This window comes from Mytilus trossulus, chromosome 12 (assembly GCF_036588685.1).
Source record: "Mytilus trossulus isolate FHL-02 chromosome 12, PNRI_Mtr1.1.1.hap1, whole genome shotgun sequence".
NCBI classification, from domain to species: domain Eukaryota; kingdom Metazoa; phylum Mollusca; class Bivalvia; order Mytilida; family Mytilidae; genus Mytilus; species Mytilus trossulus.
In genome coordinates, this window is record NC_086384.1 from 7,320,957 (window position 1) to 7,465,135 (window position 144,179).

Here is a 144,179-nt window from a genome sequence, read left to right on the forward strand (position 1 = left end):
AGTGCTTTTAAGGATGCGACATAATTAATCTATACTAAGTAATATTGTGTTTGCTAAACTGCTTAAAGATATAAGAAGATGTGGTATGTCGTGTTTTATTTATTTTTATTTTATTTTTATTTATTTTTTTTTATTTTTTTGGGGGGGAGGGGTATATGGTTAATCACGTTGCAGCATTTTAAATGTTTGTATTTGACGGTTCCTGTTTTATGATAGTCTCACGAATTTCATGAAATTTTGCGGTTTTTATCCCTTCATTTTCTAGATGTACACCTATTAATTCTAAATATAATACTTTACGTATAGCTATAGTCTGTTTTTATGTTACAGTATAAAATTTGCTTGTTTGTTTATTTGTTTGATTAACGCCCAGTGAAGGTTCACTAATTGCACAAAATGGCCTAAAATGTCAACTTACGAATAAAACACCAAAAAGGTCACAATTTGATTCGTAAATAGGTCTATTTCAAAAGCCTTCTTGCTAAATAAATCATTTCTTTTCATTAAAGTACATAATATTCTCAAAAGTAGGCCCATTTTGGACATTTTGTCAAAATATGATGATTGTGTGCAATTTTCAAACCGAAAAGCTTTAGAAAAAACTTGGCCGCCTACGATCCAAAGTATTTTATAACCATAAGATTCCAATTTTTATATTGTCATGAACTCATAAATATAAAAACTTTTTTTATCGTGAATAGCGGCCAAGGTTAATTATGCTGAAAACAATTAAAATTATTGGGGGAAAATACCAAAATTGACCTAAAATACAAATAAGGTTTAATTAAGGGGGCTAGAGGTATAGGAGCAGGTTGAGATCTCATATACATGTTTAACCCCGCCGCAATTTTGCGCCTGTCCCAAGTCAGGAGCCTTTTGCTTTTGTTAGTCTTGTGTGATTTTTACTTTTAATTTCTTGTGTATAATTCGGAGTTTAGTATGACGTCCATTATCACTGTACTAGTATACATATTTTTAGGGGCCACCTGAAGGACACCTACGGGTGCGGGAATTCTCGCTATATTGAAGACCCATTGGTGGCCTTCGGTTGTTATCAGCTCTATGGTTGGGTTGTTGTCGCTCTGACACATTCACCATTTCCTTTCTCAATTTTATAGTTTCATAAATGTTAAAGGAAGGTGCCAAAAATGTAATATTTTTGTTTTAATAGTATTATCACAAGTAGTTGTATGTGATTTTTTTAATTTTATGACCGACTGACAAAAATTCAAAAAATTAGGGCCAATTTTTATGCTTCATGAATCTTCTCCTTTGTCCTGTATACTCAGAACGAACACAGTTTAAAATAAACAGTCACAAACATTTGTTTATTAAATTCTACTGTTATCTGCTCTTTGATCTGGTTGTTGTCTCTTTGATACATTCTCAATTTTCATTCTCAATTTTAAAGTATGTTCTAGTTTAAAGTAGAAATTATGATTCATTCTTTATTTCGAAAAGAAAAAAGAAAATGTGGTATGAGAGTCAATGAGATAACTGTCCATTTAATTCACAGTTTGTAAAAAGCAAACCATTATAGGTCAAAGCGTAGCCTTAAACACGGAGTCTTTGATTCAAAACGACCAGCAAACTATAAAGGCCCCAAAAAGTGACTAGTGTAAAATCATTCAAACAAGAAAACAAACGATCTTATCTACTAGCATATAAAACAAAAAATGATCAAGAAGCACTTAGGCAGCAACCATTTGATTTTCTGGGGGGGGGGGCTATGGTTTTTTTTTCTGTGCAAACTTTTTTTTTCGCCTTCGGCGAAGAACAATCTATTTTTTTAGCGACAAACCGAAAACAATTTTTTTCTTTCAATATTAGCATTACATATAGTGGCAGCTGAGGGTGAAACAAACAAATTTTTTTCTCAGGGTCCAAAACAAATTATTTTTTTCACCAAAACAAACAAACGACAACCACTGAACAACACGTTCAATGCATAATGCCGAAGCACGACACTGCGTGTGGGATTTTATCGCTCGATTGAAGACCCATTGGTGGCATTTGGCTGTTATTTGCTCTTTGGTCGGGTTGTTGTCCCTTTGACACATTCTCAACTTTAATTTTCAAAGTCTGTTCGACATCAGCTTTTTCACCTTCCTGCTACCTTTTCTTGTTAAAGAAACAACCTGAAGACTCTTCGTTATTATAATGAAGTTATTAAAGTCTGCACGCTAACATGTAACTAGTCGTCTGCTATAACTAACGGATGACAATAACATATACCCAAGAAAATTCCAATAACTCATTAATTCTGTCAAAGATAAAGAAATGGACACCTGTATTTCTGATTATTGAGAACTTTGTTCATTTATTTATTTTAAAATTAAATGTCATAAACAGCTTTTGAAAATGTCTGATGGTGACATTCAAGCTCGTCAGATATCGTTCTCAACCCCATGGCGTTGACATATGACAGTTTCAGTTTTCTACATATTAATCATGATTGATTTCTATTACATTGAGAATGGTACTGAAAATGGCAATTAAAATGTTATTTTATTTTAACGATGAAACTTCAACTTTAACAGCCCTAGAAATTGTAATATAGATTATTTATAGTAGAGAACATTAAAACTAGTAAGTTTATAAGTTTTTAAGATGTTGCTTGAAATAAATAGATTCTTTACAATAAAAGGTCAAAATCATTTAAAATAAAATTATAATGCAACTTTGAAAAATATTTGTCAGGCCAAAGCGAAATTTGTTGACATGTTAGAAAAGCCAATTTGAAATTTGTTGAAATGTTAGTCCGGCCAAAGTGAAATGTGTTAAAATCCTAGTAAGGCCAACATGAAGTTTGTTGGAATATTAGTAAGGCCAAAGTTGAATGTGTTGAAATGTTAGTAAGGCCAACGTTGAATTTGTTGAAATGTTTGTTAGGCCAAAGGGAAATTTTGTTGAAATGTAAGTAAGGTCAAAGAGATTTCTTTTAAATGTGTGCAAGGCCAAACGGGAATTTATTGATAATGTTAGTAAGGTAAAAGAGATTTCTTTTAAATGTGTGCAAGGCCAAACGGGAATTTATTGATAATGTTAGTAAGGTCAAAGTGAATTTTGTTGAAACGTTAGTAAGGCCAAAGAGCATTTCGTTGATAATGTTAGTCAGTTCTAAGTACAATTTGTTAAAATGTTATTTCGGTCAAAGTGAATCATATTGAAGTGTTATTCAGGCCAGAGTAAAAAAAAGTTAGTAAGGCCAAAGTAATTTTATTGAAATGTTATTCAGGACATTGTAAACTTATTAAAATGCTATTCAGGCCAAAGAAAAATTTGTTGAAATGTTAGTTTGACCAAAGTAAATTATCAGGACAACTAGTTATTTTTTTTTTTAATTTTATTTCATATTAGTATGACTCGAAGGTGCAATGGGGACGCTGAAGTGCGATGGTTACGCGGAAGTACGATGGTCTATGTCTAAGTGCGATGGTCCCTTGTACATATAGATTTTTTTTTATGACTAGTATATAAATCTACATTCATAAGTGTTTAAATATATATATCTATAATACTAAAATAACGAGGTCCAATTTGTTTTGAATTTCTTAGCGGGCATGACATAAAACAGCGAACCAAAGAATTCAACTTTATTTATAACTAATATAGGACAATGCTGTTGATTAAAACATACTCCATTCCAGGACCTTTTGTTTTCCAAATAATTAATATTACCAATAATTGATAAGTTCCAGTTCGACAGGTTAACCCAGAAAGATTTGAAAGCAGAGAAAACTGTGTATCTTATAATCAGCATGACTTTATCAGATGACAATACTAATACTAAAATAAGGCTTGCGCATAGTTATATACTATAATTCAGTCACGGACCCGTGATATCACGGGTGTGTTCTAGTATATATATATATATACAACTCGTCTAAACATCAAACCAACAATTATGTTAGATCAAATGTTTTGTTCTCCCCTCGCCGGTTTCGAACCCATGCTACTGAGATATCGTGACGCCTGCACTGTAGCCGTCCCGCTAGACCACACGACCACCTGGGCTTCACAATAATAAAGCTTTCAGTAGCCGTGTGTTACCTTTCCTCGTCAGTTTTAATCTAGCGGCGTACTACAGTACATGATATATAAGGCATTGAGATGTTATTGTTACAGATCTCCTCAGTTATCTATGGTAAAGGATCCTACAAATTAATGCAAGATACAGTCACAGAAAATAATCATATTTATAAGTACGTCTGACAACTCTACAACAGATTTGTCCATCGGATCACCAGCAATGATGGTGATACATGGCTGCGTACATTGTGTATATACATTTGTTTGTTCTTCCCTCGCCGTCATTTGAACCCATGCTACTGAGATATCGTGATACCAAATCGCCTGCACTGTAGTCGTCCCGCTAGACCACACGACCACCTGGGCTTCACAAAAAAAAGCTGTCAGTGGCCGTGTGTAACCTTTCCTCGTCAAGTTTAATCAAGCGGCGTACTACAGTACTTGATATATTAGGCATGGAGATGTTATTGTTACAGATCAGCTCAATTATCTATAGTTATCTAGCTCGACGGCTACAGTGCAGGCGATTCGGTGTCACGATATCTCAGTAGCATGGGTTCGAATCCCGGCGAGGGATCAACAAATAATTTGCGAAAACAAATTTCGGATCTAACATTGTTGGGTTGATGTTTAGACGAGTTGCTGGTGATCCGATGGACAAATCTGCCTGCGGCTCAGGGGATATAAACTCTAAGCCGGGAATGTCACAGTTTATACCCTGTCTGAGACCTGAATAACATATGATATATATGTTCTTACTACAGTTTCATACTAAATGAGATATCGTTCTCTTTGATTTTCTACACGAAGACATAATTCTATTCTGAAAAATTATCTTTTTTAACTTTGTTCCTTTCATGAAATTTTCGTTTATCGAAATATTACGAAACGGCGATTCTGTCTACGGACCAATATCTGTATTTAGAGAATGTCATGCTTCATCGTACATTAAAGGGAATCTTTTGTAGATTTCGAAAAGAAAATTGCTACAAAAGGTTAAATTTCCTGTCCCACCGATCCAACTCCCCGCCGTTTCTATTTTATTTAAAGTTTATAAGCACCTTTTCAATTTAAACATTTGGAAAACTGCTTCTTATATAAATTTGTACAAATTAACAGCATCATCGACATGGAGGGACCTCGTTGGTCGAGTGGTCTAAGAAGTTACTACTGTAATCACTAGCCAGTCACTAACCAGTCAACACTAAGGGTGAGTGCGAACCCCGTTCGTGCTGGTACAAAATACTCCAATCTTTATTGACGAGGATTGTCAGTTTTGCTATCGAAGGTCGGTGTTTTCTCCGGGCACTCCAGCTTCCTCCATCAATAAATCTTGTTGCCACGAAATAGCCCAAAAGAGGGGCTTGAAAGTGGCGTTAACAACCAAAAATCAAATCAAATCGACATGAAAAGCATTGAAAATGTACAATGCAGTTCGTGCAGACCATCGCACTTCGGCGTAGCTATCAATAAGAATAAACGTCACATTATGCCATTATTGCACTTCCGTGTGATATAAAATGATCTTTAGAGACAAATCATATAATCGCACCTCAGCATGACCATGACGGTTCGGAGTACTATTGTTGTCCCGAGTCCTTCATATTTAAAGTAGAGTTATGCAGTCGATTTTTTTGTTTAATTATGTATAATGTACTATTATTATGTAAATATACATGTAGTTGTACATGGAAATTTCGTTACATGAACATATAATCGATACACATTTCAGTCACTAGACTAATAATGTATGTGTAAATTGTTTAGTTATTCACTGTTTTTAAAATATGCTTGTAAATACTACGTTGGAATGTTGAAATAACACAGATTTGACGACCCCCCCCCCCCCCCTTTCGACTCTTTGTTATGTCTCCTAGCTTAGTGGCACTAACTAAGTTATCTAGCATCTGGCGTTTAGTCCCGACCTTCATCCAATTTGTTTGTTCCGAATGATTTTTTCATTCAAGAAAATTTTATCTTTATACGCTGATATATCAATTGCTATGATTCCAGCGGAAAAAAAGAAATAAATGTTCATCGTAATGTTGTAACATTCTACGAAAATATCAATAACTCCCAAAAGTACGCGGATATTTGCATATACTTTTAATAGTTTTTATATATTTAGAAAAAAATGTTTTATTTCAGAATATAAAAAAAGGTTTACCAAGATTGTGTACAAGGTCTTCTCAGACCAATCAGTAAAAATCAGGTGTACTAAATATGCCGTCACGTTCATTGGAAAGCTATTTTAAATCTGATGATATCTATATGCCAATGAGACAACTATCCGCCAAAGTTCCAAAACAATCGACGATGGAGCTACAGTAACTGTTAAATACGATTTATCTCCAAAAATACTTTATTAACAAAATTTAGCCACAACCATCATTTGGGTATCTACATGTAGTTAAAAAGAATGTGTAAGATTATTGCTCTTGCCAACTAACATGGCCGATATGTCAAAAACGGAAGTTAAGTTTATTATGTTATTTTATGAAGCACAGCATTCTTTTAGATTTCGTTTTCCTAGTTGTTTCCATGCACACGTTTGTCTGTTCTTATTTATTAATTTTGAGGTGTAAACACGATCAAGTTTCTCAATTTCTTCTGACAAATTTTAACCAATCAATTATTCAATCTATATCAAATTTTCAAAGCTTGCCAAGTATATCCTTACGTAAACAATATTGGATATTCATATAATTAGGCGTGGGGTATCATCCCTTGTGTCTAACATGAATCGATGGTGAACACGATCTAATCTATATAATCATTTGAACTTGAAACATCTGAATTTAAAATCATGTCTTAGCTGCTTAGGGATAAAGGATACTACGAAGTCAATCAAAACCGAATTCAAAGAAAAACAGAAGCTCTATATTTTAAAACATTGGTTCTTTTCCTTCAGTAACTCAGAACTTTTGTTATCTTCTTTAATGATTCTGGTTTATAGGCTATAACAAGCATATATTGATATGACTTTTGAGAAGTCTTGCTTCAATAGTGAATACAATGTAGTAGCAGAAGCAAATTTTACGATAGTAAAATTCGTATATATTGAAAAGTTTAAACAGTACTGTACTATAAAGTATCCCTTCCGTTTACGTCGCAGTTTAGCTTGGGTCTTTTATTAGCACCCCTTTTTCCCTCCTCTCATTAAACAAAGACGATTGAAAAGACACCAATAACATCTTAAAGTGTAGAAAAACCTAAGCATTGAAGAGTATTAAGTTTAACAAATTAAAATCAAATATGCAAGATAAACGTTACATACGTACATATACCTGGTAAGATAACTTACTTGACAGAAATATGTGTACTCGCCACAAAATTGAAGTATGCTCGGCGAGCCTTGCCTCTTTCTGCTGCAATTGATGAAGCTCATTCAAGTAAAGGGTGTAATTTTAGACATAATGTTCTATAATGTATCTAGAATAAAGAATTGAAAAGGGGAATAGGTCAAAAAGACAAAAATCCTACCAAAGGAGCAGAAAAAGTACCAGGCCACCAATGGATCTTCAATGCAGCGAGAAAGCACCGCACCCAGAGGTGGGTTTGTTCTTGGTTGGTTTTTTTTATTATTGTTTATGGAAATTTGGAATATAACGTTCCTTCTGTTCTACCTATGATCTGTATGATTGATATCGAATTTCAATGGAATTAAAATAAAATCAAATATATAATCTTCTCGATTTGAACCTAGGAATTGTATAAGAAAAAATCTAGATTACGTACTTTTATTCAAATGATAGATCACTTTATTTTTTCATATGAAGCATTCTAACTATACATTATATAGGTATAAGACTTTTCAATTTCTTTCTTGAAACAATCCGACAAGAAAAACAGCCTATAATACCAATCAAATTTGTTTTTTAAGACGTTTCTTTTTTTGACGCTGATTAGGATATTGGGTTGTTGATTGGTAGAAATCAGAAAGGTTTGAATGTGTAATTATTTTATTTTACCAATCAAGACATTTGATTATCTTGTTGAACACAAAGATAATATGCTTTTCGTGTTTGAAAAAATCCTATATGATTGATTTAATTGCTAGCATGTTGAAGTCTTTCCGTTTGCCATACTTAACAATTTATAACAATATGTATTGGGAAAATTGTACAATTGAGTTTTTGTCATTTGCAGATCTGGTAGGTTCTGTATTATGTGTTTGATGCTGTTAATCACTGTGATAAGCATTAAGACAGCTATCCATGAAAGCGAGGCAAGCTGTTAGACATAAATTAACAGAAGATCCACCCATAAGCATTCAATAGATAACTTCGTCTATTCGTTTAAGACATTTTAACGCAGTGTAGTGACAGACATCTTGCAGCGATTTTCTAATACTTGCTGATTGTCTGATTTGATGCATAAGACTTGGTGAAATTTTACAAGGTAGGACGAATCTTTTTATTATCTTCTGTCCGTTTATGTTTTATTTGAACACTTGAAAAAAGTTATATAAGAAATGTACGGAAACTGATTTTATAGTTTTAGCAGTATTGTTATTTAAATAAACACCCAACTACTAATATATAAAAAAAATAGTTACAATTATATAATAAAAAAAAACTTTGTATGAAATGCCTTTGAATTATTGACAAAATTTATTAAAATGATTTGTCTAAATTACTTTAATGAAAGAACAGAGCTGTTGCGTATTTTTGACAGTCGCTGTCATGCTACTTATACGTCAATTTTTCCAAAGTTAATAAGTCACTAAATGTCTTTCATAATATCAATAAGTAAGTTGAATATTCTTGCTTTGATTTCCAGCATTTTATTCATCAACCATAAAACAAGCTATTATGATCAATTCATTAGCTAAGTCTAATCTCAGTAGACATGATCATGCAATGTGATAAAATTATTGATAATTCCATAACTAGAAGTTTCAATGGATATATTTATAGAATGATGAATGTCTGCAGTAACAAATTGTCAAGGTCCTAGCTTTAACTTCTATATGAAAATTTAATATAACGCCCTTTTGATAAAACATATTCAAAATTTCATGGCTTATTAACTATAGTTGCAGTAAAAGAATAAAAACAGATTTTAATGGAGAAAAAAAACTTTTGGATTTATTCTTTTGGGATAATTTCTTCTGAAAGATTTGAAACCACGTGCCATTCTTTTCTTGTTGTCTATAAAACCATTGCTTATGAAACTTTTCTCATGTCGATAGTCGCTTAAGCATGTAATCAAATATCGCACATGATGTCATTTTATGTAGTACGCAGACGACAGTTACAAAACCTTCGTGTTATATTAGACAGCAATACTTTACAGCATGCAAGTTGTTACAGAAAGCAGAAAAAGACCGGTAAACAAGTCTAACGATGATTGTCATTCTGAAAACACAAATAAGCAACAGCAAATTGTTAACTATTTATACTGCAAAAAGTGCAACAAGGTCTAGATAATGCGATAAAATCGTATTAAAGTTTTGTTTTCTAAGATACTCATGTAATACTTTTAAACATAAATAATTAAAAAAAAAACCTTATCCAATTTTGTTTCTATAAAATGAAATTATTATATAGCGGTAACCTCATCCTAATTTTACTGTGAGTTACATGTACATGTACATGCATATGCTAGACAAATTTATTTGTAACCTCATGTACGAATTTACATAAAATTTACATTTTAATAACAAAAATAGGCAATATCCAGTTGTTTACTAGTTAGACGGCAAAAAGTGCAACAAGGTCTAAATAGGGTGAAAAATTCGTACTGCATTTTTGTTTGTTGAAGTATGCATAATAGACTAATAAGTTTTAACAGAAATAATACAAAAAATTCCCTAATTTAGTTTCTGTTATTTGAAATTAACCTAGCGGTAACTTCATCCTAGTTTTACTGTGGTGTGCATATGCTAGACACAAGTATTTGTAACCTCATGTACGATTTTACATAAAAGTGATTGATATTTCTTTTCTAAAGAGTTTTCTATATTAAGTACTGCTACCCCTTACCGGTATACATGTTGGAAAGTCTCGCCATTTTTTTCAAGTTGCAAAGAAGTGTGAAAATGAACATCGGTTGCTCCAAATTTTCGTTTTTCATTACACGTATTTTATTTCAAAGTCTTTTTCAAGTGTTTTAAACAGACATTAGAATCGTATACATATAGTCGTGTTCTAACAATTATTTCGGATGTTTAAACGTTTGGTTTATGACGAAATTTAGTCTAAACGATGCTCTTTGAATATTACATAAAAATTCCGATTGAGCTTTTTTTTCTGTTGAAGGATTTGCAAGAATTTCGACCATTATGTTACACAGTTTTAAATTGTAATATATTGCTATATTTTAATTCAATTTTATCTATTTCTTTTTTTTAACGACGATATTACATTTATCATGAAAAGAAATAGATAAATAATGTTCCAAATAACCACTAACATAATTTTTAGGCATCTTGTGTGTTTTTTGTATCGAGGTTTTCGAATATACACTCTAACACATGTTTATTTCTGTCCGTTTGCATTGAGTTTACGAAAGGGAGGAGTGGGATTTTTTTATGGTGGATACCTTGCTTTTAATATGTGAAATAACTGCACACGGTCATAAAAGTTAAATAGTACAACCTGAACTATGAAAAATAAGTTTTTGGATGGAGAGTTGTCTCATTGGCACTCACACCACATCTTCCTATATCTATTTGTATTTAAATCAGCGTTCTTTTATATACCATTTATAATTTGCAAATGTGTTAGAGTACCAGAAAATATAAGACAGAGAAAATGAAGTATCGGACACTTTTTTAAGCAGATCATAATCTTGTTGTTTACATTTTAATTATATGCCACTAGTTATTATGTCACCTACTATTGCGTTCTCGCATGTTCGTTTATCGAAACACTGTATGCAAATTATTTTACTACATGACACAAGCTACAAGAAGATCTATTCCGCTGTTCAAGGAATTGTTTTGGTTTACTGTTTTCAAATTAGTCAAAATTAAGCGTATCACATTGTATGCGTTCCTCTTCTGGGTAAAACTTTAGTGAGAACTATCTTAAAAATTTGTTCAAAATAAACAAACTATATATAAAAAGAGGAAACTAGCTTAAAGGTTTCAATGTCTACTAGCAAAGTCGAGCTCAGAGGTTTTGAGTGTACTATTGCAATTTTAGTATTTTATAACTGCATTGGGCAATACTGGTGAACAATATACCATCTTTTATAGCTGACTATGCGGTATGGGCTTTGCTCATTGTTGAAGGCCGTATGGTGACCTATAGTTGTTAATGCTTGTGTCATTTTGGTCTTTTGTGGATAGTTGTCTCATTGGCAATCATACCACATCTTCTTTTTTATATTTATCATGTTTTAAAATCCGATCGCATTGACTAAATGTTGTGTTACTATAACAAACTTATACCAGATTCATTCAAGAAGTTGGTTCATTTTTCAAGCCACATGTGCTTCAGGAAAGGATGGTATGGTGTATTACTGAACATGGTTCATCTGATCGGAACTTACTGAACAAGGAATATATTTTACTGAAACAATTAAGGACCTATGAATAATTTTTTACAAAGAGTTTAGTTATATTTGTTTTAGTACATTCGTATTGTGGTTATTTTTATATGGACAGAAAGAGTTTGAACAAATGGCGAATTCGATCGAGGTTTTAATCTTCTTTGAGTAAGGGTAAGGTATAAGTTGAAATAAAACTTCATTAAGCAACAACTGCTCTTTTTTTCATTGTCACATTTTGCTTTGCATTTTCATTTTTTTTAAATGGTACATTTTCTCATTTTGAAAGAATCAAATGTAGAAGAAAACGACATAAGAAAACAAAAAAAAATATAAAAATCCTTAACATCATTGTGAAGAACTAGCGGTTCAAGTCGTCAACAGTTTTTTTACTTCCATCGATTGATTAAAAGTTTTTTCAGAGGCGATCAAGCTTCAAACCCCAGAGTTTTGGGAAACTTGGCCGATTAAAAAAGTGTGCTTGACATATCTCTTTCATGTCTTTTTTGTGTAAAACACAAAGTGTAATTCATATGATAAATCAAAAATGTAATATTTTTTTTTTAAATTGGTGCAGTTTAAAGTGCGAATGTACAATTAACACATTTGATATAAAATATAAATATCTCTTACATTTGTTTCATACTGACAAAATATAACGATTTCAAATACATATCTTTATTAAATGTACCTTTAGACGGTTTTTTTCAACTTATTATTTTTTCATATTGACGTAACATTTGTTCTGAATAACATTATTTCGCTGTGTTCAAAGAGGTGTATAATACTAAATTAAATATCAATATTAATGTTGTAGATATAATAAAAAAAATTACAAAGATAAAACATTTATTGGCAAATTGCTTATCAATATTTTTACATGTTTGAATTGAACTATTGAAATTTCTGTTTTTTTTTTCTTTTTTTTTCTTCTTCTTATTTAAATTTATTCATTGTTAGTTAAGGATTGAAGCCAAAGTTCAAATTGATATTCATAATTTGCATCAACAATTTATTCATATAATACATTGTACCTTGTGTTATGGTGTTGATTGTCTTTTTTTATACCTTTTCTTTAAGCCGCTTATAAACATGTATAGGACATGCATGTAAAATCTATAATTTCTTCAACTACTTAAGTATAATATTATAACTTTGAGGATGGAAATTTTGTACAGAAATGGTACATCAGTATTGCATTAAACTCTTCTCATGGTTCTTTTTTCCGATAACGAAACATACTTTTTGAGACTTTGCGATTTGCATATAACGTTTGTTCTTGTTTTCTTTAGTTTCATGCATCTGTGCAAAGCACTGCATTTATACATTGGATTGAACATAAGTACTGAATATACGTTTTTGAACGCGTAGGAAATTAAGTTGATGATGAAAGTATTTTACGACATTGACTGGCTTTACAGCCCTCGCACGGTCGGTACTAAATTGAGTTCTACGTGTAACTCGAAGCATAATATCAGAGCTTTGCTTTGACCATAGCACAATAAATGTTACGCAATCAACAATGGTCCAGTTAGTCTGTTTTCCTCTGAGTTACATTTTCCAGACGTGACATATATAAAATATTTGCATTTCTGATGTAATTAGTCTTATTATTTAGTTCATTTTGGAAATCTACGAAAATTGATACCCAACAAAAGTTACACTTTTACAGTAACCCGTTTATAATTATACAAAACGTTTCGACATAATCAGAACTCAATTAACAAGCTATTGCCCCTAGCTTTAACATGTCAGAAAAGCTTTGAGGAATAGAGATATTCTGACAGTTTATTAGCTCAATTTCCCTCTTTATGACCACCATTAGTGTTAGTTTTATCCCAGTATCTGACCGTGTAATTATAAATACAGTGTGGACGTTGTATTCTGGTTACAACTTCAGTTTATAGTTTCTTGGTTAATAGCAAAAATAAATTGGGTAATCGCAAAACAAATGCTTGTATAAAAACTGAAGTAAACAAATGGTATTGATTAAAAAAAATCGAAAAAAGGTTCCTTCTAGGGCAGACATTTTGTTTTCAGAGGAATCATAATATGTTTTGGCTTTCATAGAAGCATACATGAACGTGTAGTCTATATGACTGAATTTACATTAAAATGTGCAGACTCATTTGATAAAACTAAATGGTAAATCGTTCTTTTATTTCCTTATTCATAAAAAAAGAGATTAAGGTTTTCGAAGTATCTGGGTATAGTTCGTGAATGTACCAAGAGTAACGAAAGTATCTTTCATTGATAATCGTCACACAATTTACAGAATGACGATTGCGCTGAGTCTTTGTTTAACCTAAATGAATGTACCCTTAGTACTATACTAGTATATGATCTCCGTACTTTGAAATGCTACATATTTTCAACATTTTTAACACCATACAGGAAGTAATTCCATGTCTGATGTTGTTCAGATGAGAATGACACTTCAACATTTGATATATAAAATTATCGAACAATTATCTTTGCCCCCCTTGATAGGACAAAAGTTGTGAGACTGTAATCTTGATATGTCCCTCAGCACTAGGTCCACGATAATATTCGCCTTCTTAATAGCATTTACTTAATTACAATGCGTCCCTAGGGCAGACGGTCATTTAAAATTATCCAAGTGGACATCTTGGAGACGTTTCACATGGAAAGAACCGATATACTTCGTTAAGAAATGCTAAGTGTTCATTTCTTGTACATTATTAATTGTTATTTTACTAGCCAGGTTTTTTGGCGGGTTCTTGACGCCCTGTTTTTAGTATTTTTATGTAGTCTATTAAAATGCACTTTTTCAGGGTTGTTTATCTGTCATGGTATTGTCGGTTTTTCTTCGGCTTATGATTGACCCTTTCTTGTCTTTTTTAAGGATTATGGTATTTCCTTTATATTCATACATTAAGTCACAATTACCGGTATATATCAAGGTTTAATAAAATTAACGGTACCAATTTTCTTGCACCAGATGCGCATTTCGACAATACATGTCTCTTCAGTGATGCTTAAGCTTTCTGCATGGATGAAGGACTTATGACACATTGTGATTTTTCTTGATCGAAAGAAATAAGGACGAGAAGAAAAGAGAAAATCATATCAAATTTGATTCTTATCACAATATACACATTTCTATTGTAAATTTGGACACCTTCCTTCCAACAACAAACAATTGCAAAGAACTTTGATAAACAGCTGTTTCACTCTATTTTCATTTTACAATTTCTCTCTCTTTTTCTTATTTTTCTTCTATTACTTTATATTTACTTTTCTAAGAAGAAATCAATTTTTACTCAAGGTTTTCAAAGAAATTCCATCTACAGTGAATTCTATGCTTTACAATCAATATCTAATTGTATTAATTGCACTGTAGTTTTAATGTCAACATTGCTATTGATATGCATTTGTATTATTTAATACACACTGATTTACCACGATTCAGCATCTTTATACAGTGTAAGAAAAAAACGTGAACATGTAAACATTGTAAGACAGGTACAACTCGTAAATCGATGCAACTTCAATATGATGCTGAATAAGATTGTTTGGTTTCAGAAAATTTTATTTCGATATGATGTGAGTAAAGTTATGGGTTTTGCTCATTGTTGAAGTGTCATGTAGTGTCTGATGGCAAGTTGTCTCGTTGAAAATCACGTGACATTATTTTTAAATTGTTTGTACTTTAAATTTTTTATGGCTATTTTTTATTCCACATTTCAATAACTCGAATAATTCTGCGCCCTCTAGCGGCCTATAGTCTATCGAGCTAAATTAAATGTAGCAATCGGAGATAAGACGGAGATCAGCGGAATATAACGACTGACATAATTCGGGTTAACATTTCAAACATTTGTACCGGAAATGATGACAACATACAAATCCAACCATAAATTCAGTAAAGAGGTATTCAGAAATTGGAAAACAATAATTCACATTCAGAAAGGAAGACATTTGTAACATAATCAAACTCATAGTGTATGTCATTGTATTATAATTAGGTTTTGAAAAATGACGTCAGCTGTCAAACTTCAATACTGTATCACTTGCAACACTGAAGGCCAAGTTCGGATGGATATCTAGAGTAGATGGGATTGACATAGTCATATATAACACCTGTAATGATTGGATATAGCTTTCCCGCCATTAACACTCGAGGAGCCCTGGGTTGTGGCAGGGTTCCTAGAGATCGACTCGATATCCCGGATGTTATGACGTCAATCCAATCAAATTTGAATGTAAACATATTCGAAGTAGGGGGCTTTTGCTTTAGGTAATATAGAGACCTTACTCTTCAAAATTATTGACCGTTCATATGGAACTCTAGTCAGAACTCGAGTTCCATCTGAACTTGACCTTGAGGTCAAATCCCGCACGTGGCAGGTGCGTTTGACTCCAATTTTAGTTGACTAGTTTACCTACTCAGGAAGGTCGATGCGTCTCTCATTGGCTTCCTCCACCAATAACAACTGATCACCACGGAATTGTGCCACAGTGCTGAGAAGTTGGCGTTAACAAAAACCAATCAATCAATAACGCTGTAGAGGTAAACTTACTGTCTTCAGGACATTAAATGGTATTGATAAACAAGCAAATGCGAATTCTTCAAATAGATACTTCATTCCTAAACGTTCCTATAGATATATACTGTAAAAAAAAACACATAAATTTCTAAAAAGGTTCCTGATCATTTCAATTTTAAAGAAATCAAGAGAAGAATGAAAGATACTGATACTTCTTTCCAGTTAGTTTTATCATTATAGCTTCGACATACAGGTAAAGTAAGTAAGAACTGTAAGTAAATTTTATTTAGAGTCGGCATATATATATAAATATATATATAATAACAAAGAAAACATGAGCTCTAGTGAGCTTTTTAACCGACTAACCGACAGGTAGTTTTTACGGGTGAAATCGAGGACCAAGAGAACAATCTGATTCTAAGAAAATGAACTGTTATAAAAATCGATTTGGGATACATACTATGTACAGTTCATGCTTATTCTTAAATGTCGTAATAGTGTCAAATTACTTGTCATTGGGTCTTTTATATTTAGACATCTCATTAGCAATAATTATACTTCGACTCTTTATTGAATAGAGAATAAGGAAATTAAGTAAGAATAGTCTCGATAAATACGATAAGTACGGCGCCTGTTCTTGTCGATGCCTCTCTCCTGTGATATGTCTAATGTCAGACAGCTATCCCTTTCTAACAGAACATTGACCTATCATGAGGGTCTGGGTGAGTTGAGAGAATAGAGCATGATGGGAAAAAAAGATAAAGAATCGGGGAATGGGTAAAAAGAGATAAAGAGTAGAGAAAGATGTAAAAGGCAAAAAGAACACAAAATAAAAGACAAAAAATTATGACCTGTTGAAATATAATTGATAAACATAAATTGGTAAAGAAAAAGAAATTATACAGAAAAACTAGAATTGAGAAAATTTGCAAACGATATAAAATAGAAGAAAAATGGTTAAAGATAAAGAACGAAGAATAAAGGTGCGTGTAAAAAATCCAAGATAGGTACATTTGTAACATGTGGTAAAACAAGTCGGAATAAGAAAAAATGCCGTAAATTGAAAAATACAAAATCGAAGAGTCCCCACCACCTGACCCTCTTACAAGTGCTTTATTTTAAAGGCATATTGATGTAAGTTCAGCTCGTGTTGTAATATAAAAATCTAAGTAATAACTACATAACAAGAAACAATTATATCTCATAGCAATTTGTCCATGATTTAAAAGAAGCCTAATAAATGTAATTACTCTGTAAATTTGACTCTGGTTTCTCTCAGACTTATTTCCTTTTCAAAGAAACAGCCAGTAGAATGTTTTCTAGAATGACCAAAATTATAGAGAATCAGATCAAATGCTTAAAGCTCATCTTTGATTACATGTTTTATCAATCTTATTTTCTTGGAGAAGACGAGAGAACAATTGATGATGATGATATATTATTAAACGTACTTTTATCTCTCATATTCAAAGTCAAATTACAATAAAATTAGATAAAAAAAACTGTATATAGAAACAAGAAGATGTGGTTTAAATTATCCACCAAAGTACAAATAACGGGAATGCATTCAGCTATCGGTAACCATACGACATTTAACAATGAGGAAACTCCATACCACATAGTCAACTTCAAAGGGGGGCGAAAGATACCAAAGGGACAGTCAAACTCATAAATCAAAAGTTAATGAATTAATACCTCTCAGTGTATTTGTTTCTTATAGAATATTTGCAAATGAATGTAAATCAGTTTGGTCTCTGTGAAAATGTTTCCCATTTTTTTTTAAATGTGGAAACGTAACTATGCATTTAACTCCCATGATTTTAACGTTGTTGTACACATTATCTAAAATATTCAATTACTTTCAATTAATTTGAATAAATAAAAAAAATGAATTTAAAAAAAAAGGCATTCGAGTATATAAATAAACGTATGGTTCAATTTTCACTGCATGTTTAATATCAAGACAAAAGGTTTTTGAAGTCAATGACATTTAACGTTTGTTACTTAATCTCTTTGAAGGTTATTTAGTAAGGTCATTATATTTCTATCTTTTGTTGTTATTAGTCTCCTGCTGTTCGAACTCGGCGTGATAAAATTATCAAGTATACACGTATGTTATATCGGTATACATGTAAGTACGCGAAACCATGGAAGTATTATATTGACATATAATACTTTAATGGCGAAACTAATATCCAAATGATCGACTGCCCCCACAACATATCGCGCATGTACCATTCTAGTTTTCATACTATGGACCGCCATCACTGCCTTATGAGAAGAAACTACTATGATATGATGCAAAGGTTGCTTACATGATGTGAATTCTCCTTTATATGATGAATGTAATGAAGAGTTCACATCATGTAAAGAAGAATTCACATCATGTAATGAAGAATTTACATCATGTAATGATTCACATCATGTAAAGAAAAGTTCACATCATATAAATTCACATCAGGTTCCTTAGTTTACACTAAGATAAATGATAGTTTGAATTGTTTGTCCTATACATGTAAGAGTGGCTTCGGATACCTGAAAGTCATCCAAACTCAGAAATCGAAAAAATAAAATGACATCGCCAAGGCTTTAAACGAAAAAGATAAACCGACAAACAATAGTTCACAAAACACAACATTGAAAAAAGAAATGATTTTGGACAATTTTAAAATTGCATTTATTGCTTGATATAGAGATAAACAAGTTTTCTATAATAATTGCAATATACAAATATGATTTGGTTCTAGTAAATTTAATATGATTGAAAGCAAGCAAGCTACATAGAAGAAAATCATGGAATAAATCAACTGAATTTAAATCAACCCTTCGTAGTTTGATTTGATTGTTGATTTTTGCGGTAAGAATAATTGCTGTGATGTTGTAGACAATATGGAATTTTTTCAGCATTAAATTTTGTATTTGATTTGACCGCTTCATATATAGATATTTTAAGATGCATCGTGTAATTCAAAATTGCATGTTGTATATCTTATACAAAAAGTTTGAAACCAGAAATTAGAAAAAATAAGTGTTTCGTGTCCTATCAAATTTATCTTCACAATATCTTAAATGGGTTCTCTAAATGGTTTTTGATTGGCTCTTTCAAACTCATTTTGTAAAAGTATTGGCAACAAATTAAAAAGTATGATCCATTTCCGTTTTGCGAAATTGTCGAAGAAAAAAACACATGTTATTTATGACAACATTGCAAAATTCATACAAATGAGTTCAAACTGCATTCTTCAAAAATATTCAAAATTTGGTCTGTAACGTTGTGACAAATCAAAAGAATCTTTAGTAAATTTGGAGAAAACATGTGGAATGTCAGTTTTGCCTGAGGAAGTTGAAAGTTCAGTTTTGATACAATTACGTAATTTAAGTTTAGATGTACTGTATACGTGTATCATTAGAACTGCATGTCTACTGGGCGAATGTAAGCATAAATGATGGATAGGCTAACAACAACAGTATTGACGCGCACTGTCGCAGCATAAATAACCGATGTTCTTAGAATGCAACTATACAAAAACTCTATATTTTATAATCCATATGTACCTAGTATCAGGAACTAATTTCAATTACATGCATTTTATTGTGTAAACACACGAAACTTTTAACGCAGATATTGGACAAAAGGTAAACTGTTCAAATCCATTCCCATATAAGATTGATTGACAAATCCAATCTGAAAAGTAAATTTCTTACAATTCACAGATCATTCTTTATTGTAGAGAGTCAGTGGAAAAATCTTTACTTTTTTATTATGTATGCATAATATCTGTAAGTAGTGTGTAAGACCTTTCCGGTTATTGACTTGAAATTAATAATTGAATTCTCGCGAGATTTTGCATTATGTCATATTGTAAAGTATTTTATCATTTGGGTAATTTAGTGTCGTTGGAAGATATTCGATTGTCTAGTCTCTGTTTATTTTAAAATTATCATATATGATATAATTTGCCGCGGAATTAGAGCTTGACATTTTGATAGACATATACTTAATGTCAACCTCTATATATCTTTAGTTTATTTGTGTCGGTTGGTTGCTGTCACGTTGTGTCATACTCCATGTTTTGCATATTCACAGGGTATATTGTTGCCCTAAGTATCATCAATTTAACACACCGATGAAAATTACCACTTTAAAATTGAACAATTATTTGTTACACATAATTAATGGATTCTCTTTTGATAGAAATATAATTCAATCTACAAACCATCTGTCAATCTTTGTTGATTACTTGATGGAAACATGTGCACCTAGCTCATAGTCGACCCTAGCTTAGTCGTGCCTGTGAGGAGCTTTGCAGTAATCAATCAACTGATAAACAAATTAGAATTAGTATTGTCTTAGGGGATTTTCTCTGGATTGAAGTCTCTTTAGATATTTAAGCCCAGGAAACAGACTTCAAGAAATAATTTTAATTTGCACTTGTATATCTTAATTCTCTCATACCATCCTGTGTTTTATTCGATCTTATGCTCTGTATAATTTTATTATGGCAATCAATTTATCAGCAGTATTTGTGTTTTGAGATTTATCGGCTGCTATATCTTGGAGACAATGTTCCATTTTATTTTGTTGGCTTTAATACCTGGGAAACAATGTTTCATTCCAAATTTGGGAGCTGTAATATCAAGAAAATAATGTATTATCATTCTCATTCTGTACCTTCTTTTTAAAGTTTAAGTTTTCAAGTGACACTAATTGTCCACCCTTGGCTACCGAAGATGCTAATTGGCAAGCCAGTACATCTAATTTAATGAAAAACAACTCATTTGTTTCGCCTTCACTTTAATCTTGCTTTTATATTTGCATAAAATAATTTTAACAAAATAGATCAGTTATTGACTTCCTGTGTACGTTTACCTGTTCTGTTCGCTTGATATAAACGTTCATCACTCTGTACACTTCTAGCAAAATACTAACCGAGTGGCAATAAATTGAGGGGAGATTTTTTTTGTTTTGTGTCTTGTAAACTATTATTTGTCTGTTGGTCTCTTTCTTTTTTTAAGCCATGGCGTTATCAGTTTCTTTTCTATCTATGAGTTTGCATGTCTCTCTGGTATCTTCGCTCCTCTCTTGAATGGAAATATTATTTTATTAGCATTATACGGTTTAAGAGCTGTACCAAAAACACATCGGTTCTAAAGTTGTGTTTTTGTCGCGTCAGGCGGTACACGTAATTGTTCAAAGTTAATACAACAGAGATTCATTTGATATCAATATATATGAAATGGTAAGCCCCTAATCCCCCTTTTTATACTGTACGGCTGGCTATTCTCGACACTGCTGTGAATTAATAGTCATTAATTCTGTATAGAAAACTTGTTTTGCCAAGTTAAATTAAAACAAAATCTGTTTTACATTCTTACAAATTCCTCTCTGTTGTTTTTTCTATTCTTATAAATTCCTTATCCTGTTTAAAATATTTGAATTCGAATAAAACCCATTTTCCATAATTCTCAAATATATTTTCACAAAAATTATTTGTAAAGCTTCAAACATGTCAGATACAAACATCACTTCTCGTGTTCGTCAATTGAAAACATAACACGAAACAGCTCACTTTTACATTAGCAATATGAAAAACAAAATGCTAGTTCTATAACTCCCAAGATTACACTTTGGTTTCCATCTGAATGACTTATATTTGTTATTTGTGTAAAACATTCATAAAGTCATCTTTCATTATGAACGAGGATGTCATCCATATTCATTTTATTGTCATTGATACATTGGGTAAATTATTAATTATTATATAACCTCTAATATCTATTGGGAATTTCAATTACAAGATGAAAGGTTCGGAAGAAAATCATTTGAGTCTCTTAAAATAAATTTTAGAACCAATTAATAATGTATTCAATTTATTTATGTAAACTATATATGTCTGTGAATGAACGTTCAATAAAGATTTTTAAACTGTGATTGTTTTGTACGCATTGCAGGGATATTTTGACCAGGCAGTCAAACTTTTATTTTGAGTACACAAATGTATGTTAAGGATAGTAAGATGAATTCATGTACTATCAACAAGTCTGTGTTACTTGTATGTTGACATACAACAGTGACTTGGATGGAGAGTTGTCTCATTGGCACTCATACCACATCTTCCTATATCTATGGACTAATTTTTAAATGTTAAACTTCTGAAAATGTACTGTTTACAAAATGTTGAAAAAATCTAAACACGAAGGTTTATCGAACCCAAGTTATAGAATATCTGAAGTTTTGGTTCAATTTTTCGGAACTATCGGTTTTAAATGCACTTCTTCTTTGAATGTGATTTTTTCTTCCAATCTTCCAATTGTTTTGCATAAGCACCACTGATGAAGATTTGTAGACAAAACGGTCATCTTGAATACAAAATTATAATCCTAGTATCTTTGGAGAGATTTTACAAGATTGCTTAAGACGTATTTTCTCTTTATAATACATTGGATGTATACTGATAGATATTTCTGCCTAGGAGAATATTACATAGCTATTATTTGAAACTTGGCTTAATTTTAACTTTCAGTAACCACAATTTCTCTCTGATCTGTCTTACTTGCTTTTTTCATTTCGTTTTTGTCGAGCCTTCGACTTTAGTCGAAAAAGCGAGACTAAGCGATCCTACATTCCGTCGTCGTCGTCGGCGGCGGCGGCGGCGGCGTCCACAAATATTCACTCTGTGGTTAAAGTTTTTGAAAATTTAATAACTTTCTTAAACTATACTGGATTTCTACCAAACTTGGACAGAAGCTTGTTTATGATCATAACATAGTATCCAGAAGTAAATTTGTAAAAATAAAATTCCATTTTTTCTGTATTTTATTTATAAATGGACTTAGTTTTTCTGCAGTGAAACATAACATTCACTCTGTGGTTAAAGTTTTTAAAATTTGAATATCTTTCTTCAACTATACTAGATTTCTACCAAACTTGGACAGAAGCTTGTTTATAATCATCAGATAGTATCCAGAGGTAAAGTTTGCAAAAATAAAATTCCATTTTTTTTCTTTTTTAATTATAAATGGACTTAGTTTTTCTGTGGAGAAGCATTACATTCACTCAGTGCATGGTTAAAGTTTTTAAAATTTTAATAACTTTCTTTAACTATTCTGGGTTTGTACCAAACTTGGACAGACTGAAGCTTGTTTATGATCATAAGATAATATCCAGAAGTAAATTTTGTAAATAAATAAATCCATTTTCCCCGTATTATACTTTTTAATGGACTAAGGTTTTCTGCCAGGCAACAACACATTCACTCTGTGGTTAAATTAAAAAATAATAATAATAACTTTCTTATACTATTTCAAATTTGTACCAAGCTTGGACAGAAGCTTGTTTATAAAAAAGCTAGTATCTAGAAAGGAAATTTTGTTAATATTTGGTACCTGTGTATCTGTAGTTTACTTTTAAATGGACTTTTAACAACCAGTTTACTTTACATACAGTCTGCAGTTTAAAGTTTTTGAAACATTTATTCGATTCATAAACTATCCTGAATTTTTTTACCAAACTTGGACAGAAGCTTCTTACAATCAAAAGATAGTATCAAGTCAGAGGAATATTTTTATTGATTGTGTTCCTCATTTTTGTTGAGCCTGGGAGATACAGCTAAAGTAGGCGAGACACTGGGTTCCGCGGAACCCTTACATTTTTTTTTTCGTTTCTGCTTACTAATATTATCAATTGGACGATAAAATCTTTCCAACTTTTTTTTTGTTTGATCGTATTAAAGTTGTGCTGTAACAGTACTGTTTAGTGTTAGGATTTTAATTGTTCATTTATTTACTTTGGCATCTGCACCCTCTTTTGACATGCTCATCAGTATAATGTGTCCATTTTTTAGATCAAGAAAATGACCTGTAATGGTTCAAAAACAGTGTCCTTTTGTCTTCGTCTAAAAAATGGATACGATTTTGTCTTTTGTATCTTCTCATGCGTATTTTTAAATTTGATCGTTATTAAGAAGTTGGTTGTCTGTCAGATCATTTCTGACCTTCCGGTGGTGATGAGAATATAATGATACATCAGATGTCAATTATTTATCTTTACTTCAGACAGAAAGGAATAGATTCCATTGCCATATGGGGTCTTTTAATATACAATACATACATTGCCATATGCGGCTGGGGAAACGTAAGTATACAAAAAGCCATAACAAAAGGTATATTCTCATAAAAATATTGTTACACTTTATAAGATATTATAAGGTTTAATAAAAACTAATAATCACGTTTATCCTAGAGACAAACACAACGTTATAAATAGTTAAACAAAACACGCTTGCTGTGTATGAGCAGCGGTTTTTTTTCCATAGAGTTTTTCACAAAATTAATATGTTTTGTTTTGTTTTCTGTTGTTCTTATAAAGACTGTACATATGCAAATCCAATCAATATAGATACCTTCCTTTGTTTTTATATAAATTAGGATTTTCCAGATTTCAATACCGAATGTCCTTACGTAAACAGGTAAATATTTATTTTTATACCTTATTTTGTATTTGCGCAATTTTGTTCATCGATAGCTTGCCTACAATTTTCTATACACATTTCATAAAATCTAAGCAAAACTATTAATTTCAAGCATTTTGACATTTCAGTATGTTGAAAATATCATTTCCGATGTTTTATAACTTTGCACCTTAAAGTTAGCTTTATACATATAAAAAATGTGCATGTCATTTACGAGGGATTTTCACCTACAATGGTTTGAACTTGAATTGTCAGAATAGATTATTTTATTCATTAAAGCATTAAAGTTATAAGATGGTGGGGGTGTATAAAACCATGGAAAATTCATGTAATGATAAACATTGAATGAGATTTTATTTTATTTTATTTGTACTTTTCAATATATTTTTTATTCGAATTACATTTATGTTGGATGTTATAAAACTATTCATGAACACTATATATATGAGACAAACTGATACTTACTGCCTACACTTTCGTACAAACGTAGCCGCTATGTACCGATTATCAGATTATCTGCATGTTGATATCGTAAAATATCAGCTGCGAGACATAATATGAAGCTTTTTTTCGAGTGAGCGTAGCGAACGAGATCAAAAAGCCTTCATATAATGTCAAGCAGCTGATATTTTACAATATCAATATGCAGATAATCTGATAATCGATTTATCGGGCTATATTTGCGTGTTTCGGAAGTGTTTTCTTTGGCGAACAGCACAAACATATGACTTGATAAGTTCGGGTCAAAGTTATTAACGTCGGTTCAAACATTATGACGTCGCTGATATGTCCGGGTCAAAGTTATTAAGGCCGGGTCAACGTATTTGACGTCACAAAGATATGATACGGAATAATATTAAGAGCTGAACAGAGTGATATAGACAGAGGGACGACCGATAAAAAATTATATAGATACCCAAAAGATGGCAATTTTCGAGCCTTGCAGTGTATATTAATGTTGTACGTCGTCGCTTCTTGACCAATTTATGTCAAGTCTTCATCTACGACTAAAATATATTAGAATTGAAATAAAAACTCGGGGGGAAAGCTTTTAAACCACTGTCAAAATAACAATTTAGACGAATAAACATCATAAAATAAAAAAAAAACTTGTGTGTCATTATAGTTTATATCTATTGTGACTATGTTCCTATGGTTGGAGTTATGGTAATATCATCACCTTTTAGTCACTTTTTTAAATATAATGAACACTTTTATAACTTCATATTGATGAAAACCAATTGTCCAAAATATTAAAGTGAGCTAATTAGGTGTTATGGCGAACAGCTGACCGAATGGTCTGTATCGGACTTTCTCTCAAATCACCATTATGGTATGCATCTTCCGTAGAAGTCACCCCTCTTCGACTGTCCAAACAGATTCCTAATATAAATCCAGTCAGAAATCTCCGTGAGTATCATGGTTCACATATCGTAGCCTTTATCCCGTTCGCTTTTCGTCGATTATGACATGGCAATTTTACTTTCTAGTGAGAACTGGATGGGTGTCACAAGTGAAGCATTACTGCTTATCTGTGCATCCCATGTTGCGTTAGGTTTGTGTTGCCCAATCTTTATTATCATGAATTGATTTGTGTTAAGAAATTGCCTGTACCAAGTTAGGAATATGACAGTTGTTATCTATTCGTTTGATGTGTTTGAGCTCTTGATTTTGCCATTTGATTAGGGACTTTTTGTTTTGAATTTTTCCCGAAGTTCAGTTTTTCTGTGACTTTACTTTTAATTGTATGGTCGCTGGGTGTTGTCTTGGGTGTTTCTCAACACATTGATTTTATTGTTCACTTTTCTTCTTTCTTTAGCTTTTAAGATTTCTGAAAAATGTTTAAAAAATAAACATTAAAGAAAAAAACCGCTACTTTATCTTTTGATCTACAAATGCACTGAAATATGTCATAAAATGATAGAGTCTGTTCGAATTTTACATTTCTGAGAAACAATTTACCAGTGATGTAAATAAGTATTATGTCAATCATTCTGGTGTTCATTGCAATTTTATTTTGTCAATTAATACATATTTAAGCTCCGTCTTTTTTTCAAACATAGAAACTAGTTTACGAAAAGTATTAATTCGACTTCATTTATTTATTAATGTTGTTTGGGTTCTTAGTTGTTCAGTTTCTAAGGACGGTTTTTACGTGATGCATTAATTATTCTGTATGGAGATTTGAAATTGCTATTTGAACAATTACATCAATAATTATATACCAAAATGTCTAGGTAAATGATGAGAAATGCAAAGAAGTAATACCCTTGCTTTGAACATTAAATGGAATGTTTTATGTATGGATAATTGTATAGTACTGATGTTAATCTACATTGATTTCTTAAGAATTCAAAACCTTTTTGAATCTATAAAGCAAAGTAAAAAAAATGTTATTGTATGTGAATTAATTTGAATTTAAATGATGTCTTGGTAAATTAGTCACGTTATTTTTCTTTGTAAAATATTATCAAAGATGCAAGATGTCGCTTAGTGCAAGATTTCAAGCCATACATGTAAATTTTTGATACACCTGACTATTAGCGCTACTTATATTGTTTTCGGTTTTATCCATTTGAATGCGTTTTAAAAAAAATCCAATTGACCCCCATTTTTCTTTTTATATATATAAATCTTTTACATGTATAATGGTAAGCCATCTGTTAAAGTGATATAGAATTTTATTTTATTCTTACTAGTTTCAGATAATTTGAACTTTTCAATAATGAAGCTATGAAAAGTCAAGAGAGAATATTTTCCCCCAAAAATTTAAATGGCTAATATCTCAGAAACTAGTACATTGACCTATATGAGTAGCGAACTCCCTTAAACCAATTTAGTATGTATATTACATTCGTGAATAACAGACAAACCATGTGAAATTTAGGTTTGGTTTAGAGTAATACCGGTAGTTTGTTTGAATATGATATTGGAAAACTTGGCATCTAATCATAAGATATTAATCCTGAAACAATTGATCAAGTTGACATATCATCTATCATTAAAAATATAGTGTGATAGTATACCTCTCTCTCTCTCTCTCTCTCTCTCTCTCTCTCTCTCTCATGTGATACCAAATTTACTATACTCATACATTAAGGACAAATCATAGGTAATTTTGTTTTGGTTTAGAATTCTAGTTGATTTAAATATGATATTGGAAATTTTGGCTTATAAACCTAAGGTATTAATCCTGATACAATTGATCAAGTTGACATTATCATCTATCATTAAACTTATAGTGTGACAGTATACCTCTATCTCTTAATCTTTCTCCCTAACTCCCTCCCCTTCTCTCCATTTCTCTCTTTACCTCTCCGTAATGTTATACCAATTTTATTTTTTTGTGAATTACTGACAAATCAAAGGTAAATTTGAATTGGCTTTAAATTCTTAGACTAGTTTATTTAAATACGATATTGGAAATCCTGCTTCTAAACATAAGATACTAATCCTGATCATAGGTAATTTTGGTTTGGGTTTAGAATTCTAGTTGATTTAAATATGATATTGGAAATCTTGGCTTCTAAACATAAGATATTAATCCTGATACAATTGATCAAGTTGACATTATCATCTATCATTATAAAGATACTGTGACAGTATAATTACCTCGTTTACGTAGTAGGAATTCTTTGAATATGTTACCTTATCAAATTGCTGTTTTATCATGCAGCAACTTCAAAGAAAAAGAACAACATTAAAATAATAAAAGAAAGTAAAAGATCAGAAGCATAGCAATGGATCTCGTTACAACGTCGCCTTCAGATAAAATGTATTATAAAAATCAATAGAAAAAAATGGGTTTTACTTTTGCTTTGAGATTAATATTCTAGGTTTTTTTTTAAATCTAGAACTATTTGAATCATAAAATGTACATGAAAAAAAGAAAACAGAGAAGCTTAAGCTAGCTAGTAAAAACCCGGTTTAATCTTCTATTTTCTACAACTTTATAGCCACTGAAGGCCGCTTATAACCTCCATCTTCCTTTTTGACATTCATGCAAGAAATGCCTGCACTAAGTCAAGAATATAACCATGATAACAGTTATTATCCATTCGTTTGATGAGTTTGATTTTTTTTTTAAATTATAATTTTGATTATTGACTTTTCGCTAGAATATCACCGGAGTTCGGTATTTTTTTTTTTTTTTTTACTTTCTAATGCAATATAAAATCATAAATGTATTGATAAAATAAAAGACGATATGTTGATTAACGACTGTTATAAACACTTGTTAATAAAAACTGATATCGAAGTATTTAATTTAATTTTATTCCGTCAACAGATGTAAATGTCGTGTTTACATACATAAATGACATGCTGCTTTCGCCAGCTGGCCTTTAACGACATATGACAATAACATGTATGACAGTTTAGGATTTAACCATTTTATATGAAGGAAATTGAGTTCTTGTAGATATTGTAAGTATCAAAATTTGTTTATGATCCTTATTTAAATATGTAACATTGGATTAACAAAAACATGTCAATAACATTATAACAATTTCCGTAGCATTTGTGCTTAATGTCGCCTCCGTATTTGTGCTAAATGTTGCCTCCGTATTTGTGACGATCTTTGAAACGATGGATCGAACGAATCTCTACTGCTTTCCCGATCCTGCATTTTAAAATTCAAGAACGTGTTAAATGTAACCCTTGTGCCGTTTACCTAACCCTTACATGAATTCTAAAATTAAGATTGAAGACTTGCTAAAATGTCCTTGATAAACTAATTGATTGCTTAATTGGTACTGGTCTGAATTAAGTTATATAACCAACATTAAATATTTTATGTAAATAACGGGAACAAATGTTTTCCGTTGTGAACGCCAAATCACTTTGCACAGTGAGCATCTGTAAGGTACATTCAAAGTTTATTATTGGCCAATTCCACATTCAAATTGATTTTTTAACATTATGCAAACAAACTCGACAAGTGGGGCCATTCCTCCAGCCTGAATTTCAACAAACCTTTGACACTTTGTAACGTTAATGCAAGATTATAATTATCTATTGTAATCAATAACAATCAGTCCCATTTTTACGATATATTATTACACCATTATTTTATCTATTATTATTACTTTTACTGTTAAGTCTGTTTTTGTTATATAAACTTTACGTAAGTCTTCATTTGTGTATGCCGTCATACGACAAAATTATTTTTATGTCTACCTGTGCGAATTTCATACGCGCATTTTTAAACCAGTAATGAAACCTTCTACCATTATGGGTAGACTTTACATATATAAATTCAGCCGTATAAGAAAAGCAAAATGAGAATGTTAAATTAATTTATGCTTTTTTGTGCTTCTTTGTTACATTTGTTGTTTATGTAGAGATATTAAGATGATAACACAATATTGACTGTTGTACCCCTATTTTTGACATTTTTACTCTTTGAGTATGTTTGTTTTGTTCATGCATCGTTGACAATTTAATGGAATTTGATGCGACTGTCATATAAGTGAGAGGTTTAGCTAGCTATAAAACCAGGTTCAATCCACCATTTTCTACATTAGAAAATGCCTGTACCAAGTCAGGAATATGACAGTTGTTACCCATTCGTTTGATGTGTTTGGACTTTTGATTTTGCCTTTTGATTTTTGATTTTCCTTTATGAATTTTCCTCGGAGTTCGGTATTTTTGTGTTTTTACTTTTTATTACCCCTGTGTGTGTGTGTGTGTGTATGTGTGTGCCATCCATAAATGCCTACATTTGTTTTATGGAATTGAGACAAACTGCAGTTTTTGTTGGGATCGGCGTTGCTCGGCTCTCGGGTTTTCAGTATATTTGTGATTTTTTTTAAGGTAGACCTGAATTGCTGCGGCATTATCACATAAATATAAATATTTTTCATCTTTTTCATTCCTTAGACTTTGAGTTGATTTCAAGGCAGATGTTTCTAATTTATGGATATAGTATTTGTTCGCAATGACCTTCACATGTTCAGCTATTGTCATTCAAACAAGTGTTATTACTCTCGCATTTGCATTCGCATTTGCAGTCACACAAGACATGCTGATTTGTATAGTTAATCAATGTCATGAATTGAATCGATGATGATGAAACGTATCACAAAAGATCTCTGCAATCAAAATATACTAACAGAAGTAAAAACCTTTAATAAGAATACAAACAATTTCAAAATATGATCGTAAACAAAGGACAAAATCCCACAATGCAATTGTATGATAATCCTACATTCAAATAACACATTTAAATCGTTAGATAATGTCAAAATCATTATGTAATATAAGCTTCGATAAGTTCCCAGGACCTTTACAGACATAGATTATTCAATATAGCTTGTTATTCTTTTGGTATTGTTTAGAACTCCGATGAAGCGATCAGAGAAAAAAGATGACCGAAGTCAGCGTTGAGTTAAGACAAGATTATAGTAATTTCCTATATTTATGAGTCTGAATGTTACCCTAGGCAATTATAAAGGCACATTTATCACTCATATCTAGGAGAAAACTAACTACAAACATCATATTTATAGACATTGTTTTAAAAGATTTATCATTTGACCCGAGTTTTTCGTATGGTTATACATTCATGGGTTAACTACATTATTATCTATGATTTTGTATTAAAGTGCACAATTGTCATTATAAACATTTACAGATAAGGCAATTATAACATATTTTCATAAAATTCCTATTTGGTAAATCAAAGTCTTCTATATCCATATAGAGATATTTGATTATGTAATTTCTTGTAAACATATTTTTTGGTTTTTATATATGGATTTTTCTTAATATGAACATTAATTTTGCCTTGTATCATTCGTTTTCTATCAGTACTTTAGCCTGTTATTTTTTCCCTTCAATATCACCTTCATAACGTGGATGGCATTTGTGATGTTGGAGTATTACACTTTTGATTTTGAATTGCATTTTGAAATTTGTTTTATTGTAAGATTCTATTTTCAATTGGATAAAGTTTTTAGTACACTTGTTCCCCTTTTTCTATTTGAAAGATGTACCGTAACGTGCGCCTGATTAGTCATTTTTGTGTACGTGTTGTTGATTTGTGGGTGTGTCTTATCTTCCATGTACTTTTATTGCCTGAGCAAGGATATCACCAACCCAGTAGTCAGCACTGCAGTGTTGACATGACTATCAATTATATGATCATTTTTATAAATTTCCTGTTTACAAATCTCTGAATTTTTCGAAAAAAATAAGGATTTTCTTACCCCAAGGAGTTGATTACCGTAGTCGTATTTGGCACAACGTTTTCAAATTTGGGGTCTTCAATGCTCTTCAACTTTGTATTTGTTTGGCTTTTTAACTCTTATGATCTGAGCGTCACTGATGAGTCTTATGTAGATGAAACGCGCGTCTGGCGTACTAAATTATAATCCTAGTTCCTTTGATAACTACTTACATTTATTTGGTACCGCTGTTTTGTTTCATTGAGTTGCTCCTCTTCTATATATTGTTGTCATTATATTTTCTTCGTGAAACACGATTTAACTATTAAAACCGAACATTGAATTTTCATTATTGACAGAAGAGTTACATGGTTTATTCTTAAAAGAAAACTGTACATTGATTTTCAAAATCATTTTAATTAAGGTTGGTTTATCTCATTTGATGTTTATAAAACTATTGTTCAATAAAAATTCATTGCATTTGTGAATTTCATTCTCCATTATAGCTAAAACGGCACTTTTCAAATACACTACCTGAAGCTTTCTCCAACAACTAATGATTGTTTGTAACTAAATGTACAGTTAAGGTAAAGTCTAATTATTTTCAAATAATTAGAGAATGGATCAAAAGAAATGACAAGATAGTTCGCTAATGATGTAATTAAAGCAACCAATTATCGATAGATAGACACATATTCGACAAACTGTAAACTAAAATGAAAAAATGAAAAGAACACAACCATTGGGGCACTTAAAGGCTAATATAGTATTTACAATTTTGCATCATATGATGGCATTTAAAGGATATCTTTACAATATTCTTGTTTTAAGTTCTACAATTAACTCATCATAGATACCAGAACTAAATTTTGTATATACGCTAGACGCGCGTTTCGTCTACAAAAGACTCATCAGTGAGGCTCAAATGCAGACAGTTAAAAAGGCCAAAGTAAGTAAGAAGTTGACAAGCATTGAGGACCAAAATTTCTAAAAGTTTTGCCAAATCCAGCTAAGGTAATCTATGCCTGAGGAAGAAAAGCCTTAGTATTTAAAAAATTCTAAATTTTGTAAACAGTTGATTGAAAAATATAACCATATCAATGATAATTCATGTCAGCACAAAAAGTGCTGACTACCAGGCTGGTAATACCCACGGGGAAATAAATCTCCACCAGCGGTGGCATCTCGTGGTACTGCTTAACTTGCATATACTCCTTGTTCTTGTAGTAACACCCATAAAGTATGCCTAAGACATGGTCATGTCTGTTCTAGTTCCACGTAGGGTTATCTTTTTCATCCTTTCTTTTCTTTACATGTATAGACATGTTTCAATTGATTGAGAAATTTGATTAAAAAGGGTTTAAATGCAAAGTTAAATATGGTACTTACATGGAAAAAAATAGGTTTTTTATTTATCGAATTCGAATATGGTACTTATATGAATTTACCTTAAATTAAAGAGGGTTTATATATTCAAATCAAAATATAATACTTACATGTACAAACGAACCCTCAAATTCAGATAAAAAAAATTACGTCAACATGATTTTGGTGTTCAACGTACCTGAAATTCCTCAATGTCAAATCTGAAAAAAATAGGGGTATTATTTTACATAGATATTTTTTTCATTTTATATCATGAAATACTAAATATATCACTTAGTTTACTTTGAAATCCCATGTGCACACCTACCTTGATTGTATGGTAGATGAGAATCCGCTACGACTGAATTACTGCCATGCTAGCAGATATCCAAGGCCAATATCGTATGGACTTATGTTGAACCTTGAGTAGTAATTGCTGTTCTGTCTTAAACTGGTGTGCATACACCATAAATATAATTCCAGTCGTTGTCAGCAAGACGTTTGCTGCGGTTACCCAAGGTTATTATTGTCATACTATTTAATCATATAATCATATTGTTGCATGCCATATAATATAGGTATAATGTAAGGAAGTCATTGGTCTAATAATTTTCTTTGGATCATGGTGCGTCATACCTGTAATTAATACAATTAGCAATTAGCAAATGGAAAAAAATCAATTCAACATATAATTGCCTCATTGTATTTTTTTCTTAATATGTTAAATCACACAGAACGGTCATTCAAAAAGAAATAGATTTTCTATATTTCTAGATTTTCATCGTGGACATTGTCAAGGTGTGTTCGTTTAATTATTTCATTCTGAAATTCTGTAATTACAATACATATATGTTTCATTATAATAGGTTATTTTGATTAGCTACCAGCAATCACGTATCATTCCGAACTTAACCTTCCTTTTAAAATCAAATGTTATATATCGATAAGGTCATAAAACTGATTGAAAATTATCCCTTTTTTAAAATGGAGTTAAATATTTGTTATAACAACTACAGAAATATATTGTCTACAGCTGCAGTTGTAAGATCTCGTGACTTTTTGTAGAACCAGTGTCCTCGACTATTGTGTTGATGAGTAGTAAATTTTGGTGAACTGTTTTAAATGTTTAAGCCTAAGAGATACCTTGGCAATAAAGTATAAAAACATATTGTTTGTGCATACATTTCCGAGAGACTATTCAAAATACAATAAAGATCACGAGTGCAGTATACATAAAGACGACAGTAGTATACCGCTGTTGAAAAGTCTTTATGGAAGCAATGCATTTGTCGTGGAAAATATAAAAAAAAAGACAATATGGATTCGCTTGCAACCTTTCAAACGATATGACAACAGAGGAAAAAACAAAACAATACAATTGACCTTGAAGCTGGTTATTACATAATTACTTTTCTAATATTCCTGCTTCGGAGATTTTCGCCAATATTGTTCCGGGATTTTACTATTGATTATACATAACAAATAAAAATGTTTGCAGGTTCATTCAGTATAAGTTATTTATGACGCAAAGGAAAATTGTATAAGAAATTTGAAATTTTATTATGACAGCTTCGTTATATTCTAAGAACGTGTTTAACTAGAACTTAAGCGCGTGATCAAGGAACTATATTGCCACTTACGTATAAACATACATTCCCCTATGAATTGACTATAACTACACTTTTATTTTATCGGTTCCCGTTTTTAAACACAATGCTTTGATAATATCCCACTCACCCATCTTAAGGACTCAATCATTATGAACGTTGTCGTTGTGCGTGGGAGAAATCCGGATTTTAAAAGATACATGTACACAGTAAAAAGTTTGAACCGCCGATTAAAATCAGCTTTAAAATCATGCTATAAAAATAAACCTTAATTTTAGGGTATTCTGAAAATCTCTTTCTTGACAAGTGATCGAACAGTGAAGAAAATAAAAACAAAACCGGGCCATTAACATCAGCTTACGTTAACCTGCCAGTAAATATGTTTATGTATAAACAAATTATAACTTACTTAGAGTAAAACCCCAAATAGATTTCAATCTAGACATAACGTTCTTCTCATTGAAGTTTGTCCAACATCACCATTGTTCATGTTGTAAATATGAATATTATTTGAACAAAATATAGATTAGACCGTTGGTTTTCCCGCTTGAAAGATTTACACTAGTAATTTTGGGGGTCCTGTATAGCTTGCTAATTGGTGTGATCCAAGGCTCCATGTTGAAGGCATTACCTTGACCTATAATGTTTTACTTTTATCAATTGTTACTTAAAGGGAGCGTTGTATCATTGGCAATCATATCACATCTTCCTATGTCTAGTTAAAATATTGTCTTATGATGGCACGATTTTGAATTCCTATGTTAATTGTAACTTCTATAGATTTTAGGTTTAGAGGATTTTTTTTATCTGAAATAATTTGTTACGAATTTTATTAGAATTAAAAGTTATAACTAACTTAACTAATTTGACTGGTAAAGTGTTTGGTATACAATTTAATTTTGGGGAATATTTTACATCAAGTCCATTGTCTTCTCTCCAAAATGGAATAAAACAAAAAAAAATCTGTTAATGTGTTGTTCACCATTGGCCACAGTGACTATCACTTTTCAAAAGACAATAAAACCGCATATTTACATCTCCAAAAATAACAGTAATTATATAAAATTTCAATGATATTTATTGATGTGTCTATTTCCGTTAGTCAAAAACGTAAGTCGAGTGATATATTCAAACAACTATTCCCTGTACAACTTCAAAATGTAAGTACTATTGTGTACTTATTAATTTATCTAACGTACAGCTTCAACGTAGTATTGTGACTTCAGTTAACATTAAGGTTTTGCTCGTAGAAAAATTCAAATTTAAAATTGGCGGGAAACCTCGTACTTCTTAAGTACTGGCAATTTCTTCGATTACAATCAAATGTTAGGTCGTTTTACATTTCTATTTATCTCACAGGAAAATAAAATACGCAATATTTTATTGCTCATTCGGAAGTCATACTAATGAAGTTTATGATTTATTTTCTTGGATAAAATAAAATCCCCGGGAAAATGTCAAATGGATTACGCGGGAAATGTTTATGTTTTCATTTCACGAGGATATCAGAATGATTGTAGCATTTTGTTTGTCATACGTTCGGTGTTTCATTCGGCTAATCAATAGAAAAACGAATGATATAAAATAGAGTCTTTGTTCAGATTCTATTTGCTTTTATCGTGTATGATTTATTACAATAGGACACAGCATTTCTATAAATCACCCACATTGTTGGCAGGCAAATTATTGCTCACTTTATGAAGATGTAACAGTAATGACTGCTTATATAGCAGTGGTTATATACGGTTCCGATATTAAACGAAATGAACTAGTTTTAGTATGAATATATATGACTGTTCATCTAATATATAAATGTTTGCCTTATCTATTATACAAGAAAAATGCTTTGCAATATTATACAACAAATTCAAATTATTTCCTTGTTCATACAGACAAATGTAGAAAAAAAAACTTTATCGGCCGAATCTCCATTGTCCACGGCTGAGAACAATGTTGATATAATTTTCGATACAAGTCGAACTATCGTTCGGGTCTGGCATTAAAATCTTGATAATTAACTTTGAAATATATATTTCACATTATATAATTAGTAAAAAAATCAACAGGGATTGTGTGATAAACTTATTTAATGTCTAACAACTAAAAAATAGCCATATTCATTTTTAAAAAGAGTGTTATTTCTCTCTTTAATTTACATCTTGGAATATCAATTTTCCAATACATGAACGAGTATTGAATAGTTATCAAGCGAACATTTTGATGTACATTTGCAATTCCCTACATGATGTGCAATGCAGCTGAATTCAGATTTGATACCAACAAAATTAGACTAGAAATCAGTCATTCGATACTAAGCTCTACGTAAAATCCCTGTTGAATTCTAGATTTACAGATTTCAATACAGTTTAATTTGATTGTTCTTTAACAACTTAAATTAGATGCAGATCATTTTTGGAAAGCAATATGCAATGCAGTAATTTGTGAAATATATAGGTTTACACGTTAAATTGACTATGCCTTGCTCATTTAAAAGTTAAAGTGCACCATGTGAAAATATTTTTCGTTTCAAAGTTATAATTCAATACTGAAGTAACCCTGTCCCAGTTCCTATTCTTGATTTTATTTGTATAATGTCTGTAAGATATAGATGGTAAAAAACACTGACGTAACGGATATTTATTCAAAAACATTATGCCTGGATTGTCCTCTCTTGCCATTTAGCTTACTGTGCTACTCACTAGTGGTATCGTCCCTGCTTGTAATCCAGATAACTATGCTACTCGTAAATTTGATATTATATAACTGGATACTGGAAATATTCTTTTTGTTGTCACCCGGCTGTCTATGTTTGATTGTTATTTCCTGTCAGCTTACTAACCGGCTACTCGAAAGTTACTTTTGTTTTGTCACTAGGCTCTCTAGGCTACTTGCAAGTTTAATTGCTCTTTCTTGCTATCCGTCTCATTGCGCTATTAAAAGTTTGATTTCTTATAATCTGACTTTCTGTTCTATATCTGGCTTCTCACCTGGTTTGTCACCAAGTTGTCTGCTTATTATGCGTCTTATTTGCTTCATCGTTCATATTTTCAATTCAGTAACTGTCTTATTGCACATTCCTCTTTCTTATCGTCTGACTACTTGCCCTTCTCGTTTTATAGGTCTTTCGTGTCATCTGACTAACTGTGCGATATCTATAAATTCTTAAGAACATACTTCCATGTCTATTGTCGTACCGAGGGCCGAACCCATTGACAGGATTTCCGTGTTCCGTATAAGATACATGACTTAACCATATTCGGTTCCATTGAGAACAGTTCGGGACCTGAACAACTCAACTTCACCCTCTAATGTCCGTCTAGGGACGTAAGTACATTAACACTTCAACCACAGATAGTTGCACAATCAAGTGACAAAAATGAAAGATTTGAATCTTTGTTTGACTCATGTAATTATAGGTGCAATGTGCTCTAGAAGGATTAGTTTATTCTGTCAAGTCTGCACAATTATCATATCTAGTTGATTCTCAAACATAGTAATATGACAGTTAGATATGCCAGAATTTTGATTTTATGCACAATACACAAGGGATGCAAAAAATCTCAGACAAAATCATTCATATTTATATCGTTTATCACAGTTAACAGTTAATTTGCAAATAATATCAAGTAATAGGCCATCTGTTAAGTTCCAATTATTGAATACTGTTTTGGACTAAAATGGGTTAACTTTGATTTAGTTTCACTATATTGTGCATTTACAGAAGATAACGTTTATCTCATTTATGGAAAGTACTTCCAAGATTGGGATCATCATCTTATTTATATCAATTTCAAGCATCGAGCAATTCACTTTGTATTAGAAATTTGTTTCTTGCCAAACAAATACTCGATATGACATTCAAAAAGACAGTAGACATATTTCTTAGTCAAAGCTGTCGTATTTGAGTGATATATCGAGATATGTATGACGCTTTTTATCTTAATTGAGTTAAAAGTAAATAACATCATCTTCTTAGAATTGGCACATATATTCTGCAGTATCAATCTATACTAGATATACTTTGTGACAATTAACAATGTCGATATAAGCGCCATTATAACAATGAAAAGTATTTAGTTTTGTTCGTAACAGAAAATTACAACAAGGGCTTTATCGACCAGACTTAGTAATTGTCTAGTTAATATATACTTTTGTTCAAATGTTTTCGTAAAAACAGTTACTTAGCTTTCACAAATTTCATTAAAAAGTCACCGCCTATTTTAGACAATGAATGAAGTTATGATAGACCAGACTGTGTAATTGTCTAGTAAGGAAATACTTTTGCTCAAATGTTTTCGCACTAATGGGTACTCAAAACTTCCAAACAGTTCATAAATAAAGTGATCACACATTTGAGACAATGAATAAAGTTATGATATAACGTACTCTGTAGTAGGTTGCGGAGAATTTATTCCTCTGAAAACTATAACTGTATTTTAGCTTATCCACCAAGGGAACAAAATGATTAAATTTTAGTCCAAGTCATTTTAACTTTTGATGTTTAATGAGCAGGTCACGTGGTGTATATTTAATCTTGAACATAATTACATTTTGTTGTTGAATTTCGTAAATTAACATATATACAATTTCGTAAGACATATTGTTATTGATCAAATACAGAAACGCATGCAACCAGAATTTACATTTATTACTTTAATTTATTTTTTGTAATATGTCAAAAAATCGATTGCCTATTTTCTGTCGAAATTGAAATTTAACAACTTGCAATAATGTGGTTACAACTCAATGTAATGATCTCTTCAAAAGGTTACAACTACTTTCGCCCTGGCAGGCGTTACGACATGACTTGTTTCTCGTAAATATATGGTTATTTGATATAAAGGGAAATATATGATGATCGAATAAAAAGAAAAAAGTTTTTTCAAGTAATACAAAACGTTCATGAAAATTGAAATGTTGCAGAAAATGAAATACCAGTAACGTCAAGTTTAAATAGATTTGTTATATAATGAAAGTTCATTGTTACATTTCTCACATATAAGTATGTTAAATTGATAGTTTCTTATATATTAGTCAAGTGATTTGAGAGAGAGTGACTTCTCTCCGTCGTCATGTTGGTGGTAAACGTGCAGAAATTCCTTCAAACATCAACAAAATTCAACTGACTATACAACCAGAAATCATCACTTCGACATGTTAAGAAGATCTTCGCAAACTTGCTTGCACTATATGTTTGAATTTGGTTTATCAGATAAGAAAACCCACCAGTTTCTCCAACATGTACTAACATGATACTTAAAAATGAAAAGTACTGACTTTACATGCCTTTAGGTGTTCAAAAATATATGGATGTGCTGAATAGAAACGAGCATGAAATGATTCCGGTCCTTTTGTATTACGGACTGGATCCTGCTGCGGATATTGATGCTCAAAGACCTTTTCGAGTACTCAGACTCAAAAATCAACCAATCAAAACACTTGATTTAGTGTTTCCAGTGCGAATTGTGTCGTGACTCCTAATAGTGAAGTAATTTTTAATGACAGAGAGCCCGAAAGCCCTGATTGAAATTAGATATCTGGTAAAATACCTTTGTAACTATTGACGGTGCATCGCCATGAAATATCTCCTGACGTGATGGAAACGGAAACCAAGTCCATCTCAAACAAATTATTTTTCACCGATTTGTTTCTTACAAACGAAACTCCATGTATGTCTTATCCTTTTGGGGGATTTCAAATGATCAAGGTGTATGTTTTTATCAGTTCAATATGAAAAATCTATAATTTATAATTACAAATATGCACAAAGATCATAAGTGTAGTCATATATCTTATTAGTAGCTATGATCTTTATTTTTACCTGTTTTACATATTGTTATCTGCAAAATGAATGCGTGCAAATGAAATGCGACCAGTGCAGGTTGAAAACTGTTCCTAAAATTTAAACAAAATTCAAACAATTGTCGAACAATCGGTTTGATTTCAGACATAATTAGCATGTATACCGATTGTAATCACGTAGAAAGACATACATATTTTTGTAATAAATGATATAAAATTTATTTATAAATTGATTTTTATATACAGCTGTCATAACTTATTAGGTAGATTAAACAATATTAAACATCATTAAACAACATTAAACAACATTAAACAGCATGCTTTCATGTGTACTTTAACTTCTTCATAACGACATTACATTTCAACGATCTTACAGTGTCATTGTCTCTCCTAACAGGTAATTGCAATAAAATATTTTATATTTCGAACATTTTCTACGTTTTCAGATTTAGAATAAGTAGACAAATCATCAGAACACACCGATCATTCTTATACTGTACATGCAAGGTGTAACGCGTTTTAAATGAATTAATTGCTTGTCAAATATTTTTTTGATATTACGCTCTAAAATTGAGTATCCCGAAAAAACCCGTCCCCTACATAGGATGAATAGTCTGTAGTTTGATGATGCTTGCGTTGCATTTTGCTGTCTGTTGAATATTACGGGTTTTTGAAATTGTTGTCATTGAAATGTCCATTTTTCTAAAAAATATTTTTATATTTTCTTTTATTTATGCAATAAAAACACTTATGTCTTTCTACCAATAGGCACAAACTGTTTGAATCGTTTTTTGCACAACTTCAAAGTTTTCAGTTTAAATTGTGTTCAATCGAGCACCACTAATGAGTCTTATGTTTATGGAACCCTCGTATGAAATGTTATAAAAATCTGCGTATAAACGCAAAAAAAACTCACTTCCTTTATGCATTCTTTGACTGATTGTTGATAAATGGTGTTTTCACACCACGTTTTTGCGCAACTTTGGGCTATTTCGTGGCGGCCAGTTTTTATAAGGGGAGGAAGCCAGAGTTCCCAGAGAAAACTATCGACATTCGAAAGAAAATTGTATCCTTTGAGAATGGCCACCATACATCATTATAATTCCTAACTTTTGTCAAATAAACATTAGTTTACTTTTTAACTAGAAATTATCTCTAGTCTGCATTGAAAAACAACACGCACATGGTAGTCGGTTAAATAGTCCCATGTCATAAAACATATTTATCATAACACCGGAAAAAAGTTGCAAATGTCAAAAATGCTAATGTTCAGCATACAAATAATTGTATTTCCTGCGTTGTGTAGGGATAAAAACTGTTTGCAGGAGAACAAAACGTATTTTTGTCATGCAAATGATTTTTCTAATTGACAACACTCGGCAGTATAATTACAAATTACTGGCCTTTTTGGTTTTAATACTTCAGTCAGATGTTTATATCGCATTTATCTTGGGTCTAATTGAGGAGCAACAAGACTTTTGTAATGATTCTCGTCTACAAAATAGAGACATATTGACAAGTAATAAGTATCCAGCTTACTTCCCCTTGTTTCTGTTGTATTACCAGAATTTTTATTGAATTTGTGTAATTTGGATTTTTTAATACACCAACACACATGTTCATACAATCAAGATATTGTTAAGTAATTATACATTAATTTTGAAGAAGATTTTGTAAATATTTTTTTATTAGATATGAACAAATGCATGACATTGCACGAATTAACTTAGTTTTGATTTTGGTTAAGAATGTGTTTTGTACACATTTGAAGGAGGGGGGAATTTACGAGGGGGACTTTTTAACTCGAAGATTGATAATAAACTTACACCGCCATGGCTAAAACAGAAAAAGACAAAAGGACAAAGTACACAAGACACAACATAGAAAACTTAAGACTAAGCAATACGAACCCAAACCAAAAGGGGTGATGTCAGGTGCTCAGAACGTGTAAGCAGACCCTTCTCTACATGTGGCACACGTCGTGTTGTTCAGGATTACAAAACCCGGTAAATAATTCATTCGGTGGGTCACATTCGTAAATGGAACGGGATTGTAGTACGACATAAGGAACATATTTGATATCAGCTGTGAAAAGGATATTCCAGAACGGTCAACCAACTTGCTAGGATCGATACACATTCAGATGATATTTATCATTTTACTTGTATTGAAAAAAATGGGATCGTGTGGTCAATGTTAAAATATTGTGTCATAGTTACCACATTTTTCATTTTCAGTAGATTTAAACAATCACTTTGCACCCAACATGCATATGGTGTTAAGAGTTTTGTATCATAATACAAATATTGAACAGTTGAGTACATTTCTGATACATTTACTTGAAGATATATAAGAACTCCCTTGCCACGATATTGAGAAACCATCGTGACATCCTTTTACAATGAATGTCAGATGATAGGTGCACTCACAAGACCTGAAAAGGCAACTAAGTTCTTTCTTCTTTTTGAACAGGAAGTAAAATAAGAGAATACTGACAGACTATGTCGTATTCCTACTAAACAGTTTGCCATCCAATAAAAAAGAAAGAATTTATGGTCAGTTTATCGCTGACTTACATCAAACGAACAATAGGCTCCAGTACATTGTAAACAAGCCCTAGCTGCTATACTTATCGATTGTATAAATCTCACTTTGAATACATCTGGTATCCAATATAGACTGTCATCGACTGCTCCCTTGTTACTGGTATTTAACATCAAGCTCCAAGGGACTGTCTTATTATTTACAGGATTAAATAATAACTTATGTTGAAACGGAAATATTATTCGTCTATGTAATACGATTGTGTCAGAATCAACAATAAAACTGTTCAGTGATCATGCTCATTTGAAGTTGTAGGAGATTTTTTTTCAATTGAAGCTGCGGCAGATTAAGGAAACGTATTTTAATAAATATCAATACTACGGTAGGCAGTTGTTGTCATAAAAAATACTTGCTTGCAGTCTAGTTAGAAATTTGAGCGTTTGAAATTTTATGTATGTCTCATGGTAAAAGATTTAAATACAAACTAAATTTTATATATTTTTATAATTCTTTAAAAAGAAAATCACATTATTTGAACATCTCATATGTGCCCGTTTTTATTAGAAATTTGTTGAAACATACTTTTTTTTTTTAATTTAATCAACAAAATGTACAGTATTCATTCTCTATGTGTCAGTAAAGAAGTAGGTAAAAGTGTTGTTCCTAAAGTTAAATTGCATCCACATTATTTTTTTTGTGAAATGAGTATTTCAATAACCTTACTTTGTACTAAGTGTTGACCGACGCGCAAAAATCGATTTTTAACGTGCTTGTTTACAAGGAATCAGTCCGCATTACGACATATCACCTTCCGTGAAATATATATCTGACTCCGAGCCGACAGATTTTGTTCATGCTCAGTAATGTCGTGTGCTTAGTGGAGAAGTAGCAAATCCAAATTGTAAAGTCTTTGCTTTGACTGACAGGAGTCCGAACCAATAAACTTCCACACTACAGGTGAGCACGCAGTCACGAGGACTTGTTTCATGTCTGCCTCATTTCTTTTTTTGTAAAATTATTTTGGAAATTCTTCTTTACATTAGTATGCGTAGCAATTAATTTCGGTAATCATAAATTTTTAGGAAATTTTGTTGATGTTAGAAAAAAACATTATTTTTTTTATGAACATTTTTTAGTAAACAAAAAATTAGATGCTTTTTGAATGTCATCTTCACGTATATTAGGAAACATTGGTCTTTACATTTTATGGAAATAAGCTGATCTTTTTACTTGCCTTTGTACATGAAGAACAATAGAAAATAATGTAAAGTTGACTCAATTTTGTAGTAAGAATATAAGAACTTCTATTGTTTCTTACAGAGGAATGCAAATATTATAGAGATGAAATAAGATATTATTAAAATGGATTAGATTACTTATTTTTAATCCTTCATTTGGTGTATTTCCATTAATTTCAACAAGGTTTTCCCTGGCAGCTGAACTCGCAGACAATTCTTCCATCCGTTCTTAAGATTAAAATGAGCATGGATCGCTAAGTAATCTTTGTATCGGAAGTAAACCAATCATAATTAGAATAAAATTATATGCAACGCTCTTATGAAATCTAGAATTCTGATGGATTATAGGCAAACATATCTAGTATATAGACCGCCTCGATCCATAATACGAAAATAATAGTGTTTTTACCATAGGCAACAAACTTGCTTGTTGACTCGACACATGATTAATGTTTTCTTATTGTAAATTATAGAAAATGTTCAAATACTTATTTTGTTGCCATGGAAAATGTTCAAATGTCAACTAGCTTAATGATCAATCATAATTCTTTTCTAATACTTTGTTTCTTAAGTCAGACATTAGGTTAAAGTCCCTTAAATGAACTGGTTTCCGTAATTATAGAAATAAATAAATATATCGCCTTGGGTGGGTTAGAGTATAAAAATAAGGTCACTCATTCTTTATTTAATGCTTTGACGATCCCTGAAATCAGCTTTAAAAAGAATCAATGGAATTATAATATGTACCACAAGCTCTAGGACAGGCCTTAATTTACACGCTACTTCAAAAATAGTTTCTATTTGAGAAACGTTCGTTTCAATTAATTTAAAGCGGAAATTACTTATCCAGGGTTTAAATGCAGTATTTTTTATGTTTTCCAAATATAAATCGATTTCAAAAACGGAATGCCATTATGAAAACGGAAGAATGCACTAATCAAACGCAAAGCTGACCAGGTAAGGCATAACATTTAACTTTCTTCTATTGTTTCCACGGGATGTTTATTTTCCGTGCTTTTTTGTCTTTAATTACATTTGAATATTGGATATTGTACATGGCGTAATTAAATCAATCAGATTTTCATTAGATTTCATTAAACGAAGAATTGCTCTGGCTGGGTAAGCATGCTTTAAATATTTTACATTTTTAAGCCATTTAATTGTATATAATTTGAACACAATGTTATTTGTTTGTTTTTTTAAGATTTTGTTTGTGTTACTTTTCTCTCGTGATTTTTAGATGTAATTCAAATAAAGATTTTAATCTTATCGTCAGCAGAGATCCTAAATTTAGAACTGAAAGCAACGATTATGAATTGTAAAAATCGCTCAGACTTTTAGATTTAACATACAAAAAGATGTGATAGATAAAATAACTTATTGCTGCGTACGAAAACGTGTTTAAACTGAACTTGTTCAGTTGGAAATTGATTCTATTGAAGTGTGCAACAGTATTTCAAGTACTCATATACATTATATTTAAAGTTTGTAAATTGATTCGTTGTCTATAGAAGTCTCATTAGTGGAACCAAGTCAACAGTTGAAATCCAAAATGAAAAGAGAAAGTTGAACAGCATTCAAAACTTAAATTTCCAAATGCGGCTATGGCTATACATGTACAGTCAAACCTGTTTAAAAGAGACCACATGTTTTAAGTAAATCCTGTGTTATATAACCATACATTTTAGATTCCTCTGTAGTACATTATATATAAAATGAACCTGTATTAAAAAAAAACTTTTTTGCTCTCCCTTAAGTGGTCTCTTAAAACAGGTTTCACTGTATTTTTAAATGGACGTAGAAAAAAATAATCACAAAAATACTGAACTCCGGGGAAAATTCAAAAAGGAAAGTCCCCAATCAAATGAAACCGTTAGTGTTTCATTTACAGAAAATATAGATGATATGTATCATGTCAAGGCACGTGCTGGTTTTATGGCTTGTGATACACAAAGGGATGCATCGTCCACCAATAGTTGCATCAAACCAATGGTTTTAAAATTCATCAAGCCATTAACTATCTTTAAAAATAACATTGTCATCGGTTATCTAAGCTGATGTTTTCGCCATTTTAAAAGCACAAAAAAACGTAATTAAAGGAATAGCGGTGAACATTTCTTTCGTAAAAAGTAAATTTTAGTAGTGGTGTATCCCGATAATTTACTTAAAATGGCGTTAAAATTGTTGAGTTAGGTAAAATAGCCCCATAAATGTCAGTCAACATAATTAATTACCATGTAGGAGATACATATACACTGCACAATGCGGTCTTCAGGGATTTAAATCTCATAATTTTAAAAGTACACCAATAGACTTCTTTTAGTATTCTTTTTTTTTAAATGAGACAGATTTTGTTTTATTGTTTGAAGAAGATAATGAAATCCTGACATTTAATTGCCTAACTCTAAATTAATCAACATAGTTTGCATCGAACTTTACTGTTTGCTCTGGGACAAAAATAAACAGTAAATGTTTTAAAAGAGGGACGAAAGATACCAGAGGGACAGTCAAACTCATAGATTGAAAATAAATGACAACGCCATGGCTAAATGAAAATAAAAAGACAAACTGACAAATAATAGTACAGGAGACACAACATAGAAAACTAAAGATTAAGCAACACAAACCCCACCAAAACGTAGGTGTTCCGGAAAAGTAAGAAGATCCTGCTACACATGTGGCACCCGTCGTGTTGCTTATGTGATTTTGTGATTACAAATCCGGTAAATCGTCAAATTCGGTAGATCGCATATGTGAAAAGCGAAGGGTATTGTAGTTATGAAATAAGGAACATATCAGATATTACCCGTGAAACGGTTATTCCATAATCGTGTTCAACCAACTCTTGATGGGTTTAATTACCCAAGACGATTAAAAATAGAAGGAACGCCGAACAAAATCATGTATGATTGATCTCCACAAATATTTTCAGACTTGTATCTTCTTTTCAAATATATTTATAAAGTCTCGCATATTGATAATTTGCACCGAGTACACAACTAAAGATGCAAATGTCACATGGTATTTATTAAAACCAAAGAAAGGAATGAAAAAGTACAATCATTTATTTGATTATACTCGGTGATATGTTAAAGGGAAAAGCTTAATGTCTTTCGTCTGAGAGTTATCACATGACCACATTTCTTTAATATTTTGAGTCACGCCACGTCAAATAGAGACAGTCCTTAGTAAGTAAATTGCAAACGAAACCTGGGCTGGCCGATAAGAAGTGATATAAATGGATTTGACAATATTGAGACTAGACAACTGCCATTGAAGAATTCATTACATTAAAACACAGATTTTTCTTCTACCACTAAGAAATTATATTGAAATTGTCTCAGGCTAAGTATATTTCGCATGTCAAGTTTCCATTTTCGAAGGAGATAGCATGTTATACATTATATTGTAAATGATGCATCCCCTGTACATCAACTCTCTAATAGGTTGTTAAAGGGTGCAATTTATGAGAAGACAAAAATCTATTCAACCTCGTAATGAGATCTTTGTTTTGCATTCAATTAATTGAAATCTCTCATCATTATATTTAGTTTGCATCTAAATGGTTTAATACTAGGGTAAAACTAATAATTTCATTGCCAAAGAATATAAAATGATAAAAGGTATATTACAGAAAACAGCAAGACATATTGGTGTTTTACACTGTGGACTTGGGTGGTAAACGTTGGTTAGATCATATAGTACGTTGTATGTAATCTTTTGTTTACTGAACATCCAATCACAACCATTTGTTTATTGATATACAGTGAAAACATCATCAAATATCATAAGTAAAAGTAAAAGTTAGTTATTTGTGTAGTAACGCATAGTTATCTTTCATAATTCGCTGATATGAAAACGATATGATCTTAACAAAGAAAACCGCTCAAGATAAATAGTTGAAAGGCCTCACGCTTCGATTTTTTTTACGGCATTTGTTTATGAACATCCATTTCCTATGTTTTTTTAAGTGACATATCTATATATTTATCCATTTTAATGCAATGTACTTCACGTAAATGTTACTTATACCACACGTACTACCCAATGCATAGTTCATGGGTTTTAATAAAGTATATGCGTATCCAATGATTTATTATATTAAATTTAACATGTTATACTCTGAAGGGTGAAGAGAAATGATGTTTTTTTTTAGTTTTATTTACTTGTTTACTTTATAATGTTTATTTCATTTTTTGTTATTGATTACAATATTTGATTGAAATCCTTCGTCCTTTGTACTTTTTAATGTACCTTTTTTAAAACTTAATTCATGTGCAATAAAAAATCTCATTTTCAGGCTTTCTTTCCCTGTTGTCGTAACTCTGTGCCTTTCTGTAAAAATGTAAAGCAGATTAAAACATTTTCTATATTGTTCAGATCGGGATTTATCCAAATTCTAAATTACTTTATGATTCCTATTCCTTGGGGTTGACAGTAGTGACCTTGTTTTTGTGAGACCGAGAAGTTACTTCCTGTTCATACTACGCAGGCGTGAAGGATGCAGTGGAGGATGAAGTTCTGTCAGCCCCAGGGGAGTTGTTTCGGACATTATTCCTGATAGAATCGATAAAATTGTCGGTAATAGTGTCCGAAATATCTCATTGGGAATCACACAATGCCTGAAATTGAGACTTCTTATTTTTTTTCATTCAGTCTCGTTTTGATATTTGTTTCATTTGCAATTTTTGTTTGCGCTTTATAATGTTATATTAGTAGTGAAAATTGGTCATTTACCCCATAGGGAATAGGAATTGAAATTTGAGAAACGTTTCCGATAAAAATTTATTGAGCCAAATTTACATTAAGTTTTTTATATTTTTAAATCTACTGACTTCAATTTTAAGTGTTGTATCTTTAGATAGTTGTTGTTTGATGTTTTTATTTAATTTTTTTATTATCTGTATTCCTTTTTAGTGTAAACTAAAACTTTCATTTTTGAATAGTTTATACTAATCATGAGCTCGTGAAGGTAAACCAGTATAAATAATATAGACATACAAGTTCAATTTACAAAGGGGGAGTCCGTACAAAATGACAAAATCTAACGGTAGACTATATGTATTTAAAAATGAGCAGTTTATAAGTTCTTTCATTTTTATCTCTGTACCCTTTTTCAGGATAAAATTTGATTAACTATTCTTACGAACCTAATATAAAAAGTAAAAACTCAAAAATACTGAACTCCGAGGAAAATTCAAAAAGGAAAGTCCCAAATCAAATGGCAAAATCAAAAGTTCAAACACATCAAACGAATGGATAACAACTGTCATATTCCTGACTTGGTACAGGCATTATGTATGTAGAAAATGGTGGAATGAACCTGGTTTTATAGCTAGCTAATCCTCTCACTTTTATGACAGTAATATATAGATGAATGGAATCGTCTAGTTTATACTACATGCTTGTATTTATATACATAACAACGTTCAATCAGTTTGGGTTATAATCCCACTGCTTGTGGCACTTTAAGTTCATTTTCTAAAAATTTACTGTTTTTGAAATGTTGAATTATTCGAAACCCCGGTTTTTCTACTTTCGGAACATTCCAATGCAATTCAGCCTTGTACTAGTTTTTTATCTGACCTTTGTAATGTTATGATTTGAGAGCCGTCGATCAGTCGTATCTAACAACACACGCCTCTCTTTATATAAGCCTTTGTTTTATACGTTTACTACTTTTAATATTTTCTTTTTGTTAAAAGTGTTGTCTTTTCACTAGTATGATTAAGCTTGGAGTTAAGCACGTTATCTACTTAGGATTAAACATGTACAAATATATATTCGTGTGGAAGAACAATATTCTACTTAGGATTGAACATGTATATTCGTGAAGAAGAACAATATTTGACCGTCAAAAATATTTTTACAAATTGCAGACGAACATGGACACATTTTGTTTGACGCTCCCGTGCTACTCTTGTCCTCATCGCCAAGTAAATTGCATGCGTTCGATACGAAATTTCACTCTCGATGCATAGTAATTTCAATGAATTCCATGTTTAGATTTTGTCAGAAACTTTCATTTCATAGAGCTTTTTATCAACTATTGTGACTTTTAGGAATTTTTGTCCTCAATGCTCTTCAACTTCGTACTTTATTTGTCCTTTTGAACTTTTTTATATTCGAGCGTCGACTTTTGTAGACGAAATGCGCGTCTGGCGTATATACTAAATTTAGGCCTGGTATCTATGATGAGTTTATTTGTATCAAAGTAGGATAGGGTAAACAGATTACTTGCACAGATTACTAAAATCATTCGTTATTCCAATTTGTTTAAAACTCGGTCTGATGAGTTTTATTTAATAGAATGAAAAAGTGAACACCCCTGAGATTAAGACTGTACATTTTTATCTAATATTTGAATTTAATACACAAAACATTAAGTCTGGACATAGTACATAAAACACATTTTAATGGAAAAGCTTCACAAAGGCTATAGCTGTTTAGATCTCGCTTGTGTATTAAGGTTTAAGTTTAATAGTATAGTAATCAATGAAATGGCATTGTTGCTGAACTTTTAGAAAAATAAGTTATATTCATTTCCTGTGTCTGTAAAAGTAGTTACATTATAGCAGTACCATTCGAGTTAAGCATTCATTTAATTACATTACTTTTATGGTATTTAGAAATCAATAATGTTCTTTGATACAGAGAGATAATGTTTAGCAATGGGTTTTTATATTTTACATTTGAAAATTGTAATGATTTCTAATTCCCAATCACTGGACGATCAGGGTTTTAGGTATTTCCTATTTTTTTTTTTTGCGTTGATATTTCCGTTCGGTCTCAGATTCCTATATTCTGTTGATTTTTTGTTGTTTCTGTGTCTTCTGGATTCTCTTATGGTTGTACTGATATCATGCTTTTCCCTAGGGAACATGTTATCCAGAAAACAAAATATTGACTGCTCTATCCGTACTTTTTACATTTTACCTATCATGTCAGTTTTTTATGTTCACACAAACATTTCAATATAAAGTAGTTTTATACGACTGGCTTAAGTAAGAGATTTAGCTACTTATAAAGCCAAGTTTTATCCAGCATTTTTTTTACATACGAAAATTTCTGTTTGAGGATAGGATTAGGACAATTGTTATCCATTTGTTTGATGTGTTTTAGCTTTTTATTTTGCCATTTAATTACGGACTTTCCGTTTGGGATTTTCCTAGGAGTTTTTTAGTTTTGTTATTTTCTTTGCACATATTTACCGTAATGTAAACATGATCTTATTTAAAAAGTTACAATGTAATAGATATAGGACGATGTGGTGTGAGTGCCAATGAGACAACTCTCCATCCAAATAACAATTTAAAAAGTAAACCATTATAGGTTAAAGTACGGTCTTCTTTTGCAGTTCATTTGATTCCCTATTGTTTTGGTTGTTATCTTGATTTGTATCGAGTTCTTTGATTAAATAGATTTGAATATCGATAAACTATCGTGTTAATTTAATTTATTTGATTTTAAGTGATAAAGTTGCTCGCAAAATATCAGTTAGAAAAATGAATATCTTAATACTCTAATAATGTTATCTGTTGTTTTTATCGATTTTGAAACATGTGCGACAAGAAATTAATTAACAGAGCGATGAAATTATAAATACACATTTTTTTTTTATAAAAACAGTATTTTCGATGTGATTTTGACGAGTTTTATAAAAGGCTAATTATTTTTTATGAATTATGTACATTTGATTTAAATTCTCACTAAGTTCATTATATTCTTTTATCCTCTTTTGAGGATTTTCATATTTCATTTGATCAAACGAGAATGTACTTTTTAACCTTTATACAATAATTTAATATTCAAAGGAAATATATAGCTCGTTAAAACAGATTAAGCAAATTTGTAAACCATCAATGCTATATTAGAATGTAAAAACATTCCATACATTACATAAAGTGTTGGATTAGGGGGAAATTAGAAACCTTGCATTCCAAGATGAATTAGTTAGATGAATCCCTAGAAAATTGGAGTCTTGTTTGATCATCCATCAGAAGGAATTACATACGCTTAATGTAATTATTATCAATGTCTTTTGTAGCATGTCATTTGAAAAAGAAAATCAGACTCTAACAATTGATTTCTTTACAGATAGAGGGGTGATATACATGTATTTAAATTCATTGAGGTACTTTCGTTTTACTTTAATTTAAGGAGGTAGACCTAGGTTAAGGGAAATAACTCTTAAAATCATCAGTACGTTTGTGTCAACCAATTTCATAAATATACCCTAAGCTTCTATGTTACATAGATTATTTCCAATCTGTTTCAGATAAATGCTTATAATACATTGATGATACTTGACTTTTACTAACGCATAACTGATTTAAAGAGTTATCTCCCTGAACCAATGTCTACCTCCTTAAACTTTAATTTTATACGTCATTTTTCACATTTAGTTTTGTTCATTTGTAACTGGCATTTCTCTTTTCTTTTTGACAAAACTTTTGTCTATCGATTAATTTAACGGTTATTTATTCAAATGTGAAAATGTTGTGGTATCACATCACTGTCCACAACAAAGGATTGTTAAGCAATCAGAAACCCGATAAAGGCTTTAGTCGATTCTTTCCTTATCCTTTTACCTACGGTACAGAGTTGTCTCATTGTACTTTTTAATGTGTCTGTCCCTATGCAGGCCGTTGTCCTTAGTTGCCATCTGTCATAATGTCTCTTGTGAAGTATTTAACATTTTTGTGTATTAAAAAGCCTTTTAGAATTTACTTTCCTGAAAGGAATTATTTCTATTTAGGGAATGACTGTAATATTTTTTTCTGTCTGCGAAGAAATAACTTTTAAAATGTGGTGCATACTGAATAACTCGAAGAAATAACTTTTAAAATGTGGTGCATACTGAATAACTCGAAGAAATAACTTTTAAAATGTGGTGCACACTAAAAAAACAGACAGAAAAATATTACAGACATGGCATATAATTTAATTCTAAATTCCATTTTAAACCGGAGTTAACCATAAAATACGTTGATGACGTCAGGGTCATATGACAAAATTATGTCTATGATCTGATAAACATAACAACGCCGAAGCCAATCAGAAGGAGCGTACCATCCAAAATTGAATTATTTATTAATGAAGTCAACCTCGTTGTCCTTCGTTTTTTACATCCTTGTCCTTTATTTCGTATGTATCTCATTAGCAATCTAACCTCGTCTCACACAGATAACTATTTTAGTTTTTTTTGTTTTTCAAGTTGAATACGCGACCAGTCTTTGTGTATTGCAGAACAATAACATGTAGTATTATTCATTTCTGTAAGGCTTTCAATCAGCCGGCTAAAATTCGTTCATTAAGTAACAGGGTATGTTAAGTCAAACTAAAATTGTGAAAGAGACTGATCGTCAATTTCATTCGCTACACACATTGTGTTAGTTGGAACCTTTGATAAGTATGTTTTCAACTTTTTAATTGTTTAACTTTATAAATATTTTGATATGAGCGTCATTGATGAGTCTTATGTAAACGAAATGCGTCTAGCGTACTAAAGCATAATCATGGTTAGTTTGATATAAATTTAAAGACATTTGCAAATTCTGTATCAAATTCTGTATCATGTATGACATGCACAGAGAGACAGACATCACATTGATTCCAATATATTTTTTCCAACCATCCGGGTTCAAAGTTTAACGGTATTATTTTTTAAATATTTCAATATTTCGACTGAAATGTCAGAAAAGTTATGGTTTTCTTTAATATCTTATGAAATATAAATACAGTTTTACAAAGCTTGAGTATATAAATCACAAAGAAAAAATTAGAATATTAAAGTATTTCGCGAAACTTTAAACAACTGTCATACTACCTTTAAACCCAGGTTTAACTTACCTTTTTTAAAGAAAAAAAACAGAATGTCTGTGCCAAATCAGGCATAATTTGACAGTGGTTTTTCTTTAGTCTGTTGAGTGATATAGTCTTACTATTTTGTCAAGGTTTTTTTTGGACTTCCCCTGTTTATCAATACTTTTGTGCGTTATTTTTGTCAATTTTTGTCTATTGGTGTCTTCACTTTTGCTTTGAAAACATGGGTTGAATATCCCTTTTTTCAAAAAATGTTCAATACCAACGACAAGGCATTTTATCAGGTTTTAAAATAGATACTTATACAGATTTAGTTTTCAACTCTAATATTAAGTCAAAATGATAAAAGTCACTGCAGCAAAAATTAACATACTTACACAATTTTGTCAATTTAATCAACCATCCAATTAAATCAATAATGACAAATAAGTTATCATTTTTCCCGATGCATGCATATTTCATGCGTGGTACAATTGCTTGTATATACATCTATCATCTTTTGTAAATAATTGTTGACCAGTCGATATTAGTAGTATTTTATTGGCATATATTTTACGAACAATTTCAATGACAAAGTATTTTATCATGTTTAAGAAAAGGTTTTAAAAAGATAGCTGTACAGATTGAGTTTTTATTTCTAATATTGAGGCAAAATGCTAAAAGTCACTGCAGCAAAAATTAATATATTAACACAATTTTGTCAAACTAATCAACCATCCAATTAAATCAATAATGACAATAAGTAATCATTTTTCCCGATGCATGCATATTTCATGCGTGGTACCATTGCTTGTATATACATCTATCAGCTTTTGTAAATAATTTCAGGGCGAATTAAATGTCAAGAGATTCATGAAATATTTCGTATATAATACTGTGCATATAGAAAGAAACCTTAATTCTAAAAGATGAATTACACAGATGAATCCTAAGAAAATTAACGCTATGTTTGATCGCCCGTTGAGAAAAATGAGATATGTTTATAGAGATTAACATCAATCATGCTTTTCAAAACCTTGCCAATTCATTATTATGTAATTAATGTGATGAGAGGTGGCTTACTTGTTGATAGTAACTAGATTTCATCTGTCTCGTGCAGAGATATTACACTTTGTTTTTACAGGGAATTGTTTGAAGTTGTTTGATTGAAAATCCTAAAATGATAGGTTTATATGTTAATGCAATAAGATTCTGCAGATTAATTAATTTTTTTTGGTAATATTACAATTCCCTGATAACAATAACTTTCGGTTATATGATTTGAATGACAAAACAAGTTATCATGTTATAGAAAAGAAAGTTAACATCAGTCATAGCAATTTCGACCGTACGAACTTTACCTGCCAAATAAACAAGAAATTAAAAATCTTCATAAAACCTGCGAGATTAAATTATAGTTATAAATAATTAATTATTCGTTTAGGAATCTAAAAGATTACGGAAAACTTTATTGGTTGTTCACTTCAGTTTTGCTATTATAGTTTTTATCTTGAGACACTGTAACATTTGAAAGCATATCAAAATGTTATTCTAATACATATACATCATATACAAACATTGTACTTTTTGGACTGCATTTGAGGAACTTGAACAGATTTGAAAAGATAAATAAAAAGCATCTTACTATATTAAACGTCAACGTGCCATTTACTCATTTGAGATTGAAACACAACGGTATTAATTATACGCATAATATGGTCAGGTCATCAACTTATAAACAAGCGGTGACTTCATATGTAATGATAAAAAATATAAAATGATAAAAATATAAACAACAAAACATTTCAAAGAAATACCGATTCTAAGGTTATTTCATAAGGGGACATTCCTTAAAACTGTTAAAACCAAACGCTGGAATTTTTCAATCACCGTAACGGCTGTTATAATCTGGCGTATTCCTTACTTGGTACTTTTTGTTCCTAGTTGTACAAAGGAAACTATGCCTTCAACCTGGTTTTATAGCCATATCAACCTCCCACTTGTATGCCAGTAGTTTATAGATCCGCTATATAGACAATATTGGGTGAGCAACACAAACCGACATAATTGGTTTAGACGATAATTGGGATCCAGCACTGTTTGGCGTACTTATTTATATCTTAAATTTTGAAATACAATGTAGTAATCACTAAGACGTTTTTATATATGATAGCCAAATGATCATAATTTCTTAAGATTTTAAGAAATTTTTAAATAGTCTTTCTAGTATTAAGATATTTACAATTGGTTAATTACAGTTAACCAGTTTGTTCTATAAAGTTAAAGCTCGAACATACTCATCTAAAAAGGAAATCTTGCTTACTTTATGTTTAACTTCTTTGGTGTTGTGAATCAGAGTCTTGTATGACATGCTGAATTGAATGTCTTTGCAAATAAACTCATCATAGACACCAGGACTAATTTTTGTAAATACGCCAGACGAGCGCCTCGCCTGAAAAGACCAATCAGCGACGCCCGAATTCAAAAAAGTCAAAAAGGCCAAATAAAGTACGAAGTTGAAGAGCATTGAGGACCAAAATTCATAAAAGTTTTGCCAAATCCAAAGGACATAAATCAGTTTGTGTTTCTATGTTTTGATCATTAATCTATGTATATAAAGGGGTATTTTTCAGTTGGATTGTACTTTTTGTTTAATTTACTAACTTTATATTTATATGTTTATCAATTATTGATTTATAATTTATATACTATATTTTCGCATAATATAGTAGTACTACTTGCGGTTAGTCGAGTGAACCTTGCCAACTTAACAGATGCCGGTAGCAATACTTTTACTCGGTCTTTGGTGAACCAGTTTAGGGTGAGGGTTTGGATCCCGTTAACATCCATCACATTGTGTATGTATGCGGCTGTCTTAAGTCAGGAGCCAGTATTTCAGTAGTTGTCGTTTGTTACTTTTTTACATATTTGTTATTCGTTTATTTTTGTGTACATTAATAAGGTCGTTTGTTTTCTCGTTTGAATTGTTCACATTTCTGATGTCGGGGCCATTTAAAGCTGGATATACAGTACGGGCTTTATTAAATGTTTAAGGACTTACGCTAACCTACAGCTGTTAATTTCTGTGTCATTTAGTCGCTTATGGAGAGTTGTCTCAATGGAATTCATACCACATTTTTTTTGTTTTATATGATATAAACACGTAAAAGGAACATAAGGTCATAGTAAATAAACCCATCATAGATACCAGGACTAAATGTAGTATACGCCAGACGCGCGTTTCGTCTACAAAAGACTCATCAGTGACGCTCGAATCCCACAAAGTTGAAAAGGCCAAATAAAGTACGACGTTGAAGAGCATTAAAGACCAAAATTCCTAAAAGTTTAACCAAATGCAGGTAAGGTAATCTATGCCTGAGGTAGAATGCTTGATATTTTTTCAGTACAAATACCCAAACAAAGCAGCATTTTAACTTTAAAGTTGAACTAAGCCGACGAACATGCTATAAAATCCATATAATTGGTGATCGATAAATCAATTGAAAAGTACAAATGTCGTAGACTAATTTACAGTGTTAATGGTAGTCATTGCGACTGATGAAACGTAGAACATATCCTTAGATGTAAACTTTTGTTATACGCGTCGCATTAATTATGAGTAAATGTAGTGGAAACTACGAACTATTGTGTTTTTCTTATTCACACTGGTAACGAGTTAAAATGACCAAAGCTTGTCTTAATGAACTCAATCTATATTGTTCAAAAAGCCAAAATGATATAGCATTTTACGACTGTGCAAAATAGTTCAATTCGTATTCATGCTACATTACTTCATAATTAAGGATTTAGATTAAACTATCGTCATGTGTCATTTGCAAAAGTGATTTGTCAGCAATTATTGACGCCGGTTAAATCTTTTTTCCGGTAGAGAACCGCTTTATCTCGTATATGTAAACTGTAATGCACTACTATTTTTTTCTGTTGTTGCCGTTCTGTTTTATCATTGCCAATATCTATACGATGAACTGGTATTCCACAACATAATTAAACAGAACAGTTTTAAAATTGGAAATCATTAGGAGAGTAACATCAAACTGCAGAACAAGTGATTTAATGCTGAAATTTAAATTTTTTTTGTTTTTTTAAATGAGGTGTTTTTACATGCATAGGCTTCTTGAGATGAAATACTAGTATATGAATTGTATGAGTCGACACGACTGACACAGTACATTAGGAAGGAGGGTCTATTTGGTCTCAAACGTTACGTCTCTTGTTTGAAGATAAGAATTGCGTTTAAAAATTTAACTATAACTATTTTTGAGCAGCTTTTTGTGTATAGCACTGAAATGTACATGTTAAAAATCCACAAATTTAGATGTTGGTGAGATTAAAATATGACTTGTTTTCAATCACTTTACGGTCGAGAGAAAAATGCAATGGTTTCAACAAACTAAACGTTGAAGTCAAATAGGTTTCTTTTTAAATAAAAGTCATGAACGATTTGATTTTTTCATTGCATGCGCTCTTTGTTTTCGGTCCTAACACTATAGACAACTGACCTGTTATCATTTAAATGATGACAAATCTAAATTAGAAAAAAAAGTCACCAAAAGACTATAATACATATTTTTTAAACAGGTAGATATTTTTTCCATGTAGTTATTGTACTGTATGATTGTGATGATGGCAAATTAATCCTAATGTGAATTTTTAGTTGGAAATGGGGATCATTGCCGAATCTACACCTTTGCTATTGGATACAATCTTGATATATTAAGACACACATTTGAAATGGGAACGATACATTGCAATTAGTATATCATTTTGTATATTTCCATTTGTATGAATATCAAAGTTTTACTCAACAAAATAATCACCTTGATGTATTATGCTATTATATAACATTTTCCGCATTTAATTCCGTTGTCTATTCTATTATGGCATAATTCATTTGAAGTCCTTTTGATAATAATTTTACTTTAAAAAAAAACATTCTAAAACAAAGAAACAAAATAGGGCAGTGAAGCAGCCATAAGACCTGTTATTAATTTGATAAGCAAGTCGGGAACATGTGCATGTTACTTTGATATTAATATTTTGCGTAATGAAAAGTTAAGTTTTAAGTTAATATTAAACAATTGCTCACTTTGACAATCATAACAGTCCTAACTTTAATTTATGTGTATTTATGTATAAAAGATATTTAGAAAAAGTTGTGAAAATGCGTTTTTGTTATTTACATATAGTAACGAGTAACAAGATCAATGCCTGTCTTGATTAAACAAATAGTATTGCTTAAAAACGAATAACATTTGATTTACGAATGTTCAAAATAATTCGTTTTCACGCTTCAGCTACCAATAATTAATTTATTAAATCATAATTATAAAATAACAACTATGCACAAGTTGTGAAGATAAGACTTCTTTGGCAATCATACCTCATCTCTTTTTGTAATTTTATATCTTAAGCTTGAAAACATAAAGTTTGATCGTTGATTGTGGATTTTGGAATTGAAGTTTTCACCCTTTGAGTTGCAATTAATTTAAAGATGTAAAATTGAAAAAAAATTGTTGTTTGTCTATATTAATAACCTTGTAAGCTAGCAGTTATCAATAATTAGAGTCGATTATTTAGTTCGGGTTTTTTTCAAACAAGATTATGTATCCATCCAAAGCAAATTTTTGCCTTACAATATATTTTTTAACACATGTTTAATACTAACTCCTTCAGTTGTCAACCCGTATAGATGGAACTTATATAAAATCTCAATCCTGTATATATATGATGAGTCTATTTACATTGACTGTGAACAAGTATAACTTTTCATAGGACAATTTGGCGATATTTTAAAAATTTGATCCAGAAAAGATCTTAATTTTATTTTATTCCTGATCTGAATTGTCTGCTTATTCTATCAAAAAGTAAAATCACAAAAGTACTGAACTAAATGGAAAATTCAAAACGTATTGTCCCCAAATAAATGGCATAATCAAAAGCTTGAACACACCACACGAATGGATAACAACTGTCATATTCCAACATACATTGATATGATACTTTTGTCGTTCATCTTTTATATCATTTTTTGTGTGTCTGTTTTGCAAAGTGTGCGTTTTCGATGTAGCGTTTTGTAGACTTGATTTTTTCTATTCGTCTTTTATTATTTGCCATGTTTTATTCGACTTATAATTTTCTATAGTGCACATTGTGTATTCCCTGTCTGATTTGTTGGAATATCATCGAATGCTTCTCTTTCGCGAAGTTATATACGAAATATATACCACGACAAATGCCATTAGTAATACAATTACATGTTACCTTTCCGTAGCTTTTGATGTAATTCTTTAAGTTACAATTGTACTTTCTGCTATCGTCTGGTGGATTTCAATTTCCGTATAATTCTTTGTTCACTTTTCGTTTATATTACACGCCCATACGCCCTCAGGTATATCACCATTCCCAAATATTTTTTCATATCAAAAACACATAAAATTAAATAAAATGAGATATTTGACCATATGATATATCTGAAATGTAGAGAACTGAATATTTAACTATCAACTATCAACATTCTTAACGGCAGTCTAAGATAACATAATTGTCAGACGTCATCGGGTACTCTTATGTTTGTTGATTGATTTGAGATATCTTTCAAGTATCATTTTTAGTAATAAAAAAAACGATAATATGAGAACCGTGATTATTTTGATTTTCAGGAGTCTAATTAACAATTGTATCATATTTCAATATACCATTAGAAGTATATAACAATTTGAATAATTGGTACGTTTAATAACTAAACATAGAAATTCCATGTGGGAGTTTTAGATGTTGTTAACAAAGCTTACTACATATAAAGTATATAAACTCATCATAGATACCAGGACTAAATTGTGTATATACGCCAGACGCGCGTTTCGTCTACAAAAGACATCATTGACGCTCGAATCCAAGACAGTTAAAAAGGCCAAATAAAGTACGAAGTTGAATATATTATAAGTATATTATAAGTCTTTAAAGTTTTTCTTTTTAATGGTGACCTGTGGCATATAAAAAAAGCCTGATATCTTTGATAAGGTTTTCTTGCTTCTTTTGGTAACTCTTCATTTCAGTAAGGTTGATAACGTTTATCTTATAATGAGTATTCGTTTCTTGATCATCATATTTATGCACTAGCAAATTGACCGTGGTCGAACGGTCAATACATTCCTTTTATTAAAGATTGATCGCAGCTCGGAATAAAAAAAAGTATCTTTTCCTTCAACAGTTTTAAAATAATCAAGAGAAAATTGTTCCATTTCATAGATGTTTTAAGCTTCATTACGTTATATGGATGCCCCTATCTGTTAGAATTGTGTACTAGAAAGATATAACTTTGTGGAGTGATAACTCATGGTGAACAATTTGTAGTGAATCGGTTGTTTTTTTATATTTTCTATATACATGCAATTGTAATGCTTATCCTAAATTGCTTTGCTTCAAATTGTAAATTAATTTACCCCTGTAATTTAGGCTACTACATGGTAAGTCACACTAATTTTAATAAACAAGATGCATTTGTTGTTTGACGATTAAACTGTATGTTTAAAACTGTATATGAAAGTTAAAAAACTTTATAATAGGCATATTGAATAATTGATCAACTACATGTAGGTCAACATGTGCTCACATTTCAAGATTAAATGTATTTTTTGTTATTTTGCATTCCAATTGATTTAACAAGTACGGAGTTTTTGTTTATTGAAATCACTTTTGTTTTAATTGTATAGCACAATTAATACCTAAAAGCCAGAAAATAGGCACGGCTCTTATTTAATAACGACAGCAACCGCTAAGAAACAAATTTATTTGCTCGTATAACGGATATAAATTAGTCTAATGTATGAGCAGGAAAAGTGGTATGGGTTTTTCTCATTGGTGGAAGTCATACATGTATATTAATCTGTAGTTGCTGTCGTCTACATTTGTTCTCTGTCAGAGAGTTGTCTTATTGGTAATCATTCCACATCTTATTTTATTTACGAATGTATTTTGTACACACCAAAATATAAATCACAATTTATACTATGTAGGAAAGACAGAAACAATTTCAATACAATTCAGTTGATATTGATCAAGCAAAAAAGCTGTACCCACTTTTATTGCCATTTACCAAATGATACAAATTCCTCAATTGAATAAACATATTATAGTTATTTAACGATAAACCTGAGCTTCAGTCTATTATGTTTTGATGTGCATGCGTGTTTCTAAGCATTCCCAAGTTTCAATGTCAATTACTGCTGAGAAACAATTATCGGTTTTGAGTTTTCTGCATGGAAACAAAAGCGTTTTGAAAATTTTAAGTCGTTTACTTGCACAGGTTAATATAATGTTTACAGTTTTGTATCAAATATAATTAAAAGCAAATAATTGTGTATTGGAAACAACCCTAGAGTAATACTAGATGTTATAAATCCAAATATCTAAGTTATGACAAACAATATTTACCAATTCTGATCAATTCACATTCGACAATAGAATTAACGAGCTTGAATCCATTATAGATATTTTACCAGCATCATGGTAACAAACACTACAACACTAAATAAACAAAAAAAGTGTTTAAGGTGGTACCTAACACTACAGGGAGATAACTCTGTTAAGTCAGCTTAACATTTTAGTTACGTTGTGTTGTAAAAGGAATATTAAGCTTTTCAATGATAAAAATTGGTGTTTGTCAAACTGCTATATTACCATCGTAATTTTTTGGACTTGGTTCAAAATTTTTGATTTTTTTATATTTTTGTTAAAGGATCAAAGTAAATACTTTGACAAAATTTTATGAAAAGTAAACGAGCCAAATTAATTTTAGTAAAAGTGTTGGGTACCACCTTAAGTGTATTGTAATTATGTCAAATAATAAGTCTGTTACATTGTATGTTAGTATGATATAGGTTAACGTGCTTGCTATTAACCTACAGTGTGTGTCTTTTCAATTTGTCTGTCTCCTTACTTTTAAAGTTTGAACTCTTTGTTGTCGATGAAAAGTTTTTTGTGGACGAAACGCACGCACGTCTTGCACACATGATTTCAATCCTGGTATCTATGATGAATTAATTAGTATATGTTTTTTAAATCCTAAATATAGTAACAAGTTTTGTCTCCTACGAGAACATTTACTTTTGTAATAGGTTTAAATCTTTGTTTAATATGTTGTACATATTCTGGTAAATTGAATTCAAATTACTTTTTTCCCAAAGTTTTAAATAGTAAAGTGTTAAATGATCAAGTAGTTTACCTGTATTACACTGCATAAATCTTTTTAAACAATCACGCATAATATGAAGGAATCGCATGATTTCCAAGGGGAATGAGACAATCATACACCAAACGGTTATAATCTTTCCACTAAAGCTCTTAGCATCTCAAAATCGGAGTACGCTTTATGTAAACAAAAACATTACATAATTAAGTTTCTGTATCAATTTTGAAACAATCTCGCTATTTTGGGAAAACGTTTAGTAGTAATATAGTAATCAAAGGTACCAGAATTATAATTTAATACGCCAGTCGCGTTTTTCGTCTACATAAGACTCATCAGTGACGCTCAGATCAAAATAGTAATAAAGCCAAAAACTACAAATTTGAAGTAAATTATTGCTAAAAAATACTATTTTTGTACACATGACAGGTCAACCTAAATCATATAATGCTTCATTCGCATGTCAGGTATAAAAAGGCATAACAATTAGTTTTAAAAAAATTAGGGAGACTTTTACTTTTGTCTTGATTCTTTTGCTGAATTTGACAAAAAGCGTTTACCGACGCTTTGGAACATGTCTTAAAAGTACAAAGTGGTTTTGATCACTGGTCCTCTTTCATCCTACACATTGCACTCATGACAAAATAAAAGCAACAGTAGTATACTTCTGTTTAAAAGTCATAAATCGATTGAGATAAAACAAATCCGGGTTGCAAACTAAAATCGAGAAAAACACAACCACTACTAGAGGAAAACAACAGAATAACAGAAACAATGAAGTGCCACAAAAACGAACACTTACATACACAAAAACAAAGTTTTTGATAACAGCTGCCGTATGAGGTAATCTAGTAACTTTAGTAGTCTTTCAAATATACATAATATAGTCATAAATTCTGATGAGGTCGTTGATTTTTAATAACAAATGTTTTATTTCTACTTTGCTTTCAGATATAAAGACTATGGTCAAGCAGTTCGGCTTTCAATAAAGTTATACCTTTACAGTGTATTAGAAAGAAACGTTCGGACATAAGGTATATGAACAAACTTTTGTTTCTATCTATTACCTTTGAATTAACAATAATAGTTGTTTGTCTATTTGGTTATAATTATTTTCCTTCTCATTGGGGATATGGAACAAATATAGAGCCATATGAATCACCCGCCAGCGTCTAGTTTACGATGCATTATAATCTGACCTTGGTACAGTTAAGGATTGCAACTGACTGTATGAATTCCCTTTCCAATACAACTAATATAAGTAGATATGTTTTAAATCATTGATAATATGTTTGTGTCAAGGTACAGATGTGCTAAAAACTCGAGAATATCAAACAACTTCTTGTATGGCTTAAATAATGTCATGAATGCTTTCTAAATCATAGGATCTCAAACAGAATTTTAGATTCGACAAAGCAGAAAAACATGTAGAATTTGAATCTGTGAAAAGGCAGATAGACAACCCGAACATATATCACCAAACAAATTTCATTGTAAAAATGTGATAATAAATTTTTGAGGAATAACTAAGTATAAAACAAGTACAATGTTTACCAATGATAATCTTTTAATAAATAAGGTTTCATTTTCCCATTTTTAGACTTAATGTTGTTTTTTGTTCCAATCAACCATTTTTATTTACATATCACGCTGCTGTGGGTCAGAAGAATTTGCTATCGTAGTGTCATGCTGTCGTATGGAGAGTCATAAACATAAAAAATTAATGCGATCTTGCATTGAAAACTCCCAGCAGTATTAAAAACGACGCCAAATAATGTTACTCAAATTAATTAGCGTCTAATATAGTTCATGTAAAACAAAATTCTACTTGGTGAATGTCATGTAATTGGTAGAAAGTCATACTCTTGAGACTCGGGAATAACGATCTTGTCATCGGCATGTATTCTCGGCTAATTTCGTACAGATGATTATTAGTTGCAGACTTGCAATGGTTCTATGTCTAAGTCTTGTCTGAAAATTTTTGTTGACTCGTCAATACTTGACATTTATTTGACATGTGAGTGAGATCTATTTTATTGTTTTTATTTTGATATTAAAAATCACCCAAAATCTTTTTAAATATAGTAATAATCTTAATGCTTAACTCTTTTAACAGTCCCAGGTCGGAGACTTGTTATTACGTGGTTGTTGATTGTTTGATGCATATCCTATTTGTTTTCATTTTATTTTTTATTCTGCGGTTGATTTTCTCATATGCATACGTTATGGCGGGTCTTTTTGTAGCTTTATTTGCGATATGAGTTTTGTTCATTGCTGGATGCCGTGTGATGACATCTGGTGGCTGTCTTAGTCTCATCATTACACATCCTTTCTCTTATATTGTTTGGATTGTTTATACAATATTATGGGCATTGTGTGAGATTTTATTAAGATGGATGTACATCTACAATGTTGTACTTATGTTAATAATTGAGTTTTTATAACGCTCCAAAATATAACCTTTATGTTGTAAGAACATTTTCCAATGAGTTCTTCAGTGCTCTTAAATTCTTTTATTTTTTTGGGGGAAATAGGTTAGACTGATTGATTGATTATTTGTCTTTAACGCCACTTAAGCACTATTGTATTATTCGAGAACTACCGACCTACGACAGGAAAACTAACAGTACTAGTCATTCATATTGGAGTACCTAACACTTGAGATTCTAACTCACAACGTAAGAAATGACAGGCTATTGATACAGTCGTTAATACTACTAAGTCACCGATTACCGTAAGAATGCAAGACGTCCATTTAAGCAAGCTAAGACACTCACTTTCATGAACTTTAGTGTACTAATTCAACAGTGGTACCAAAAATAAAACAATTGATGTGACTTAATCAAACGTTTAATGTATAGGAAAGTATCAGCTGTCCCACCAGTATGTGACAAGTGTTTTCCTTGAAACGTTCATCGAAACTACTCAAGGTCGAATAAATAGCACATGTCAGCGCGGCAGAACAACATATGACCAAACTCTATATTCTTGCTTCACCAACTGGTATACATTAAAAAAATGTATATCATCAATCTTGACCACTGGAACATGATTGAAACATTTTTTCCACGCTGATCTTCACAGAACCTCGGGGTAATACACGCGATGTACAATAGAAGGGAAGCACAATGAATTGGGTTCAAAGTTTTGATCTCAAAGTTAGAATCTATAAACTAGACATGAATTCACATCATGCGTAAGATCCAGTATTTCGAAAAGAATCGGCGTTGGAGTGTTTGTTGCTTAACCTTGAAAACAAGTTTTACTAGTTAAGGTTAAAACACGGGTTCATGATTGAAATATATTTTCACACTGACATTCACAGAAGCTTGGGGTATTGCACGCGACGCATTATAGAAGACATACAATAAAAAAACAGATTTAGGTTCAAGGTTTTATCACAAAATTAGAATATGTAATCTACAAATAAACGTACATCAAGCGTAAGCTCCAGTTGTTCGAAAAGAAAGAAATTGAAGTGATTGTTGCTTAACCTTGGAAAAGCCGGGGGTTTAGAATAATACCCTGTTTTCTAAGTCATTGATGGAATAAATTCTACGAATGATGGACAACTTCATTCAGATTACTCCACCTTAGTCCGTGTGTTATTCTGTTTTAAATACTTCGACTTAATATCATTGTTGATTCTGCATCATGGCATATCAGTTACATAGTTAAATATGTTTTTTTAATGCCATAACTTAATTAGTTTCCTGATTGTAGCAGCCTAACATAGACTTCATTTTGACAATTTTAAGCAAATTGATAAAAGTAGAACTAGGTTTTTACATGGAGTGATCAAGTTCATCAGTTTTTATCTTCAAACCTATGAATACTTCATTGTCCAATAGGGACTTGTCATCCTCTGTCTTTTTTGTATCCGTCAATGCTATTGTTATATAGGACTGTTTTTACATTATCAAACCCTTATCACATCTAATATCAAGTATATATCACAATCTGCACGATCCTAAATTCGATTTTATAGTCTCTTTTTAGATAAATAATGAAATACCATCACTAAACAGTTCATTGGCAACGTCCATTTTTAGTTGTGTAAAAATCAGATAAATTATCATTCTGTTAATGATACTTCTCTGAGAATAAACGAGATAGATAGTGACCTTAGTAACATCTGTTAAGGACTGAATAATTGTCTGTTTTTCCCTGCCTGCATGTTAATGTATTTTCTTAGCTACGTCTTTAGTAATTTGCTTTTAGAGATAAAGGATAATTCCGTCATCGGAAAACAGGTTTTACTGTAAAACTCATTTGATGTTTCTCTTTTCGTTAGTCAATTTTTTTTGAATTTCAAACTTTTAATTTGTGAAATACGAGCATGTAGATGTAAATAAGTACTAGTTTGATTGCTAAATTATTGACCTAGTGTGAACATTTTCTTTGTTTTCAAACTTTCGTCTGAAGATTTCTAAGAAATTAAACATGATTACCTTCTAATGACAAGTAAAAGCATGATCAAACGGATAAATACCCAAACGACAAATGTAGTTAAGCTTTTTTTTTATGCATGCTTCATTATCTATCGAAACTGATTGTTTATTTTCTTTATTCATTAGTCAAAACTTATTTTGCATTCAACATATGCAAATAAATCATAAAATTTTCTGGGCACAAGACTCATTTGTAATTTGGGATATTGAAGTCCTCATATAACTTCATGACAATTATTTTATTGCATCGCGGCTTCCCATGGTGACCCCCGGGTTCTATAATGTATATTAATGGTCTGAATGTATTTACACAAAACCACTCTCAACATATGTTTGTGTGAAATGTATCCTGTAGTTGAACATAGGCAATAATCAAAATCTAGAGGGGAAAACATAAAATAATTCAACGTAACGAGACGGAGAACAGAACAATGGGTAGATGTGTACGAAATAAACTCATCATATATACCAGGACTAAATTTTGTATATACGCCAGACGAGCGTTTCGTCTACAAAAGACTCATCAGTGACGTTCGAATCCAAAAAAGTTTGAAAGGCCAAACACAAATGTTCATCCCATGAACAATTTGACAGTTTTCTTTTATTTCAAAGATTGTTGTTGTTTCATCATTTAATTTCAACTGATAATACAAATCTTTGTAAATAGACACGCAGGATTATGCACAAGCAAAATAAAAAGTTCGTCCAAATCCTAGGCGTTTAATTTTGCACACCTGACGGGCGTGAAATAAATACCCAGAGTCGATATATACGCAATTTGTTTGGCTAATATTGTCTTAATAAATTTCAGTACAATTTTTCATTACGTCAATTGGAATTATCTGCCTTATTTATTATCTTTATTGAAATTATCTCCCTTATACCATTGACTTAATAAAAAAAAATAGTTGCTTTATGGTTCTTATATTTTTTTTTTTCACAGTTTAACATTAAATATCTAAAATATATTTGCTTGATATTGTCCTAATATTGAATTTGAATATAATAATATTTAATATAACACAATCAGGATAAATTTGTTACACAGTGTGATATTGGATCAAGCAGCCAGACTGTGTAATACAATTGAAATGGAAAAACACGAATGTATCAAAAGGGTAACAACCCAACCAAAGAGCATACAAGAGCTCAAGATCTCCAATGGGTCTTAAATACAGTGAGGACATCCTGCACCGACAGGTTCGATGAAACTGGGTTCTAAACAAATATATTTATCAGTTCTGAGAAAAAGGGTTTCACCATTAACTCCAATCCATATAATTGAACCAAAGTTCAAAAAAATACAAGACCATAAAAGGCTACATGTAAACGTTTCTGACTTGATAACGTCAGGTCAAAAATCGCGGTGGGTTTAAAATGTTTTAAGAGATCTCATTCCTCCATCATACCTCTAGACAATGTAGAATGAAAATAAATAACAAACATATAATACAACTGACTAAGTAATTCAAACCAATATTGATACAAATAAATCAAAAGCAGACGCCAACACATACTTTTTTAACGGAAATTAGACGAATTCGGATAAATATATGTATCTCGATCCACGGTCGAAAACAAAATATGCGTAGTTTTATCTTAAAAGTTTGCAACCATGAAACTTCTTTTGAATATTATATAAATGAGATGTTAAACATTTTTAAATTGGACAACAACCAACCATTTCTTAACCATATAAAATATATTGTGATCTGATACCTGAGGAAAATGATTTATCTCTGGCATTATTGGCCTTATATCGTTCTTAACTGTTCGGCCGTTTTAGAAAAATCAATTATCTTTTGATTTATGCTTAATATGTGCGAAATCGAAAAGGCAGATATTATAATTATTATATTTTGATTGATGTTGACATTTTAATCTATCAGCATTTTTTTGCTTGTCCATGAAAATAATGTAGCTGTCATTTCAGTGGGCGCGCATGAATATTGTATTTGATAAAGAAAACCCAATATTACTCCTTGTAAGGTTAAAGACCTGGATCTTTTACTGTCTTCTTCTTTTATCATGTCTAACAAAACATACATCATTTACTAGAAGATGTTTTAATTATGAGTAGTAATTTCCTTTCTTCACTACATTAACGTTTTAAACGAATTTTGATCAATGTAATCCGATGTTGCGTAGCTATACAAATTGGTAAAGTTAATGCGCTGTATAGTTGCAACGTCGATATATGTTTTACTGTCCATGAATATCAAATAAAGTTCAAGTTAATACTTAAAACAGTGTAAAAGTACTATTTGTTTTTTAAACCCTTACAATGAAAGCAGTCTTCGGAAGCTACGATTTCAATAACAAGGAAAACGAAAAAATAAATGCAAGAATAAGTTGGTGAGCAGATGGGGAATGTTCGAATTTTTATCAAGCAAACAAAGACAAAGTGAAAATAAATGTAAATACTCATTCAAGTACAAAATCAAAAAGATCTATTAGATCTTGGTAGGAAATAAAAATTATTTAAGAATATTTATCTACGGTCAGTCTTCTCCCCTCCTTTTCCTCCGTCTATAACATTCCTTTTCATTCTCCTTGAATTGTACTTCTATTATTCATATCAAAAATAAAACAAAAAAGGAAGCACATTTTAATGATTATTTTCTTCCTTTCCTCATTCAATATATACCTATTTATTGATTATATCAAACTAATTCAGAAGAATTATGCATTTTACACATGATAATGTGTTTTAACTGAAGTTAAAGTAAGAAAATTGGTTCCCTCTACATATCCATGTATATCAATAGAAGATTTATCGTGTGAATCAACAATATAACAAAATAGCAACAAAAATTGAGGGATATACATGTGGTTTCCATGAAGGCTTCCTAAAATTATATCAAAACGATTTTAACATCGGTTGAAGATAATACTGTGGTTTTACAGTAAAATAAAATTCAATAATTTCACCCAAACAATTGGTATTGTAAATAAATTGTCGATGCATTCACACCATAACGAAGTGAGAATGCTCAAAAAAAGATATAGTTCTTAGCATAGCCACTAATTTCTTAATCATTTGTTCTTCAGGGTGACCTCAAATGTACTAGAATAATCAAGCAACAGCATCTCAGTCCCACAAATTTAAAAAAAAAAACTTATTCCCTAAGTCTCAATCCAATTTAAAAAATATGTATTTCAATAACACATGCATATATTAAGGTGTCATAATGTTGAATTTGCTGTAATACTACATCATATATAAATCGAAACCTTAAAGTTTGAGTTAGATGTTTATGTGACATGCAAGTCGAGTTTACAATGACTCAATTATCCGTCAGTCCTGATATTATTCTCTAAGGCACGTTCAATTACGAACAATGAAACCATAAATGTTGACTGAAAGTGATCATCCATCGTAATTCAACATGATAACAAACAAAATCAAAATTATATCATTCAACAATAATCAGTAATTGGTATCTTTCTGTGATAAACGACCCTTGGCGTTACTTCATATCGTTCGCTTAATATAGTCCAGGTTCGAAAACACATATCCGCAAGGAATAGAATATTTATAACAACCGCCGGAACAATTTTTTAAATATTTTCCCGAAATTGGTTTCGTATACAGAAATTTTATCAATAAATGCAAGTGCTTTCAGGCCAATAATTGGTCTATTTTCAATGTTTTTTTGTACTTTTCTATATGTGGTATTAAATATTTAACAAGTAAAAAGAAGTAGGACTAGTGTGTTTCTGTCATGTGAACTCTAAACAGAACAATATCTATTAAATGGGGATATAATGTTTACAAGCTCGAGGCTGTAAGCAAGCATTAGCGGCGATTCTATGAGAATATGTAAGGCGTGATTTCTTTAAAATAGTCAACATGTTGTTAATACTATGAACAATCGACTGTTTTCTCCTTAAATTTTAACGACTCATTACGTTGCCGATTAATCAAGATTATCTTCTAATCTCAGCACTATGTGTTTTTCCTTTGTGTGGCTCTTTTGATCTACGATCTGTGATTCGTTTGGCTTTCTTTGTTGTTGCTATTATGCTGCTTCATTGCTGTATACCAACAATTTGCATTTGTTTATATCCAAAAACGTTATTCAACAGCTTTGACAGCGATGTTTTGATACTGATATGCTTTAAAACACATTTACTAAAAACGGAATCTCCTTTGAAATAATAAGAAATCTAAATTATTGAAGGCAGAGATGGTTTGAATAAATATGACCATTACAAAATTTAATAATGTAAGTTTTCGTACAAATAGCTTGCTCATACATTTTTACTTATTTATACATCCCTGGAGTTCATACGTTTGGATTGAAAAGTTTCTGAAGTGGATCTGGCTCATACATTTTATTTTATTCATAACAGATGTCATCGGTGGCAAAGTGGTCTTGATAGTGTCATTTCAGTTATCTTTAACCTGTTAACTCTGAAATTGTGAGTTTTAATTCGGGTTGTGGCAGGTGCGCTAGATTATACTCTGAATTGAATATGATAGCTAGTTTTTTTGTCGAAGATTGGAAGCTCTCTGTAGGCTTCCATGTAAACAACTTTGTACCAATATTTAGTTAAAGTGTGTCCAAAGTCGAGTTAACTTCAACAATTAAAGCATTCAAACATTCCGTAAACAAATGACTAGAATTTAAAGTTGCTTAATAGACATAAACATTCAAACATTCTGGACTCTTAAATACATTTCACGATATATACTAAGTATGTAAGGATTTGATAATATTTGCCTTGTTCACTGTTTATCTTATCGTTTGTGTCATATAATTGTTCTTGTTCTCTACAATTAAAATGTTTAATTCTTTTTTAAATATGCTTATCTAACACGATTATTTTGGGGTTTTTTTAATTCACATAATGCACTTCGGAAATGTTTCATATAATAATTAGCAGTGGAATATAATTATCATGAAAACCGATATTGTATCCTGTACGTAAGATGGGATAAAATATTGTAAAATGTCTATATATCACGGCACATTTGTATCTAAAATTGACATTGTTTCAGTCACGATTGGAGTAAATGATGAGACACACATTAAAAGATACAGTTCAGACATGCTCTACCAGTCTCGTTTATCCTAAAAGCCTTATATACTTATACTTCAAAAATAAAACCAAGACATAGATATTATGTTCAATATCTGACATGAAACATATTCTGTCTGTTGTGTTCAACAAGCCATCTTTTTTATAATCAAATACTTATTTTTCTGTACGTAATGCGTCATTAGATCGTTTTTTTTAAATGTCATTTTAAATTTTGTCTAGTGCGTTTTTAGCTTTCTATATTCATTAACTAGTGCAACGAAATTTTGACACAAAATATATAGAGTTTTTAACGAAAAAAATCTATCTGTCAATTTTTATTTAACAAATTCAACAACATATATTAAATCACAGGATTGCACCATTAAAGCATTTTACGTCCAATGAATGTATTCAATGTCAAGTATTTTCATCTGGCATTTGCTGCGTAGGGTTGTGACAAGGATATTTTCTTCATGTTTTGGTGTCTCTGTTTCATTTAAACGGTTAATTTTTTTTTGTTATAGTATTTAATAATAATGTTGTGATCATATCACTTTGAAACGCAGTTAATATGATGTTATATTGATCACTTCGTATATACAAAATTATGGTTTATATAGCGATATATGTGTTCACTGAACATAAACATATGATCTCCTGAAGTTAATTCATTCTCCGGTTAAAGATTTAGTTAATGTAGTTTTAAATAAAGTTGTGGTCATATCTACCTTAAACTTATTTCACATAATTATTTTAGAAGTACTTTTTTCAATTTGTATTACAAATTACGAGTTTGTTCGAATACCACTGAATGTAAATATATAAAAGTGCTAGTGTGGCGTGTTAACGTATTGGCAAATGTTTTGTTTGTTTTATGTTTATTTTGAGAAAGATGAGCATGCTTTTAACTAAAAACATTATTTTGGAGCTGGTATTTGTAAATACTGCTAATTCAGAAATTTTTGAAAGGTTTTTATTGTCGCAAATATTGAGGCTGGTTATTTTTTGCAAAGCAATACTACACGCCATTCAAGTTGTGATATAACTATCTGTATCGGTCATTTCACAAATGTCGTGTATGCCAAAAGACGTAATGATAAATGTACGTAAATACTTCTGAAGGACAATATTCATTTCTATTAAAATGTCTTTCTCAGAATTTTAGTCTTTACATGTAAAATTGTATGCAATCTTTTAACTTGAGACTCAATATTATACCTTAATAGGCTAGATCAAATGATAATAACTTGATGATAACAAATTAAGAAATAATAGTTTCTCTTGTCCATAATTTGTCTGGCGTATTTTGATTACAGGATTTTGGTTGGCTCTTGATATTTTCTTCTTTCTTTTAAGTAAGATAATCATACTTATTTCTCAACACGTGTACAATTAAGGGATATACATAATACGGGATACGGTATGTCCTGTCTCTGTTATTCTATCTTCAGATTAACAAGCCAAATGTAAATGGTTTTGTTTTGCCATTATCATATTTACCAATAATACTATATTTCTAAAGATGTGAAAGTACCAATACGAAAATTTTTATCAATGGTGCTTAAAACCGAAAGTAAAGATTTCATTAAGTGTATAACAAAATGTTTACGCAAAATATTACTAAATATATTATGTGAAATATAAATTACTTATTAGCATGAAAAGGAGAGCCAAAAGATGGCAAAGGAACATGCAAATCCATCGGTTGAAAAAATAAACTGATAATACTATTGCTAAAGACCAACAGACAAACAGTAAACAAGACACAACATAGAAAAACTAAAGACTGAGAACAAACCCACTTAAAACTGAGAGTGATCTCATGAGATACGGAAGGATAAGCAGATCCTGCTCCAAGCCACCTTACCTTTATCTAACGTTTTGCAGCTTCGTGCGGTAATATGTGAACAGACATTTGATTAAACTGCGTGTGCAATTATCACCCCAAAAAATATATATTTTTCCTATCAATGCTGATATATAATATTAAATATAATAAATCTAATTATCAATAAAAGTATACGATAAACGCGACAGGAGTATTTCAAAACGATAAGCGGGACAGTAGTATTTCAAAACGATAAACGCGACGTAGTATTTCAAATCCAATATTTTTATAAGGAAGCGACCCATCAAGCTAACAAACAGATACTGCTTATATTCACATAAATTCCAAAATGACATGTTTCAGGAATACATTTCATCCAGATGAAGAATTTATATTTTTGCATCTTTTAGTAAAAAAAAAACATTATTTTTTTTTTTTTTTTTTTTTCACATTTTGCTTTCAACCAACTTTAACGTGATATCTTAACAGTAAGGAGTATTTCTTAAAAAATCACTTTATCACTGTAAAGCTTTTAACAATGGCTTTTAAATGTTTACAAAGTGGTCTTTCATTGATAGATTTCGTATTGGCATTTCAGTATTATAACATATATAAGAGGAATAAATTATGATCACGTGAATGAAATGCGGAATTGCAGTTTAAATGACATGTATATATACCAATTACGTTTTGAATTCAGTTCATCAATGGTCTGAAGTATATATCTGGTTTTCTCATTTCTTTCTAACCAAAATTTTGTAAACGTTGTGTCGCGTTTGTTGTTCTTTTTCTAACCGCTACAAAAGTAGAAACAAATACATCGTTCGATAAGTCTTTACTGACCCTGTTTGAACTTTCAATAATGCATCCACATGTTGTTGGTAAACAGACTTTTTACAAGTGTAGAAACGAAAACTTCGTTTTATCAGGTTGAAGTAAGGAACAAATGTAGCGTTTGTACTAACAAACGACGAATATGTATAGTTTGTCAAAGTTTACGTAAACTTTGCAAACGTATGTTAAAAAGAAATGATCAAAACATGTGCGCGCTAATCCGTTTGCATCGTTTGTGTTAGAAAGAAATGCACCCATAGATTTTTCAACTGATTTGAGTGACATTTTTCAGTTTAGTGAAGTTAAAACGCGCTGTATATGTCCTTAGCTGAAGTCCTGGTGTTCTTAATGGGTTTCAGAACCGTATTTGTAGATACCGTAGATTGATGCCTCTCCCTTATCGCTTGAACAATTTTTTTCTCTAGGCTATTAAATATAGGGTTTTATCGGGTGATACGTTTCTTTTTAAGCTAACAGCGGAACACATAACATTCTATATACGTGGACGAAAAACATATGTGTAATGCTATATATGTACATCACGAAAATAGAAAAATGGGTGTTATATATTCGATACAACATCTAAATCTGATCGGATATCAAGAGAAGTGGTTCGTGAACGAATGTAGATCGGTAGTTTTGATTCATGTGCGACTTCCATTTTGATTTGTGAACGAGGCTTCTATTCGTTTATGTGAAGGTAAGAACAAATACTAAATTATCATTTTGCAAATAGGAAACTAACACTGCTTCGTAGTTTTTAGACTAAGCTTTGTCGTTAGTGAAAATGTTTCGATGATATGCTTGTTGTTTCTAACACCTAACACATTTTAAAATATTGAGTACTAAATTAACATGTAGGCTTCCCTAACACCTTGCTTCCTTTTTTATGTTTTATACTGTTTGTCTTGATTAGACTAGAATGAATGTTTCAAATCGAAAAGGAAATTTGAATAACCAATTGGAATAAGATTTTGCACGTCCTTTACGTTGTTTTATGAATTGATTGATTGTTAGAGCGGGCTATAAGATAAAACTCATCTTTCTGTGGGTGTTATACGCTGTCTTATTGTAAGTTCAAAGAGTGTATGCGTGGTATGGGTCTGTACATAAGTTTCCATGGATATTTTGGATTTTCTTTTACCTTTTCTATGTTAACATATAATTTTTTTTTATGGTTTATCAGTTGACACAATCACCTTGCTTATTTTAAAGTGATTCCTCTACATGTAATGTTTAGTCAATTTTAGTTCCAGTTTTTTTACCTTTTCTACCATAACTGTGAGTTTAGTTTTGTTTCGTTTAAGATGATCATGACATATTATTTGAATTATATAGATTCAACTAGATATAGGAAGATGTGGTGTGAGTGCCAATGAGACAACTCTCCATCCAATTAACAATTTATAAAAGTAAACCATTATATAGGTCAATGTACGGCCTTCAACTAAACTGTAAAGGGAACAACTAGCTCGAACAAACTTGAAGAAACCTCTGTACCAAGGAATCGAAATACAAGCGAAGGATTTTAACGAAACGATGCTTATCGTTAAATTAGTGAATTAGTATAAATATAAATTTGTCCGACTAATTTCTGTGTTTTTTTGGGGTCTTTTATGGACAATTGTCTCATTGGCAATCATACCACATCTTCTCTTTTATATTGGGTGTAGAAAATGTCAACGCTGAAATCAAAAGTATCAATATGAGAAAAGAGAGAAAGACGCTCGAAAAAGTTAAAAAGACTAAATAAAGGTTTAAGTATTTACCTTTACATATATTTCAAATGCACGATGGAGTGTTTTAACATCTGGCAGAAACAAAAACTTAACATGGACTCGTGTTGTCAAAGTAAGGAAATTGTTTAAACCTTAGTACGTTGAAAGTAGGTTAAGGAACAATTGACAATATCAATAAGTTTAAATGCTCCTTAAAACTGTGTTCAAATGAATAACCTTAACAATGAATTATGTTATTTCAAAAAGTGTTGGGTTTTTTTTAAGAATAAGATTGTCTATTTTCGACATGAATATCAATTATATGGTAATTTTTTTAAATTTCCTGTTACAAAACTGAATTTTTGAAATCCTAAGGATTTTTTATCCCAGAAATAGATTACCTTAGCCATATTTGGCAAAACTGTTTTGGAATATTGGCCCCTCAATACTCTTCCACATTTGTATTTGTATGGCTTTATAACTTTTTGATCTGAGCGTCACTGATGAGTCTTGTGAAGACGAAACGCGCGTCTGGCGTATTAAATTATAATCCTGGTACCTTTGATAACTATTTATTGTCAGTATTTGCAAATTGTGCATTATTTTTGAGTTGTTGACAGGTTGACCCGTTCACATATAGGTCGGAATGTTTTCTTCATATTATTTGTTCATTTTTTTCTGATCACGATTTGAAAATACTTTACGATTGTTAGATAAATTGGTTTTACAACCTAAATGCACTTAAATAAGATCAAACTTATAGACAACTTTTGATGCATTTCTAGAAGAACAAATCCTAATCCTAAACAACGCTGACAAACTAAAAATCAGTAAAAACACTTGTAATTTAAACAAATCCGATGTACGTTCGTTTACAAACCACTTAAGACTAATAGCAGACACAAAAGCCTTATAAAATATTTGATAGAGAACGAAAGTTTGAGTGTATTGTCATTTACCTTATTTAATTAAACAAAAATTATATGATGGAAGCCTGTCAGAAGTCAGGAGGCGTCAATTGGTCGGCAGTAGTCTGTTTACGCCAACTTCGTTTTCCCTTTTCTAACTACCCTTATGTTTTGGGTACTTGTTTCTTATGAAGGGTGCACGCTGTATAAAAGTATTAATTCACTTCACATAGAGGTTTTTTTGTGAAGTAGTCAAAAGTTAATTATACCTACCATAAGTCTTTTTCTCATGCAATGGACTAGTTTTCCAATATATAACTTCAAAGCGATGTGTACAGGTTTTCATAATTTTGACAGTGGATATTAAAGTCAGTTTTACCTCATATTTGCTTACGTCTTCTAAGATGTCATCTAGATTGACTCAATGTCAATAATTTGTCATATTGCAGAATAGAAAATTGTAAAAACTAGTAGATCAAAAATTTCCGTCGGAAATATATAATAACTTACTTTTTCGACATTAAATAATCCAAATTCGAAAAAATAGAAACCATGAAGCCATGGACATTGAAGCTTGCCTTCTATTTAAACCGCTGTAATGTAAGACTCAGAAGCTATTATTTCAAACATTGTTCCAAACATTTATATATATAACCTCATACAATCATTGATATAAAATAACATTTATTGTTATTGTTTATAAATGCGTGTAAAAGACATCTTTTGCATTTACTGAAAGATAAAACCATGAAAAAAAGCCTAAAAAATAACCTACACTTTAATGCTCTTATGAATTATACAAGATATTTATTTCTAGTTTATTAAACACGCTGTTCTAGTTAACCGACATAATAGCGTACCGAAGTCATCTGTTTGTGTATTAATGATACAAAGAATGATTTACTATGATAAACGCATTCTTAAGATCATTTGTTACAAATCATAACATAGTGTCACGCGGTGAACTAGCTTGGAGACAGTCTAAATATTTGTCCATTGCGATAAATTTCACGTAGTTTAACAATTAATTATGCTGCTAGCTTAATAACACTATGGACACGTCGATCACTTCCTTGTTAAAAAATCGGTCTTTCAAGACATTCATATAAAAAGTCGTTTGGGGGCGAATTAACTGAATACGTATATATTAATTAATATCAGAAAACTTAGTATATAACATTAAAGCAGAGTTCACTAAGGCATTATACGTGTGTTTAACTCAGAACATCTATGAACAATCGGAACAACTGATATCATTGGCAAACATTTTAGGTGAAAACCAGCTACAACAGTTTCTCGCTTATTTTGTTTTTTCACTTATCATTGGTGTGATTCTATCGGTTTTAGTTTGTAACCCGGATTTGTTTTCTCTTAGCGATTTATAACTTGAAAACACCGTTATACTACTGTTGTCTCTATTGAAGGCATAGAAGTAGTGTATATCAATTTCTGTTGCCTCTATTAAAGGTATATAAGTATTTTATATTAATTTCACTCCGTTGTTATAATATATTGTATTTGATAGTTCTATGAACTCCCAGCACTCGGATAAAGATAGACCGTTTGATAGATTTTTTTCTTGTGTCACACTTTACTCATGTCTGTGTTTTATTCTTAACTTCGGAATGCATTTATTTTTATAGTCGAACTCTTTCTTCTGGTTTGTTATAACTTTTAATTATTCAAGTCATCGTTTATATTGTCTTTGATTAAAACAGAACTTTTTGAACGTATAATTCACCTTTCTATGAAATGTTATCTTACGATAAAACATTTCTTTTATTTTTAAAAATACTGTTTTCTATTTACACATTTGAATATCGTGTCTCGTCTGAGTGTCAGATCCTCTTCACGTATTATACATTACCAGACTTAACTTGACTTCTCTTTGACGTTTCCAATCGCCTTAACTATCGAGTGTATTCAATACGGAATACTTTAAGACAGTCACAAACTACTTTGTCAATCAAGGAAAACATTTAGCAAATAACAGATACATTTGTATGGTATTTACAGAAAGCTTTGTAAACATCAAACGCAATCAGTAATTTATCAGGAATGTTTTAGCTAACTCCTGCTGACAATTAGTGAAATCTGTAATGAATTCATCTCTATCGATGAATGCACGTACATTTTAATATTAACCTCTTTTCTCTATTATATTAAAAACATATCAGTGCAAAACTGCTGTTTTATCTGTTTTATTGGGAGTGCACCCCCATTTCTTCTTTTATTCGAAAACATTTATCAGCATGCATACGGAAAAATTCTTTAAAAGAAAACGTGATTTCATAAATTACAAACCACATAAAATGACAGCCTTTTATGATAGCAATATGATTATTAAAAAAAATATTGAACAAAGAGGTTTTCCATTCCCTCAAAACGTGTGTGTTACACATATTATCTTTTCAGTCTTTTAACTGAGCATTCGCTACAACTTTCGCTTCAAGTAATAATTTAGGCGGAATTTAAGAAATTGTTTAGACTAAACTGCACACAAAATGATGATACATATTTTCGAGTATATTCATTGTTTATTGCCTTTTAGTAAGCTGTTTTGCATGTTATAAGTAATGAAATATTCTAGTCACATCGGCTGACCATGAGTTTTACAGCTGGCGCTCTTATAATAGACAAGTACTAGTATTTATATAAGGTATATGTTGGCATTTAGAAGACAATAAATAGTGTATCGTTTAAAAGTTAGGAGAAGATGACAAAAATGGAGCAACACGTACCTCAATAAAAATATTGGTAATCGCAGACGCTCGTCCGGTTCAACAGTGATAAATTTGCCAATCTGCAGTACATGTTCATAAAATTGAGAATGGAAATGGGGAATGTGTCAAAGAGACAACAACCCGACCAATGCATATACTATAATATTTGATTTAGATTGAGTTAATTTAAAATCAGTTTCGTTTTGTGGAGGTTTTTTTTATTATTTTTTTTTTGGAGGGGAATTGTTTATTTCAACTCTATCTTCAATATCCATCGCAGAACGTTGATACAAAATTATTGAAATTCTATTTCGTCACACTTGAAGTTTCTTTTGTTGGCATTATTAATTGATCTAATACATTCGAAAACGAATGTAGGTCAACAAATGTAGACTATCGGTCTTAACCATGCCCAACCTATACAGTTAATGATCTAACAGCTCTCCTGTTGCAACATAGGTACACATAGAAACAAATAAGAATTTGATATTTCTCGAATATAAATACATCACGTTAATCAGTGCATATTGGAAATTCAAAGACAAAAAGTATTATTCACTGGGTCCACAATGTTTGTCAGCTTGTGCTTTATTTGGCCTTTTGAACTGTTGATTTGTGCGTTATTGGTCAGTATTTTCTAGACGAAACGCCCTTCTGTCGGACAAGATTTTAATCTTGGTACTTTTTAAGCTTTTTAGCTCACCTGGCCAAAAGGGCCATGTGAGCTTATGCCATCACTTGGCGTCCGTCGTCGTCCGTCGTCGTCCGTCTGTCGTCGTCGTCTGTCGTCGTAAACTATTTCAAGAATCTTCTCCTCTGAAACTACTAAGCTAAATACTTCCAAAATTTAACTGAATGTTCCTAAGGGTATTTTGTTTATAAATTTTATCCGAAGTTCTGATCTATCAACAAACATGGTCGCCATTGCTAAAAATAGAACATAGGGGTCAAATGCAGTTTTTGGCTTATATGTCAAAAACAAAAGCATTTAGAGCAAATCTGACATGGGGTAAAACATGTTTATTAGGTCAAGATCTAACAGCCCTGAAATTTTCAGATGAATCAAACAACCCATTGTTCGGTTGCTGCCACTTAATTGGTAATTTTAAGGAAATTTTGCTTTTTTTGGTCATTATCATGAATATTATTATAGATAAAGATAAACTGTAAACAGCAAAAATGATCAGCAAAGTAAGATCTACAAATAAGTCAATCTTACCAAAATTGTCAATTGACCCCTTAAGGGGTTATTGTCCTTTAATGACAATTTTTCACAATTTGTTCATCATATTTGCTAACTTTAAAAAATTTTCTCCTCTAAAACTACTCAACCAAATTCAACCAAACTTCAACTGAATGATCAGTAGGGTGTATAAAATAAAGTTTGTGTTTTATTTTCTATTTCATCAAAAATCATGGCCGTCATGGCTTAAAATAGAACACAGGATAAAATGCAGTTTTTGGCTTATATCTCAAAAACTCTAGCATTTAGAGCAAATAAGACAAGAAGTTAAAGTATTTATTAGGTCAAGGTCTACCTGTCCTGAAATTTTTATCCGAATTGGGTAACTGGTTTTTCAGGTATAATGCCCCTAAATTGATGATTTTAAAGAAATTTTGCAGTTTTTGGTTATTATCTTGAATATTATTATAGATACAGATAAACTGTTAATAGCAAAATTGTTAAGCAAAGTAAGATCTACAATTGAGTCAATTTGACAAAAAATTGTCAATTGACCCCTTAAGGAGTTATTGCCCTTTAAAGACTTTTTTAACAACTTGTTCATCGTGTTGACTTACTTTACAAAATCTTCTCCTTTGAAACTGCTGTATCAATTTCAGCCAAACGTAGGCTAAATGAGTTTCAAAATATCTAGTATAAATTTTATATTTTATGTCCTTGTATGTCAAGAAAAATAGCTCCTACGGCTAAAATAGAACATAGGAGAAAATTATTTATTTGTTTCGCTTTTGAAGAAAAAAGGACGATTCAAAGAACATTTAAATAAATTGAAAAGCCAAAATAATCATTGATGAGAGATTTAACCAAAACAATTAAGGTGAGCGATTCAGGCTCTTGAGAGCCTCTTGTTTTGTCATTTTGAATATATGATATATAAATGAATTAGTTTTATTTAAATAAACTACATAGAAGAATATAAAACATTAAAGTTTAAAGTTAAAACCCGTTGATGTATCATTAGACCATTATACACAAAAAAAATACTGAGAAAGAAGAATAACATATGTTTTCATTGAAAGTTGCGGGAATAATTTACATGTTTATTAAAATTACAGCTGGCCGTTTATTTTCCTCGTTACTGTTGTTATATTTAGCAAAGTTTATTTTAATTTTTGTTGCTGAACTATTTTACTTAGTATATATTTGTTTCATTACAAGCAATAAAGAATTATGTTTGAGTGATAGTAATGGAGGGAAGTTTCACGAGCACGATTTATGAATTTGGTTACCCTAGCAACAAATATATGACATTGGACTACTTTAGTTTCTATTCTTTTGGGGGCTTTTATACGATTTTTATTTGCATTTGCCTGTTTTACCTGGACATGGAGAAGCTTAATACATACATGCGTATCGTAATTAAATGTTCCGTATGTTTATTCCAAATACTAAAGTATTGCTTAAAATGATTGAAATATAAAGATGTAACTTGAAATCAACAATTACAATTTTGGTAATAAAAATTAGCTGTAAAAAAATAATGGAGACCTGGAAAATATGGAACTTTTAAGACAAAGATACACAATAATATATTTGCATGTTTGATGATACATGTAGTTTATATTCATTTGTTAATCAAAAGAAAATATTGACATCCAATTTTTCGTATTTCAGAAAATAAACAGAAACAATATGACAGATGCAACGGAAGAAGATGATAAGCGCGCTGTAAACATTGCAATAGGTCTCATGAGCGTGTGTTCCTTAGTAGGCGTAATTGGTAATGCCCTTGTACTTTATGTATTTTCAAGCTTCAAGCAGAAACTGACATCAACCATATTCATATTAACACTAGCCACAACAGATTTTTTAACATGTCTTGTAACAATACCTTTCACGATAGCCGTGGAAGCCCTCGATATGAGATTGGAATATGATATTGTATGCAAAATGTATTTTTTCCTAATGACTACAACTGTTCCGTTTTCTGCCTTTGTCATGGTGGCTATTGCAGTTGATCGTTATTTGTGCATCTGCCATCCATTCAAACATGTCATGACAATCAAGCGAGCAGAATACATTGTTGCTTTTCTTTGTGTGTTTGCCGTTGTTTTGGGAGTTTTGTGTTCTTTAAACTACGGAATGGTTGATAGTTCTTTGCAGATGAATTCAAGCTCTATCAATAAAACAACGGTGCTGCCATTTGATGTGTCGACAGATGCCATGGTGAACACAACTTCCAAAGATAATGCTACCGTTCCAGTTATTTTAATACCCGATTTTGTGTGTTTACCAGTTCAAGATTACGAAGATCACGCCTCTTTCTTTTACATATATCAAAAGATATACTCGTCGTTTTTTGCGATATGTTGTCTCATAGTGATGGTTCTGTACGCTATGATATACCGATCTGTTCTCGCGAGACGTAGACAAAGATTAAAAGTTGTAACCAATCAATGTTGTGGATTCTGGAATGCCTTGCCAAATGAGGTAGAACAAACTGAGTTTTCAACTCTGAATACTCTTAACAATGAAACGTCATTTGGAAAGTCGGAGGTAGAGAAAAATAACAAAGCCGTTCAGAAAAATGGAAATGATACTTCGATAAGTGATAAAGATGTAATCATAAAACCGGGTGGACTGTCACGAGCCAAACTTGAGAAAATGAGAATGGCTAATATAAAAACTGCTTTCATGCTATCAATAGTCACATTAGTATTCATTATTGCGTTCTTGCCCTCCTGGCTGGTTGCGTTGAGAGTTTTCAACATGAATCCGGTGGTTTTCTATTTATTTTTTATTTACCATAACGCAAATCCTGTAATTTATGCCTTCATGAACAATGCCTTCAAAACGAAATTAAAAGAACTATTCAGCTGTAAAAGGAGATAGATGAACAATGCGACGAATAACATGTTGTGTCGCAAGTGAAAAGAATTATATTAAAATTCATAGGTATCAGTTACTTCGGTGAAAAGGTGGACGATTGTTCGCTTGAAGATTCAGTATAGAAGTTTAGGAATATATAGTAACTGACCGTGAGCTAAAATAACATATAAGAATTGTTAAAGAAATGAATGATATGTATGAATATGTATATAACAAGTTTAAAAGGGTATAACACCATTATGTATATGTATATATATACCCAGACAAAAGCTTATCATCAAACGTAGTTATTTCAGAAGTAAACATGTATGAAAATAATTGCTTTTCTTCGGTTGTTAATTGCAATTTTATTACACAAAAATAGTTTTGGAGTACACTTATTGCTATCATAATCCAGGAAAACATCATCTAATTTTAGCTATCCTTTTTTACGTTGATTTACAAGGTAAATTTATTTTGCTTCTCTGAAAAGGCTTTTTGCTTATATTGTTTTTCACTGGCAATTGACTTTGTTTGTTCGTGTTTATCGCACTACAGTCATTTGTTGTATGCTTCTTGTCGTATAACAGTCAAAGCCTTATCCTACTTTTATATAATCAGTTTCAGAATTTTTGAACAATTTTAAATAAAAATAAGACGTTTGAATAAGTAAAAATATCTGTAAAACATACTTAAAAAATACCTTTAAATGACACGACTATAGTCCTTGAAACGATAGAGCATATATATCTAATTTACATTTGCCTTTTTTGCATCCCATATGCTAAGCAAATCGAGCAAAATTTGGTACTAGCTTATATTAATTAGATAGGTTCAAACTTGAAGTTGTAGAGTCTTATTACCATCGGTCTTTTGTAGACGAAACGCGCGTCTGGCGTATACTAAATTTAGCCCTGGTATCTATGATGAGTTTATTCATATTGCAAAAGATAACAGTGACGAGCGTTTTGAATTTCAGGTTAATAAACATAACATCAAATTTCAATTTAAGAAATTTCACTATTAAAATCACTTGCGTTCATCAACTTCCAAAATAAATTAAGATTTTCTTCAAACACGATCGATAATTTAAAGATGAAAATGTAGTTAGATCAAGGATAAGCAGCTGCACACAAGTTTTGCTGTATAATGTTTTGCTGCAAACTGATTCAACAATTATTTGTTTTATAAATTTAATTTACTTGTTTATATATTAAATCAAGGAGTGAAGGTATAATTGAAAAATCGTCGATTATCAATCAAGGATTAAAAGGGGAGTATTTAATCAACTATAAGTCTCGATACGGCCTTCGACGCTAAGCAAAATTCATTCCGTATAATAATTATAAATAGCCCTGGAATGACTAAATATGAAACTATTCCAAAGAAAAACCATAAGTTCATCACGATCTATCTTTTCCTTGATATTCAATCGGTTTATGACTTAAATAATTATTTCAATGAGAAAAAGTCACGTATAAAACATTGAAAATTTGATCACGTATTTTATCGTGTACACATAAACAGATGATCGATATTGCGTTTAAAACATTGGAATCTCTCTGTATTTGATAACAGTTTTACGCTACTTCTTCAGATTTTATTTTTTCAATCAACATATTAACTTAAAAAAATATTATATACATAAAAAGTAAATTAACAAATACCGAAATCGGAGGAAAATTCAAAACGGAAAGTCTGTTATAAAATGATAAAATCAAAATCTCAAACATATCAATCGAATGGATGACAATTTTTATGTTCATGGCTTGGTAAAAGCATTTTTTATGTAGAAAATTGTGTATTGAACCTGGTTTTATAGCTAGCAAAACCTCTCACTTGTATGACAGTCGCATAAAATTTAAACCATTAAACTTTTGTTATCAGTTTCTGTGCAACTTGAACATTTTGGAGCATGTCATTTATTAAAAAAAATCTTATTAAAATTACCGATTAAATTTCTGATTTTAACCGAAACATTCGTCCTAAGTTTTGAAATGTTGAGCATCAATGATGAAAGTGTTGTAGATAAAACGTGCGGCTGACGAGCATATTTTAATCCTGGCATCTATGATGGGTTTTTATCGCTATCTAGGAATTGCCGATACCTCACCATTATGTGCGACACTTGACTCAAAAGTTTGAAGCACAGATACATTTTCCTTTGCGTTGTTATACAAAGTTTTCTCTTGTAACGTCAACATATCATGAGAAAGTCTTTGACGGACAGAAGTGGCGGGAAAAAGCGAAAAGGTGAATTTATCCTCTTAAATGTTTTTTTGGCAAATCTCCATCAATCGTCCTTTAAATCTACTGTTACAAGATGTTGGATTTTTGAAAGAAAAAAAAGTTTTGTCAGGGTTTATATATCGTTGCTTCTTTTCTGAACGAAAATACTAATAAAATGTAATTTCTAGTATTAATTCTCGTAAGATTTGTTGTGTAGAACAAAATTAAGTTTGATATACGTTCTACTTTTAGTTTGTATTAATAAAGTTGACTGTCATATGACGCTCACATTTCAAGATCATGTGTAAAAGTTAGTGTGTGTGCTTACAATGTGCTTGCAATGTTTTTTTCATTTGAAAGTGTTATGATATGAAACCTGTATGATTGAACGTTAACTATTACGACAGAATAAGAATAATCATATCATATATCCGAGAGACTTTCATTGGTCTGAGATTGAAAATGACTGTTTGAATGGAAGTGTTTTTACACAAATTAAAGACACGTACTTATACCAATATCAAAACTGAACAATGATACTGTAATATACGAATATTCTGTGAATATTATAATAAAGTGTACGTCAGTGTGTTACTTTCAGATAAATTCAATAATAGACACTTTTGAAGAGTAAACGTCTGGTTTAAAATTTTGCATTCCATTTTTGTATATAGTTCATTAGTATATTGCAATAACATGTACGATAGAATATACTTTTCAGTGGTAAAAAAACAAACTTTTAGAACTATCATGGAAACTGGATGAACCAGTCGATCGTAGATTAAAGTCATATAATAATTATAGGAATATTTCAAATACATATATTATATTGAAAATACTTATATTGTTCTTGTTATGTTGTAATATTGCATGCAAACTCTATCTCGTTTTATATATGTGATGGTTCATTGAAAACTTGTTTATGTGTCTACCTTGTAAACAATTGCCTTACTCCTATTTTCGATACTTCTCTATATATTTTTTGAAAAGTGTTTTTTCCTGCGGAGTAACAGTCCAAATAGACAGCAACGATAAATGATAACTAGATAATACATTAAAGAAAAATGTTACAACTTTTTGGAATTTTGGATCCTCAATGCTCTACAACTTTATACTTCTTTGGCTTTATAAATATTTTGATATGAGCGTCACTGATGAATCTGATGAAGACGAAATGCGCATCTGGCGTACTAAATTATAATCCTGGTATCTTCAATGTTTATTTAAACCACTGGGTTGATTCCACTGCAGGTGGACGTTTCGTCCCCGAGGGTATCACCAGCCCAGTTGTCGACACTTCGGTGTTGACATGAGTACCAATAATATGGTCATTTTTATAAATTTCCGGTTTACTAAACTTTGAATTTTTCGAAAAACTAAGGATTTTCTTATCCCAGCCATATATTACCTAAGCCGTATTTGGCACAACGTTTTTTTTTAATTTTGTATCCTCAATGCTCTACAACGAAACGCGCGTCTGGCGTACTAAATTATAATCCTTGTACCTTTGATAACTAATTAGATATACCAAAAGAGTACACAATATCACAGATTGATTTTGTGATATAAAAGTTGGCTGTAAAAACATAACCATAAACCATTAGGGTGTCACATGACACTACAGGCTGAAAACTCAGCTGAACGTTTTAAAAAAGTTTCATTGTTAAAGAAATCTTAAGTTTCTGAATGATTAAAAATATTCTTTGTCAGAGTGCTCTATATCCAATGAAATTTTACCTATAAAGTGTGTGGTAAAACGTTTTTCTTTTATATTTTTTTTTATTTTAAAGAGTCAAAGGTCACTGAAAAAATCGTGACATAACCGCAAAATGGTAAAATACAACCAAAAGTCTCCAAAACACCTCATAAAAAACTCTAAAATAAGCAACACAGGCCCTACCAATACCCTGTAAAACTAAAACTTGAGTTGCATAGTCATTCTGATATTATAATTTGTTAATATATACTTTAACTTCAAACACACAATTCGTATCGTAGTGTAAATCACATCTTTTTCTTATTTGAATTTGGTACTGGCGAAAGATACTCGCGATTGGAAAAACTATAGAATTTTGATTGTCGCCCGTTGATCATTCAACATGTTCAATGAATCATTTTTTCATAGCTGATGAAACATTAAAGTACCAACAGTTTTCATCGATACGCTTTTTGAATTTTGGAATCAACTGTGTTAGCATGTTATGAAGTGTTTAATTACTTAAGAAAGATAAAGTTGAAGTAAGGCAGACAGGCAAATTCATAGTGGATTGTTTTTAAAAAACAAAATGTCAGAAGATTAAGTGCAAACGAAATGTCTGTTATTTTATTTTTGCAGGTGGATAAGTGAATAATCGAAAAAATAATTGAAAAGAAAACGCATATCGATTAATGTTTTGGACACGAAACAAATATAGTAAAGGAGAGGCGACTTTCAATATTGTGACTTCCGTATTACTAGTAGTTTGGTATGTTCCAAACATGCATTTGTGATTACTTTTTCCGTTCATGTAGGAATGCTGTCTTCAATCCATTCAAAATGTTTGAGTCCACAATCTATGGAGACATTGTTAAGAACTAGAAACATATTCATAAACAAATGAAAAGAAACGAAAACAAGTACACATATATACCCGTGCATTGATATGAATTATTTATCAATATAATTGATATACTATAACTAGAACAGAAAGAAATGGTTGTGCAGTAGAAACATTTCAAATAAAAAGTATTGAGTTAGTTAAAGTCTATAAAGTGTTATAAAATGTAACAGTTCGTTTCTATTTATGTTGCATTAGCGTGTGTTTGTGTTGCAAATAAGTGTTTATGTTGTTATATTGTTTTGTTCTTAAATCAAATGTGGTTTTCTCGGTTTTAGTTTGTAACCCAGATTTGTTTTTTTTAACCGATTGATGAATTTTGAACAGCGGTATTCTACTGTTGCCTGTATTGACGATAAATATGTTGAATGTTTATTGATATGATTTATTAGTTTGAGACACTCGGATCTCATGTGACGCATGTATTACGTTATGGTCAACTAAGTATTGATGGTTGACCAAATTTTTTAAGAGATTAATTTAGCTCCTATCGTTTCCAAATAACGGGAGATTTATAATGAGAAATTCAAGTAATTTTAAAGTTTTGTGAATTTCTTAAGCATTTCTGCTGATTTCTAAGTTTAACATGTGTAATGCAAATTTTACGAAAAAAATAACTTTTAATTGTTTACAGTTAGTCAAAGATATGCGATCCAGATAAAACTCCTTGAAGCATTTTTGTTTTTTAGATGTGAATAAACGCCCAATTATGACGTTCCTGACATGAGTGACCGAATTGTGTCGTGGTTTAATTCATAAAAATGTTACGCATTCATTCGTCGTCCTCCACTATATATCTTAGCGGTTTAAAATATAATACACAGAAGACCGTATTTTCTTCTCATTTTATAAAAAGTATATAACTCAATAATACAGGAATATACGCAAAATACAGTACAAGTTAAACAAATGATATCAGATACTATAAAGGTGAACTGATTTCAATATCGCCAGCTAAATATCTGAATATATACATCGTTTATTTCGTTAACCAGCGCGAAACAAATCTTCAATACATAACCTAAATGAACACAGAATATCAATGCATAGTCTCAACTGTCAGCAAATTATTTTCTCTAAAAAAAAACGAGACGCAACAATTGAACAGCAACATAATAACTATAACCATTTATAATAATAAGTTAATTAAGTCACAGAACAAAAATATTTGGAGAATTAATTTCTTTTTTTCTTGTCATGTGCGCTTTGAAAAGTTTCTTATACTCGAGTTTCGTGTTGTGGATATTTTCTCATTCGAAGGACTTCAATTACAATACTGGTTTTCTCTCTATTGTTTGTATATGTTCTTTAATCATCTTACTGCTATGACTTTTTTCGCATTTTTTCCATTTTTACAACCACGTTATTGTTTATATTCTAGATGTAACTTCAGTGCTTTTATTGTATCCCTTCGTCTCTGAGTGGCGACTTCGTGAGATTTAACATCGAGCACAGAAAACCCATTATTGATTCGAAAAATTGGATTATACCTATTAAAAAGTAAAATATCAAAAATACTGAATTCTGAGGAAAATTCAGACTGGAAAGTTTCTAATCGAATGGCAAAACTAAAAGCTCAAACACATCAAAGGAATTGAGTGCATTTGTCGTATTCCTGACTTGAACACGAGGATTTAAGGATTGAGAGCAGATTAAATGTGTATAGGAAGTATGCGCCAAAATATTTAGTAACCACCAATCAATTCAACGTATGTCGGTGTATCTAAAATCTCTATTACATATGCCTTTTTGAAAACCGCAAGCTACGGGAAATGCATGAACTTCGAACGGAGTAAAACCGGTTGCATCGACATGGTTATCGTTTGCTACTATGATATTAATATATTGATGTTTGTAAGATTACCAAAGATATAACTATCTATCAAATATTCTAGCTTTCAGATTTCAAGGAATGACCATTTGAATAATTCTAATCATCGTACGGCTTTATACCGTACAGTTAACTGTAAAGGATACATGTGTTCATATACAAATAAAGGCAACAGTAACAAACTGCTTTTCAAAAGATATTAATCGATCTACATAAAAACAAATCCGGGTTACAAAATAACGCTGAGGGCAATATAATAACTTAAAGATGAAAACAAAGGACCAACGGGAACGCTGAAGTGCAAACAAAACAACCCACAATGCTACATTCATAGAAACAAATTATTTAATAGCAACTGTCACATTACTGACTTGATACAGGACATTTTAAGATAAAATGGTTGGTTAAACCTAGTTTTATTGCTAGCGAAACATCCTTATGGATATGTCATAAATACATCTTAAATGCCAAGATAATATGACAGGAATATTAGATAAATACATAAAAAAAAAGATTAATATTTCATTTTGAAATGTAAAGACGAAACGTTTCTTAAAAAACTATAAACGAAAAACAGCTATGGCGGTTAAAAGAGATAAAATATAGTCTTATCATCGCCTTCAAACTAGTTTAGCCCTGTCCATTCTGTATGTGTCTGTAATTTGTAATTTAGTGGTTGTCGTTTGTTGCTGTGTATCATATTTTCTTTCGTTCATTATTTTGTACACAAATTTGGCCGTCAGTTTACTCGAATGAATTGTTTAACATTTGTCGTTTCTAGGCTTTGTTTAGCTGGTCATGGTCCGTGGATTTGTTTATTATTGAAGGCCGTATGGTGACTCATAATTGTTAATTTATGAGTCAATTGTAATATAAGCCTCAATGGCAATCATATCGCATCTTCTTACTTTTATATTCAATGCATCAGTGGAAAACTGACGTGCATAACAATTCTTCGAAGTTAGACAAAAAACAATCGTAGGCACAGGGTTTTTCAAAGAACATCTTGTCCTTTTTTTCCAAAAGTTCATCTGAATGTGAATGTATATAAATATTCATAACTGTTTTTCGTTTTTTGTTTGTCAGAATTTTGGCCATCAGTTTTATGTACGAATAGTTTCACATTTTGTCATATTAAGGTATTTTACAACTAACTATATTGTATGTGTTCGATTTTGACAGCCGAATTGTGACATATCTAATATTTCTTACTTTCATTGAACGTCATTGTCGTGTTGGGCGGTTACGAACTGTGACATTAAATCAACATCATTTGGGGATCTCAATATCATTGCAAACATACCACGTATCCTTATTTCATTTCCCTTGTGTGTTACATAATTATTCAGAATACGTTAATGGGACCTTATTATATACCCTGTTTTTATCTAATATACTTAGCCGTACTTCTAATGAGCTAGGTTGTATCTTTCTTCCTTGAATAGCGAGTACTAGCAGAGAAACATCACTATTTCAATTGTTTAGTTTGACCAGGATCGAACCATTGATCCTCTGCACCTGGGTTTTTTTTTTGTAGTACCCAATCGATCTTTCAATAACTGTAACGTATCAATTCAGAACAAGTATGTATCACAATCTTTCTGCAGTGACGACATTAGCACATTTATATACACATATATATATATATACAATTAGTTTCGTAATATTTTTTTGAATAAAACAATAATATTTGTATTACATGTTTTAGGAAGTAAAAGTCAAACAGCATGGAAGAGGATCAGCAAGAAGGTGATCGTCATTTGGTGTATATTGCAATTGGTCTTATGAGCGTTTGTTCAGTAGTAGGTGTGATTGGAAATTCCCTTGTGTTATATGTGTTTTCAAGATTCAAGCAGAAATTGACATCGACAATCTTTATTTTAACGTTAGCTACAACAGACTTTTTAACCTGCCTTGTTACGATCCCGTTCACAATTGCCGTAGAGGTCCTATATATGAAATTGGAGTATGATTTTGTTTGCAAATTGTACTTTTTTCTGATGACCACAACTGTCCCCTTTTCTGCTTTTATTATGGTCGCGATTGGTGTTGACCGTTACCTGTGCATCTGTCATCCATTCAAACATGTCATGACAATCAAGCGGGCGAAGTGTATTGTTGCTGTTCTTTGTGTATTTGCCATCACTTTAGGTATGTTGTGCTCATATAACTACACTATTGCAGACATAAATTCTAATTCGACACAGAGTACATATGGTTTTACAGAAGGTAATTCTACAGGAGCATTAAACACAACTTCCGGTCATAACATTTCAATAAATCAGCCAATTGAACCTGTACTCATGTGCATCCCAGTTGCGAATTTTAATGATCATGGTTCATTCTTTTACATCTTTCAAAAAATATACTCGTCGTTATTCGCTATTTGCTGTATCACTACCACAGTTTTGTATGCATTGATATATCGATCTGTTCTCTCAAGACGACAAAAGAGATTGAAAATAGTTACCAGTCAGTGCTGTGAATTCTGGAATTCTCATTCAAATGATGGAGAACATTCAAGTGAGACAGAACACACTGAATTTTCTACTCTTAATAATGAAACTTCTTTTGTCAAATCAGATGAGGAGGAAAACAGCAAAGCTGATAAAAGAAATGGGAATGATTCTTCAATGATTGACAAAGATGCTACAGCCAAACAAGGAGGAGTCTCAAGGGCAAACCATGAGAAAATGAGAATGGCTAATATAAAAATGGCGTTTATGTTGTCAATTGTAACATTAGTATTCATAATTGCTTTCTTGCCTTCGTGGCTTGTTGCTTTGAGGGTTTTTGATATGAATGTAGTAGTGTTTTATTTGTTTTTCATCTATCATGACGTAAATCCGGTCATTTATGCCTTCATGAATAATGCCTTCAGATCAAGGTTGAAGGAACTGTTTACATGTAAAGCATGAAATGTAAACAAAGGAATAAGAACGACCTTTTATAAAGGGTTTTATAATGTTGTCATTCAGGCCTTGTTCAATGGTGGAGGAAATTAAATGTAACGTTTGCTATTTAAGTACAATCATAACGTAACTGTCAGGTTAATGTTTACATATGAATGTGCAAGAAAACACTCGTCATTATGGTTAACTTAACTGTGTGTACTATCAACTACAGACTCTTTTGATGTCGGCGTCCATGGCAGATTTATATGTTTGTCCAGTTAAATTTTGAATTTTAAAGTCAGTTGTGTGTGTCTGTGATGTACGTTTACCTAGTTTGGGTTGCTGGGTTCCACTTATTTTAATGTTAACCAACTGTGTATGTTGAGGTGTTCTGAAATGTCTGTACCAAGTCAGAATTATGTCTGTTGTTTTCCCTTGTTCCGTTAGCTATTATAGTCTCGGGTTTAATTTTGTCAAATTAAATGAATCTCCTCTTACGGAATTTACCTCGTAGTTCGATATTGTTTTATCAGATTGGTCATGGCTTATCAAATTACTAGTACATGTAAGAAAGAACAGATACATGATAATAAGCAAAAAGGGGTTCCTTTTTGACTGGATAAGCTAGCATTTGTTAGATTATAGGAGGTACAATTTTGTCCTGTTCATTCGAATATCAAATCATTAGCTTTATGTATAATGAGGGCCCTCATGGGGTTTTTGATTATTTGATTACTTGGCCGTTTTTTTAATGATTATTTGATTATTAAGCCAAATATTTCATGATTATTTGATTACCTAGGACTGTATTTTTAGTTTATGATTATATGATTACTAAAGATAAGCAAATATTTAATGATTATGTGATTATATTGGCAAAAAAAATGGTGATTATGTGATTACTAGGACACCCCCCCCCCCCCCCCCATGAGGGGCCTCTATAATACATACCACGCAGATCTGGTACAAAACATTTATCGTATATATGTGAACAACGTAATAATTATGTTGTTTTATTAGTTGGAAATCCCAAACTATTTATAATGAATCATAAGCGTTCAACATGTTTTTCTGACATTTCATTGGAAGTAATCTTATTAATTTAGCTTTTAAAGATTTACATGATTCTTTATTTCATCTTCATTTTTTGTAGTAATAGTATTTTTAGAGAATCTCAAAATAAGAACATCTAGCATTGGCGAATTTAGTCGGTGTTCCAAAGATTGAAATCCCTACACTTTTGTTACTATGTGAAGTATTAGTGTTCCGAAATTGAATTGTTTACAGATTTTTGCATTATTGCTTTTTTCCAGAGTGACCTATTTTATAGCAGTATTTCGAAATACTCTTTTTTTAAAGACGGTACATAAACTGGATTATTCATGTGTTTTGGCAGTGTTATAATGTTATTCAAGAGAAAGTTTGAACTGGACCATTGTTCCAACATAATATTTAACCATAATGTAAAAAGTGATAAAACTAATGTACATTATTTTAAATAAACTGCATTATAACAAAAGTAGTATTTCATTTTTATCAATTTGTGTTCATTGTTTTTTTGTCCTTCAACATGCCTTACGTTTTATACCCCTACTTAAAATATAGTGTTTAATGTCAGCACTTATTTTTATTTTGTTTACGTCCTTCAAATTTATTGTCCATCACTATGCATTATACCTCTGCTTGTAGATCTGGTGTGTAATTTAAAATGGTTTATTACATTTGTCCTTCAAAATGCTTTTATACCTTGCAGGTTTTGCATATCAATTGCAGGCTTTGTAATGTAATTGGAGATTTTTATGCTACTTAATGTAAATCAAAACACTTTACAATTACATAGAGAATTGCTCTGGGATAAATCTTCAAGTAATTTCCGAGTCCTATGTTATTTCATCAGGAAATCAACAATAAAAGGTTGGAAAGGTTGATGTACTTAGATTTTGGTGCAATCAACAAAAGGTAGATGATAATTATAAATATGTACAAACATAACCGGTTTAGGTTACAATAATCAATTTAAATACGTTGCAATAAAATGACCAATGTAGGCCAAAGCAAACAATAACAAACAATAATTAAACTTTGTCAACAGAATGTCAAAAGATTGTGGAACAAAAAAATCACAAATGAATTTGTGCATACAATTTTGGAAAGAAATTCGTTTTCTCCCAAGCCTACATCTGAGCCGATTTATTTTACTCTCTAATTTGCGAAGGTAACGTCACCATGAAAGAGCAGTGGAATATAAACTAATGCAACGACTAGATTATAAGTGGGATCACCCAATCTGACATTTTGTTAGTGCTTTAAATCCACACTATCAAACTTGTAATGACCAACATCTTAAAAAAGTGATTTACTCTAAAGAAAAATGATACATAAATGATAATTTGAATAATGAACAAAATAGGATAAATACGTGAAGACCTTAAAAACACTGACTACTATAAAAAAAAATACAATGTATGAGTAAATATTGACAGAGATACCTGAAAGCTGAAAAGCTTTACAATATTCTTGTAGACTTCTACAAAATAAAAACATCTTTATGTAAGCCTATGAAATAATACTGTAAACAATTTAACAAAAACAAATGTAAAACAAGGAAACAATACTGATATATGATACAAGATAAAGACAACTCCAGTCAAAAACAGCACCAAAAACGAATACATGAAAAACGAAAATCTGTGAAAAGGAAGATTATTAATACACACATAACTAATATAGACTAATATATGCGATGCAATCAAAGATAGAAGATTATACAATGTAAAAACCAAGTCATATAACGTAAAACAAAAATAGAATCGAAAGAATAGGGCAAAAATATACGGATTACAGAAAAGAACAATGTCAAAAATACTGTTATCAAGATATACAGAGAGCCGAAACAAATCAAAGAATACAGAAATGGAGTAACCCCATCCATACCTTCATGAACAGAATAACAACATGTACAACATAAAGACTGCTCCTTGCAAAATCATCAAAAGTACCAACTGATACAATAAAAAGACGTATACATGCAATATAACAAAGATATTGTTGCAATAAAAACAATCGATGTTTAATCGCGCATAACATTCAATGTTTACAAGCAGGTGTACGTCAGGGGCGGGTTTCGTAACTGCTGCACGACGAACAAACATTGAAATAGGCTTTGAACTAGCAGTCAGTAACTTTGAGTACTCTCAGATATGATCTTGTGTCTTCTTCTTCTTTGGATATAGAAGTACCCGGCCACGTCCACTCTGTGTTTTTTTAAGATATATTTCTATGTGTATCTGTCTGATGGGTTGAGACTTTTTCATCTGATTTTTATGTTTAGTTCTTATATTGTACTGTTACACCACTGTCTCAGGTTATTGGAGGGTTGGGATCCCGCTAGCATGTTTAATCCCGACACTTTCTGTATGTATTGCCTGTCCCCAGTCAGTATCCTGTAATTTAGTGATTGTCGTTTGTTGATGTGTTACATATTTTTTTTATCGTTAATTTTCGTACATGAATTAGGCCGTTAGTTCTCTCCTTTGAATTGTTTTACATCTGTCATTTGGGGGCCTTTTATAGCTGACTTTGCGGTATGAGCTTTGCTTATTGTCGAATGTCGTACGGTGACCTATGGTTGTTCATTTCTGTATCATTTGGTTTCTTTTTTACAGTTGTCGCTTTGGCAATCATATCACATCTTCTTTTCTTTGCATTGGAATGTACGATTGTTGCAAAGAAAAAGACCATTATTCAATTCCGAAAAGGTATACCAGAAACACAGACAATCTATATTTAATAGTATAATAAGATTGAGAATGGAAATGGGAAATGTGTCAAAGAGACAACAACCCGACCATAGAAAAAAACAACAGCAGAAGGTCATGAACATGTCTTCAATGTAGCGAGAAATTCCCGCACCCGGAGGCGTCCTTCAGCTGGCCCCTAAACAAATATATACAAGTTCAGTGATAATGAACGCTATACTAATTTCCAAATTCTACACAAGAAACTAAAAATAAAATAATGCAAGACTTAAAAAGGCCAGAGGCTCCTGACTTGGGACAGGTGCAAAAATGCGGCGGGGTTAAACATGTTTATGAGTCTTAGTTTTTGGAATAATTCGTTATTTTATAAACAGAAAATTTACAGAAGATGAATATACCATATAAATGATATTTCATTTCAACACAAAAGTGCTGACTACTGGACATGTGAAATTAAAAAATATATCCTAACTGATTCAAGATTCTACGAACGTTTATAGAAAAAGACGTCTGTTCTAACCATATTCATTAGTTGACTATGTATGTCTCCCACTCCTCTCGTTATAGAAGACACAGACTTTTCGAAATTTGCATAAAATCAACACTAAAATTGGATTAAAACGTTTAACAGCTGGTTAATTTATGTCCTCAAACTTTAAAACGTCTTTTCAATTTACACTCTGTTATTTAAAAGAAATGAAGGCAATTGTTTCCATTAACTAAAATGGAGATTGGATTAAATGGAAATCTCACCTATTACCCTCTCATGTATACAATCCTATAAAATTATCTTTCACAGGTTCTCCGTCAGAGTTTTCTTCTGTTCATTAAGAAATAAATTACATTTCTCGCAATTTCAACAAAATTCGGTACCAATTACAATAATCCAATCGCATCTTCAATTGAAAACTAATCAATTTCGATGGTGAAATTGACATATCATGAACTAATTATATCGTGCTGAATTAAGCCATTTTTTTTAACTTTTGTCAATCTTGACGGAAAACATTTGTTTTACACAGATGTATGTCTTTTTCATTGATTGTTTAGAAATGTCAATTTTTGTTCTGGCCGAATTCATCAGATATATCTAAAGATTGAAAGGATGAAAAACGGCTATATTCATACAACAAACAATATGATGGAGCAGAATTCTTCTAATCTTTCCAGACAATTAACTCTGGTTGTTATAACCGTGTTCTGTTAACTTCCTTCATTGCATAGCATTTGAATATTTTACATAAAGCGTATTGATATCGATAAAGTAGAAATACAGTGATGTAAATACGAAAAAAAGAAGATGTTGGGTATGATATATTTATGGTAAATCAATCCAACAATATATGTTGGATCAGAAAAAGACATCTACGGCTGAAGCAGAGCAATAACAAAAAAACATTTACGACTGAAGAAGAGCAGTAAAAAAAATACATCCACCGGTGACGAACAGAAGTGAAAAACACATCAATTAGTGAAAGTCAGCAGTATGAAAAGACATCTTCAGTTGACAAACTTCATTAAAATAAAACATGAACGGGCGATAAACAGCAACTTACATTTTTAGGAGTGTCGCACAGAAGTCAAAAAGACATACAAAAAAAGACGGGGACAACAACAGTGGTGAAATGAGATCTACGAGTGAAAATAACGGGAAAAAAGACAACAAAGATTTACGTCAGCAGTAAACCAAGACATCGATATCTATGGGATGAAAAACAGTTGAAAGAAACACATCTCCGAATGCCAAACAGCAGTTAAAAGAACATTTACGTGTGACTTACAACATATTTATGGGCAACAAACAGCAGTAAATAAAGGCAACAGTAGTATACCGATGTTCAAAACTCAAAAGAATATACGCAATAGTAGCTTACCGTTTTTTGTATTTTGTGGGTTTGGACTTACTTTTAGTATACTTCGCCTCTCTCAGTTTTATAGGTGTCTTACCTGTAAATCAGTTATAAATCTATTAACAAACAGAACGAATCTTATAACCTCCAAATGTGAGTCATGACTTAAGGTACGATCTCCAATATATGGAATTTAAGATCTAGTACGTATAATTTGTTTTGTCTATTTTTGGTAATTTTTTTATCATACCAACTTTAAATAAATGTAAAGCATTATACTTTACCATGTTTACTATGGATTCTCGCTTTTCATAATCAAACTCAAGAGGCATAATTCGGCCTAGAGATTGACAATCTAACAAGGTATTAATTAATCCGAGTCCAGACGGACTGTGAACAATTCAATAGAAGCAAATATCTGACACGAGAACCAAATTATCAAGGGAAAAACAAAACACGAGGTGTCATCCACAACACCTGAGCATATCAATAATTGTAAGGCGTTTTATATTCATCATCGTACTAATTCATTTTCACAGCTGCTTGTTAGCCGTAGTATAATGAATGTGCTTAAATTAGCCACCGAAAAAAGAGTTGCACTTTATAATTAGAATTCAATTATATCAGTAAATATTTTTTTGGTATATGTTTTCGATATTTTTGTATGTCCATTTATGCACGATAGTATATCTAAAATTAGATTGAAACATAATTCTTGTTAGTGTATACGTACGCTTAGATTACAATGGTATGCATCTCTGTGTTCTTTTATTATGCTGAGCCTGACTCAGCTAGTATAACCATGGGATTGTATCGCAATCTCGGCAAATTACAAAGAATAACAACTTGTGAGTGAAGCTTGTAGATTATAATTCCACCAGAAAGGATACAGGAGTTTTACAGAGTGTGTAATGTTTGGTAAACTGAAAGAAATAAAATACAATATTTTACAATATGTACGAAAGAAATATATGAATGTTCAATGCAATAATAATATCAAGTCAAAAACGAAAGTAGAATTCTCAGTTCAATTCATAGAAATAAACAATTAATTACAGTTCGTATTTGTTGAATAAACGTGGAATCCAAGTTAACGGAATTAACGGTATATATATTTAACAGTTTATAATTGATTTGAAACGTACTTGACGGTGATTTGTCACAATATCCACAAGAGCAGTTTAGTCGTGGCATCCATTTGCAATAGACATGTGAGGAAGAGAAAGTAAGCACTAGTGAAAATACGGACAAGTCCAGATTATTTCCGGAAAATATGGATGTCTAAAAATCCAATCAAATAGACTATACAGTGAATATAATTGCGGATATGATCCAGAATACTCCCCGTCTGAAATCTACCTGATATCACTATTATTCCATAAGATATAACACATAAGAATGTCACTATATAAATCCAGAGATATATACATATATTTACACAAGAGTGTTCTCTATGAGAAGAATCATGTCCACGATAGGGCGTGTGTAGGTTGTGGCTTTTCCATTAACGATAACTCGCACTTCTGCTTTTCGGACATGTTCGTCTGAACTTTTAAATGAGTTCACTATAATTCCAACGGGCCATTGGGTACGGCAAATGTTTTTGTCCTTAAGAAGAATGACGTCTCCTTCGATGAGATCACGGCGATCTTCGGTCCATTTTCGTCGTTGTTGTAGTAACGGCAGGTATTCCTTCCTCCAACGGGACCAGAAAACACTGGCCAGAGCTTGAACTCGTCTCCATTCGGCAAGACAGAGATCTCGTTTGTCGAATTCCCCAAGATGGTCTGAACTGAAAACGTAGTTGGTTTTCTGTGTCAATAACATAGCCGGAGTTAATATTTACGGATTCTCTGGATCTGTTGATACCGGTACAAGAGGTCTAGAGTTCACAATTGCTGAAACTTCTGCCATTAGTGTGTTAAGCACGTCATGCGTAAGGCTTCTTCCGGCTGCATTTAGAAGCATAGAATCAAGAATTCTCCTGGTGATACCAATCATTCTCTCCCAGGCTCCACCCATGTGGGACGAATGCGGCGCATTGAAGATCCAAGTTGTACCAGAATTGTACAGAAAGTTCTTGAAGGGTCCATCTTCAACGTTGATTGAGTCAATCTTTAAATCGTCGATTGCGCCAATAAAGTTCGTTCCACGGTCAGATCGGAAAATCTTAACTTGGCCTCTTATAGCGGCAAATCTCCTGACAGCGTTTATGAAGGCAGAAGAACTCATTTCCTCGATTAATTCGATGTGAATAGCTCTTGTCACTAAGCATGTGAATAAAATTGCCCAACGTTTTGAGTTGGCGTATCCACCACGTGTTTTACGTGAAACAATTGTCCAGGGTCCAAAGGTGTCTATTCCAACGTTAGTAAACGGAGGTGAAGGTTCAAGACGGTCCTCTGGCAAATCAGACATGATTTGATACTCGGTTTTTCCTCTGAGTTTGCGGCATGTCACACATTTGTGAATAATAGATGAGATTAAGCGTTTTGCTCCTACGATCCAAAATCCTGCGGATCGAATCGCTCCATCTGTGAAATGGCGACCTTGGTGTTTTATCTTGTTGTGGTAGTGTCGAACTAATAATGTTGCTACATGATTGCGTCCAGGGACGATCAATGGTTTCTTTTCACGGAGGTTTAAGTCCGATTTTACAATACGGCCTCCAACTCGTAATAGTCCTCGTTCATCCAAAAAAGGATTAAGGTTAGCTATCGGGCTCCGCTTGCTAATTTGTTCCCGACGTTTTATACAATCTATTTCATCTCCATAAACTTCATGTTGTGCAGATATTAAGATGAAATTTTCGGCATTCGAAAAACTATCCACAGAAGTCACTGATGATGCCTGTTTTGACCCGTTTAAACGAGAGAAACGTTCCAAAAAGGCTATCGCTCGCACAAGTGATGTCCAGTTGGAGAATCGATTGAATCTATCAGTTCCGATACCTTTATGCTCAGGTGTGGAAAATGTTTTTGCAACATTAACAGTTGCACGGATTTCTCCATCTTCTTCTGGATCTATTAGCTGGTATATATCCTCAGAATTCTTCTGTTCTGAGGAAAGAAGTTGTTTTGGTCCTAATAACCATTCGCTGCTGTGAATTTCATGGGCTTGTACGGACCTTGTTCCCGAGTCTGCGGGATTACGGTGAGTTGGTACATAATTCCATTGACTTGGAGAGCTAAATTTTCTTATTTTCTCCACTCGATTGGCGACATAGATGAAGAACCTTCTTGTCTCGTTACTTATGTAGCCTAGGACTACTTTACTGTCTGTGTAGAATTTTACGGTGTCTATATGTAAATCTAAATTATCCATGATGGTCTGTGTTATCTCGACTGCTAATACTGCAGCAGATAGTTCAAGGCGTGGAATAGTATGACCACTTGTTGGTGCAACTTTAGCTTTCCCAAGAATGAATCCTATGTTTGGTTCACCACTACTGTCGGTCGTGCGTAGATATGCAACAGCTGCTATGGCTTTTTCTGATGCATCAGAGAAGACATGTAACTCCTTTGTGGCGGTTTTGCTCAGATACGGCACGTAGGTACGTGGAATGCGCAATGTTTCGATAGCAATTAGAGTATCTCTCCAAGATTTCCACTCATCTGCTGTCTCATCAGTGAGAGGTTGGTCCCAATCGACGGTTTCTGATACTATTTTCCTCAATAGGAGTTTCCCTTGTATAATCACCGGAGCCAAAAATCCCAGAGGATCGTAGAGACTGTTTATCGTTGATAAAATTCCTCTCCGAGTGATCGGTTTGTTTTCTGATGATAATTGAAATAAAAAGTTATCAGTGTTTACGTCCCAGCTGAGACCAAGACTACGTTGTAGGGGTTTGCTATCGCATTCTAAGTCTAGATCTTTAAGATTTGAAGCCAAATCACTGGCATGAAATGCAGACATAACTTCCGCACAATTAGAGGCAAACTTGTGAAGGCGTAAGTTTCCATATCTTGCTAATGCTTGCTGTGTGTCCTTCATGAGCGTAACAGCTTCCTCTTTAGTGGGACATGACGTAAGACCGTCGTCGACATAGAAGTCTCTTGTAACAAAGCTAGTCACGTGACTGCCAAACTCTTGTTCTGATGCTTGAGCTGCTTTTCTGAGTCCAAGCGTAGCAACAGCAGGTGACGGACTATTCCCGAAAACATGAACTCTCATGCGGTATTCGACAAGGTTCTCCTGTAGGTCATTGTCTTTATGCCATAAAAATCTCAGGTAATTACGGTGGTCATTTCTGACAACGAAGCAGTGAAACATGTGTTGAACGTCTGCAGTTACTGCGATCATTTCTTTCCTGAAACGCAGCAGTACTCCCAAGAGATCGTTGGTCAAGTCTGGACCTGTAAGCAGGACGCTGTTAAGTGAAACTCCGTTACATTTGGCGGAAGAATCAAACACACCTCTTATCTGATCGGGTTTCTTCGGATGATAAACACCAAACAATGGCAAATACCAGCACTCCTCATGTTCGTGCAATGGTGGAGCGAGCTCTGCATGATTATTGTCCAGGATCTTACTCATAAAAGTAAGAAAGTGTTCCCGCTTAACTGGGTTTCTATTCAAACTGATGTCTAACATATTGGCACGATGAAGAGCTTGTTGTCTGTTGCTTGGCAATGGCTGTCTTGGCACTCGGAACGGCAACGGTGCTACCCAACTTCCTTCCGAGTCTCTTACAAATTCGTTGTCCATCTGCTTCATGAACATTTTGTCCTCATATGACTGTCCAGGCTTGTCATCGTCCCTTGTTTTTTCAAAGAGTGGCGATTGTAGGTCTTTCGTTACAGGGTCTGTGTAGTTTTCCCGGATGTCAAACTTGCTTGTGCATGGTTGAAAGGTTGAAGGTTGTCCTGTAGGCAAAATGTTGGTTATTTTGACGTTTAACTCAAGAGGAACATGCTGCTTGTTAATGCAGGTTTCTCCTATCACTACCCAACCAAGTTTCAATTGTTGTGCATATGGAGTTCTGGGTGGTCCTATGCGCTGATCGAGGACATGGTGTGCCTCTATAAGGTCTCTGCCAATTAAGAGAAGAATTTGGCAATTTTCCTCTATTTGTGGAATGCTACCTCTAAGTTCTTTTAAATGAGGGTGATGCATTGTTACTTCAGGAGTAGGTATTTCGTCCCTATTATTGGGAATATGATCACATTCAATCAGTACAGGAAGGTCAAACTTGTCATTACCATTGATTGATTCCATGACGAAACCTCTTCCTCTTTTGCCGGAAGTGACTACTTTGCCGGAGCATGTTGATAAAGTATAGTTTTCCGGTTTATCTTTGACGTCGAAAAGATTGAAGAATTCGGGCGATGCTAGTGACCGGTTGCTTTGGTCATCAATGATGGCGTACATGCGAATAACTTTGTACTGGTTATCTTTGTGATAAACATTCACAGGAAGTATTTTAGCACAAGATTTCCCACTATATGTATCTTTGCAGATCTCAGTACAGGTAGAGTTAACTGAGGTTGCCTTAGTTTCAGCCGATTCTATAGGCTCCCCGCCGTAGGCTTGCTTAGGCGAGCTAGACTGCGAACTTGTAGGTTGCTGTGGTCTAGTGATGTGAAGTGCGGTAGTGTGTTGTTTACTTCCACATTCTTTACAACTTATGCTTGCATTGCAATCCCGGCTTCTATGTGTGGTAGAATCACAACACTTGTAACATACATTGTTTTCCTTCAAAAGACCTTTGCGCTCCTCTATTGACTTGGCTCGGAACGCTCGACATTCATTTAAGGAATGCTTTGTATTGTGCAGAATACAAAGACCTTGTTTGCTGGCGTCTCTAGATTGCTGCTCAACTGCTGTTTTATGAGCACCAACTTTAGTCCTAGGGTAAGGCGTAGACCTTGGCGCAGCACCTTTTGTATTTGGTGTGGCTTTTGGCCCAAAGATGAACCCAGGATCGTTCTTTGTTTTGCTGATTTCCCTGATGTAGGCAGAGAATTCTGTGAAAGGTGGAAAGGCAACGTCATATTTAGCCTTGTATCTTGTAGCCCTTGTGGTCCACTTTTCTTGGAGTCCGTACGGTAATTTTTCAACAATAGGATTTATCCCGGACGAGGAGTCAAAATATGCTAGCAAACATCCCAGCTTGGGATTTTCCTTGTGATATTCTATTTCTGATAGAATGTCAGACAGTTCGTAGAGACGTGTGTTGTCCTTATTTGTTAAGGTAGGGAATTTTTCAAGTTTACTCTTGAGAGAGGCTTCCAACATTTCTGGAGCACCATACCGCTCGTCAAGCCTCTTCCATAATCTCTGTATACCTATGGTAGGATTATTAGCGTTCGACGCTCTTATGCTAATGGCGTGTTTAGCAGACTCTGGACCGAGCCACTTGATCAGTAAATCGATCTGTTCTGAGTCAGAGACTTGTAACTCATCAGTCACGTTCTTGAAGCTTGCTTTCCAAGTATGAAATGACTCTGCCCGATCGTTAAAGCTTGTTAATCGGGAGAAAAGCAAGTCCTTGCGTAAAAGGAATCTAGTTATCTCTGATGTAAAGTTGATTTGTTGCTGGTGTGCAACAGGGATCTCTTCTATTACGCCTTGTTTTTGGTGTGGAACAGGGATCTCTTCTATAAAGTCTTGTTTAGTGCGTAAGACAGGGATCGCTTCTTTGACACCCTGTTTTTGATGTTCAGTAGGGCTCTCATCTGAAAGGCCTAGTTTTTGTATGCCGGTTACTAATCCCAGATCTGGGATAAAGGTAACTTCCGGTGACTTATTATTGGAAGGCAAGACAGCAGATGTCTGTGACAGCAAGTTCGGTGCCACGGATGGCACGAACGCTGGTGCGTCGTGACTCAGCTCGATCTTAACAGGAACTTGTTTTTTCCTTTGAGGTTCTGTTACTTCCTTTACAACAGTTGATACAGGAAGTGTATTTACGAAATCTTGCACACGCTGGAGCGGGTCTTCCTTTTCGTCAGGGAGATCGCTATACGCTTGGCTATCATCGTATTCCAGGATACGAGCCTCGGCTTCTGCGGCTGCAGCTTCTCTCTGTGCTTCAAGAAGGTTAAATTTGGCTTTAAGCGCGGCCTTTTCCCGGCTTATTCGTGCGGCTTCTTGTTGCATTTCAGCCTTTCTGCGCATAGCCTCTTGTTCTAATTGCACTTTTCTGTGAGTGGCCTCCTGTTCTAGCTGAGCTGTTCTCTGTGCGGCCTCCTGTTGACGTTGAGCTACTTCTTGCTCCCTTTCTGCCTTTTTGTGTGCTGCTTCCTGTTCCATTTCTGCCTTTGTGTGTGCTGCTTCCTGTTCCATTTCAATTTGTCTGAACAGGGCTTGTTCCTCTAACATTGCTTCCTGTTGTAGGATAATGGCATGTTTTTCTACAAAGGCTATTTTAGACTTGGCAGCCTCTGCCTTGGCACGCTTTCTCCGTGCTAGACTTGACATGTCTGACACGTTAGAGCTACCACTGCGTGAGGTTTTCTTACCTTTTGAGGTCTTTGTTTTAGTGGATTTGGCCCTTGATAGGGCGAGGCGATGCTCGTGTAGTTTTTCCATAACAAGTTCCACTTTGGACAGACGTAAATCCAAAGAGAGTTTACATGCATCAATTTCTTTTTGACTCTCCAATGTTCTGGTCCTTTTCAGAAATTCTAGATATTCATCTGTGAGCCTACGATAATTATTGCAGGCTTTAACAAGTTTGTCCTGGACTGTTAGGAGTTGCTGGAGATCGTTAGGTGGCGTTGTTACTTCCAATAACTTGGATTCAATGTCTGTCCAGAGAGCCTCTAGTTCCTGACAGAACTTGTCACGTTTTTCAGTGAATGCTCCTTGTCCTTTTTCAGTGAGGTCACGTACTCGCCTAGCCTCGGGATTTTCATCTGACTGGATTGTATTTGATGGATTTTGTAATAGTTCTAAAACTGGAGCATTTCCCTCTGGGGTCTGTATCTCTTCTTGTTGTTCCTCATGACTGGGATCCATGTTGACTCAACGTTGTTAGGTTGCTGTCGAGTATACACAAGCTATGTAGTCCACTGTCAGTGTAAAGGTATGACGTTGCTACGTTGTCGTTCCTTGTCTGGATATGTAAAGACAGGTTGTCGTCAATTTACTATGCTGAGCCTGACTCAGCTAGTATAACCATGGGATTGTATCGCAATCTCGGCAAATTACAAAGAATAACAACTTGTGAGTGAAGCTTGTAGATTATAATTCCACCAGAAAGGATACAGGAGTTTTACAGAGTGTGTAATGTTTGGTAAACTGAAAGAAATAAAATACAATATTTTACAATATGTACGAAAGAAATATATGAATGTTCAATGCAATAATAATATCAAGTCAAAAACGAAAGTAGAATTCTCAGTTCAATTCATAGAAATAAACAATTAATTACAGTTCGTATTTGTTGAATAAACGTGGAATCCAAGTTAACGGAATTAACGGTATATATATTTAACAGTTTATAATTGATTTGAAACGTACTTGACGGTGATTTGTCACAATATCCACAAGAGCAGTTTAGTCGTGGCATCCATTTGTAATAGACATGTGAGGAAGAGAAAGTAAGCACTAGTGAAAATACGGACAAGTCCAGATTATTTCCGGAAAATATGGATGTCTAAAAATCCAATCAAATAGACTATACAGTGAATATAATTGCGGATATGATCCAGAATATTTATTGTATGGTCTTGCCTTAATGATACTACTACACCTTCAAAAATTTGAATGCAGTAATTTCATAGGCTAATTCTTCAAAAATTCATTTTGTAAGAAAGAAATATGATCCATCGTCTTTTAAATAAAGTAAATAATAAAATATCAGTGTTTATATAAATGTAGTATTTTTAAAAAATCACCACACAACATCACAAGGAATGTGTTTTATAAAATAAAAAAAGGTTAACAAGGAGGTTCATGATAGCGTGTATGTTTTCATATTTTTTTATACAGCTCCAGAAACTGAACTAAACATATAACATATAAATTGATTTGAAAAAGATATACATCTACTAGAGTTTGATTATTTAATTATTTATTTATATATGAAATGCACATTTATACCCCTGGGGGTTGAAGGCATATACAAACAATACAATACAATATACACAATAGAAAAATTAACATGATATCAAACATCATATATAAAGTGGTAAAACAGTAATATTTATGCAGGCGTTGTGTCCACTCCCCTCAGAGCAAATGACTTTTTAATGAATGGAACTGTAAGCTGCATAATATCAAATGAAGATAGAATTAATTGTAATCTACAAATGTGTCTGTTTCAGACAAATTAAAATATTCTGGACATATATTATTTAAATCTTTTTCAATCTGATTACGTAAGATAATAGTGTTAAAGTAATCACCATCTTACAATTTTCATTCAATTTTAATTTCTACTTACACAGTCTCAAACTGCTCGCAATTTTTTCTATGGCTGACTAGTATGGGTTTTTTTCTCGTATTTCAATCCACACCGTAACCCATAGATGTTTAAATTCCTATTAATTTTTATTCTTATAGATTTGATAGCTGTGTCGTTGACTATCAAGCCATACCGACTACCTTTATATGCTAACTGCATGGTTCAATTAAACAATTTGTTTCTAGATTTTGGCTATAATGGTAATGTCTGTCCGACAATTAATCCGGGGAAATTATCAGAAATAGGAAAGCTCAGTTTCTATAATACATCTATATTCAATGTTCCGTGAAAAGTTGGTTTCTAAATCATTGCGTCTAAAAGTACAAAACCTGTAAATCTTTAGGACTAGAAGGCCTCAATTATTTTATTACCTCAGTCCTGTAATCTTTATTTTTGGTACATGTGTTGTGGTTGTTTCATGGAAATGCAACGCTTGATAGTTTTTGTCCTTTTTATTCATGAGTTAAATTACTTAATACAGCATATTAAAAGAGTATTCGAATGTTTAACACATATTTTTAAAAAGTATTTTGTTCTCTTATATTACATTTTACATTTTGTTCTCTTATATTACATTTTACATTTTGTTCTCTTATATTACATTTTTCATTTTTTTCTCTTATATTACATTTTACATTTTGTTCTCTTATATTACATTTTACATTTTTTTCTCTTATATTACATTTTACATTTTGTTCTCTTATATTACATTTACATTTTGTTCTCTTATATTACATTTTACATTTTGTTCTCTTATATTGCATTTTACATTTTGTTCTCTTATATTACATTTTACATTTTGTTCTCTTATATTACATTTTACATTTTGTTCTCTTATATTTATATTACATTTTACATTTTGTTCTCTTATATTACATTTTACATTTTGTTCTCTTATATTTATATTACATTTTACATTTTGTTCTCTTATATTACATTTTACAGTATCAAATAATAAAATAGGATGTTGCCACAATCGACCAATCGACCTCTAGATATAAAAAAGAAGATGTGGTATATTTGCCAAAGAGACAACTCTCCACAAGAGACCAAAATGAGACAGAATTTAACAAATATAGGTCACCGTACGGCCTTCAACAATGAGCAAAGCCCATACCGCATAGTCACCTATAAAAGGCCCCGAAATAACAATGTAAAACAATTCAAACGAGAACACTAACGGCCTTATTTATATAAAATAAAATATGTAACACATAAACAAACGACAACCACTGAATTGCAGGCTCCTGCGTTGTAAATTGTCAGATATGATACTTCTATTCATGTTCGTCGTGTGATATTAGCAAGTTAGAAGACCTTACTGTGACTTTAATATTAGTAGCAGCAATTTAAGTGATGTTTTCCTACGTTGAATTTTCACAAGTGCATGTACGGATGTGTAACATGAACTAATATACCACAACACTTCTATCCCATTGTATAAAACTGTAGCCGTTTCTTTTGTCGCTGAAAGTACTATGGTCCAAATACTTCAATAGAAAGATAAGAACGTCTTTTACTTTACCATTAATTGGTTGTTATTTTTCAACGATGAATCAAAAAAAGCTATTAAAGATGAGTAAAAAAATGTGAGTGCTTAAAAGCGTTATTTCACACAAATGTTTAACAGAAGTACAAGTTTTGATCATAATACTGTAGGGAACAGTTGGTTTATAGGAGCTGGTATAAAAACATTAATTCAATTTAAAGTATTTGAATTCTTAGCAAGCATCAAAAGAACAAGCAATCAAAAATAAGTCTGCATTATAAATCATTTAATATCACTTAGTTCATAACTTGACCTTATCACTGCAAAAATGAGCAGTTGAAAGAACGATCCCACATATTACAAATTGTTTGTTAGCAATTTCAGGTGCTTGAATTACTTTGTTTAAGTAATATGTACAAACAACTTTCATTGATAACTAATCTTTTATAAATGAGTTGGTATTTATATGTAATAATTACTTAATAACATTCATTTACTTTAATAACATACAAAATTGCTTCCCCACCTGTACTTGATATAACAGAGATGAATGAAAAAGAGAATTAAACCAGCTTTTCCCCACTAAAGATTTCTGATACCGTTGATTGTTATGGAAGCATGTTGATTTGTTGCTCTCCATCAAAGATATTTGATACCGTTGTATGTTAAGGAACCATGTTGATTCGTTGCTGTTTAATTATTCCTGCTGACGTTTTGAATCCAAAAATTAATTCTATTTAGCCTCCTGTTAAAGATGATATCAATTATATTTGACGGACTAAAATAGCTTTATAAAATTAAACTACATAGTTCGTACGTTCCCCGCGTTGTAACTATCTTATCTGTCCACGTTCTTTGAAACTTTTTATGAATAGCTTAAAGAAAGGAAGGCTTGAAAGCGGTTACAGTGAAATTTTCCATATACCTAATATTTTCGAGGGGGAATCAGTCATTACAAAAAGTTTATTGGCACTGATTTTGGAGCTTGTCAGAGACATTGCCGATATAAATCTTATATAAGTTTGATAAAAGGAATCTGACAAAATAGTACAACCGATAAGGCTAACAATGCAATTCTTCGCCTAATTAATATTTTCAAAAGGCTTGTATATAGTTGCTCAGCACTGATTTTCAAACTTGTCCGAGACATTGCTGTAAAAACTTTAACTCTGCCAGGCTAAACCCGGATAAAAGATTGGGATGTCATAAATATAAAAAAAAGCGCAAATGTCCTATGTAAAAAGCGCAAAAGTCCATTTTTAAAAAGCGCAAATGTCCTATGTTTAGAAGCGCAAGTGTCCACAAAAAAAAGCGCAAATGTCCTATGAAAAAGCGCAAACGTCCCGTGCCGGTAAAAACAACAATATTTAAATCTGGCAAAAGCGCTCATCATACAATTCTTTATAACATTAATATTTTTCTAGTTGCATGACTCTTTATAAAAATAGTTTATCGGCAGTTCCCAAAATTGTTCGAGACATTGTTAATATCATAAAAACTCGTAATGTAAGTTTTATAAGAAAAATTAGAACTTATAGACACAAGCATAAAGAGGGAAGGACACACGGAAGGAAGTTCGGTCGTTATTTCTGTGTCCCCCGCAGCGTGTCGCATGGTAAACAATTAGAATACTAATAAGGAAATGTGGCAAAACTGTCAAAGAAAACGAGCTATTTGTCAAAGGATCTAAGTTGTAATACATGTACATATCTGTTACCGTATGGTCAACAAAAGAAGATTTATACCGTATAGTCAGCTATAAAGCACCCGACATGACAAAAATGACAATTTTCATGCTTTATGATAGAGAAAAAAACGAAAAACAAATATACCAAACAGCAACATACAACATCCATTGAATAACAGGCTCCTGGTATTGCACAGACATAAAACTGTGGCGTTTTTAAGGTGGTACCTTACACTACAGGGAGATAACTCTGTAAAATTAGCAGAACGTTTTAATGACGTTGTGTTGTTAAGGGAATATAAGCTTCTCAATGATCAATATATGTTTTTGTCAAACTGCTATATAACCAGTGTAATTTTTCTGATTAAACGGTTGGTTAAAATTTTTTGAAATTTTGAAATTTTGTCAAAGGGTCAAAGTTAATACGTAGTCAAAATTTTAAGAAAATTAAACAAGCCAAATTAATTTTAGTTCAGGTGTTGGGTACCAAATTAAGCATGCTAAACGATCACTGAAACCTGGGAAATCTTTCAACAGAACATCATCAAGACTGATAAAATTGGTTAACTACTACATGACTTATTACATTTCTATTCTGCACCGAGCCACCTCCCCTCCCCCGCCAAAAAGGATTATTATTTATCTACCTTATTTCGTATACTAATAACGAAAGGCTTTCAACTGACAGATCTTGTCCATTCGTTTTTGATGCGTTTTGTTATTTGATTTTGCCATGTGATTATGGACTTTCCGAATTGATTTTCCTCTAAGTTCATTATTTTTGTGATTTTACTTTATTTTTCTGGTACAAGTTGATTCCATACTCTTAATACTTTTTTGGATGTTTGTGTCGTTGGGTTGCTTTCTCGTTGCTATATACTCCATGCTTTCTCATTGCTATATACTCCATGCTTTCTCATTGCTATATACTCCATGCTTTCTCATTGCTATATACTCCATGCTTTCTCATTGCTATATACTCCATGCTTTCTCATTGCTATATACTCCATGCTTTCTCATTGCTATATACTCCATGCTTTCTCTATGCTATATACTCCATGCTTTCTCATTGCTATATACTCCATGCTTTCTCATTGCTATATACTCCATGCTTTCTCATTGCTATATACTCCATGCTTTCTCATTGCTATATACTTCATGCTTTCTCATTTTATATATACTTCATGCTTTCTCATTGCTATATACTCCATGCTTTCTCATTGCTATATACTCCATGCTTTCTCATTGCTATATACTCCATGCTTTCTCATTGCTATATACTCCATGCTTTCTCATTGCTATATACTTCATGCTTTCTCATTGCTATATACTCCATGCTTTCTCATTGCTATATACTCCATGCTTTCTCATTGCTATATACTCCATGCTTTCTCATTGCTATATACTCCATGCTTTCTCATTGCTATATACTCCATGCTTTCTCATTGCTATATACTCCATGCTTTCTCATTGCTACATACTCCATGCTTTCTCATTGCTATATACTTCATGCTTTCTCATTTTATATATACTTCATGCTTTCTCATTGCTATATACTCCATGCTTTCTCATTGCTATATACTCCATGCTTTCTCATTGCTATATACTCCATGCTTTCTCATTGCTATATACTCCATGCTTTCTCATTGCTATATACTTCATGCTTTCTCATTGCTATATACTTCATGCTTTCTCATTTTATATATACTCCATGCTTTCTCATTGCTATATACTCCATGCTTTCTCATTGCTATATACTCCATGCTTTCTCATTGCTATATACTCCATGCTTTCTCATTGCTATATACTCCATGCTTTCTCATTGCTATATACTCCATGCTTTCTCATTGCTATATACTCCATGCTTTCTCATTGCTATATACTCCATGCTTTCTCATTGCTATATACTCCATGCTTTCTCATTGCTATATACTTCATGCTTTCTCATTTTATATATACTTCATGCTTTCTCATTGCTATATACTCCATGCTTTCTCATTGCTATATACTCCATGCTTTCTCATTGCTATATACTCCATGCTTTCTCATTATACTCCATGCTTTCTCATTGCTATATACTCCATGCTTTCTCATTGCTATATACTTCATGCTTTCTCATTGCTATATACTCCATGCTTTCTCATTATACTCCATGCTTTCTCATTGCTATATACTCCATGCTTTCTCATTGCTATATTCTCCATGCTTTCTCATTGCTATATACTCCATGCTTTCTCATTGCTATATACTCCATGCTTTCTCATTGCTATATACTCCATGCTTTCTCATTGCTATATACTCCATGCTTTCTCATTGCTATATACTTCATGCTTTCTCATTTTATATATACTTCATGCTTTCTCATTGCTATATACTTCATGCTTTCTCATTGCTATATACTCCATGCTTTCTCATTGCTATATACTCCATGCTTTCTCATTGCTATATACTCCATGCTTTCTCATTGCTATATACTCCATGCTTTCTCATTGCTATATACTCCATGCTTTCTCATTGCTATATACTCCATGCTTTCTCATTGCTATATACTTCATGCTTTCTCATTGCTATATACTTCATGCTTTCTCATTGCTATATACTTCATGCTTTCTCATTTATATATACTCCATGCTTTCTCATTTTATATATACTCCATGCTTTCTCATTGCTATATACTCCATGCTTTCTCATTGCTATATACTCCATGCTTTCTCATTGCTATATACTCCATGCTTTCTCATTGCTATATACTTCATGCTTTCTCATTGCTATATACTCCATGCTTTCTCATTGCTATATACTCCATGCTTTCTCATTGCTATATACTCCATGCTTTCTCATTGCTATATACTCCAATACTTCATGCTTTCTCATTGCTATATACTTCATGCTTTCTCATTGCTATATACTCCATGCTTTCTCATTGCTATATACTCCATGCTTTCTCATTGCTATATACTCCATGCTTTCTCATTGCTATATACTTCATGCTTTCTCATTGCTATATACTTCATGCTTTCTCATTGCTATATACTCCATGCTTTCTCATTGCTATATACTCCATGCTTTCTCATTGCTATATACTTCATGCTTTCTCATTGCTATATACTTCATGCTTTCTCATTGCTATATACTCCATGCTTTCTCATTATACTCCATGCTTTCTCATTGCTATATACTCCATGCTTTCTCATTGCTATATACTCCATGCTTTCTCATTGCTATATACTCCATGCTTTGTCATTGCTATATACTCCATGCTTTCTTATTGCTATATACTCCATGCTTTCTCATTGCTATATACTCCATGCTTTCTCATTGCTATATACTCCATGCTTTCTCATTGCTATATACTCCATGCTTTCTCATTGCTATATACTCCATGCTTTCTCATTGCTATATACTCCATGCTTTCTCATTGCTATATACTCCATGCTTTCTCATTGCTATATACTCCATGCTTTCTCATTGCTATATACTCCATGCTTTCTCATTGCTATATACTCCATGCTTTCTCTTTGCTATATACTCCATGCTTTCTCATTGCTATATACTCCATATATCTTTTTCACAATGTTCCCCATAGTTACTTGGTATTAAGCAAGCACTCAATCAACAACCTTACTTTTTCTTGATAGAGGGTTACTGCTCACAAGGAAGCTATTAAACCAAGAGTTCCAAATGGTGAAGTTGAAATCATCCCTTCGTAAATTTTACGGACGCCATCACGAGTTGGTTGACCGTTATGGAATAACCGTTTCACAAATGATATCGGATATGTTCCTTACGTCGTAACTACAATCCCCTTCCCTTTCATGAATTTGACCTACCGAATAAGACTTTTTACCGGATTTGTAATCACATAAGCAACACGACGGGTGCCGCATGTGGAGCAGGATCTGCTTACCCTTCCGGAGCACCTGAGATCACCCCTAGTTTTTGATGGGGTTCGTGTTGTTTATTCTTTAGTTTTCTATGTTGTGTCATGTGTACTATTGTTTTTCTGTTTGTCTTTTTCATTTTTAGCCATGGCGTTGTCAGTTTGTTTTAGATTTACGAGTTTGAATGTCCCTTTGGTGTCTTTCGTCCCTCTTTTACAAAACATAAAATTAAAGAAAGCATGATTTCTACATCAACAACGTACTTTTGAGCTTGCTATCAGTAACAATGAGGTTTGTTTTTTGGTCGACTATGATTATTAAGAATGAATAAAGGGAACTGTATATTATATTTTCATGATGTAACAAAGTTAACGATGACATGAAAAGCAATGGACTTTATTCTTTCTAATTGCTTTTCAGGAGCAAATGCCATTATATTTGATTTATTAATTTATTTAATTTCTTTTCGAGGAAGATAATTATACACTGAATTTTCAAGTATATAAAATGTACTTTAGTTTATGCATGCAATTAAATTGATGATTCCCTTGTCATTTATTATGTACAATAAATTTGTCAGTGAGGATTTTAGCATTCAAAAGACTACAAAAAGCATGCTAATCTGGCAAACGTTTCCAGGCTGTTCACATCGATCATTCCGATTTGGTAACGACATGAACTTACAACAAATTACGTCATATTTTGTGTTTTTCTAAATAATTGAAATCTTTAGATGTAAAATTGGACACAATCATGTGTTAAATGCATAAATTTTTCGTTGCTTAAATAAATTGTAATCTTCGTATATGTAATCTTGAATCTAAAAGTGCATCAAGGACGTTTAGTCGATATTCTTTGAAATTAAATCGGCAGACCGTATTTTTTATTTTACCATATGTATTTAGCGCTCTATATGAAACTATAATAACATACGACGTATCTAATTTTACTTTTTACCGAGGCACTGATTACAGAACTGATGATACCCTCTGAGGCCAATAGTCTTTCAGAAGCGATTTCGACCCTGTGTTATGCAAAACATTTTTCACCGATAGATGAGGTTATTGCTGACTTAACTGCTTGACAACCTGCAATTGCGAACAGTTATATTAGACCTCTAAATTTTCATATCTGTTTTATTCATCATTTTGTGTCTGTACCAAGTCTGGACCATTTGTTGTTGTTGTTGCTTGTTTGTTTGATTGTTTTTAAGGGTGGTTTTTTTTACATATATATTTTGTAATCGGAAAATTGGGTGTCAGTATTGTTGACTTTTGATGTGTTGTATTATAGTTCAATATATGTTTTGTAATTTCTGTTTACCAGTTATTGCATAATTTTCTTTATAATGACTATGTTGCTATTCCATTGGTGTTTAAATTTATAAATTAATTCAAAACTCTTCCTTTATTATTTTCGCGACACTAACAATACGTTTAAAGAATGGTCAAGGATATACCCCAGTCCCATTAGGCCACGATCGCACTACGATCTGTGAAAAAAATGCAAATTTTGACGAGCGTAGTGCGATCGAGTAGATCGTAGTGAGGTCGTAATACGGTCGTGGTAAGGTCTTGGAGATCGCAATGAGCGTGGTCAACTTTGAACATGTTCAAAACAAGCGTGGTGCGGTCCTGGTGAAATGAGGTCGTAGTATAAACGTAGTGAGAGCGCAGTAAGGTCGTGGTAAGATCGCAAAGGTCGCTGTACTATCGTAGCGAGAGCGTAGCGAGAGCGTAGCGAGGGCGTGATTCTATTCGGGGAGACTATGCTACGATCTCAGAGCGACGTTATCACGACCTCTCTACGATCATCGCGTTCTCACCGCGACCCAACTACGCTCCCACTACGACCATACCACGTTTACACCACGCTGTTCAAGACCATAGTACGATTCTAGCACGCTCATGCCGTCCTCGTCACGCTCTTCTTACGACCTGTCTACGTTCGTACTACGACTATTTTGAGTTCTTGTCATGCTCATTGTCATTGTCACATAAATGTATAAAAACTCTCCACTTTTTCTTTGAAACATCAATTTCAATTGAACCATGGAAACACAAGACCATGTACATGTAGTAATGCTTCTTCAATAAATAACTCAGATACAAAATCTTAACGACCAAGCCATGATCCATTCTACCATGTTTTGCTCTTCCTCTAAGGTCAGATCTGTGTGCAATTTGGACCTTTTGTCCCTTTTCTCCAACTGATTTGCCATGCCTGACAAATCTGTGTCATTCCCACTTTCGTCCATTGAAACATCTTCATTTGTTTTTCATGGACCAGCAACAGCACTAGGTTGTAATTTAGTTTTGTTTGGTTGGGTCGACACCTCTACGGGATCAGGGTTAGTATCAGAGGCCCCCTGCCTCTACCTCTACCTTTACCACTTCCGCCACGCCCACGAGTTCTAGTGATCTTGGTGGCATGTCTGTGTTGTTTCCATAAAATATTCTTATAAATGAGAAATAGAAGGAATGAAAGAGTATTTATATGGAGTTCGATGCTGACATTATTGTTGAGAGCGTAGTAAGATCGCGGTATGAGCGTGGTATGGTCGTAGTAAGGTCGTGGGACGAGCGTGCTATACTCACAGTAGAAGCGTGGTAAGATCGTGTTGCAATCGCATAAATCGTGGTATGGTCGTAGTAAGAACGTGAAGAGCATAGAAAGGTCTTGATAAGAGTGATGAGAACGTGGTATAATCGTAGCGGGATCGTTGTAGAAGCGTAATGAGGACGTAGTACTAGTACTTAGCATCGTGACCGCGACCCTACCACGGTCTGATTTTATTTTAGATCGTGGTGAGCGTAGTGCGATCGTGGTCTAGTGGGACTGGGGCTTAATACAAACAATAACTCGTTATAAAATTTTTCTATTTTTTATGAATCTGTTCAATGAATTATTAATTTTATCGACAGGATCAGTCATTGTATATATATCTATCTTATGAATAGCTCAAATGACAATGAAGGATATTCACTTATACGCGAGAAAATCATCTGTCTTGCTTAATGAAGACAGAACGTTACCGTCATACATCCAATTAACGAAGATGACCATACTCTCTATAATTACTTTTCTTCTTGGATGAATAAAATTAACTGTCTGAAAAAATGATACTTGATTAAGAACCTTTGTCTCGGTAAACAGAGCCTCTTGAATCATTTAAGAACACAACAAAGTAAGAATTTTGATTAATTTCTTCAGCATCAGGCTTCAGAAAAAATCATCGCGATACTAAATTCGTCTATAGATATAATCACCTTAATCATATTAATATTGTATAGATAATAAACTGTGTATCGTCTATGTCGATTTAGATCATATTTGAAATATCAAACCATTTGTCTCCATTTTGTACATAAAATTCTACTTATAGTCAGAGTTCATAAGCCGTTTTGATACGTATAAATGGCAGTTGAGACTTGATTTGCTGTTGTGTTTGTGATTGTCTTTGAATCCATTAAGACAATTGCTTGATTAATTCATAGATTACATTGATTCTATATTTTATTTCAGTCATGTTTGCATTGCTTTATTTTGTTCCTATCCTTTCCATCTAAAAGACGCAGCACGAGTGCCTTTTAACTGTATAGAATCAACTTATTATCTACAAAAATACCAGTCATAAAAAGCAATGAATTGGATTTTACATCTTCAGATATAGTAACCTCTTTCTGGAAAGGTCTACCGACAGAGTCTGTGTGACGACTGAACATATATGATCTACATCTCCAAATCAATTTTGAATTAGATAAAATGGCTTATTTATCATCAACAGATTTCCTGTATCTATAATTACAAAACGTTCAGAATGTGATTGAAATAATTTCTACTGGTCATTTAACATATTATACATGCTTTTTGTGCAATTGCAGGATATAAATATTTAGCTAATGGTAGATTTGGCATGTTGCTAACATAAATACGAAGATGTGGTATTATTTCCAATGAGACAAATGTTCACTAGAGACTAAATAACACAGAAAAAAAAATCAAAAATCAAAACCGATTAAATAAACAATTTCAACATTTTTCAGATGGTACAATTCTATTTTTCTTATTCTTTTTTAAAATCGACAGTTTTTTTTTTTCGATCTATGAGTTGGAATATACCTCTTGTATCTTTCGTCCCTCTTTTTTTTGAACTTATACAGGTTACCTTCAACATGATCACATGACCTAGGTCTGGTGGAAGTAAATTATACATGTATAAGTGTGATATTGATTGTGTCTGACCAATTAAAATGGAACATGTAACTTATAAAGGGAATTGGAAGTAAATTACATGTAGAAAATACGTTTCTGATCAAAAATAAGATTATACTCTATTTGAGGTTCGTGTTTCTCAGTTTTTATTTTTCTGGTAATGTTCTGTAGACTGTTGTTTGTATGTTGGTCCTTTTTTGTTAATTTGGTGATTAAGTAGGGTTAGGTAAGCGTCAATATTACATATCCGGCTTTTGAAATGCCATATGTATGTATGTACGAAGATCCTTCCATGAACGGAGCACCCCTCGATTGCTGCGAGGGTACAATGGAATCCGTGTACACTCCCTATCAGGATTAATGGAGATGTATCCCCAAATTTTATACAACTCACCACACGGACAATCCCAAACTAACTCAAAGGGAGTGTATGGAGACATAGGGAAGTCTGTCAATCTGTCACAGTGCTTTAGTTGGGTTTGTGGTGCTCAGTAAAGTTTGCTATGTTAGGTGTTGTTTCTAGTCGTTTTTCAGTATAGTTTTCTATGTTGGGTGTTGTTTCGGGTCGTTTTTCAGTATAATTTTCTATGTTCGTTGTTGTGTTCTGTCGTTTTTCAGTATAGTTTTCTATTTTCGGTGTTGTGTTATGTCGTTTTTCAGTATAGTTTTCTATGTTTGGTCTTGTGTTATGTCGTTTTTCGGTATAGTTTTCTATTTTCGGTGTTGTGTTATGTCGTTTTTCAGTATAGTTTTCTATGTTGGGTGTTGTTTCATGTAGTGTTTCATTTGGTCTTTTTTTCTAGCTATGACGTTGTCAGTTTATTTTTGACTTATGAGTTAGAATGTCCCTTTGGTATGTTTAGCTTCTCTGTTGTTTTGATATTTCTTCAATTTATGATTTTCTCATTGTCCCTTTGTATCTTTAGGCATTTTATTATGAAAAAAAGTTTCAAACAATGATGAACACAAATGAGAATATGAGAATTTATCAAATGTTGTAGTAAATATCAAAATTTTTAAACAATCATCGATTATTATAACATAAACCTATTTGGAGTATTTATCTCAAAGTCCGCTGGAACTTGCTTTCTGTTTTGAAGTTGATGTTCGAGCGTTTTTTCTGTTCTTTTCATTGAATTGCATTTTTAAAAGTCTCCACAGATTAAGCCTAAAATGTTTATCAAATATTCCATATATAAATGGGTTTGCCACATGATTGATGACATAAAGTCTTTCAACAATCCTCAAAACAGAAAATTCAAAAGCACTCAAATATTCTTCTTTAATCTTTTTGTCCGTTGTTTGAACTACAAAAACTGGTATATAGCTCAATCCAAACACAACCGATACTGTTAAGGCTATTTTCGTCATCTTGTTTGAAATAGCCTTGTTCCTGGAATTATCTGGTGTACTTTCGTTTCGTATTTTTTCTTTGCGATGGTAATATAATTTTACACCAATTGTTAAATAAATTACAATTAACATTACTGTGTAAACAATATACAAAGTGAGAAATCCATAACTAAAAGCAATGGAATAAGCGGATGGATTTGAAAGAGATATCGCACAGCTATGTCCGGTAATATTATGTGTAAGAGGTATTTCTTCATATTTGGATAACGCAAGTTGTGGCGACGAAAGAACCAAAGCAACTACCAGGCATATAATTATAAAGTAATTAACGTTATTATTGGTCATCTGAGATTTAAATGGCATACATATCTTCCAAAATCTGTACATTGATAACAGCATTGTAAGATGTGTTGAATACATGACTACAAAATATATAAATGTTACAAAAAGTACACACACCCATTTACCTTCAAATGAATAATAACGAATTACTCGAGCAATATTGAACGGGATGCAAACCATACAGAAAATCTGATCGCATAGTGCAAGATTCCAGACAATAGTTTGATACACACTTTTAGTATATTCCCGTCCGAAGATTATCAAAACAGTTAAATTTCCAGGAATCCCTATAATCATTAGAATGATGAGATATATGGAAGGAGCAAGCAGTTTTCTGAAACGTTCAACATCCAGATCTTCAATTGTTACACTGATATTCATTTTCGACAATTTGAACACAGGAAAAAATCATGTAAACCTATAAACTGAGATATAGGTTATCATGGGTGTTGGTTATATACGTAAGCTTGCGTTTAGATAAATGTGAAGACCTGTCGTATATGAACAAATATTAATAATATAATCCAAATCTTTTTTTATTGAATACCTTTCATAAGGATATAAGTACATTTTATTGATACCAAACGAGATAATATTAAGGAAGTGTTTTGGGGGTTAGATACCTAAACAAAGGAATGTAACCCGAAATACATTCTTATGTCTGTTATTTTTTTTAAGAAAAATTGATGTGCTATAAAAGGTCAATCTCCCATCCTCAATCTTGAGGAGGAAAGGACGATAACTCTGTCTGTATGGGAGATTGATAAAAGGTATCGATATCGATAGCACATTTTCTAATTTACCTCTGTTTATGATTTTAAAAAAACCTGGACAAAACGATTATGTGTGATATAAGTACCTCACTATTCTGTTATAAAAATGAAATATAAATGGTGGCATGACCATCGCCAAACTGAACTTGTTAAATTGTATACATGGCCATCGTAATTTTACATCAAGAAAAACATTGTTTTTTCGTTATTTAATGATAAAAATGTATCTTGTTGTACATTATGAAAATAAACAAGAATAGAAAGAAAAATCCCGTTAACCTCTAAATTAACATTTATTTACTTTGTTTACAACCCATCGAAATATTTACGGATTTTAGATTTGAAATATTGTTTCTGCCTTGCAATTAGTCGATTCGATAAAGTGTAATGAAAATTATTTAAATCTGTGTCAATGCCGCTCTATAAAAATTGAACCTATAAGTTAACTCCATATGAAAATAAAATGCAGTTTGACATTTGATGTTAATAAGATGAAGCAGCAAAGTTAAAACACATTATAAGTATGGAACATATAGGAATCTGGTAATATGTTTCGTCCTTGAGAGTTCATTGTAATACTGATCCTTATCGAGAAATTGTAGTGGTAAATATAGCATGCCAAATTCTGCAAACCATCTTGTAATGTGTCGTTTTGTTAAAACTTAAATCACAAAAATACTGAACTCCGAGGAAAATTTAAAACGGAGAGTCTCTTAGACTAATCAAATGTCAAAATCAAAATCTCAAACACATCAAACGAATGGATAACAACTGTCATATTCCTGATTTGGAACAGACATTTTCTATTGCAGAAATTGTGGACTAAACCTAGTTTTAAAGATAGCTGAACCTCTCACTTGTGCGACAGAAATATTTCATTATATTGGCAACGATGTGTGAAAAAAAGAAACAGACACAATAAGTAAAAATGTCACAAATAAGGACACAACAGCAACACGAACCTACCAAAAACTGGGGGGATCTCAGGTGCACCTTGAGCAGATCCTGCTCCACGTGTGGCAATTTATATTAATGATTAATAATCAGCTTTGGAATTTCGCCTAATATCCAACCCCCACCCTTTTCACCTTTTAAGTGAAAGTGAAAAGAAGCAGTTATATCTATGAGATGCAGTGGTTGTCGTTTGTTGCTACATTACATATTATTTTTTTTTCGTTCATTGTTGTGTACATAAATAAACTGTTGGTTTTCTCGTTTGAATTGTTTTACCTTCGTCATCACTAGGTCCTTTATAACTGACTATGCGGTATGTGATTTTCTTTTTGTTGAAAGTCGTTCGTTGATTTATATTTGTTAACCTCTGTGTCATTTAGAACAGATATTTTCTTTTGTATAAAATGGTGGATTAAACGTGGTTTAAAAGATAGATGATCCTCTCACTTGGATGACAAGAAAATTCCATTAAATTGACAACGATGCTTGAACAAAATAGACACAATAAGTAAAAATGTCACAAATAAGGATACAACAGCAACACAGAACCCAACCATGGTCTATTGTGTAGAGTTGTCTTATTGGCAATCATACGTAATTGGGTGATATTTCAAATTATTATCAAATTTTGTATTTAGAACCTTTCGAACTGCACCTGAATATAGGATACTGTATTTATGCAAAGCATTTATACTTTCAGAAAAATGCTATATTAAAAGTAGTTAAATATATATAAAAATGTATAGAGTGAACGTAAAATAAATTATCTTTCAATATCCTTGAAAATAGAAGTATTACTGCAATAGCATAATTGTTTTTAATACACACAATTTTGAGGGTGGAAGCTACACAAATGTACATGTTTTCGCCTTTTTTTACACAAACTAATCATTTATAAATTTATGTTTGAAAAACATACCACCAATTGCATGAACATTTCCAATACTAGTAGATAATTTGTGCAAGCTGAAATTGTGTCCATTTTAGTCCAAACATATTGCCTTAAAAAACATCAGAAGAGTCCTCAGACTAGACAAATGCTTTTCGTTCGTAAAAATTGTTTTTCATAGTTGGCCCTCATATCACTATAGTAGCTCAAACCTAGTCAACCAATAAAATTCAGTGACCATTACTCATAATTTCCAACCTGCACCATGTTATTATTTTTTAAATCTTTAAAATAAACTCTCAACTGGCATACAAATAATGTATTCATTAAAACATGAACACATAGCTATGGCTACAAGATAGATTTAACAAGACCGTATATATGATGCCGTTAACAAAACAATATGACATATTGAACTGTAAACTAACATCACGAGTAATGTAACTTTGCACTGATTTTATAAACAAATTCACTGAAGATGAAATCACCAAAATGCTGGATTTTTTTTTATGGATAACATAATTGTTGAGTATTGTTTGATTGATATTACAACTTATATACATTATTGAAATGGGTATTTGATTTCTTTTTAAGTGAGGTTAACTGTTTGCATTAGATTATGTTTGTTTATCCAAAATTGACTGAAGGTATAGTGAAGGAATGGGAGATTTAACAAAACAAAATGTTTAACCCCGCCTAAATAAAGCCCATGTCTCAAGTCAAGAACCTCGCCCCTTTTATAGTCATGTGTTGTTTTTTTCTCATTTTTATAATATGATTTATTTTCATATTTCAGGGTTTAATTTGGCGTCCATCATGGAAATGATCATAGGAACAAAAGGAGCTTGTCATTGTCATTATTATCTTATTATTGGCCTCTTTTATCCTAGGAGACGTATCATATGCATTAGACATAACAGATTACTATAAAAAAAAAAAAAAAAAAAAAAAGTCCTTTGCATGAATTGTGGTATACTTTTGTCTTATCCCCAAATTTCATAACAACCCACGAAGGTTAATAAATCTAAGAAATGCAATACCAGGCTCTTTGTTGAAACCTTTTTTCAAAACATAAGTCCATCTATCAGTATAAAACTGAAAACAGGAAAAACTTGTAACATTTGCTACATTTATTTTTGTCTTATTCTTAAAAAACCAGATGTCAAATTTTCTGAAAAAATGCATGGTAATTTGGCAAAATATAATTGAAGTTTACTAGATTTAAACCCTAAACTGTACTTGTGTACTTCAAAAACACTAAACAACAGTTATCAGTTTACACCACTGGGTCGATACCACTGATGGTCGACGTTTCGACCCCAACGGTATCACCAGCCAAGTAGTCAACAATTCGGTGTTGACATGAATATCAATAATTTGATCATTTTTATAATTTTCCTGTTAATAAAAATTTGAATTTTTCGAAATACTAAGGATTTTCTTACCCTAGGCATCGATTACCTATTAAGCCGTATTTGTCACAACTTTTTGGAACTTTGAATCCTTAATGCTCTTCAATTTTGTACTTGTTTGGCTTTATAAATATTTTGATATGAGCTTCACTGATGAGACTTATGTAGACGAAACGCGCGTCTGGCGTACTACATTATAATCCTGGTACCTTTGATAACTAATCACACTTACAATTGAAAAAATGTATTGATACATGAAATACTCATGTTTCCCCATAAGGAATAAAAATTTCAATGTAACATTACCCCAAGATGATATTATATTGATTCTCTTTAATCTATTACTATACAAAAATAGAGTATGTTTTACGAATTTGATTTTAATGAAAGGCGAAGTAAGATATTATACTTTTTCACACAAAAGACGGGTATCGGTACATTAGCAATATTTCGAATAAGATACGTTTTTATGAATGAGATAATCATGAATAATCAGGTATTTTAAAGTTTAGAATATGAATTTTAAATTAATTGAAATTCCATTGATTTAAATTTAAATAGTGTAAAATCATAGCATACATTTATAAAGTATCTGCTCATGACCCTGTATATAGTTATTCATTAGCATTATATAATATGAACAAGGTCATGTTTCTGAATTCAATTGTTATGATATAGTAACAAATTTCAATTAAATCTATACATGAACAAAAAAAACTACATCTGTTGTCCACTCCAGTAAACAAAAATAAAATAACTATATATGATATAAATACAATAATAACAATAATTGTATTTTGTACATTTTGTACAAATTGGAAAATGCGAGTAGTAACCTATCGGTGAGTCTTTTTATCTGAAAGTTTATTAAATATTGGTTCTAACAAAACCCATATATCAAGATCATTTCAAATTAATTTTAAGCCTATGTATGATCACCATAATTGACAACTTTTTAATATAATTTAAAGAAAAACACTATCTTATTTTTAGCAAGTTTGTTTTTTAAATGTTGAAGCATACCTTTAAATTTTAACTTTATTTAAGAAAAAAACATCTTCACGTAAAATTGCTATATTTCTTCTAATTTCATAATCGATTCTATTATTTTCTGGTCTACGGCAGATAAATCAGATTGGAAGAATGCGTTCAATAAAGTTACTGTACAACAGTTGCTTTATGTAAACGAAATATTACTTTTGCAATTTTAAAATTATCTAAGCCCGTAAAATCCGTAATTTTTCTTGGTACTTTTTTTTTTGGGAGGATGTGTTTTTTGTATATTTTTCTGATGTTTAATCCTATCTTGTAGCTGGATACGCCTAGCGGTTTTGGTAGTGATCACTACAGTAGCCATGATTTGTATTGCATTCAGAACTATTGAAAAGAGGGAGATACCGATTCAATTGAATGCATTGCAACCGGAAGTCCGTCATATTGCATTTCTTAAAGTTCACAAAGCGGCTAGCACAACTATACAGAATATTTTGTTTCGTTTTGGGACAGAACGAAACTTAACATTTGTCATGCCAGCTGTTGATGCAATATATCCAAATGTAATAAGTTTATTAGAAACTGTTACTCCGAAAAACATTCGGTCCATACCGTTATCAGCTACCCATTTTGATATTTTATGCCTCCACGTTCTATATAATAGGACAGCGTTTGAAAAAATTCTTCCAAATGACACTGTTTACATTGGTACACTTCGAGATCCATTTGATTACTTTATATCAATGATGTTATACTTTCCTATGATGTTTGATCAATTTAATATATCTGGACCTAGAGCAATAACAGATTTTCTTGAAGATCCAGAGAAACATGATGCATCTATATCAATTGAAAAGTATGCTTTTTACAGTTTTACTAAAAACAGAATGGCGATAGAATATGGTTTACCACTGGACCTTCTTTTGAATTCCAGATCTAGAAGAAACGACATTCAAAGATATATTGAGCAGCTGGATAATGAATTTGCACTAGTTATCATAGTTGAACATTTTGATGAGTCTTTGGTTTTGTTAAAACGTATTTTGAAATGGTCTACAAAGGATATACTTTATATCAGAAAAAATGCGAATAGAAACACAGGTAATAAAGAAATTAATATTGGGGAAAATGATCGGACAAGGTATAGACAATTATCTGAAATAGATTACATGTTATATAAACATTTTTACATCAAACTTTGGCGCCAAATCAAAATGGAATTATTATTTCACGAAGAAGTGTTGTATTTCAAAACTGTCAGAAAGGAAGTAGAAGACTTTTGTCACAATTTAAGTCGAAATTTAACAGTGTTAAAGATACCATCATCAGAATGGAGCGAAAAATTTGAAATAACTCGAGGCACATGTGATTCATTAGTGATTTCGGAATTTGACTTTGTAAACAAAATAAAAAAGAAGCAATATCCAAGGTAAAAAGAGATGTTTGTCTCCGGCGTATTTTCATACTGGGTTGATGTTCTCAAAAGTATCATAAGATTTGTCCTAAGTCAGATATAAGACCAATTTTAGGATGGACTTAGGATCAATTTAAGACACTCTTAAGTTGTGTCTCGAAGCTTTCTCAGGCGCATCTTATGTTAGGACGTCCTAATCGTATCTTATGTGCGAAATTGTAATAATTACATGTATTACGTTAAATGCATGAATTCAAATGTTATTATAAAATCAATTCAAAATTTCAACTGGAAAACAGTTTGTTTTGAAATCAGAATATTGAATTCATAGCGTCATCGTATCGTAAAACACAAAGTTTAAAGTTTGAAATCATGCACAATTTCTTTATACGAGTTTATAACCGATGGTGCATTTCATTTCATGTTTATCTTAATTTATAAAAATGAGAGAGAAAAAACATGCACAAAGTTAGGATGAAGATGTGATGATCTTAAGACACATACTTAGGTGTCCTAAAGTTAAGACGAAAAAAGTGATATATCTTAAGTCAAGAGAGCTTCGAGAACAAAACTTAGGACAAAGACTTGTCATGAGATGGCCTTAGAACACGCCCTTATCCTATTAAGATAGTTTCGAGAAGAAAACCCCTGGTTAATAGTTATTGCGTTAGTTCATTTATACAGGTGAAACGTTTCTGTGATAAATCGAAAGATTCGTTTTAAAGGTAACAGTTGGTATGTTCGATGTCAATTGTTAAAAACGGTAGTTTTTAATTAGCTTTTGTTTAAAATTTCATTGGATCTGCAGGATCATTATTTTTTATATAACTGTTGATTCAATATTATCGTTCAATGTAAAACTAATATCACATTTTCAGATGCTTATGTTCCTTGATATTTTTGTTAACTAATGATCTGTTATCAATATAATTTTGTATGTTAGTATATGATGTATAAAGATTTCCGTTAAATGTTCTATTTTGTAAATAAACAGAGTATTTATACAATGGCAGACACTTTAAACGCAATTTTTGACGGGGTATTTTCTTTCGGATGACGTGTAAGATTTGCAGTTTTGTCCTTTTAAATCTTTTTTTTATCCTGCAATTGTCTGTCTTACTATATAGATACAGCATAACATATATCCCTATGCTGTATATACTATACAGATATCGCTTTAAAGCTCCGCCTCCTGTCGGAATACGTTTGTGTATTGCGGTTATGAGTGTTGTATGAACCTGCGTGACCTCAGAATGTGTATTGCAGTCGCATTTAAATGACGTATTATTTGACTTAATGCGAACTAAATATTACTTTTATACGTTTTGTTTGTTTATAAAAATTTTGTAAGAGCAATAAGAACTACTAGTAACTAAATTTTCTGATAACAGAAAAACATGAACAGCAGTATTTTCTACGACGACAATCATCATTTACAAAACTTGAATGTGTACATGTGTAACAAAATCAACCATGTCAGTTTCAGCATGCATGTTTAGTGAATGTCAATTTCAGTTAAAAAAAATTGAAGCGTAGGACAACTCGTACACGTCTGTTTCAAATTGGACAATTACCATCGGGTTGAATTTGAATATATACTATGAAGAAAGTTTTGTTGATGCATAATATATCAAATAAATTGAAAAAGGAAAAAAAAAAAATAACCTGATTAGGAAATTCATGCTGCTGATATTTTTTTATAAATGTTCTCACCACTTTGATTCCAATGATTCAGTATCATACATTATATAGTTGACAAATGGCCTTCGGCTGTTGTGTACTCTTTGGTCGGGTTGTTTTCTCTTTGACACAATCCCCATATCCATTCTCAATTTTATTTTGAAGTTATTACCTAAAAACTATGAAATAACAATGGCTAGAAACCACATCAATGTCTTTTTTAGGACGATTATGTTTGTAATTCACCGTTTCAGTTTTGTACTTTTGTTTTAGTGCGAGAAAATCTAGAATTGTGTCCTTCCTCACATAAAACACAAGCGCTCAGTTGAGAGTGGTTAGACGATTGAATTGTTTTGTTCTACCCTTTTCTGGATTTATGTTATTGATGATTAATGATAAAGTTAGAAAAACGTTGCTGTTCTTATAGGTGAGGTGAATTCTTTGCTACTTAATATGTCCGCTGTTAAAGTAAATGTGTTGTCCTCATTTTTAGTTTGCTAACCGGATTTTATTAGGTTAATCGAAGTATGACTATTGAATAGAAGTATAATAGTGTTGCCTTTAATAACTCTGTATTAATTTTGTCTTGTAAAGTTTCCGACTATCCTTCCATTTTTAGTATACTTACAAATAGTGTTGATCGAGATCAAATTATTTCTATTTCTAATTTAAGGTGGTACCTAACACTACAGGAAGATAACTCTTTGAAATCAGCTGAACGTTTTATTCATAATGTATTGTTAAGGAAATAACAAGCTTCTCAATGATCAAAATGAGTGTTTCTCAAACTGCTATATAACCAGTGTACTTTTTTATTTAATTTTTGTTATGGTGTTGGGTTCCACATTTAATAAAAAATTTGATACTCGTTTGACATATGTGACAAATTTTTAAAAAGGAACAATTTATCAAAGATTAATATGAGACAAGTGAGAAAAAGATGACGATTAATTGCATATGACTCCAACTCCTTAAATTAAAAAAGAAGAAAAGACTTGAAAATAAGTTCACTAGAAAGCTTCAGTTATATTTTGTAAACCTCTATATGCTTTATTTACAGTCTTCCTGATATGCCACAGTCTTGGATCAATAGACCACTTTCGAGTTCATCCGTCACCGGAGAAAACTCGTCAATTATACGCGCCTTTGTGACGTCATTTACCAGATAGAGGGGCTCGCCTGTATCCCTGCACTATAAATGTTCATCAAGCGTCTAATTGATCGTCATTGTGCAGTGTGAACTAGAAATAATATTTGTACGGAAGGTAACTAATCACAATTTCCTAATGACAGCAGTGCAGATTGTCAATTATGAAAGTTTGATTTGCTGAAATAGTCGTGCAATATAACTTTATAGTTTTTCAACCACTCACTCAACATTGAAACGGAAGTCATGACGCACCTAAACGCACGAGTGACGTTCACTCAAACCAAAGTTTTTGACGGAAATGCATCGAACTCGAAAGTTGTCTATTGATTGGAAAAAAATAAAATGATTAATGCTTGAAAAATTCAAAAAGTCAATTTTCAGACTGTCAATAGAATTAAAAAAGACCGAAGGAACTAAGGCTTTACTCAAAGATTTAAAACTCTAAACTACATTTCATCCAACTTGAACTTCATCAATGAAAATGTGATAATATACAACGCATGTACAAGAAATGGTAAACAATGGTGAACCCCATTTAAATATGATTGTGATTTTGGGCGTCTTAACAATACAATTTTTTTATTGTCAATTATGACGCCTAATAATTTGAGCAGTACAATTAAGTTCAATTTCATACAAGTGATTACATATTGATTACATTGATTATTTAACAATTAAACAAAGTCAAGTCTTTTTCACCCAAATAATATCTGCAAAAAAGATAAATATATATATATATATAGTTTTACAATATAATATAGATGGACAAACTACCGGTGACTAAACTGTATCTAGAATTGATTTTCTCTCTTTGAATAAAGTACACAATAATAAACTTACTCTTTTAATTATAACATTATCCTCAGATGACATTAACCATATTAATTTTGATTTATTTGGGAGGCTTTTAAAGTTTTTGTTGACATTATTTAAGTAATCTATATATTCAGATCTTTTATTTTCTAAAACAGGACACTGAAGAAGAAAATGAATTTCATCTTCAACTTCAGTGTAACATAATTTACATATTCTATCCTCCACTCGAAGCCCCACATATCTGCCTCTTTCAATTTCTAATTTATGTGCACTGACTCTTAACTTAGTGAGCAGTCGCCTTTGTTCCTCATTTAAAATTAATAAGTATTTTTCCATATAAATATTTTCTTTAAATAATCTGTAAGTTCTTAGTTTATTTCCATGCTGTTTATTTTGTCTATCATTGTAAAGTTCAGATTTCTAAATACAAGAATATTTCTGTTTTAATTTCCGGTAAATTAGTGATTTTAAATCCATCTTTGAATTTTTAATAAGTTTAAGATCTATATCAAGATATTTCATAAGAATAGCATTGCAACTATACCAACAATTTTTGTTTAAACTATTTAGTGATCTAGAGACATTTCGGGCTTCAATGAGAAGGATATCATCAGACTTTAATATATATTTATAATATCTAAACATATTTAAAATTACTTCAAGAAATAAGGGAAATCTTCCCATTTCACCCAATACAGCTATATTTGTAGATGTTTTACCTAAACCCAAAGAAAATTTACAGAATTTGACATGAACACTTTCTTGTTTCATGTCCTTGCATAGTTTAAAAAGATTGTGTTTATTTTTATTTAGTTTATTTATTACTGAAGATCCCCATATTTCACTCCCATATAACAATACAGGTTTTACAGTATGATCAAATATATGTGAAAGTGTGTTAATTTTAGGTTTATATAAGTTAAAACTTTTTTTATATTTAAATAAAGCTTTCAGTCCCCTTTTATATAAATCATCTTTAGCCTCTGTAAAGCTTCCACTTGCGCTTACATAAATTCCTAAATACTTATAGCCCCTAGCCCTTTCAATAGGTATATTATTAATATTAAATATTTTTTCATCTAGTTTTCCTGTTTTATTAGTTTTCTTTATATTTATTTGGAGCCCCCATTTATCACAGTAATTATATAGTTTATCAATACACCTCTGTAGACCATCAGCTGTTTCTGACATCAATACTAAGTCATCTGCATACAATAAGCAATTAAGGTGTAACGAATTTAAAATAGCAGGTTTACATGTCTCATCAAAAGAGTCAAGAATATCATTTATATTAACTGATTCTTTTCAAAAACATTGATTAAAGTGTGTCCGAAAAAAGTAAAATAACAAAAATACTGAAATGTGTTGGAGTTTTCTAAACTTTGGGCCATGATATATCACATTTTGGAGATGTTTAAACTATGTTTAGATCCCCTGTAATATATAGCATGACCAGAGGGACTTTTTATATAAGGCTAATGAAGAAAGTCACATGTCAGAGGGGTTTTATGCTTTGTTCTAAATCAAGATTCTGTAATTCTTGCTTATAGTTCAATACTTTAGGTGCAACGGTTTTGGTGTATCTGTAGGATGTATTAGGAAAAGACTGATTTTGGAATTAAAGTGGAATTTTAGATGTTACCTCCATGTGATGTAGAACGTTGCTGATGTTGAATACATCAATACATACTATGTACCTCAGGAATAGATAACCTTAGCTGTATTTAGCAAAACTTTTATGAATTTTGGTCCTCAACGATCTTCACCTTCGTATTTTATTTGGCCTTTTTAACTTTTTTTGGATTCGAGCGTTACTGATGAGTCTTTTGTAGACGAAACGCCCGTCTGGGGTAATTACAAAATTTAATCCTGGTATATATGGTGAGTTCATAATCATTAAAACATTTTAGCAAATTAACATGTATTGAAAAATAAGGGTAATGAAACCCTATCGGATGATGAATATGAGAAAGAAGCTTACCAAAGCCCCCAAAGGGCGATCTAGATTTTGAAGACTTTGTTTTACCTTAGGCCGATGATAATTTTTTTACATTTGACAACGATGGTGTATCAAAGTAGTATCAAATAAGCTAATTACATTTACAACTCTACAGGCTTAAATTGACAAATTTTGGTGTTATCATTGCAACAATATGGCATTGCAGTATCTAGTTCTGCTATCCAGACATTTTCTCTATCTTATTTAAAGACGTAATAAGTATAAGGCTATTGTTCCATTTTCCTTATCTATGTTACAAGAAAAATTGATAGGCATTATCAATAGGCATTGCATTTACTTGTAGCAGATGTCTTTAAACAGTCAAAAATAATGATAAATTATGCAATGAAAAATGTGTTTTCAAAACAGTTTAACCTTTTTCAGTCAAATTTTAAGTTTTACATGAGACACAGTCTGAATTTAAATCAAATCACTCATGACAAATAGTCCTTACCAAATTGATAGATGGCTTTGGTAAATTGAAGACGGTAATCTTGTAGCAACAATCTTTCTACATCTAAAGAAAAACATATTTGATTTTGTTGATTATATTTTCTGTCAGAAACTACATTTCTATAGAAAAGAGGGGCAAAAGATAACAGAGGTACAGTCAAACTCATAGATCGGAAATAAACTGACAAAGCCATGGCTAAAAAGACAAACAGACAAATAATAGTACAATAGACTTATAGAAAGATGCAGATCATTCATCAGTTTTTAAACCGATGACATAGAACAAAAAAGCATTCTCTCTTATGAAAATGTCGGGTAAAATAATTCCGGTGATGATACTGGTCTAAAACTTTATTATATCTAGTGTTTACCAGGCCTTACAATTTTCAAACTGCACCAGTTAGTCTATACTCAGAGTAGTTTTAAAGGTGCAAACTAAGCCATTTTTGTCTTAGTTTTTTTAATGAACATTAAACGTCAACAGATTTTACAATTTTTGGGGAAAGTCTGTACATGTATTTACAGTTTTCTCGACCTATTCACATTTATATATCCATATAAATTCTGAAACCCATAATTCAGAATTATTCGGAGGCTTCCCCATATTCTAAAAACTGATGGAAAAAGATGGTTGCGTTGAATTCTATAATCAAGCTATCTTGAAAGTTGGACGTGTCACTATTTGGCTACATTTTAAAAATGAAAATAATAATATAGTAAAATCATACACAAGAGAGGCAAACGATACCAAAAGAATTCAAGTCCATAAGTCAAAAATACACACCATGGCGACAAAAAGAAATAATATAAAAGACGAGAGAAAAACAACAGTAAAACACAACATATAAAACTAAAGACAAAGCATCACGAACTCCACCAAAAACCAGGCGGTCGTTTCAGATGCTGTAGAAGAGTAAGTCAATCCTGTCCAACATATGACCCCCGTCGCTGGACTCATATATTAATTAAGATATATATAGTGATAACATTAACAGTACCAATTTTCCTGCATCAGATGCGCATTTCAACAATACATGTCTCTTCAGTGATGCTCGTGGCCAAAATATTTGAAATCTAAAGCTAACATGAAAAATCAAGAGCTATAATCCAATAGGGCCAACAAGTATAGCCAAATCCGTGAAAGGAATCAGAGCTTTGAATGAGGGAGATACATTCCTTAATTTATAATAACTTTTAACAGTTTGTAACGGCAAATTTTAATCCGTATTTTCATGCAAGTACCGAAGTACTGGCTACTTAGCTGGTGATACCATCGGGGACTAACAGTCCACCAGCAGAGGCACAGTGGGATTTCCAGTGACACTAGAACAATAGAAAAGTCACTCTTCTGATGAAAGAGATAGAAAAGGTCTAAAAACAGGAAAGACAATTTACGCATAAAACCAGATATGCATAGGGATGAATATCTCTTAAAACACAAAACCATTATATAACTTTTATACAACCACTATAAATAAAGTATATGTTAAAGCTAAATGTGTTAATATATGATTTTTTAATTGCCAAACATGCTGTTAATTGAACAACCTATTGTTCAACATAGGGGTGTGTAAAAAACTGCCACATTTGACTGCATATTTTTCTTTTTTTTTGAAAAAAATATATATCAAACCTTAATAATGTAGCTTTCTGGGTATCCAATTTTTAACGTGTTCCGAAATGTAGTTTCGTCACAAGAATTTTTCAAAGTTGTGTCATTTTGTCTATATGAATGTCGGTAAATTCGTATGATCGAGCACACCGACAACTATATCGTTGGGACAACTCGATATAATGTAATCAATATACGTGAAAGATTACCTAATGTGAAGTTTATCAAAATCATCATAACATAATTGATCAACACATTATGTTTGAACAACATGAGTCCTACAATATAAGATTTAAAGGTGCATATCATTTACATTCAACGTTTTTACTACAATGTAACCTCGAGGTTCAACGTTGATAGTTAAAAAAAAATCCCAGAAATTTTTTGAATGATATTGTAAATGATATGAACCTTCGAATTCTTTTAACATCGGAATAGAAAATATGTGATCCGAATTAACCATGCACGTGTGTTACAGAAGATTATGAACTTTTATGATTTAAGGGTTTTTCTTAAACAATATTATGATCCCAAATTTGATGAATTTTGTTGGCAATACTTTAATATACACACTACATATAACAAAGTATATATTAAATCTCAATGTATTATTATTAGGAAAAATGTTTGACTCTGTAAAAAAAAATCTTCCCCCTCCCCCGTATTGCATGTAATGGTTTAAACCTAAAGGATTCGCACTAACTGCCCAAAAGGGGTCCGCTCCAGTCTTGAATCAGTGATTTTGTTTATCATAAACAAAATATTGTTTCACACTGAAAGGGGCAGTCGGGCAACATGCACAGCCCGGATTGTCAAAACAACTAAGATTTACAAAAATGATTACAAACAAAAACCATCAGTTGGACAATCTTACTGGAATCTGATTATCTCTACTGATAAATAATGCAACACTAATGACACATTTAAGTTTTGGAATGATTTTATTCACAAAGAATGTTTCTCATTGGTATACATTTCTATGCTCTTGTCTTTTCAGAGTTTCCTGAATTTGTTTTAAAACGTGAAGTTCTCCTTTTGTTTGCGTTGAAAACTCGAAAAGATTTTATGTTTCTTTTACAACACCAAGCAAGAATTACTTGTGCGTTGTTCTTGCAAATCTCTTTGAAATTAAACTAAGGATATGTGACAAAATTGCCAATGAGACAACTACCCACAAGAGACTAAATGGTACAGAAATTAAAAGCAGTAAAAGAATTAAAAATAAAGTTGAGACAGATCTGTCAGAAGCAAAAGATTCTAACTTTAAAATATAAGGGCATACACTAAACGCACGAGGATCCATTATACTGCATCCTGTCAGCTAAAGTAACAGACCCTTCCATAAATATAAAATAAATTCTGTTTCATACGATCTTTTACAATAGGTAAAACAGTATAGTGACACGATTAAAACATTTAAACCTATATAAAAGTATAAACAATAATCAGACTTTCAGCATAGGTTCTATTAATTTACTTTTCTGTGATTGCTCTATTTATACGGAAATAAAACATTTTCATTTTTTATTTTTATCAAGTTTTATTTGGTTTTAGTTGGTTTTTCGTTTTTTTTTCTTTTTTGGAAGAGGGAGAATTTATCGTCTTAAAAACTTGATTATTTTAAATATTTTTTACAGTTCGAAACGATTTGCTGTTTTGGTATTGATCATTACTGTTCCCATGATTTATATTGCATTCGGAACCATTTATACGCGGGATTTACCGATTCAATTAAATGCATTGCAAACTGGAATCTGATTATCTCTACTGATAAATAATGCAACACTAATGACACATTTAAGTTTTGGAATGATTTTATTCACAAAGAATGTTTCTCATTGGTATACATTTCTATGCTCTTGTCTTTTCAGAGTTTATATTGGAAATTAAAAATTGCTGCATGAAAAACACTAGCTCCACATTCCTATGCATATGATTTTATATGTATGAGAATCATTCCATAAAATATCCGTTTGATATCCTTTCAATGCATGACACTGTCTAGTGTTTTTTCTGCCACAATTACAAGGAAAACCTGGCTAAACCTGTGCTAAATCAAACACTTAAATCTTACATCGCTATTGATGTTAAGCAATTATTTAAAGGGCCATCCGGAACTGTTGGGTTTTATGACAGTCTTCCCTCCATACACACCATCGCTGCAAAATAATTTGAACATTCAATTAGATGATTATAATATTATTTGGCAATCCAAAGAGAACCTGAAAACATCAGACCACAATAAACAGAGACCCCAAAAAAAGCCAATTTTACTTTACAATGAAATTGAAAAAGTAGTTAGTTACATGTCAAATCATCTTTTGGCTGTCGACAAAAAATAAATAAAATCTAAATTTCGTAGCATTTTACCCCCCCCCCCCCCCTTTTTTTAACTGAATTTGTTCAAGGTATGGTGGTTTTACCCATTTTCAGATTTCAGTATGTCATGTTGTATATCTTTTATAAATTAGATGAATTTCTAGCAAGTTTCTACGATATTCTTTATCATTTGACAAAATACTATGCATCTGAATTAAATTGTTTACTATTTGAAAAAGTGCGCCTTCTTTTACTTTAATTTACTTCCCTTTATTTCACATAGCAACAAATATTAAAAACTGCCACATTTGACTGCATATCAATTTTTTTTCCCCAAAAAAATATATGTCAAGCAGCATAATTAACTTTACAAATTGGGAGAAGATCAAGATGTTCCGACTATAGGTTAGTATTAAAAAATAATAATGAAAGGTTGGCATAATTCCAGGTTTGAACCCTGACGACACTTAAAATCGAAAATTCACTTATTTGCCTATCATATGGAGATACGATGATGTGATAAACTTAACAATTAATAATTTACCTGGTGCATTATCATATTCACATTACGTTGACACGTCTCAGTTCGTCTGTGTTAGCTCATTTCAAGCTCGTAAACAATGTACACCATTTTCCGCTATTCTTTACCAATTACCTCTAGTCAGAAGAGCCCACTGTTTACAGGGGCGATAATATTTTGTCACCAGTTCACGCACTGGGCATGGACCAGTAAGACGGCATGCAAAAGCGGACAGGTAATATACTCTCATCACCAAATTCTAGACCTTCAGTCATATGAAAACTGTTCTAACCCTCAAACTTGACTGAGTGAGAAATTTTGAAATTAAAACATTTGTTTTGTAAAAGAGAATAGACGAGACTGATGCCGCTATAAACACAAACACTGAAAAAAATGCAAAGATCAACACCTATAACTAAACCTCTTATAATTTTTGCTTAGGTTTTTTTTCTATAATTTTGTTGCTTAAACGTCTTGTATCAGTTTCATCATTACGGGGCATAATTATGATGACTGATGTTCCCATATTTTGACTATTTTATTGATTGTGACTGTTTATTTAACGCATCATGTAAATGTAACGGAATTTGATGAGACTGTTATTAAAGTGAGAGGGTTAGCGCTATAGAACCAGGTTTAATCCACCATTTTCTACATTTGAAAATGCCTGTACCAAGTCAGGAATATGACAGTTCTTGTCCATTCGTTTTTGATGCGTTTTGTTTTTTGATTTTGCCATGTGATTATGGACTTTCCAAATTGATTTTCCTCTGAGTTCAGTATTTTTGTGATTTTACTTTTTTTTTATAGATCACATGGTCACAAATTATGAAAAAGTGGTAACATTGAAGTAGTGACAGTCGTTTTCGTTAATGTTCCATTTTCTTAAAATAGTATTAGAAGTATTCGCGTTTACGCAAATATTTTGTGAAGTCCCTTAATCCAAAATTTCTCAAATAATAGATATTTCTTAGTCTATAAAGGATTTTTGAGGTTCTATATCACATGTTGTTTTATTAAATGTCTTCTTAATTAATATCAAAAGGCACTTAATTGCAGCTGAAACGTCCATATCATTCATATTCGCTAGACGGTTAACACGACCTAGACCCTTCCGTTCCCTAGAACAAATTTAATCATTAGGCATATAGTTCGTTAATGTTTGACAGTGTAACATATTCTACACTTATAATATATTTTTTTCTATGAATAAAATCTAATCAAAATAATAATGAAAGATGGTGAGCCAATGAAACAGACAATACAGTTCAATGCAGTTCAATTTCTTTGTAATTCAAGGACATATACATAGAAATTCTTGCTAACAAAAGGGCCAAAATATGATAGATATACAATTGATTGAGAAAGAAATAGAAGATGCATTATATAAATGCTACAACGCTAGACGCTAGAAGTAAATACAAAGCAAGGAAAATGCGGAAAACATTCTATCGGTAAGTTGATTTCCGGAAGTATTGGTTTTAGAAAGCATATCCTTCTAAAAGTTAAATTCTATGAAAACATGCAGAATTTTTTATGAAAACAATTACATTTATTCGTGAAACCAACAAAGAGAATGGTATAATGTGACGTACTATGTATGTACGTTTTCCTGATAAAATAATACTAAGCCATTTCGTGCATAATACATACTTTGTTTTATTTATCTTGGTACTTTTATAAATAATGAGAAAAATTGATCTTTGGTATTGATCCCAAAATGATGTGGTTTAGAAACTTATAATTGAGGTAATAAAAATTGAAAATATTTAGTGCGATAATATTGTGATAATTTTATGAAAACAGATGCTAAAACTTTCAATCTTTGCAGTTAAAAAGATGTTCGCCAATTCTTTTATGAGTGATGCATTAAAGACGTCATAAATACAGGTGTATTTCCAGAACACCGATTTCTTTTACATCATTTTGCAAAATTTATTAGAGTTTTCTGAAAAAAAGTGGCGATACCTCTCGCCCACAAATACTTTTTAAAGATTCCTTTTTAAGAAACTCGTGAAAAAGGAAATCTTTTTTTCTATTTAAGGTGGTACCTTACACTTGAACTAAAATTAATTTGGCTCGTTTAATTTTCTTAAAACTTTGACAAAAGTATTTACTTTGACCCTTTGACAAAAATATAAAAAAATCAAAAAAATTGAACCAACCGTTTATTCAAAAAAATTACACTGGTTATATAGCAGTTTGGCAAACACTTATTTTGATCATTGAGAAGCTTAATATTCCCTTATGAACACAACGTCATTAAAACGTTCTGCTGATTTTACAGAGTTATCTCCCTGTAGTGTTAGGTACCACCTTAAGGTAATAAATATTTATATAATTACGAAGCATTATAATTATAATTGTATTAACGAAGCAGAAATACAGTTTTTCGTATAATTTTTTTAAAAATAAAACAAAAATAAAACATTTGCAAAACATACTTAAACTGTATACCTTACAACAAAATTATTTTCATATACCTGTGTATAATATTGTACATGGCGCTTTTTGTTCAATGTTATTGTTGTTTGGCTTTTTAATTGTTAAACATCTCACAGCGGTACACTACTGTTGCCCCGTTATTTAATCAATTTTGTATTTACATTTTAAAATAGACCAAATTTATTTGTCTAGTGTATATGCTTATTAGTGTAGATCAAATCCCTATAGGACTTACTATGAGCGAGAGAAACAACCTTCGGGAATCATGAATCCAACGAGAAATAACACCAAGACGTTTTTTCAAATCACTTCTACTAAAAGTAAGAAAATACTGCGGACCGGATTTTGATAAGATAGTTATGAACAAATCAATCGGTTCTATATTGAAGACAATCAAGTTATACGAATAACACTAGGAACTAAAAAAACTTTGAGAAATATTACAGTTGTCTTTTATTCGTTTGATGTGTTTTGTCTTTCAAATTTGTCATTTTGGGAGAGATTTCCCCAATTCATAACTTTCTTTGTATATATAGTTTAGTATTTCACTTCTTTCTGGATGATGATGGCCATAATGTTTTCCTGAATTTGTTTTAAAACGTGAAGTTCTCCTTTTGTTTGCGTTGAAAACTCGAAAAGATTTTAGGTTTCTTTTACAACACCAAGCAAGAATTACTTGTGCGTTGTTCTTGCAAATCTCTTTGAAATTAAACTAAGGATATGTGAAAAAAAATGCCAATGAGACAACTACCCACAAGAGACTAAATGGTACAGAAATTAAAAGCAGTAAAAGAATTAAAAATAAAGTTGAGACAGATCTGTCACAAGCAAAAGATTCTAACTTTAAAATAAAAGGGCATACACTAAACGCACGAGGATCCATTTTACTGCATCCTGTCAGCACAAGTAACAGACCCTTCCATAAATATAAATTCTGTTTCATACGATCTTTTACAATAGGTAAAACAGTACAGTGACACGATTAAAACATTTAAACCTATATAAAAGTATAAACAATAATCAGACTTTCAGCATAGGTTCTATTAATTTACCTCTCTGTGATTGCTCTATTTATACGGAAATAAAACATTTTCATTTTTTTATTTTTATCAAGTTTTATTTGGTTTTAGTTTGTTTTTCGCTTTTTTTTCTTTTTAGGAAGAGGGAGAATTTATCGTCTTAAAAACTCTTGATTATTTTAAATATTTTTTACAGTTCGAAACGATTTGCTGTTTTGGTATTGATCATTACTGTTCCCATGATTTATATTGCATTCGGAACCATTTATACGCGGGATTTACTGATTCAATTAAATGCATTGCAAACGGAAGTTCGTCATATTGCATTTCTTAAAGTTCACAAAGCGGCTAGTACAACTATACAGAATATGATGTTACGTTTTGGGACGGAAAGAAACTTAACATTTATCATTCCAGCTGTTGGTACAATACATCCAAATGTAATAAGTATAAACGAAACCGTCACGTCGAACAATATTCGGCCAATGCCATTATTATCCACCCGTTTTGATATTTTATGCTTACACGTTTTATATAACAGGACAGCGTTTGAACACATTCTTCCAAATGACACTGTTTACATTGGTACACTTCGAGATCCGTTTGAACACTTTATATCAGTAATGTATTACTTTCCAAAGTTGTTTGAAAGATTTAGGATATCTGGACCTAGAGCAATAACAGATTTTCTTGAAGATCCAGAGAATCATGACGTATCTTTATCAATTGAAAAATATACTTTTTACAGTTTAACTAGAAACAGAATGGCGATAGAATATGGTTTTCCATTAGACCTTCTTTTAAATTCCAGATCTAGAAGAAACGAAATTCAAAGATATATTGAGCAGCTTGACAAAGAATTTGCATTGGTTATCATAGTTGAACATTTTGATGAGTCTTTGGTTTTGTTAAAGCGAGTTTTGAAATGGTCTACAAAGGATATACTTTATACCAGAAAAAATGTGAATATTTACAAAGATAACAAACATATCAAGGTTGGTGAGAATGATCGGATAAGGTATAGACAATTATCTAACATAGATTTCACGCTATATAGACATTTTTACATCAAACTTTGGCGCCAAATTGAAATGGAATTATTGTTTCACGAAGAAGTGTTGTATTTCAAAACTATCAGAAAGGAAGTAGAAGACTTTTGTCATAATTTCAATCGAAATTCGGCAGTTCTTACGATTCCATCGTCAGATTGGACCGAGAAATTTGAAATATCTCAAGGCACTTGTGACTCATTCGTTATTTCTGAATTGGATTTTGTAACAAAAATAAAAGAGAAGCAATATCCAAGGGCAAAATAAATGTTTGCATCGGTCGATAAAGACACACTAATTACTATAAGCTTCTTTGATATTGGTTGAGTGAAAATAAAACTGACAGGTAATTGTATCT

At 31.9% G+C, this 144,179-nt stretch overlaps 3 protein-coding genes across 6 annotated transcripts; all 3 read left to right on the top strand.

Annotated features, from left to right (window-relative positions):
• The first annotated feature begins 8,311 nt into the window (after positions 1-8,311).
• Positions 8,312-95,265, top strand: LOC134692936 (orexin receptor type 2-like). Of its 4 annotated transcripts, none has more exons than XM_063553579.1 (3): positions 8,312-8,433; positions 64,197-64,279; positions 93,152-95,265. In XM_063553579.1, exon 3 carries the CDS (start codon positions 93,171-93,173, stop codon positions 94,359-94,361), a length of 1,191 nt encoding a protein of 396 aa, XP_063409649.1. In that variant the 5' UTR covers positions 8,312-8,433; positions 64,197-64,279; positions 93,152-93,170; the 3' UTR covers positions 94,362-95,265. The 4 variants fall into 4 exon arrangements, with proteins under 4 accessions (XP_063409649.1, XP_063409647.1, XP_063409650.1 ...); XM_063553577.1 differs by lacking the exon at positions 93,152-95,265 and adding an exon at positions 83,593-85,479; XM_063553580.1 differs by lacking the exon at positions 8,312-8,433 and adding an exon at positions 28,858-28,936.
• Positions 95,266-127,162: 31,897 nt separating this feature from the next.
• LOC134692940 (galactose-3-O-sulfotransferase 2-like) lies at positions 127,163-129,596 on the top strand. Its single transcript, XM_063553585.1, has 2 exons — positions 127,163-127,194; positions 127,665-129,596. The coding sequence occupies exons 1-2, from the start codon at positions 127,175-127,177 to the stop codon at positions 128,776-128,778; spliced, it is 1,134 nt and encodes a 377-aa protein (XP_063409655.1). The 5' UTR covers positions 127,163-127,174; the 3' UTR covers positions 128,779-129,596.
• Positions 129,597-143,011: 13,415 nt separating this feature from the next.
• On the top strand, positions 143,012-144,088 carry LOC134693623 (galactose-3-O-sulfotransferase 2-like). Its single transcript, XM_063554462.1, has one exon. The coding sequence runs from the start codon at positions 143,012-143,014 to the stop codon at positions 144,086-144,088; it is 1,077 nt and encodes a 358-aa protein (XP_063410532.1).
• The last annotated feature ends 91 nt before the right edge of the window (positions 144,089-144,179 follow it).

Coding starts and splice junctions, on each gene's coding strand:
- LOC134692936 (XM_063553577.1), top strand. CDS start 83,611: ATGACAGATGCAACGGAAGAAGATGATAAGCGCGCTGTAAACATTGCA.
- LOC134692940 (XM_063553585.1), top strand. CDS start 127,175: ATGCGAGTAGTAACCTATCG. Junction 127,195..127,664: donor ATGCGAGTAGTAACCTATCG/GTGAGTCTTTTT, acceptor CCTATCTTGTAG/CTGGATACGCCTAGCGGTTT.
- LOC134693623 (XM_063554462.1), top strand. CDS start 143,012: ATGATTTATATTGCATTCGGAACCATTTATACGCGGGATTTACTGATT.